Below are 122500 nucleotides of genomic sequence, written 5' to 3'. Positions count from 1 at the left end.
TCGTTATTGCTGCATTACATGTGCTACTTATCTGCGCCATTGGCTGAACAAGGAGAAAAAGCCCATGCCTTTCGCAGGCCCAAAGGTGTGGAGGGAACCCACCCATCCTGGTAGTCACTGCTGTTTTTGCACGGTTCCCCCAGTTGCAAAAGGGACCTCAAGAAAGGGGAAGTGGGCCGTGGAATCTCCAAACACCCCATCTGCACTGCGCCCTGTCCCCCATGGTGAGGACTTGCCAATTCCAGATCCACCGGAATCCTACTCTCTTGACTCTGATGATGATAAAGACGATGAACAGGATGCAGCTGATCCATGTTAGCTGCCCCAAACTTTAGCTCCTCCTGAACCACATCTAATTTCACAGAGTGAACTAAATGACCATTCTCATTACTATATCACATTTTGCAGAAAAGTTATGCAGCATAATCGCACATCCCCCTCACAATTTTGAATTATTTTGATGCAATTTTGACCTGAAGCTGTATCTTGGAAACTGGATCCTGTTAATACTCAGGACTTAATTTTCCGTTTATTAGTGACCCAATTCTGGTAAAATTTAGCTACCATTTCCGAGACTTTCTCCTTGTAGACCAGTGTTACTCTTGTTTGCATTTATATGCCACTTTTTGTAGTATGCAGCATGGAGATAGTAGAACTGACAGGACAGTTGAACAGAAGCTGACAAGAGTGGACCATTGCTTCTCTGTTGTTCCCGATCATTTTTCTCCTACCTTTTTGTTTGCGACAGATAAGTACACAACGCACTCATGGAATGCCAAATGCATACTCAGTGCCACTCAGCAGTAAAAGTAGCCATGCAAGAGTTAGATGGTGCATTATAACTTCCCAGGTTGTTTGTTCTTTATCTGCTGTGCTAAAGGACCCTTCCAGGGTGTTGAGACACCTGACATGTCCAGGTTTGTCAGGACTTGTACATAAATGTTACCTGCCTGTAAAGCTATCAAATTTTGAAGTCTTTTCCAGGACTCTTCTCCACCATATCAAATGTTCTAGTAACATGCTGTGAAATCCAACTATGACATCCTCTGGGTAGGACCACACAAGTTGCCGCTAGCAGAAATACAACCCAATCCTGTTAGTTGCGGATGATAAAAGTTGTGGTCTGTCCAAAGCTGTTTTAAGTCTTCTTTCCTCCCTGTAAACAGAAAGAAACAAGTTCTATGCCAAGGGAAATTTATGGCGCTCAACACTGATCAGTAGGGAGAGAATGCGGGGCTGGCAAATTGAGAAAATCCTGAGATTTCCAATATGTATGCCATTCATACACAAAAGGGAATTCCTGTGTATCTCGTGTGTGTGGGGAGAGGGGGAATTATCAACCAGATATTTTGAGACGAATACTTCAAAATATTCCTTTGTTTCAATCTCAGACTTCCCCCTCCCCCAGGAGTGTCTCCTTGCCATCTGAAGTAGGTGTGCATAACAAGACTGAAATAGCATCCACACTTACCTGACAGGAAACCCCACTGAATTCAGTGAGACAGACCTTTAAGACCTTTGCTACCTTGATATCCCATCTTTCCTTCACAGAGCTCGAGGGGCATCCATGCTGCTCTTTCTGCCTCTTTTATCCTCACTACAACCCTGCAAGGTGGGATAGGATGAGAATCAGTAACTGGCTCACAGTCACCCAGTGAGCTTCGCGGTCACGTGAGGACTATAACGCCGATCTGCTGATGGATCCAGCACTCGAGCCGCCCCGCCATGCTGGGACTGGAGGGGAATGGCGAAAACATACAAGACCACCCGAAACACGAATACACTCGCGTACTGAAGCAGAACAGTCTGCGCCTAGGAGAAAAAACATCGCTCTTTTAAGACTATTTTCCAAGAAGCCAAAACCAACCAAGCAGAGCGTGTCTCAAGATAACATGGGCGGAGCCCGCAGCCAAGCTCTGATTCTAATTGGTCGGCCCTTCCGCCTCTCTCCGCTTCGCACGAACCCTTAAAAGGGCTCCACCCAGGGCGCCCGGGGGCGCTTCCAAAGGCTGGCAGCGTCCTTCGGCGCTGGCAGCGTGCGTGTTAACCGGGCGCCCCGCTCGGCGGCGCGCTTCGCGCATGCGCGACCGGGAGGCGAGTGCTCCACGGCGGGCGGTGGGTGGCGGCTGCTTGTCCCCGCCGACCATGGGCGGGTGGCCGGGCCTGCGGCCGGACTGCGAGGCGCTGCTCCGCCGGTTCCAGGAGGCCGAGAGCGTCCGCTACGAGGATTTCGTCTCCGTGTGGAGAGAGAAGCGCTTCCACACCATTTTCTAGTGGGTGGCCCTCTCCGCTTAGGAGGTGGCGGGGGCGCGGGTCGCGGGGCCGGGCGGGGGCGGTTGCAGGGGCCGGGCCGGGCCGGGCGCGCCCTCCAGGGCAGAGCGTGGGTTCCCCTGTGCGGCGTCCGAGCCCGGCTGCGCCCACGAGCCGCGTTCGCTCGCGGCGAGCGGCGCCCGGTTCACGCGGCGAAAGCGAGCCGCGCGCTGCCGTCCCCTTTCCCTCGCCTGCGCTCGCCGCTTCTGCCATGACGGACGAAGATTCCGTTTCATGTGTTTTTGCGTGGAATCCGACACGCCTCGCAATGCATCTGTCTTTGCGCGGATCTTGTTTTGTCTAGCGGGAAGATCAGGACTCTGGAGCAGATCAAGTTCACCAGAGAAGCGTTGGCTCTGGTGTGGCCGTACTTCTTGCCCCCCTACACGTTCCAGATTCGCGTGGGCGCCCTTTACCTTCTGTACGGCCTGTACAACACTCAGCTGTGTCAGCCCAAGGAAAAGGTATGCTGCGTTTCAACGTGCTTGGCCCTTGCCGTGTGAAGCCTCCCTTCTGTTGCTGTAATGGATGCACCACATCCTTGGTGGTCTTTCCAAAAGAGCAATAATAGGTTCACGTGCGAGCCATGGACAGAAAGTCACGCATTTGCGTGCTGCCGTGGTCGTCTTGGTCTTCCCCCTTTCATATGGGTTGTTGCATATTAGTGTGAGTGGGATAGTGGTTGTCGCTGTTCTAAATTCTGCATGCTTTTAATTTCGCCTTGAGGATTTTTCTTCCAAGACGTTTAATAACAACATGGGAATTATAGTGGCCTAAATAAATTGTACATGAAATGTGCTGAATACTCAAAACAGTGCTATATGCAATATTCTTAAATGCTTATGTTTAAATTGTTAGTTGAAAAACTGGTGTGGTCATTAAGAGCACAGGACTGGGACTCGGGGGATCTGGGTTCTAGTTCCCGCTCAGCCATGGAGCCGATTGGGTGACTTTGGGCCACTCACAGACCCTCAGCCCCACCTACCTTGCAGGGGTGTTGTTGTGGGGATTAAAACTGAAAGCAGGAGGAAGAGAATGATGTAAGTCACTTTGAGTAGTTAAAAAAGAAAAAGGCAAGATATAAATCTAATTAATATGCTTTTAAAGGTTGTTGTTACTGATAGAGGTCCTTTCCTTTCAGGGATCCAAAAAAGAGGAGCACAGATGGAACTGACATGAAATAGTTCATCCAGCTTTGGTGGATGAGTGTCAGGAAATGATTTCACATTTGTTCTCTCTCTCTCTGTTGCCCCAAAGCCTCATATATTCTATTGCACACGAGAAGCATGTGAATGCTGCTCCATTCATTCCACTGTAGCTCCGTGTGAGCGGACTTTTGGCTCTTGCTCTTTTAAGAAGGTACCTGCTCCTCCCTCTTCTCTGCAGTGACTCCGTCTGTGAGGGTCCTGCCCAGAGTGGGTGCCCAGCAGCCCTCAGACCAAGGGGATTACAGGTTCCCCTTGCCCTCCACAAGGTGTAGGCAGCCAATTTTGACTGTTTACCTGTTTCCTCCTTGCAAGAAAGAGAGGCTGAGGTGCTGCAGGGATTCTTCTCTTGTTCTCCTCCCTGCCCTGCCAACGCCAAAGACAGTCTTCCTACTTTGCAGCCTAGTCAGTGCGGAAAGTACTGCATCAGCTATGAGTGAAACGTTTTTCAGAGGTTGGACCTGGGGCTCAGACCTATCCTGTGGTCCCCCAGGCAGTGTTGGAAGGCCACAGAATTGTGCCCTAATCCATAAATAGAGTTTCATCCTGATTTTCACCAGGGTTATACTGTACCGCAGTAGAAGAAGATTGTTACATGGTTAAATGCTTCTCTTTACTAAACGGTCTCCCCTCACAGAAAACTGAGTGTATCGTACTGCAGGATGGCAAGAACCTTTTTCCTAGTTTGGTATATTAGGGAGCTTTTACTGTGGAGGAACATTTGATCATGGGAGTCTCAGACCATCCCTGAATTCTGTGTTTCTCAGTTTTGCTACCTGTGTAAGAATAAAGTGTACATCAGTTGGAGCATTAAAGCAAAGAGCCGGTTTATTCTTACTATATCCAATTTTTGCTGCTGTTCATATGCTTGTGAATTGCTGTCAACTGCCCGGAGGGCCTTGGCTATTGGGCAGTATAGGAATAAAAAATTATTAATAATGATAATAGTTGTTGGCACTTAAATGCTATGGCTATACTTTGCATCTTTCCTTCAGTTAATGATGTGAGCTGGTCAGCTGCATTGTTGATAGCTGTTCAACATGAAATTGACACGCAAACTATCTGTTTCCACTTCAGATTCGGGTTGCCCTCAAAGATTGGTCTGAAGTCGCTAAATTCCAGCAGGAGCTGTTGGAGGCAGAGCATTACGATGCAGCGTATATCTTCAGAAAGCTTCGGATGGACAGAGCATTCTTCTTTACTGCCATGCCTAAATTTGTGAGTTGCTAAACAGGGATTAAGAAAAGCCATCCCTGCTTTACCTTTCAAATGGGGAAATGTTGCAGCCCTGGGGGCCAGATTTCCACCTGGGGCGCTCATGGGCTCCAGGTGATGTTGGAGGATCAGTCCCTTTCTCCTGTAGCCCCACACCTTCCCTCAAACTGCACCCACTGGCATCAGCTTTCCCATTCATTGCTATGGGAAAATAGCCCTTTCTGTAGCCTTGAGCTGGAGAAGCCCTGGCTGGAGCAGACCGGTGGGGTGGGGTGGGGTGGGGTGGGGTGGTTAACAGTGACTGGCAGGCTGTATGGAGGGCCTGCAGGGGCTGGTGCTTCCCCACCATTGCTTTGTATCTTAATAGAGCTTGTATAGCCCTTGGGAGAAATAGGGACACAGCTACACTCTCTCCTCTCCCCCAGTGCTTCCCCTGTAATGTTAATGCATGGGGTGTGGGGGTATTTGTGGGAAGGGCAGCAGGAGAGCACAAGGCACTTGTCCCTTCTGCCAATGCTTCTCCCCTCTATCCCCAGAGAAATCTCTCCCTCACTCCCCGGAAGTGAGTCTGTCTGGGAGAGGAGTTGCCCAAAGGCAGCATTTGCAAGAGAGCCCTGGTGGGCACGAGAGGGATACCTGCCTTTCCTTCCCCTGTAGAGCCTCAAACAGGTGTGGCGTTGGGGCCACATCTTTGCTGAGAGAAGTCAGAGCTGGGCTCTGTGTTGCTGGGAGGGACGCAGGTGAAGGCATCCTCCAGCGCATGGGCCTCTTCTGGCTTGTGGAGGTGCTCAGTCCGGCCCGGAGAGGGTGAGACTGTCTCTGTGGGTCTGCCACAGGCCGTGCCCCTTGCCCTGGGGTGTGGGGAGGAGGCAGGAGATTCCCCTGGAGCCCTGTAAGCCCTGGCGAGTCCCTTAGCCAATAAATGCTGAAAATAGACAAGATGGAGGCAGCCAGCCGGACTCTTTGGGCCACGTATTTCATTGGGAGGGAATTCAGGAGCTGCTCTGATGATAATCCATTTTCTCTGTCCAGCTTCAGATCTGCTCCGCTCCTTTTTGGAGAACTTGTAAGCGGCTGCAGCTGGCTGCTAACAGTCATTCCTGTTTTGGAGTAAGAACTGTTAGGTCTTGATTCTCCATTTAAGAAGATGAAAAAGTGGATGGATGCGGAGCTCTATCTTTTCACTTTCTGACTTCAGAAATGTTCAAAGCGAAATAGACCATATTAATGAAACTGAGTTTTCAAGCATTGCCTGATTATTGCATGTGTAACTGAAAACAAGCCTTGGATATTTTTAGCTTTTGCTAGGTGCCAGTAAAACTTATGGTGAATATTCTGGACAGATCACTTTCTGATGCTATTTTCTTTGCCATGGAAATGTGTCCTTTACTGGGACTAAAGGAGAAGCAAGCGCATACTGTAGGTACATGGTGTTTATGAAGCAAGAATGTTTGGAACTACAGTGACGTTTCATTTAAATTGGTAAATTTGAACACCAAGCTTTTCCTTTCATTTTGATTTACGTGGTTCTCTCTCTCTAGCTTTCCTTTAGGACAAAAAAGAAAATGCATGAGAGGACTGAGATGAAGACTGAATTCAGGGATCCAACTGACCGAGTTGCCATGCTGAACCCAGATGACTTCTTAGAGGTGACTGTTGCAGTTGCAGCAAACTTAGAATTTACTGTTAAGTTTTGCTTTCATTTTGCAGATGTCCTATGTGTCTTTTGAACCTTTCAGCCCACTTTCTTTATGAATCGTTTTTGTGGGATGAAGACAGACTTGGACCTTTTGTTTTACTTCTCTGAGCCTTTATTTAGATTATTTATTTATTTAGACATTTGTATGCTGCCCCCTACTCCAAGAGGACTCTCTTACACCCACATTAAAACAATAAAACTAATAAAAACAATCAATTCCATTTACAAAAAGAACTGTCATCAAAAAAGCAATAAATAAATAGGCCATTATATCTTCTCCCTGGGGGAACAACCATAAAATGATACATTATTACAAACATTAAAATCAGTTGTAAAAAAATTATTAAAATTTATTGTTAAAATGGCTAGAAAAGAGAAATGCTTTTGCCTGGTGCCTGAAAGAGAATTAGTGCCAGGTGAATTTTTCTGGGGTGCTGATTCCACAGGTGGGGGACAGTCACTGTGAAGGTCTTTCCTCTGTTTGCCATCCCTCTCTCTCACCTCTTTGAGGGATGGCTCCTTTAGAAGCGCCTCCTGCCCAGATCCCAGTGGCTGAGTGGTCCTTTGGGTATCCAGGTCCTAAACTAAGGTTAAGTTAGTTGAATATGACTGCAAGTGTTACAGGGTAGATGCATGATAAAAAGTGACCTTATGTGGCTGTGTTGGTCATACACTTTCATGGTTGCAGAATATCCCGATGTACCAATCACAAGACCAGTTGCGAACAAGCGTGAAGCTTTACACCAAACAGTTCTACTTGTTGAGCGTCAATGGGGTTGGAAGTTAAAGCGGGAAATCAAGCAAACTGAAGACTTTCTTATTAGGTGTACTATATTTTGTGCAAGAGCCTGGCCTTTTTTAGGTGTCCTTGCTGACTAATGTTTTTTAAATTTTGCATAAAGCACAGAAAAGGATGTCTTCAGTGACGAGTCTTAAAATGTGACTAGAATCCTGGTTCTTACTGATGCAGTTATTAAGTGAAGTTCAGTATCAAGAACTAGAAAAGTGGTCTAAGCTTTTCTTGCACAGCTACAAAAATTGTTATGTCACACATGTATTTTTCCACTTCAAGGAAGCGAAGAACGTTCATGACCATTATCAAAAAATGAAGTGTCTGATCTCTGTGGATCAAAGCCATCCAGATAAGGCTATTGATCTGATAAAAGATGACTTCATAGCCAATTTCAAGGATATAATTTCAGAATATCAGCGTTGGCAAAAGAATAAGATGGTAGGTCCTCTCAGTCTTTGCTCTGTGTGTTGACTGATGCTGCATAGGTGACTCGCAGGGCCTCTGCTACTTCGACATCTGGCCAGCTACATAGTTCGCCGTTTAAATAGGAGTTCTCTCTTTAAACTGCCATACCATGAAGCTGTATTTCTTGGGCAAAAAGTAAGTGCTACTTTCAGCTGTAGCTCCACCATGACAACTAAAAGCCCAATACGTTTTCAGATAGCAAATAGATGGGTTTGCTATTCTTTTGAAAGTTGGTAAGTTTTCAGATTAAGAGTTCCCCAGTAGGGGCCCTCAGTGAAAATGTTGCTTTGTGCACCCTTAATTTTCAGTCCTGGCGCACGCGTGACCAGCCAAAGACATGGATTCTCTTCTGGAGATCTGTTGCGATCCATAGCATATATAAACATTAAGTAGTAGGAGCTGAAGGACCAGTTCCTGAAGGATCAAATGAAACGAGCACAGGGGAAGTTGCAGGCAAGGGGGACTCTGTTCAGAATACACAACTGGGTTGGAATACTTTAAGATGCTGAGGTCATGTATGGCTTCCCTCGTAACTTTATGGGATCCAGGGATACTTGAACGAATCCAGTATCTGGCCCATCCCTGTGCTGCTTTAAGCAGTATAGTATTAACTAATTTCACACGGACACCATCTTCAGCCCCATTCCTCGTAGCCCTGCTTAAAGGTGACTCTGAATTGAGGTAACCGGAGGAGTTGACTCCCTTGGATGACTCCTCCAAAATATTGATGACGTCTGGACGTGAGAGAGGGAGCATAACTCAGCAGAATGGCCTGAATCGGAGGCAGAGGCATCTCTCCTCGGTCCACCTGCCTGACCCACAGAAAGGCAAACCCGAAGAGATGCACTTGGGCAGACAGAAATTACTGATCAATAATTGGGCGGGAGCCAGTTCCTCAAGCAGCCTGTACCAGCCCCATGTGCATTCTGTGCGACCTCATCCAGACCCCCCTGGGCAGCATCTCCTCATGTCGTGATCTGAGTGTTCCCCTGGCACACAGGCCTTGGTTCACAGTGAAATGTGTCCTCTTCCAGGAGCCCGCCTTGGCCACTCTGGATGAAGAAGCGACGAATGAAAGGAAAGCTTTCTCGCAGGAGTCAGAAGTAAGTGAATCCGGATTTTCCTGCAGGGCCTTGTTGGCTTCTCTTGCTGTTCCATCTCCTCAGTTTAACTCTGTAGGAAAAGTGAAAGTGTAGCAAGTGAGCTGGGGAGAAATGACTCCTTTTCCCAGGAACACCCCCAGGACAATTGCTGGGAACCAGTTTTGGGGCCTGCATCGCTGTCCTTGGGCTCACTGCTGCTTGTCTGGGCTGGAGCAACCGCCAGCTTTGGACTGCTCAGACAAGTGCCGGCCTGGGATTCCCTGTCCCCAGTAGAAGGACTGCCTGGGCAGGCTGCTAAGATGGAGCAGTTCCGTTTGTTATTTATTAGATTTATATCATGCCTTTTTCTTGCAAGAACTCAAAGCAGCTTACTTCATTCCACTGCTGTCCCCGCTTATCCCCGCAATGGCTTGGGTCCTGGATACCTGAAGGAGCGCCCTCTTGCCTATGTGCTGAGCCACCCCCTGAGATCGGAGGCAGAGGCCCTTCTCCAGGAGCCCTCTTTGAAGGAAATCAGGGGGGTAGCTACCTGGAGAAGGGCCTTTTCGGTGGTGGTGCCCTGACTTTGGAACATGCTCCCCGGGGAGATTCACCTGGCGCCATCACTTTTTTTGGTGTCAGGTGAAAACTTTTTTATTTTCCCAGCATTTTAACAATTGGTTTTCTCTTTGATTGTATCGTTAATGGTCGGTCCAGTGTGCTGTTTGTTGGCATGTATGATGTTGTTTTTTGTTTTTTATTTTGGAAGCTATCCAGAGACACTGGTATTGGATGGCATATAAAAACTTTAAATAATAAATAAATAAACAAGACCCCTGCAAAGTAGGTTGGGCTAAGAGTCTGTGGGTGGCCCAAAGTCACTTGGTTGGCTCCATGGCGGAGTGAGAACTAGAACCCGGGTTGCTTGATTTCCAGTCCCACGCTCTTAACCACTACCCCACCCTGGCTTTCAGTTTACAGAGAGGAACAGTTGACATCAAGCAGCTCTACTTGAAATGCAAAATGCACAGCTTTGTTTTATCACACGATATGATAGCTTTTTGTCAATGTTTGCGTCACACGTTTGAAACAGTCTTGAATTTAAAAGAAGAGCTGGGAATTAAAAGCACTGGTAATACCTTTCTCTTCCAGGGTTCCAAAAGAGCCAGAGCATTAACTGAGATCAAATCCCGGTCATACTCTGCAGTCGCTCCAGTAAGTGTGTCAAAACTGCTCCAGAACTATGTATTGGAGACTGAAAGGCGTGGCTGCCACTGCCCTTCTCCGCCCCTTTGTATGAAGACAAGTGGCCCCTTTTCCTATACTTGAGTATCTTGCTTGGTTTCCTTGTCTGTTAGTTAATTTATATTTTCTGTTATTTGCAATCCACACAAGACGGTCCATGTCACGGAATTAAATAAAGTCCCTATGTTCCTAGCTTACATTCGTAAGCATACATTTGTCCCTCCAAGAAAAAAATTACTGTAGCTAGTTTGGAGTCCAACAGATGTGCAGAAGTCTGTAATGTTTTGTCATATGATCGCATTGTAAAATAATATGAAATATATACAGAATATTTATTAAAAATCACCTAGGTTAGTGTAAGGTTATTGTCAGGGTAGCAAACTATGCTACTTGAAAATAAGTATTTAAAATGTAACAGGGAAAAGCTGGCTTCCTTCATTCAGTGAGGGAGGGCAAAGTAGACAAGATGTGAAGGACTTGTGTTCAGAACTTTGACATCGCTTTCAAAGCTTTAAAAGTCATGGGAATTAGCAGCTAATTAGGTAGGCACCGTATTAGGCAATAACGGCTCCCTTCCATGCCATTTTCATAGTTAAAATTACATCTGCCTTCCCTCTGGAAGCTGCATCAAAATTCTGTGCCCAAACAAAAGCAGAGTAGTGACTAATAGAATCTGCATTTATTTGATGCTTTAAAACTCTTTATCTGCCAGTGCTATATGATTTAATTCCTGCCTTAATTTGGCATTACAGGTGGCAAAACTAAATAGTGGCCAAGATCCAGTAGTTCATTTGATTACTGTCTATTTCGGAGGATTGTTAACACCTGTGCCTTCTACGCAGCTCTTGTTTTGCTCAATGCTTAATTTGCCTGTATGAAACCCCACTTTAGGTTTCCAGGTCCAGGCGTCATCGCCAAGTTAGGCTGGCGCCTTCTGAGACGGGGTCAGATCACAGGAAAACTGCATCGCCAAGAGCTAAGCGGGCCACAAACATGTTACAGCCAACCAAAAGGACAGAGACTCTACAAAACAAAGGTAGCTACTGTGACAAGGGGATTCCTTGCTAACTCTTGAAAGGTGCCCACTGAAATTCGGGTACCTTGTGTGCAGGCCTCCCTGTGCATTGCCTGGGGCAGGTGCGAAGTTCTCCTGCCAAGACCTGCATGGAATGAGCGGCATTCAAGTTGTGGGGTGGACCAAAGGTTTGTACAACCTCTTGCCATGGGGGGGGCGGGGATGCGAATCTGCTGTATTTGTGGTCACCGCTGCCCTCCTTTTACTCTACTCTGCTTCTGGCGGCCTGGGGACTCGGACTTGGCATTAACAGCTCTCTTGTGCACCGGCAGAGACGTATGGGAGTCATGGTGGAGCGAAGGGTCGGGCTCAGCGGGCCTCCTTGCGTCACAAGGCGAGTTGTGGGCCTTCCGGCACACCTCTGTTTCTGCCAGCTCTGATACTAAGTAAAATGCACTGGGGCAAATATCCTGATTTTTTTAACATTTAGTTTTGATTGTGCAACAGAAGAACCAAACCACACCATTGCAGGAAACAAAAGAATAGCATAAATTAGAACATTACAATTTTTGAATATGATTTTAAATGATCCATAATACCAGTTCCATATGTGTTAATATACCCCATGTATTATATAACATACTGCCATTATTAAAACAATTATGCATATAATTAATCAAGGTCACACCAAATATCCATATATTCCTCCATTTCTAAATTGGGCCTACTGGCAAAGATCGAAATTTTCATCAAATCCTTCAGCCAGTGTGTTCTTGCTGGTAGCTGTTCATCCTTCCAATATTAGTCTTTTATTTTAGTCTTACATTTGGGGAAAAGATTTGGAAAGCATAAAGCAGAAGGCATGAGCTAGAACATGAGGAGTTCTGAAAGTACAGAAAGCCTTCTGCTAAGCACTGTGAAATAGGCTGAAATGTTAGTCCGAGACACATTGGAAAGGAAAGGAGGTGCTCCTTTCCTATTTACTGAATACCAGAAGTATTAGAAACAGCGGCCAGCTGCAGGTTATGCAGACTGCTAGCAGTTTAGAATGGGAGGTTATCAGCAGCCTCTTCTGGCATGGACATCATCGAACTCAAGTGTGGAGCTGAAACGGAAAGTTTTCCCATCTTTGCAGGAACATTGCAAGCAATAAAGGACCCAGGTGTTAAGACGACCCTGAGCATGCCTGTGATTTCCGAGGGTGATGCTGAAGACGATGACGATTATGACAATGACCGTTCTAGTGATGAAGGTACTGTCTTGCACATGAGGCAGGTGTGGCGGGAGGGGTGCAGAGTCATTCTCTTCCCGTGTTTCTGATGTCTCTCCACCAGCAGACATCTGGGCTGTTCTGCATTTGTATCACGTGTGGAAATTCTCTCAAGAGAATGTTCTGCCACTGGACAATGGGTTTTCCTCTTCAGTTACACCCATCACCACTTTCGGATTGTAAAAATCTCAGTGGCTGCGGCTCAGGACAGCTTTTCGTTGCCTTCAGGGTCACAGGTGACGTGCCTGTGTGCCTGTTGGTGAAGGACATAGGAGGAGGGGTCCTGCTTGTAGACTTCCCAGATGCCCGTTTGGATTTTGAGGGACATGGCAGACTGGACTGCAGAGGCCTCAGCCTGATTCAGCACAGCTGCTCTTAAGTTCATGGATTCCTGGTTTGTGCATTTTAAAAAAAGCACAACAGCTTCCGAAGGAAGCCACCTTTGCTCTCTCTGTGTTTTCTGTTCCTTGCTTTGTGCTGATTTCTTGGAAGATGTTTACTTTTGAATCCTTCTTTTTCAGATTTCGTACTTCCTAAGTGGAAAGGGACTTGTTGAGAGTTCATTCAAATGGACAATGCCATGCATGCAGTGGCGCTGTGTAAAAGAAATGTGTCTCCAGCCAACGGAAGAGGTTGCCCAGGTGCCTCAGAGCCAAACTGGGAAACTGCACATGCCTGTACTCATGAGCTGTGAGGGCAAAGGACTGCTCCACAAAGTGACGATTGAGAAGAATATGTGCGAGGCGGCATAGTTGTATATGTTGCGGAAGGTATTTCGTTCTCCTTTGCCTTTACAAATGCTGAGAAGCTGTTGTTCGTTTATTGTCACATGAATAGCTCATCCACATTTAAAACAGGCTTTTGAAAAAAAGCATTCGTTTTAGCATGTTAATTAAATGGAAGAATGTGTTGTTTTTGTCCTGATGGTTTGTAAAATCACTATGTAAAATAGATTCATTAAATGATAGTTCTTTTTGCAACTTTGTATGTGCCCATGTCATTTTTGCTTAGTAGAGTGGCAGTTGTGCTTTTGAAAACTAGAGTTGGTGATAGCAGCCTTCTTTTTGAAACAAAGACTTTGATCTGCGTTTGAAGTTCTTGAACAAAATGCTGGGAATGAGCTATAACAAGCCAAACTTGTGCTAGACCAGAGTGCCTGCCAGAGGAGGTAAGAAGCCTTTGCTTCTAAGATGAAAGGAACTGCAACCTGCTGCTGGTGCCCACGCAGGCTGGTAGAACAGATGGGACGAGTCCCATCGCATGCCTTCCAAATCCAGCTTGCAATGCAAATCCAACCAAGAGAAAGCCAGTGTGGTCCAGTGGTTAAAAGTGCGGGACTGGCACTCGGGTGATCTGAGTTCTAGTCCCCAGTCAGCCTTGGAGCCAAAGGGGTGGCTTTGGGCCAGTCAGAGCCTCTCAGCCCAGCCTACCTCACAGGGGTACTGTTGTGAGAATAAGACTGAGAGCAACAGGCGGCAAAGGATGTAAGCCACTTTGAGTTCATTGGGGGAGGAAGTGGCATATAAATCAAATAAATAAATTCCCCCAATACTAGTATTGAAATCCCAGCCTGCAATGCAAACAAAAATCCCTGAGAAAAGCATGCTAAACCCCAGGATGCAATATCCACAGAAGTGTACCACCTCCCCATTTAAAAAAAAAAATCTAGTTTGCAAGGCAAGCTGCTCCCACACTTGAATTTTCAACACCCCTCCTGGCAATGAAAAAATTCTCTGCATGCACACACAGACTGCAAAATGTTAACAAGAAGTCTACAAAGGGCAAAAAAATACCAGCTTGCTATTGGAATCTCGGGTGACATACGGCAGTGCTGAAATAGCACTGGTAGGAAGCACATTAAGCATTGTCCCACCAAGACAGAATTAGCAAAGGTCTCTGTTCGGGTATTAAACCAATCCCTCAGGAAGGGTATCGGGAGCCAATGCTTTGCTGTTTAAATTGGTTTTGCAGTTTAATTGGTTTAGATTGCAAAGCATCAGCTCCTAATACCCTTCCTGAGAGAGTTGCTATACTGGCATCTAAAGGCTAGAAAGACTGAGGTTCATGTAGCACCAGCAGTAACCTTCAGCCTGGCAGCCAGAACAGACCTAGGGCAAGTAAGCAAGAATCTGCATCATGGGGAGAGGCTGTTCTGGCGGCCTGTGAGAAGTTATTTTCCCACCTACACCTGCCTTATAGATGGGCCAGACTATGGTTTATTGAAACAAGCCACAATTAATTTCATTGATGGGCCTTCTGCCAACTTGCACTCCTTCCACTGGTCCTACTCCAGTTTTCCTTGTAAGTTCTGTGTACAGGTCGAATAACTAGGGAGATAAAATAGGGATGCCTTTGATGGCTTTGCCTCCAGACCACTGTTTCTCCCTATTAGACTTGTCTATCTTGCTTCTTGTCCTTGATACAGCTACGCATCAGGACGATCCAGTGTGGAGGTGTCTCCATTTCTTTCCGGATCATCCATAACTTCTCATGATCCACACAAAGGCTTTGCTGTGTTCTATAAAGCCCAGAGTGATTAAAGAAACTGGCATTTATCATAGTCTTGTAAAGAACCAGTGCGGTGCAGTGTTTTGAGTGCTGGGCAGGGGCATCAGAGAAGGAGGTTGTACTCCCTACTTGGCCATAAAACACGCTGGGTGACTTTGGGACTCAATGATTATCAGCCTAACCTACCTCACAAGGTTGTTGTGAGGAAAAAGAGGTGGAAGAACATGTATGGTGCCTTGGACACCTTGCAGGAAAGGGGTGTGTGCGTGGGTGGGGGGGGTAAAGATGCAACAGATGTATGAACAAACTACTCTGGGTGCTTCCAGACTGAGGCCTTCTTTCACCGCTCTGGGCAACTCTTTCACCTTTTCCTCCTTAATGAATTTTCCAGGCAGAAGCAGCAGTTGGAAAGCACCAGGGGCAGGGGAGGCACGGGTGGAAAACATGAAGGGGCCCTTGAGGAGTGCTAACAGTGTAAGAATTTTCAGTGGTATGCAAAAAAGAGAGGAGGAGATGCTAAAAGATGGCAGGGTCACGACCCTCTGCAAAATTTCTGTAACTGATGCAGGCCCATGGGGAGACCAAAAAGCCCCTGAAAGCACCTCTTGTTGGGATTAGCTACTCTGAAAGGGTTAAAATTTCCTTGCAATAAAGAAAGGAACCCGTGCAGGGGTAGGTGAGAGAGGTTCCATTTGTAAAAGGGAAATGATAAAAATTAATTAAATTTCTATTCCGCCCGTTAGCCAAGATGACTCTAACTGCTAGCTGGAATTGGCCTTTTGCAATTATTTGCAAGAAGGGAAGGTACGGGTGGGGAAGCGGAAGGCAACCGATGTCATTAAAGGCCCAAGGGGGGCGAGGGGGGCAGGACCCCGGGCCTCCGATGCAGCAAGCGCAGATGCGCGGCGCGGTGGGGCGGGGCGGAGCAGGCGGCCTCGCCCGCATGCGGGACGCCTTTGCGGGGCAGCGAGGCACGCGTGGGCCCGGCAGGCCTCCGGGGGCGCGTCCGGCACGCGAGCGCCCCCGGGCGCGCGCCTGCGCCCCCGGCCGCCCGAGTGCAGCGTCCCGGCAAGCGCAGGAGCGCGCGCGGCGCGCGGAGGGGAAGCGACCGAGCCGCGCGCCTCTCCCTGCGCCGCCGCCTTCCCCGGAGCGGCTGGGCGCGCAGCGCAGCCGGCATGGGCTGCAAGAGGACGCGGCTGCGAGCCGGAGAGCCGGAGGCGGGCTGAGCAGGGCCGGCGCCTGCCGCCGCCGCCGCACCTGCAGGGAGGAGCCGGCCGGCCGGCCGCCCGTCGGGCAGGAGTGCGATGGCCGCGGACAGTAAGTGGGCTGGGGCGGCCTTGCGCTGCCGGGCGGGTGGGGGCGCCGCGTGGGGCGCCGGCCCGGCCCGTCCCCCCCCCGCCTCCTGGCCGCGGCGCGTCCCCGGCCCCTCTCGGCCGCGCGTCCTTGGGGCCCGCGCCTGCCGTCCGCGGAGCGCGGCCGCTGCTGCATTGGGCGCCTCCCGCCGGTGCCCGCTGCCCGGGCCGGGAGGGGCGGCCAGAGCGCTGGGCGGACGCACCCCGAAGCAAAGCCTTGCTCCCCGGTTGGGAACCCCGCCGGCCAGGGAAGCGGGAGGCCCCGCCGTGCGTGGCTTTTGCGTGCGCGGACGGCTGCCCCCCGAGGAAGGCTCTGGTCCGGTGCGGCCGGCGGCCCTCCTGGTGCCTGGATGGGGCACCTCGAGGCCCGGCAGCCCCTCCTCCCCGATGCTTCCTTGGCCGCGGCCTGGACTGGGACGCCCTTGAAACAGGGGATGCCTTCAAAACAGGGGATGGTCTTCCAGCCGCCCTTCCCTCAGAGGACTGCCCCCTGTAAAAGAGGACACCCGGCAACACTCTCTTGTTACTCTCTGGTAGGGTCTCCCAACGTGGTGCCTTGGACAATAACTCTCATGTTCCCCAGCCACTGGCTGTCGAGGCTGGAGTGGATGGGAGTTGTAGTCCAAGCATGGGGAGGGTGCCCATGGATGGAAGTGTGGTCTTTCACATAAGAGGTGCTGCAGAGGTCTTTGGGCAGCTGTGGGGCTCAGGCAGCATCATTTTATCCGATGCTTTGAACGTCATGTAATTAACAATCATATGCAAATACAGCATTTTGGAGTATTCCCACAGTTCCTGTAATTTTTCTGCAATTAGGCTCAGTAATCTGGAATACCTGCTTTTGTTGATCTAGATCAGTTCTCCCAAACCTCGTGCCCCATCATGTTGTGGAGGACAACTTGCAGCAGCAGTTCTAGTAAGCAAGGCTGGTGATCGGGGTTAATGGGATTTGTTGTCCAAAGCATCCGGGGCAGGCTGGAGCGGGCTGGGTCAGATAGAATCTGGGCCATTCTTTCCCCAGCGGACCCTGAAGTCAAGGGCGTGTGTGTGCTGATTTGTGCCTGAGGGAGGATTTCTTCCTTTGGGCCCCCTTTAACAATTCTGATGGTGTTGGTCAGCCTTCCCAATTTGGCACCTTCTAGTTCTGCTGGACTACAGCTCCCATCATTCCCAGCCAACATGGCTGCTGGCTATGAGTGTTTGGAATCCTGACCCAACACATCCAAAGGGCACTGAATTTGCATGCTGTGGAGTCACCTTGCAGTATGAGACCCAAGCAAACTTTGCTGCGTGTTATTCATTATATTTTCGGGTTTCTCCCATGGCAGAGCTCAGGAGGTCGTCTGTAGCATCCCCAGGCGCTCGCCCATCCAGGCGTTGACCTGGCCCTGCCTGATGATGCGCTTCAACAGGGGGACCACATCATACGGGGTTTGTTTATTTCTACCCTGCCTTTCTCCCTAGTATTCAGGATAGGTTTACTGCAATAGAAAATAGCAGCCCAGTATTATTATGTCACAGTTACAGCCTACCTTGTTTCCCTTCGTGAGGAACCGGAGGCAACTAACGCTCCATTTTTATCCTCACAACAACCCTGTGAGGTGGGCTAGGCCAAGAGTCATTACTTGTTTTTCGGCGCCAGGCAAAGACCTTTTTATTCCAAAGTCATTTTAACTGTTAATAGTATTTATTTATTTTATTCTTTGGCCAGGGCGACTTATTTTATACTGTTAATTTATATTATTTTAATTGAAGTTATTTATGTTGTGAGCCGCCCCGAGGCTTTGGCGAATGGGGCGGCATAGAAATTGTCTAAATAAATAAATAAATAAATAAAATAAGAGTCTGTCACTGGCCCAAAGTCACTCCATGAGCTTCAAGGCCGACTGGGGACTAGAACTTGGATCTCCCAGGTCCCCAGTCCTGCCCTCTCATGCTCACAGCACAGGGGCTCTTGATAATAATAAATATTTTCAAATTGCAACCAAACCTTGATAGGGAGAATGATCCTAGGAGGAAATCATGCTAGGGGAGGTCAAAGGAAGAAGAAGAAAAAGAAGAGCAAATATGAGATGGATGGCCTTGAGCTTGCAACAGTTGAGCAGGGCTGTCAGGGACAGATTTTGGAGGCCCAGGTTCCTCTAAGTTAGATGAGTTGATGGCACATAACAAATTCATTTAATTTAACTAAAGAACTTAGGAAATGGAAACATTTCCACAGATGAGTTTAAGCACAGCCCCATGTTGGGGTGCTGCTCTGCTCATCTAGATGGAGAGGAGAACTTAGCAAAACACTGCTCGGTATTTGTCTCCCGGGTTGGTTTTTTGGCATCCACTTCTGCACCCTTCTCTGGCCTTCACAATTTGCTCTCCTGTGAATTTACCTGCAAACGTCACTAATGCCTTTGTATAAAATTGAAACTATGCAGCTCTGCTTGCCTTATTTCAAAAATGGAAATTTCAGAGATAAGAAAGACACAAGGAAAAGTGACTGTTGCGACGGTGACCTGTGTAACTTTAGGCAGAAATAAGGCTGGCAGGTCCCAGTCTAAACTTTTTTTCTGCCTCATCCTGCTTGGGTGCGCACCCTAAAAGGATCAAAGGGCTCCTTGCTTGACAGATGAAGTTAGTCCCTTTGGGCCACATGGACCGATGTTGCCGTGTGGCTCGTACGCTTCACCTGTTGCTCACCCTGGTTTGCTTCTTCGCAACTACCCCTCTGGCTGTGCAACTTCTCTGTGGATGCCCTTCGAGATGCTGGAGGGCTGACAAGGGCCCACGGCTGCTGTAATAGAGTGGGGAATGTGAATATTCTCTTTGAAGATCATCGGTGTTGCTTGGTAGGCCCCAGCATAGAACTCTCCCCTGCAAAAAACATCTTACTTATTTTTTAGATTTCTGTCCTACTCCTTTAGCCAAAATGGCTCTCCTTTCCTTCCCCTATTCCCAGACAATATTTAGCAAGGGGGTTTGCCTTTTTAAAGTGTCTTTGTTAACCCTGCCTTATTAACGTTGTTACATTTGCCATCTTTGTTAAGTAGCTCTGTTGTGACTACTTCTCCAGTATTTTTAGTGAGTAAGCAGAAGCACAGATAAAAAGGGTAAATTGTAGTTTGCAGAAGTAGTATTAATGGAAGAGTTTTGCACCTGTTTCTTGCCCTTGGTTGCAGCTGAGTTGCAGAGAGGATCTTGGGCTGCATTTAGTGGTGGGTGGGGTAAAAGGCAAAGGGGCTGGTGCCCCTAATACCAGAAGTACAGCAACACCAGCATAGTATAGTTTAAAGGTCTTACTAGCAGTATCATAGCCTATTAAAATGGAAAATGAGCTGCACAAAAGCTGGGGAACCTCAAACAATTGCTAGTTAAAAGAAAGGGAGGCTGCTGGGTTCGGTCGCCAGGCATAGGTTTCATAACCCTGAGCTATGGGTGAGCTGGTGCTCTGCTCCCTGGGCTGGCTTGCTCTTCCTCCTGTCCACCCAGGGATGCTCATCGCTATGATGTTTAGCATGACGTCTGAACTCAGAACTCTGGCTTGTCCCTTCCCTGAGAAGTCAGAGTTAAACCGTGGGACCCTCGTCTGCCACCCTCCCTCCTGAAGTGCCGCCCCTTTGTGCCCTGCCAAAATCTGCTCTGGGGGAGTCTCTCTGAATTGTGGGATGGATGGAAGTTGAAGTCTGACATATCCAGGCTAAGGAATAATGAAGTGGGTATCTTCTAATTTCTTTTGCAGCTCTTTTCCCTCTTATGATTGTGGCCTGCTCGGCCCTGGAGTACCTCTGCTAGAGTGTGTGTGATGTTGTATTTGCTTTTCCAGGCTGCTTTGACTATTTGTGTAAACAGAGAAGCAGAATACAAATCTGCCAGAAACGCTGTGCACACATGCTTGGTAGCACCCCCCTCCCCCTCCGCGGGGTGTTATGGCATTGGCTCCTGAGGGAGCAGGCATAGGGTTGCCCCACACACAAACCACCCTACAGCTTCGTGGCGCGATAGCAAGGTGCATATAAGGGAAGCGTTGCCCTCATGCCTGAGACCTTGATGTGGGACAGCCTTTCCTAACCTGCTGCTCTCTCGGTTTGTCTTGGTTGCTTTTGCCTTCATTTTGTTTTCTGCAGAAAGGCAGGATGCAAATCAGTTAAAGCAACAATCCTACACGTCTGTAGGGCACCAGCTTTGGAAAGGCTACGCTGCCTGGTTATTTCTTTTCCTTCAGGCCAGCTAATGTCTCCTTTCAGAGATGGGAGAATTCGCTGCAGTTTACACAGCAAATACGACCACGTGGAGGCAGGCTCCCAGGCGTGTCTGCCTGGACATTTCACAATGAACATATTTCCTGCACGGTTGACAGGACGACCTGGAGCAGTGGAAGGAGGAGCGGCAGGCCATCTACCCAGCAGCAGGAATGGGTGCTTATTGAATGAGTAGGTCTACTTGCCAGGAGCAGTCCGAGCTTCCCAGCCCTCAGGGAATGGGCAGTACCCGATCCGTAGACATGAGTGCCCAAGCCGGTGGTCCTTGCCATGCCTGTTCAGACACGGTGTGGATTATTGTGGGGAAAGCACGTTCCTTTTTTTAGGAAGGGGTTTGCTTTCTTGGAATAACAAGTGGAAGTGTTGGGCTAGGGCTGGGGAGGCCTTGGTTCCAGCTTCCTCTTAGCCATGGAGCTCACGGGGTGACTTTGGATCATTCCCTGGCTCTTAGCCTAACTGACTTCACAGCATAGTTGTGAGGATAAATGAGAGGAAGGCTCCTTGGAGGAAAAAGGTAGGATGTAAAGAAATCAGCAAACGATTCCTGTGTTGTTTGTCCAGGAGAAAAAGTCAGTGGTGACCCACCCTTTATTATTCCAGAGTACTGGTCTCATTGCAACCTAACCAGTACTTATGGTGTCATAAGTACAGGTTAGGTGACAAGTGGTTGGAGAGCAGCACTTGTGAAAGGGACCTCGGGGTGCTGGTTGACTGCAGGCTAAACATGAGTCAGCCGTGTGATGTGGTGGCCAAGTGGGCGAACGCCACCCTTGGTTGCATAGCCAGAAGTGTGGCTTCTAGATCGAGGGAGGAATTACTATTACTCTGTATGACTCTGGTGTGCCCACAACTGGAGTATGGTGCTCAGTTTTGGGCCCCTCCTTACAGAAAGGATATAGCCAGGTTGGAGTCAGTGCAGCGTAGGGCCACAAGGTTGGTGGCTGGTTTGCAGGGGATGCCGTATGAGGCGAGACTGAGGGTACTGGGTCTCTTCAGCCTGGAGAAGAGGAGACTCAGAGGGGATCTGTTGGCGACATACAGGTATGTGAGGGGGTGTCACACAGAGGTGGGTAGAGACCTGTTCTCCCCTGCAGAGGAAGGCAGGACGTGCTCCAACAGAGCAAAGCTCAGGGAGCCAAGGTTCCATTTAGATGCCAGGAAGCACTTCCTGACAGTCGGGACCCCGAGGGTGTGGAATGGGCTTCCACGAGAGGTCGTTGAGGCCCCACCGGTGCGGGTGTTCAAGGATAGGCTGGACGTGCACATGGTGGGCATGTCATGAGCAGAGCCGGCTGGAGCCGGAGGTCAGACTAGATGGCCCAGGAGGCCCCTTCTGACTCGCTCTGTTTCTATGTTTCTGTGTTTCTGTCTTGTGAAGTAGATCACTACTACTCCACTTCAGGAATGGGAGTACTGAGGAGAGGAAAAACTGGTTTACCTCAGTGCCACTTGGTTCATTCTGTGGTTCACTAGAGGGCTGCAGTGAAATCTCCGGTGTGCAGAATCCTGTGTGCGGGTCTGTGGGACCGTGTGGGCTTCCGTGTGCCGCAAACAGTTTGGGGGCACTTGGATGCCATCCAGTGCGGGGTCCAAGCTGAAGGGGGGTGGAGAAAGACAGCTGAGGGCAAAATGCTCCCAATTGGCCCAACCCCAGTGTGGTTCAAGGCTAACGTGTGGGACTGTCCTATAGTTTGATGGGGCTTGTACTGCTTCTGGAATGAAATTGCGGAGGCTCGTTTGTTTTCTATTTTGACTCATGCTATGGTTGCTAAGTTACAGGGATGATTCTGCTTCTGGGGCCTTGGATGGATTCGTATGGAATGCACAAGAGACTTACTCTTTTGTTAATTTAGATTGTGGTAGAAGGTCAGCATTGCATGAATGAGAGGACTTCTGCTTCTTAGAATTAACAAGCCACGCTGTTTGTATTGTACGACTGTACATGTCATTACACACTGTAATTGTGCCACGTTTTCCCAATATGCTATTTTTGGTGAGGTGTGCGCAGCTGGAACCTGTGGGCCCTAAGCTTTGCTCATTCGTACAGGTAGGGGAGAGGACAGCCAGCAATGGGCAGCTAGTGGTTCTCCAACTAGTGGTTCTCCAAATCAGTTACAGCATAAGAAACCACTAGACCCCTAAAAAATTGGGTCAGAGGCCAAGGTATATGTGCTAATAACCGTCCCCCTGCAGAAAAAGCAGATTTCTGCTGGAATACATTCTAGATTTTGCTTTAACAAAGAGAAGTTGTGCTGCCATTCCAATTTCAAGGTCTGCAAAAGATGAAAATTCCATATACTCAGCTAAGAAGGGCCATTCCAGGTGGTCCTAGTGACAAGAGCCACTGTGAAGGTGAGAGAAAGAAGTGGCTGGATCCACACCTAGGCCAATCCCAGAGCCAAAATCTGGACTCAGCGGCAAGGAAGAGGCACAGAATACTCAATGATAAACTGACCTTCCTAAGTCTCTGCAGCTTCAGCCCTTATCAGAGGAGAGAGGTTGGTGATTTAGTGAATCCTATAAGACCTGCAGACTTTCTTGAAGAAGGTCAGTAGTACAAAAGGACCTGCAACCAACTCTCCAAGAGAAAGAGGCGCTAGGCAAGTCTTGCAAGTCCAAGGAGTTGATTCCAGAAAAACAGTTGCTCTAAGATGGTAAGAAAGCAAGAAACAGCAGTTCTGTATGTTCAGAAACAGCACTTTGAAACCAGCCTAGTCAGCCCTTCTGTTACTCAGATTCAAGAGATGCCTTCCCAGAGTTACCTGTCAAGAAGGTCGGAATTTGTATAGATAAGCCTGGAGGCAGATGTTTTGACACCAGATAGCTTAAAGGGAAGTATAGGTCAAGATAACGATGTACAAAGGCAACTGAATGTTTTCTGCTGTGATGTTTTAGGTTACTAATCTTTACAAATGGCAAAATGTGTGCATTCAGAGTGTACGATAAATTTACTTGCTGATGTTGATTGTCTCTCATGGTCAGACAGTGAACAAGAGGGACTGTTGCTTTGGCCCTCAGCACTTACAAGAACTGAGCAGGGTGGCCGTGGAGAGGATAATTTGGAGGACTGTCTTTCATAGGGTCACCATAAGTTGGGGATGACTTGATGGCACATAACGACAACATACATTTAAACAGTATTTTGTTGTTTTGTTGTTGGAGTCAGGCATGTACATGGCTACAGGGATGCATTTTATTCTTTGGAGATTTGACACATGTATGCATTTGTTTATATTTTAACATTTATTTGTTTACCTGATTTATGTTCTGCCTTTTTTCTTACAAAGAACTCAAAGCGGCTTACATAATTCTCCTCTTCCTGCCCTCAGTCTTATCCTCACTACATATACTATCCCTTTCTGAAACAAATCATAATTATCCTGAAGCAATTATGATTATCAGGGCATCAGAAACAAGCTCCAGTTTATTCCTGTAGTCATAAAGATCTGAGTGAGCTGGATGTGTGAAACTGGACTTGTGCCGGTAATTGTTTATTTATTTATTTTTTTAAATCTGTCTGTGTGGGTTAGCAAAGAGGTTGTGTACAGTTGTAAGAGAATGTTTACAGATGTAAAGCATGTAGTCTGTGGGTGAAGAAATAGAAGAAAAATGAAATAACACGCAAGGTTGTCTAAAGCAGAAGAACTTCTTTAAAGCATTGGACGAACAGTCTTGATCATTTGATGCAGACTTGGTGCATTATTGCTTGATGCGTTACTGGCAGCTGTTTCCTGTAGCATGGCCCTATTTCAGCACCATTATCCTGTGGACAAGGGCATTTTCCCTCCTTTCCCTATTTCAGTCTTTAGAAATGGGCATCTGAAAAAGCAGCCGGATTCCAAGCACTTACTCTTCGATAAACTGGTTCCTCCATCAGGACCAGGCACCCCCAGCATAGTTTTCTGGGTACGATCATAGCTCTTGCTGTTTGCTGCTGAATTCTCCAACTGTCCAGAATTGGACTAGAAGCAGCTTGGAACAGAAGGTTCTGGGAAAGATGCAATTAAATTTTAAAAAGTGGGTGCTGGGCAAGTTGACAGGTAGTTGGGTGGTGGAAGAGATGCTGGACCATTTCGGAAATGGCCCTATCTCCCTACTTTCTCTCCTCTCTTTGAGCTCTGCCAGTGGGTGGCGAGCAGCGTTGGCGAGCCACCAGGGCGAAGCGCATCACACTGGCTGGAACACCTATTCGTGTGACGTGAAAGCAGCCCTTGCTAATCCCACCCAAAGAACTGCCAGAAGCTGCGGTGGCTGGATTTGGAAGAGTCAGGCAAGCTCTCCCCAGTGATCTCGGCTGACATACCACATTCTGTAGCCTGCCCTGTCTGGTGGTTTCTTGGCTTGCGCCGGCCAGCACAACATTTCTGTGGCACCCGCTGTTCCTGCCGGTTCAGCAGCAGTACTGGATACTGCCCTGCCTGTGACGGTCTCCAAGGTTCAATTTGGACGCCAGGAAGTACCTCCTGACGGTTAGGACCCCAAGGGCATGGAATGGGCTTCCATAAGAGGGAGGTAGTTGAAGCCCCATCGGTGAGGGTGTTCAAGGACAGGCTGGACATGCCACATGGTGGGCATGTCATGAGCGGAGCTGGCTGGAGCCGGGGGTCAGACTAGATGACCCAGGAGGCCCCTTCTGACTCACTTTGTTTCTGTGTCTGTCTGCCCGTCTGTCTGTCTCTGATTAGCTTTTATGTGAGGTCAATCTGGAACTTGTTTGACTGGTTAGGGTTGTGTAAAGCCCTGACTTTGTGTTTTCTAGTCCTTGCCCCGTAAATCAACAGTTGAGAATTTCTCTAGGAAAGTTCCTCGGTATCAAAGATGTTAATGTTGATGGCTAGGAATTGGAAAAATACGTGTATTTCCTAGCTTAGATCAAGAAAGAGAAATTCCCAGTGCTTTTGATTGCATAAGATTTCCAATTTCTCATTCTGCCCTTTCTTTTGCTCTGCAGTACTTTGAAACCGTATCTTGTCATCTTTCCTTCAGACTGTCTAGAACGGATCCCTAAGGAAAGATAAGCTTGCATATGGCAAAATCCCAGCTGGCATTTGGGTTTCACAGAGCTTTTATCTGAGCTGTGGGTAAATTAGGTCAGGCTTAAATTATTGAACACCTTCACAACTTCTCTCTCTCTCTTAAAAATGAAGTGGGTTCTCAAGTGTAGCTGAAGAACTAAATCACACTTAAGGTTTTTACAGTCCAGTCCAAACCAGGTTTTCCTGAAGTAAATTCCATGGATTTTTAGCAGGATGGACTTTCCAAGTTTGCTTGCTTAAATGTGCAGCCCCACAGTCCAGTTTTAACGAATAGTACTGGGAAATAAACTTGTAGAAATGGCTGTCGCTCGGTAGGAACAGACCTCCTTTGCATGCCTGTTTTGAGTTGGTTCCTTTCCATCTTCAGGTAGAGATGCAAAAGGTTTCTGTCTGAAAAATTGGAAAGATTCTGCCAGTTGGTATAGACTAGGCCTAGGGAACCTATTGTTCTCCAGAAGTTTCGAGATGCAACCCCCAAATTCCTGATCATTGGCCATGTTGGGTGGGGCTTCGGGGAGTTGTACACCAAAACATCTGGGTAACATCAGATTGTCTACCCCTCGTGTCAAATGACTAGACAATTTATTCAGTATGTAGCAGCTTCCTGTTGTGTGAATAGGAGCCTGTTCTAGTTACTCTCCATAGTCCTGTCCACTGCTACAATTCCAGGATTCGTGGTTTGGACAGGAAATGTTTAATGCAGGGTACAGAAGCTCCTTCAGCACAGAGCCCAGATTTCATTTCAAAGAAGCTTTGGGGGGCTGCATTCCAGTGGTGGGTGAGGCTGAAGACAATGGGGGACAGTGCCAAAATACCAAAAACTCCAGCATAATTTACCTTAAAGCTCTTAATGCAAGTGACTAAGGCGAATGAGAAGCATTTCCATCCTTTTGACCGGGGAAAATGATGGGAGACACATGAAGGATCCATGGCTGGAGGAATGGATAGTGGAAGGGATTGGACCATTAGAGGACTGGATTTGGCCTTTGCGCCTGATGGTCTGTTCCCCTGATTTAAAGGAACCAGAAAGATTGCTGGATGTTAGCTTAATAGCAGGCTGAATTGATGTAAATCAAAGACATTTCAATCAATGATTTAAACCCAGTATCCTGTTGAAACTCTGCCATATTGTTCCTGAACAGTGTTATGGATCTGACCTCTGCACCACATGGATTTACAACTAAATAGAATGTAATTTGCATGTTTCCATTTGCAAACAAAGGTTGCATCTCTTTGGCTGGCAGAACATATTTTGCGTGTTATCCTTTTTACCTATAGCAAGAATATCTTCAAAATAATCCCATACTAAGTGGGTATAAAATAGGAGCCTTACTATGAGAAAGCAGGAGAAGGGACACAGGACAATTTTATCTTATCTTCTGATTCTGGGTGCTGTTCTCTTCTGCTAATCTGCTCCATCCTGCCTTGGTTCATCCCCTTGAAAAACTCCCAGAATGAAATGCCTGTGACTGATAGGTCAAAACAAAGATTGCTGGTTACTGATAGGACTGTGTGAGCATCATTTGTGTGGATGAGAATCCATCAGCTTTCCAGACTCCGGCTCCCTTTCTCATGAGTCTGATGAAAAGAAGTCCGATGCACAGAAGAGGGCCAAGATTCCAAAGAGAATCAATTCCAAAGAGAATTTATTTATGATGTTGGAAGCTGTCCCAAGGCTTATGCGAATGGGATGGCATACCAAAATTCCAAATAAATAAATAAATAAATAAATAATCTGAGTGTGAAAAAAATCTAATTTTAATTTTTAATAATCCAGTTTTGGGGACATAGTTTAAGCATAAATATTAATTTACTTTGCTATACAGTCTTTCTGTTTTGAGGAGCAATCCTGTGGCCTCCTAAACATAGTCTGATGGCAGAGGGGTCCTTAGGATTTTGAGTTCCAAGGTTGATGGCTGTATTTATGTATTGATTGATTGATGTTCTGTAGCGCTCTAGCCGAAGGTCTCTGGGTGGCTTACAGCAACACTAGAGCTCTGCTTCTCTCTCTGCCCCCTTGCAGCTAGCATGGAAAATCTTGGCGGTTCTTCCTGCATCCTCCACCTCACTTTGAAGCTGCTCCAAACAAGAATCTTTTAACTGCTGCCTTTATAATGTTAAAACTGGCCAGCTAGGCTGGCTTTGTGATAAAAAAAGGGAAGGGGCATTGCAAAAGTAATTAATAAGAGACCCCAGCCAAGTCTGAATGCTAGCTAGTAGAGAAATATGGCTTCATGCTAAGAAGTTGGTTCCAAGTTGAATCCTCCTCCCTTCTAGACCAAAAGGAGTTAGCTCCACCCTTAGGGAGGTTTCTGCTACTTGTGGGCCAGATGGCTGGAATGATGGACTCTATTCAATTGATCTTCCCTTTTGATCCAACCCCAGACTAGTCTGCTACTTCTGTCCCCGCCTGACTCTGCCTGTTCAATGGAAGGTCCCAGAGAACCAGGCATGGTCTGGTGTTCACCAGCCTCTTGGATTATCGCTGGGCCTGCTGGCTTTGGTATTGCAGCTAAGAATTCCAACCTTGCCTCTTCCTCCAGTTTTGATTCAGACTTGAAGCAACACCTTGGAAGGCTGTATTTTAGGAGAAGCTGGCCCTATGGAAAGAACCTCCCTGGCTGCTCTGCGAGGTCAGGAAGGTGACCTTGGGGAGGGCTAGGAGGGGGCATTTTGGGGTGAGGGGAGGAGCCTGGGCAGCCAGGATGCAAGCTTTGCTGAAGCTGCTCCGGCCTCTTTTTCTCCCCTTGCATCACTAGATGGCAGAATGTGTCAAATGAAAATGCCAAGCAGGAGGAGAAGTGAAGACTGCCGCCGCTGAACATGTGCCACCTGGACATGTGTTTTCAGGAGCAAACTTCAGCTCGCAATCCTTTCGCTCCCCTGGCTGTGGAGCCTCTCGGGGAAACCTCCTCCCACCTGCACACCCTCTGAACCTTCTCCAGAGGAGGGAGGGATTATTTGGAAAAATGTTTGTGGGGAGAGGCAGAGGGGCTTCAGTGGAGGCGGAGAAAACATCTTTCAGTGCTGGAGTCCACCTTGATTTCCTCAGAAGCTGTCGGGAACTGGATTTCCCTTTATCCATTTCAAGCAACCAAGCATCCCTTTGCAAAAGAGCTCTGTTTCCAGTTCACAGCTAACTAATGATAGCACAAGAAGGTGAGCCTCTGTGCATGAACAGAGTGATTTGTTGAACCCATAGTAAAAGCTACTTCTGAGAACCGTCCTTTTCAGTAGCCCTGGGCTCCATCCTTCTGCCTGTGCCCTCTGGAGAAGGACTGGCCTTCTGGATGTAAATAGGCCCTCTGATTGGACAGCTTTTCTCGCCCAGCACCACATCATGGGCTGCACTGGGTTGACCTTCCTTCTCTCCCTTGTCCACTCCCTTCATTTCCAACCCCTGCCGGTTCCAGAGTGTGCCTGTGCACCTGGAGACGGTGGCCTTGCGATAACCTCACCCTCCTAGACCACCTCGATTTCCACTCTCCCCATTTCCCGGCCATCACAGTTGGTGCAACCCTGACCCTGGGACACCCCCCCACCCCCGGCCGCTCGCTCCCAGCAGAAGCTTTCTTCATTTCCGGCTGTCTTCGTTGGTGACGCACCAGCTGCACACAGCAGATGCAAGAGAAATACATCCACCCAGTCCCTAAAGGTTCCTCACCCACAACAGCAGAGGAGCAGGCACATCTCGCAGAGCTGGACACTGGCGCTGGCTTTGCATCTGCTCTGGCCATGCTGTTACCGGTCCGGTTAAGGCCACCCACAGCAGCAGGGCTTCCTGCACAGGCTCAGCTCCCACTGTGATGCTGGCAACCTCGCAGTCATTCTGCAGTCTCTGCTATATCCTGTGCTAGCTGCGAAGTCATGTCCGACCCATCGCGACCCCATGGACAACACTCCTCCAGGCCTTCCTGTCCTCCACCATCCCCCGGAATCCACTCAAGCTCACACCGACTGCTTCAGTGACTCCATCTAGCCCCCTCGTCCTCTGCCGTCCCCTTCTTCTTTTGCCATCTATTGTTCCCAGCATTAGGCTCTTCTCCAGGGAGTCCTTCTCATTAGGTGGCCAAAGTATTTGAGTTTCATCTTCAGGATCTGGCCTTCTAAAGAGCAGTCAGGGTTGATCTCCTCTAGGACTGATCAGTTTGATCGCCTTGTGGTCCAAGGGACTCACAGGAGTCTCCTCCAGCACCACAATTCATAGGCCTCAATCCTTTGGCGCTCAGCCTTCCTTATGGTCCAGCTTTCACAGCCATGCATTGCAACTGGGAAAACCATAGCCTTGACTATATGCACTTTTGTTGGCAGGGTATGTCTCTGCTTTTTAGTATGCTGTCTAGATTTGCCATAGCTTTCCTCCCCAGGAGCAAGCGTCTTTTAATTTCTTGGCTGCAGTCACTGCCAGCTGTGAACTTGGAGCCCAGGAAAATAAAATCTCTCACTGCTTCCATTTCTTCCCCATCTATTTGGTGGGGACACAACTCTGAACGGGGAATAACAATCCTTCAAACTGGCTGGGGACCATTCCGACCTCCCAGGACATGCTATCCGTGCTGCCTTAAAGCAGCCACTCTTGAGCAAAGAAATGTCAAAGATGGAGACTGATGCAAAATGGTTAACAGCAAATAATTCATCAAGCGCTTCAACTCTGTGGCATGAGCAAGGAAAAGAATTTTAACCAGACAGATGTGGGGAGAAATCCCTCGATGTTCTTGCTGCAAAGTCTGAAGACGTCTTGCTGGGCGTAGGACAGGGGGTCCATGGAACTGGCAAAGTTCTCTTCGCTCTTGCTCATGTCAAGGAAATTGAACCTAAGCTGGGAACTTTTCCCCGAGATCCTTCCCTTTTCAGTACCTCTGTGGGTTCCACCCTCAGGATGGCTCCTGTGGGTAAAGGGCATCACGCGGGACCTACGCAAGCCCTCTAACTGGGCAGCTCGTTTCTCCCAACTCCTTTTTATGGGGTCAGGGACCGAGCAAGGCAATGGCTCTCCCTCCTTCCCATCTTGGACCACTCCTGGACCTTGTAAAACATTCCCAATCTCCTGGTTGGCTGGGAACCTGTGGGCAGCGATCCTGAGGGACCTTCAAAGACCTGTGCTTCTCCCTGGGCTCCACAAACTCCTTTCTCCACTTTCTGAGCAGGCTTCACTCACTCCAGTGGCATGGATAGTCTTGATGCCACTAAAACCACAGCCGTCGGACATTTGAGTCACTTGGTCCCATTGAGTCCTCACCGCTGCCGCCCTCCCAAATGGGAGCAAAAATATGTATACTCTTTACGGACGAGCTGGTTCGGTTCTCGGTATTTTAAGTCAGCATGTGCGGCTCAGAGACGAAAATAGGTTTGTTAGCAGGAACAGATTGTTGTAGGACTTCAAAATCTGTTATTTTCCTTGCGAGCAGGAGAATTGCATTGGACTCCAAAACAGCTTATATGGGGAGTACTAAATACTTTTCTGTAAATACTTCAGAGTACTTCATGCACATTGGCTCAATAACCTTGGATTTCTAAATGGCAAATAAGTTTGCTGTTTCTATAGCATTTCACCAAGCAAAGCAAAGTCTTTCCCTTTTATTTTTTTCTTCATAAAGTGCCTTATACTTTTGGCACAAAAATATCCATCTCCTTGTCTTTCCTCATTCTAACCATTGTTGGCATTTTTCCTGCAGTTTTTGTGCCCTGTGAACGTAAGGACTGAAGGAAGGCTCCCCGATCCCTTAGCTTGCACACCCCGAATACCCTGCTTGCTGGGAAGAGGTGTGCAGCCTATGTGGAACTAAAATGCTGCGGAGCTGACACACAGAACTTCTGCTTGCACTTCTGGCTTACCAGGAAAGCTCTTCCATTGACTTGCTCCAAATTTCTTAACTCTTCTCTAAATCTTGGAGTTGAGCAAGTCCCAAAGTTAATAAGAGTCTGGAGAATGGTGGTTGACTGGGTTGCTTAACCGGAGACACACTTCTGGGCAGAATTCAGAGTGCTGGTTATGATCTATAAAACTCCATAGAGCTGGAAACTGGGCTACCGCCATCTCCCCTATTTTATTTTTTTATTTGATTGAATTTATATCCTGCCGCTTTCTTTTAAATACGTAACTCAAAGCACTTACATCATTTTCCTGCTCTCATTCTTATCCCCACAACAACAACCCTGTGAGGTAGGTTGGACTGAAAGTCTGCGACTGGTCCAGCCACCCAGTTGGCTCCATGGCTGAGCGGGGACTCGAACCCGGATCGCCCGAGTCCCAGTCCTGGGCTCACAGCCACTGCACCACCCTGCTCTCGTGTGAGCCTGCCCTGCTCACGAAATCTCGGGGTGGCCCTTCTCTTGAGGCCGCCACTTTCAGATGCTTTCACCTGTCGTGGCGACCCAAGAGAGGGCCTTTTTGGTGGTGGCACCCAGGCTATTTAGAATGACAGATTTCATGATAAGTCATGAAACTTTGTTATCAATCTTGTAATTGGGGAAATTGCACCTGTAGGACCCACATTCAAGCTTTGCATGGCCATAATATCAAACAGCAAGCACAAGTCCTCAGCCACTATGCGAAAAGTTGGGTGTAATTCCAGTGTCTGCGGAGTATGTTCTTTCCTGGTGCCATTTCTGGCACAGTAGACGCTCAGCTATGTGGCTCGCGACTATCCGGCCTAGTTAAAAAATAACTATCGATGAACAGTAAAATAAGTTTAAATAATTTTTGTAAGAATTAAGCCTACGTTTTGCGTTAATGTTTTGTTTATTTTAAAAGTGTATGTATTCATACTGTGCAGTGTACATGATTTTATGTTTCCTGCAATTAAGTTAGACATTATAAAATTTATCTTAAAATGTGTACATTATTTTATCCTTGGACTTCCTTTTTCTGTAATAAATTTTTAAAATGTACAGTACAGTACATAACAAACATTTATGAAGTACTGGCCTGTACTAAGAGGTCAGAAAATATGAATAAGAGCGGGTTTTGGTATAAAAAGGGTGTTTTTAATGGGATGGGTGGGGTAGGAAGTGAGCATTTATAGAACTCCAGCCTATCCAGCTTTTTTGTTATCCGGCCTGCCCTTCCGCCGCATTAGGCCGGATAGTTGGGAGTCTACTGTATACAAGAACTGAGTTTGTTCTATTTTATTTCAATCCCTGAAAGGCTTCCCTAATGTCTACTGATTAAGGATGGCTAAAAATACTGGGTCAGTTCATTCCTTTCCCAGTACATGACTTGCACTGGGTGTTATGAGCTAGGCGTCCCCTCCCCAAATGAGACGGGCACTGCGGCAATTCTTGGAAGGGTCTTTCTTCCATACAGAAGTCAACGTATTCACAAGCCTTGAAACAGACACACCAGGTGGAGTGTTGACCCCATGCTCTGCCCCCTTCACCAAAGCTTTGCTTAGGAACCGTTCGGGGCCAGTCTCTGGAGGGAGGCACTCTCTGGAAGTGAGCATGCCAATGCTCTTCCCATTGAGCCCCTAATTGGTCCAGCCGGCGGATGGATCAATGGGTGGTGTGGTGGTTAAGAGCTGGGACTGGGACTCAGACGACCTGGGTTCGAGTCCCTGCTCGGCCGTGGAGCCAACTGGGTGACTTTGGGCCAGTCACAGCCTCTCAGCCCAGTCTACCTCACAGGGTTGTTGTTGTGGGGATAAGATGGAGGAGGAGAATGATGTAAGCTGCCTTGAGCCCTTTGCAGGAAAAAGGCAGGACATAAATAAAAAAATCAATCAATCAATCAATCAATCAATCCATGTCTCCTGGGGTGTCAAGTTCTCCTCTTAAGAACCCCTCCCCAGCCTGTTCCCCTCCGGCTTCCTTCCCACAATCAGGAGAGGGGTGGGCTCGGTGGAAGTCCTTGGAGTGCTTTGATCCAGAGCTGGCTCACCGGGAGAGTTTGGGCAGCCGGGGCCTCGCTCGTCTCAGCAGCTCTGATACTGATCAGAGTGAGACCTCTGAGCCACGGCTGGTTCAGTGATCCACTCCCCCCACCCCTCCAAGTCTGAGCCGTCCTTCCCACCAAAGCCACCCATTTCTCGTGCGCGCCTGGGAGTCTCATCTGAGTGCATGTGCTTGACACCGGGGTGTGGAACCTCTTTCAGTCTGAGGGCCAAATTCTTGTTTGGAAACACTCTCAGAGGCCACTTTCCGGGGCGGTCAGTGCTAAAGCAAATGGAGCAGGAGCAAAAAAATGCAGCTTATTTTTGCTTTAAAGGGCCCAGAGAAAGGGGAGGGGCAGGAGGAGGGGTCGTGGCCACCTGGAGGACCCCAGAACCCCAGTGCAGGGTTGCAGAGGAGGCTGGGGACTCCAAGGAAAGGAAGCGGAGGGAAGGAGTTGAGGTGCAGGTACACCAATGCTAGGAGCATGGGTAATAAGCAGGAAGAGCTTGAAGCTCTCCTGGGAATAGGAGGGTATGACCTGGTGGGAATCACAGAAGCTTGGTGGGATGAAGGGCAAGTCTGGAACGTGAACATAGAAGGGTATCACCTTTTTAGAAAGGACAGGAAGGGAAAGAGGGGTGGGGGCATGGATTTATACGTCAGGGAAGGGATCGGATGCAGTGAGAGAGAATGCAGCACAGATGGGGATTCGGCAGAGGCAGTCTGGGTGAAACTTAGGGGTTTTGACAGGGAAAGAGACCTGACAGTGGGGGTATGTTATCGCCCTCCAGGTCAACTTGAGACCCTGGATGATGTCCTGACAGGCCAGATTCTAAGGATATCTCAGGGGAGAGACACAGTAATTATGGGAGATTTCAATCTCCCAGATATTACTTGGGAAACTCACTCTGCAGTGACAGCCAGGTCACGTCGCTTCCTAGAAGCTATAGAGGGAGGGTTTCTCACACAGAGGGTCCGAGGGACGACGAGGGGGGGAAAACATCCTTGACTTGGTCTTGACCAATAGGGAGGAGCTGATAGATGAAGTACAGATTAGGGGAGCTCTGGATGCGAGTGATCACTCCATCCTTTGCTTTCAGATCAGGGGACTGGGGACGTACAGCAAGTCAAGCACTAGAAGCTGGGACTTCAAGAGGGCCAACTTTGGCCAACTGAAGGCCAGACTGGGGAAAGTCTCCTGGGATAGGTTACTGGAAGGTGAGCGAGTTGAGGAGGGGTGGATGGCACTCAAAAGAGGTTTTGGAGGCACAAGTCTTGATGATACCTCTAGTCAGTAAGGTGGGGAGGCAGAGAAGAGTGCCGCCATGGATGCGAAAGGAGGTGGTTAGAGGGATTAGACGAAAGAGGAACCTCCATAGGAAATGGGTACTGGGGCAAATAGACAAAAGGGTATACCGGGAGGAGGAGGCCCGTTGCAGAAGGATTCTTCGCAAGACTAAGGCTGATTATGAGCTGAGACTTGCCAAGAATATCAAGAGCAACAAAAAGGGCTTCTTTCAGCATGTAAATAGGAAGAGGAAGGGGAGACAAGTGGTGGGACCACTAAATAAGGAGGAAGGAGATCCAGTGACTGATATGAGGGAACAGGCACAGATGCTAAATGACTATTTTGCCTCTGTGTTCTCCCCAAAGCAGGATGGGGGATATCCGCATAGGAGATTAGATGAGGCTGGGGACTTAGGGGCACAGATTAGAGTCACCCCCCTTGAAGTCGAGGGGCTCCTCAGGGCATTGGACATTATAAAGGCGCCAGGCCCTGACGGGTTACACCCGAGAGTACTTGGAGAGTTGGCAGGGGTTCTCTCACGCCCGCTGGCCTCCATTTTTGAGACCTTGTGGAGAACAGGTGAAGTTCCAGAGGACTGGAGGGTGGCATCAGTGGTCCCAATTTTCAAAAAGGGTAGTAGAAAGCACATGGGGAATTATAGACCAGTTAGCCTTACGTCCATTGTAGGACAAACAATGGAAAGGCTCATAATAGAGAGAGATCTAGTGATGCTAGATAGGGAAGGGAGGCTGACAGCCACACAACACGGCTTCCGCAAAAACAGGTCCTACCAGATGAACCTTGTGGAATTCTATGACAAGGTTTCGCGATGGCTAGATGGAGGGGATGCAGTGGATGTGGTATACCTGGATTTCAGCAAGGCCTTTGACAAAGTGCCCCATGATATCCTGGTGGAGAAACTGAGGCGTTTTGGGATACACCAAAGCACTGTCCGGTGGATTAGGGCAAGGTTGACTGACCGAAAGCAGAAGGTAACCATTAGCGGGGAATCATCGGGATGGCGGCCAGTAACAAGCGGGGTCCCCCAGGGCTCTGTCCTGGGGCTGATTCTGTTTAAACTTTTCATTAATGACATGGAAGAAGGGGTGAACGGTCTACTGATCAAATTTGCAGATGACACTAAAACTGGCCACAACTGATGAGCAGGTACTCCAGATCCAAAAGGATCTGGACAGACTATGGAAGTGGGCAGGAGACAACAGGATGGTGTTCAATGTGGATAAGTGCAAGGTCTTGCACTTGGGGTATAGGAATAGCTGTCATAAGTACAGGTTAGGGGACAAGTGGCTGGAGAGCAGCACTTGTGAAAGGGACCTTGGGGTGCTGGTTGACTGCAGGCTGAACATGAGTCAGCAGTGTGATGTGGTGGTCAAGAGGGCGAACGCAACCCTTGGTTGCATAGCCAGAAGTGTGGCTTCTAGATCAAGAGAGGTATTACTACCACTCTACACGACTCTGGTGCGCCCACAGTTGGAGTATTGTGTTCAGTTTTGGGCCCCTCATTACAGAAAGGATATAGCCAGGTTGGAGTCAGTGCAGCGAAGGGCCACAAGGTTGGTGGCCGGTTTGCAGGGGATGCCGTATGAGGCGAGACTGAGGGAAGTGGGTCTCTTCAGCCTGGAGAAGAGGAGACTCAGAGGGGATCTGTTGGCAACATACAGGTATGTGAGGGGATGTCACATGGAGAGGAAGGCAGGATGTGCTCCAATGGAGCAAAGCTCAGGGAGCCAAGGTTCCATTTGGATGCCAGGAAGCACTTCCTGACAGTCAGGACCTCGAGGGTGTGGAATGGGCTTCCCCGGGAGGTGGCTGAGGTCCCACCGGTGCGGGTGTTCAAGGATAGGCTGGACGTGCACATGGTGGGCATGTTGTGAGCGGAGCCGGCTGGTGGCGGGGGTCAGACTAGATGGCCCGGGAGGCCCCTTCTGACTCGCTCTGTTTCTATGTTTCTATGATTTGGCCTGTGGTTCCTCACTCCTGGTTGAACTAATATCCCATAAGAGAAGTAACAGAATAATGCTGGGTGCAGTTGGGGAGTGATGTGTAGATTGCACACTGCTTCTAAACCCCCGTCTGTACCACCCATGATAAGGCAGTGTGTGTGTACATATGTGAGTGTACATGTAAGTGTGTACACCTTTCCTTGGCTCTGCGAATGCTTCCCACTCAATTTCCCTCCTTGTTCATTCCAACAGGAGGGAAAATGCTTTCACCAGCACTACCCTTGCACAATAAGGGCTCCAATCCTGGGGCCTCCAGGATGGACAGAAGGATCTAGTTTCCAAACGTTTCAGGGCCTCCTCCTGGCCTGCTGCTGACAGCTTCGCAGCTTCACCAATCACTAGAGAAGATTTAAAGCCTGGCTGGTCAAAGCCAGGCAGAGTTCACCATTGGGGGTTTCTTTTTGTACTTTCTGCGACTGCTTTGCAGATCGGCAAAACAAGATAGTTCTTCAAGTGTTGACGATGGCGTTTGCCACCATCCAAGACCTCTGTCCCTTGTTGTCAGAGGATGCTTGGAAGAGGAAGCTCCTGAGGAGGTTGCACCGGCTGTGAAGGTATGAGCGCCCCATCCGTCCTCATGCTGTTGCTCTCTGCTCAGACAGACCAGGCCTTTGAAAAGAAAAGGCCTGACGGTGAGCCTAAAAGGAATGAGCCTGCAATTAAGGCTCAGCCATGATCGGCTGCATGTTGGAGCAACACCCGGGCCACCTTGTCAGGCTTCCGGCATCACCAGGAGCTCTCCGTGCTGCTGTCGCACGCTTGTTCCTGCCTCCCTGAAAAGCAGGACGTGCCCAAGACCCTGGTCCATTCTCAGTCTGCACAGGGCATGCTGTGGGCCTCTGATCACCTGCTTTACAGTTAGCCTCTAGAGGGCAGTAGAGCTCTCTTCCAGTTTATCGGAACTTGTGCATCCTTAAGGTCGTGGCAAATCAGCTGCCTGCCCTGTCTGAATAGCAATTGCGGAAGCTAGAAGAGCCAGGCTGTAGTTCCACCAGGCCCACAGTTGTCAGAGCCTGACAGTTTTTCTCTTCAACTTTTGCAGCCTTTAACTTTGGAATAGGAGGAGTTTGGCAGTGCTGAGGGTGTGCCCAGCTTTTGGTGCAGCTTCGTCTTCTCCCAGTTGCTCTTGTGCCCCTCTCTGGCCCGCGGGCAACTGCTTCTTTTTGCTGACAGGGACTCTTTCCCAAATCGATGCTGATGCTTAGGAGTTTTGAAAAACATTTGTCAAGGCGTTGCTGCGGAGCGAGGAGGGGAGCAGGTCTATGTCGAGGTGACTTCCGATGCTTCCAGAGGGGTTTCTGACTCCCAGTTTAACATCTGCAAGAGTAAAATTACTTTTACTATCTAAATTAGGCTGCTGACATGAGGAGAGCTTTGGAGCAGATTTTGGGGGGCAATGGCAGTAATGCAGTTCATTTCTGGAAAACAAATACCTAGGCTTACACAGTGCTGCGAAGACGCCCCGGTCTTTAATTCCCTGCACGTTCATCTTGCTTCTGGCTCTGCTTGGTGGTCTGGCAGTGCTCCTCAGACTGCCTGAGTAGGCCCACTGAGTGCAGCGCAGGGTATGGTCCGAAGGCGCATCAGGCATCTACCATATTGGAGCTAAGCAGGCCTGGGACTGGCCTGAGCTTGGAGGGGAGACCACCTGGGAACCACCTGCGGCCACCCAGAGTTCCACAACAGGTGAAAGGTGGGATGCAAAGACACTGGTACCTCGGGTCACAAACTTAATCCGCTCCATGAACTGGCTGCAAGCCAAGTCAAATTCCCCCATAAGGTTCAATGTAAATAAGGTTAATCTGTTCTGCAATGTTTTTTAATCACAAAACTGTGAAAGTAACTAGAGAACACTAACCTAGGTGAGGGGAGGTTATTGCTTGGAGGGAGAGTCCAGACCATAATCATGGGATAGCGATCATGCTGGGGGTGGGGGGAAGATGGCCACGATCATGGGCGCGATCGTGATCGTCACCCAATGCGGAGCTCGCGACCTGAGGCAAAAATTTTTCTGAAATTTCTGTTCGCAACCCGATTTGGTCATGAACTGAGGCATTCGTGAGCTGAGGAGATTATTTATTTAATAAGTGAAATAAATGCTGTTTCCATTTTGGTGGCGTTTCGGAGGTTATCTGCTCGTTGCAGGGGAACTGAGGCTGCAGAGTGTTTCTCGTTCAAGCACAAGCCCCTCCGTCTCCGTGCAGCTTCCCTGACTGCCCATGCTTCCCGATCGGAAAAAAGTTCAGTGGGAGAGGTGTTATTTCATTATTGCTTCCCTTCCCCTGGGCTTTCATGGGGGAAATCTAGGGAGGCTGTCAGGGAGCCGATTGTGCAGCGAAAAGCACAGGTCTCTCCCCCGCCCACTGCAATCCTTGATACCTCATTAGTACAGTAAGCACGAGAATCAGAAACTCACCCGTGACATTTCTCTGAAGCATCATTCTCTTTGAATGTCTTCTAAAAGCATTATCATGCCTATCGGATTGCAGAAGACTTGTAAAAAAAAATGTTCAGTGTACCCTAATTTTAAATCTACCTTTGTACCAATGAGGACTAGAAACTTGCTCTTTTTTAAAACCTCCCCCACCACCAAGGTTTTCAGGAAGCTGAATGGCATGCCTGATGCCACAGTTGGTGCTCACACAGCTGTGTTGGTGGTGTGGGGGGTGTTTTATATATGACACAATGACTTCCTGGAGTTGGGCACTGCTGAGAACAGGATGCATTGCTGCGTCTCGCGTCACGGAGCCCGGACATACCCTGGCACTGGGGCTGGCCTGCACCCGTTGCATGTTCAGATATTCGCATATTACAGGGACATGTTCAAAGGGACAGCCTTACATTTCAGCATTTATTTATATCTCACCTTTCTCCCTTTGTGGAACCCAAGTGGCCACATGCGGTTCTTGGTTGGTCTCCCCTCCAAGCTGTGGGCAGTCGCAGACGTGCTTAGCTTCAACCTGGTGGATGCCTCATGGGCCCTGAGACCATCCGCTGGACCCCCTTCCCTTCCACATTCGGATCTCATCTCATTTTACCTTACAACCAGTGCTGCCTTTGGGACTTTCGTTATGGATATTATGAACATTTCACCAAGCAAAGCAAAGTCTTGCCCTTTTATTTTTTTCGTTCATATGGTGCCCTATACTTTTGGCACAAAAATATCCATCTCCTTCTCAACCCTAATTCTAACCATTGTTGGCATTTTTCCTTTAGCTTTTGTGCCCTGTGAATGTAAGGACTGAAGGAAGGCTTCCCGATCCCTTAGCTTGCACACCCCGAATACCCTGCTCGCTTGGACAGTGGAAGCGGTGAATCTGTGGCTGGGGAGAGATGTGCAGCCCCTGTGGAACTAAAATAGAAACATAGAAACAGCGCGAGTCAGAAGGGGTCTCCTGGGCCATCTAGTCTGACCCCCGGCACCAGCCAGCTCCGCTCACGACATACCCACCATGTGGATGTCCAGCCTATCCTTGAACACCCTCACCAATGGAGCCTCAATCACCTCTTGTGGAAGCCCATTCCACACCCTCGGGGTCCTGACTGTCAGGAAGCGCTTCTTGGCATCCAAATGGAGCCTTGGCTCCCTGAGCTTTGCTCCGTTGGAGCGCGTTCTGCCTTCCTCTGCAGGGGAGAACAGGTCTCTCCCCACCTCCGTGTGACACCCCCTCACATACCTGTATGTCGCCAACATATCCCCTCTGAGTCTCCTCTTCTCCAGGCTGAAGAGACCCAGTTCCCTCAGTCTCGCCTCATACCCCATCCCCTGCAAACCAGCCACCAACCAGCCATCCCCTGCAAACCAGCCACCAACTACGCTGCACTGACTCTAACCTGGCTATATCCTTTCTGTAATGAGGGGCCCAAAACTGAGCACAATACTCCAGTTGCGGGTGCACCAGAGTCGTGTAGAGTGGCAGTAACACCCCTCTCGATCTAGAAGCCACGCTTCTGGCTATGCAACCAAGGGTGGCATTCGCCCTCTTGACCACCACATCACACGGCTGACTCATGTTTAACCTGCAGTCAACCAGCACCCCGAGGTCCCTTTCACAAGTGCTGCTCTCCAGCCACTTGTCCCCTAACCTGTACTTACGACACCCATTCCTGTGCCCCAAGTGCAAGACCTTGCGCTTACCCACATTGAACTGCGGAGCTAACACACAGAACTTCTGCTTGCACTTCTGGCTTACCAGGAAAGCACAAAAGAAAGTTATTTTGAAAATGTATTGTAGAAATGGTTGCAGTAACTGAAGACAAGGGAAACCATGGGGGTTACACCACTCCAAACTTCCAGGCCATGGGAGCTTCTGTTTCTGTTTAGTTCCCCGCCAGCGGTTCTGGCTTGGGGCTCTTCAGCTGAATGCTGACCTCTGGGGCACCTACGTGCTCCAACTTTAGGCATTTTTAAAGCTCCAGGAAGTTACACCATCTTGCCACTAGAGGGCGATGTGTCCTCCCCCCCCCCCCCGCCTGCTGCAATTGGAATGTGGGTGAATCAGTACTGAGGTTAGAGCTGCCTTAGCCTTTGTAATGATATGTGAAGCAATCAGCAGGAAGTCGGGCACTTTACTCTGGCTCCTCGGGGGATCTCAGACCTCCCCACTTGCTATCTTTGGTGGTTACACTGTAGTAGCCTGTCTGGTCAAGGTTGGCTGGTCTTTCCTGTAAATTGCTGGGATGCAGCATGAAAAATGCACCCCCCCCCCCCCGGATGTCAGTAATTGTGGGCAAGCTCCCCACTGAGCGCAGCCCTCTTTCAGTAGCAGAGAAAGCTTTTATGTGTTCGGCATAAGCATCTTTGCATTGATTGCAAGCGGCAGAATGACCGCCTTGTATTGTTTAAAACAAAAATCAATGAAATATGGCGCGGGAGGGCGCTCAAAGCAACATTAAAGTGACTCGAGGAGATAAAGGGATATCACTGAGGGATAAAGAAAGCCCGAGCTGTATTTGCTCAAGAGCTGCAGGAAGTGTAGATGCTGTTGTCGCTGAGGTTTGAAACAAAGCCATAAATATTATTTTTCATTTTCCTGCGTTTGGAGAAGTGGGTAGTCCAATGGCAGCTTGATAGGGCTTTTTTCCCCCTTGGAAAAAGGCTCTGCTCTTGTACACAATCTGATGTGGAAAATTACTGCTTCGGCTGATAGGAAGCAGAAAGGCAAGGCAGCGCCTTCGGAGCTGGCCAACCAGCTCCAGAAACTTACAAAAGAGTTTTCTTGCTTTCGCTATGCTTAGGCTGCCCTGCCTTTTCTCCGCACACATTCATTCCTCGGGGAAGAACAAGTCCCAGACCCCATCCTGGTCCCTTTGGTGCCTTGGATCAGCTGATACTGGAATGAGACATTGCAAGCCCGTCCTGATTTGGTTGGCCACTGTCTTCCTGCCTTAGCTTCTCGCCTGCCATTTCCTTCCCTTTTTGTCTGTTGTGAAATCGACACCCTTAGGGGCAATGCTGTCAGTTTCACAGTGGTTGCCTTCCTTCATGTCTGCTTTCTCTGAACTCATTTGAAATTGTCAAAGGTGGAGGAATACCTTGTTCATTTCTGGGCAGCGCTACATTCCCTGCATTCCTTAGTTCCGGAGCCCCTTCCTTACCTGCCAAATAAACAGTGTCGGTCCTTAATCGGTGTCTGGCTGGGTATTGGGCTGGCTGAGAGCCAATACATTGAGGCTTCATCCGGACAAGATGAAGGTCCTGTTGGTAGGTGGTTCAGCCTTCCAGGTGAGTGATTTTGGCCCTGTTCTGGACACTCTCCCTAAGGGACGGGGCACGCAGCTTGGGAGTGCTCCTTGACCCTGTGTTGTCCCTAGAGCGGCAGGTACTGGCAGGGGCAAGGAGCGCTTTCCTTCAGCTTCGGCTGATACATCAGCTGCGTGCCTGTCTGGATGAGCAGTGCCTGGCAACGGTGAACCATGCTCTGGGAACCTCCCGTCTCGACTGCTGCAATGCACTCTATCTGGGGCTGCCCTTGAAGACAGTCTGGATACTTCAGTTGGTCCAGAACAGAGCTGCCAGATTATCAACAGGGGCCAGCAGATACTCCTATATCACGCTGGTCCTCTGCTGTTTACACTGGCTGCCAGTGGAGGTCCAGACCCAATTTAAGGTGCTGGTAATGAACTATAAGGCCCTAAACGGCTTGGGTCCTGGATACCTGAAGGGGCGCCTTCTTCCCTATGTGTCTGCCCACCCACTGAGATCTGAGGCAGAGGTCCTTCTCTGGGAGCCCTCTTTGAAGGAAGTTAGGAGGGTAGCTACTCGGAGAAGGGCCTTTTCAGCAGTGGCACCCCGACTGTGGAACACACTCCCCAGGGAGGTTTGCCTGGCGCCGTCGCTCTGTTCTTTTCGGCATCAGGCAAAGACCTTTTTATTTCCCCAATATTTTAACAGTTAATTGGTTTTATCCTTATCCTTGTTTTTATCATTATCTATTGGATGCAGCGTGTTGTATGCTGTTGTTATGGTTTGCTTTGTTTTTTTGCTTTTTATTTTTTGTAAGCCATCCAGAGACTTTTAGTATTGGGATGGCATATAAAAACTTTAAACACACAAACAAACAGCACTTTTGATACTGACACAGTTTCCCTTCTTCCCTGTGACTAGAGAAAGAGGTGGAAATGCAAGTATCTGAAGAGCATTTCCTTTTATAAGAAAACGTGTGATTTTGCGGCTTTTCCTGCTTTCTTGAATCAGTGATGACAGAGGCGGTGTTGTGGAGCTCTGAGCAATGCTTGGCAATTGCAATCTGTATTCTGCCTTATGATGTCCCGCTCCTCTCTTCTTCCAAGATAAAAGGGTTTTTGAAAAGCCCTGTTAAAATGATCTTGAAGCCGGGAACTCTGCTGTTCATGGATGCCACTTGTGGTCTCCTAGGAGCAGCTCTTCTGCACGCAGGGCGCTGCATGTCATGAGCCGAGGTTCCTCCTTCAAACCGACACCAGCTGCAGCCCGTTCACAAAACGTTCCTTATTGCTTGCAGTACGAAGCACCTGGAATGAGTCTCTGAGCATGCAGAATGGTTTGCTGAACCCAACCTGATGATTACCTCCAAGGACTCTTCTGAGGGGCATGCCCTGCAGGTGAGCACACCTCTGTGTGCTGCTCGTTAATTGGGCCTCTCGCCTCTGTTGGCCCCTTGCCACAGGGTTCAGCTCAGAGGGGGTGGGCTGGTCCGCGTCCGCTGGTCCTGATCCCCACCGACCCCTCCCAAGTGCCTGGGATGCAGCTGGTGTCCCATGGGAACACTTCTCCAAGCCTGCCACCCCATCTTGCTACAAGTACTGCTTCCTGTAAGAAGCAAACTATGCGACGAGGGTGTCTGCCAACAAGGAAGAAATTGAAATTGTGGAAGTCTTCATACCTCAGCTCAGTCATCCATTCAAAGGCGGATTGCAGCCAAAAAAAATTCAGAGAAGACCGAGACTTGGAAGGGTAGTCATGAAGGAACTAGATCAGATCTTGAAATATAAGGAAGTTTTGCCTTCTCGCGACGTACTCAAGAGTTAGATTTCAGCATTTTTGTTTCCGTGGAAAGGTCTGGATTGATTAGATCTAGGGCCCACTTGTTGGTCTTTGTGTTGGTCCATGGTATTTATGAAGCTCTCCTGCAGCACCATGTTTTCATAGAATCATAGAGTTGTAGAGTTGGAAGGAGCCAAGAAGGCCATCGAATCCAACCCCCTGCTGTTGCAGGACACTCGTTTACAACTTCCCATTCAGATTACTGTCCAGTTCTTTTTGAGCGCATCAGTTTTCTATCAGTTTTCTTCACTGTCCAGCTTTCACACCCATACACTGTAATCAGGAGTACAATACTGGGGATGATCTTGGCCTTGGTCTCCAGTGAAACATCCTTACACTTGATTATCTTTTCTAGTTCCTCCATTGCTGCCCTTCCAAGCCTCAGTCTTGGCTGCAGTCTCCCTTTGAAAGGATGACTGAGCCAGGGTGTGCCGGATCTTTCCCAACTTCCTCGCCTTCATTGTTGGCATTAAAATGTGTAATTCTGCAGTCACGGTGTTTGTTTTCTTAATGTTCAGCTGCGGTCCTGCTTTTGCACGTCCTCCCTTCACTTTCATCAGGGGCCATTTCAAGTCATCGCTGCTTTCTGCCAATAATGTGGTATCATCCACGTATCTTAAATTATCTTCAATCTTCTGCCAAGTTTTGCTTCTTCCTCTGATCGTAATGCAGCTTTCCTTAGGATGCATTCTGTGTACAGATCAAACAGATGGGGGATAAAATGCATCCTCGTCCAGCACCTTTGCCTCTAGGAAACCATTCTGTTTCTCCATACGCTATCCTAACACTAGCACCTTCTCCGTGATGCACAGGCATCCCACCTCTGATGCTGGGGGTTGCATAGAGCCATTGTGGCTAGTATAAGCACTGATTCCTCCTCTTCCATTTATTTAAAATATTTATATGCTGTCCTAATTCGCAAAAAGCCTCAGGATGGCTTACAACATAAAATAAGATATAACATAAACAAAATCCCCGACCCACACTGGGTGCAGTTAAAAACATAGAAAAGTCAATATGAAAACTGATTAAAATATCGCTGGAATAAAAAGGTCTTAACCTGGCGCCAAAAAACAAATAACAACGGTACCAGGTGGACCTCTCTGGGGAGCGCATTCCATAGATGAGTTTCTCTAGACCCCTTTCCAACCCTCTCAAATTGGTGGCTATCACTACCCACGTTTCCAGGAGTGGATTCTGTTGTTGAACAAGGTGTGGTGTGGAGAACTTCCTTTACTCTGCGCTGAATTTTCCACCAATCAACTCTTCCCGATCCCTTTTTTGGCATCATGTGCTACACCTCTGCCATGTCGGCCACCTTGTTTTCCTGTGCTAAGAAGCCAAAGACACCGTTACTTTCCTTACAAGGAAATTGCTCCAGCCTGATCTTTCTGGCTCCCTTTTCCTTCACCCACTTCCCACCCAAGCCATCTCCCTTCTACTTGTCTTGGGCAACCTTCTGCAAGAGAAGCCTAGCAGCCATCTTCTGAGTTTTGCATAAGCCTCTGTAGGATTCTTGGAAGCCCTTGTGTAGTAAGTTGAGGATGGCAAACTTTTGCTGAGCTCCGTATTTAGACTTTTGGTTTTCAGTTTCGCTCAGACTTAATTAACATCCAGTGCTTTTTTGTCAGAAGGGCTCCCAAGCTCAAGTCTATTTGTTAATCATTAACTGAAGTGGAAAAATCTTTTGCTTTTCTTTATTCTGTTAAATGTCAAGCTCTTTCCTCTCCATTAAAACCTGTAAATTAATCTTCTTGAAAACTTTGCATTCTTTTACAAATATATTATTTTTAAAAGCAAGCATCTTTCATTAGAGAATTACTGAGGAGATGGTTACCCTGGCAATATGATTTTGCTTCCAGTTCAACAGAACAGTTAAGCATTCATGGGTTCACTGCATATATCAGCCAATCAGAGCCCTGGAAAAATTATGATTTCTCCTTCAAAGCACTATAAAAAGGGTCTGTTGCCAAGGTGTCGCTGTGAGATTAAATGCATGTCTTGTGGATTGATTTCCTATTTGTTCTTCCGAAGGTATTGAAGGCTCAGCTTGGCCTTCCTCCAAAAAAGACAGATGTGCTATATAAACGGCTGCATTTATCTTTCCTTGCTTGTTAGAATTTGCAAGCCAAGCCAGATCTCTCAGTGAACATGCGAGTTCTTTAAAAAAGAAAACCGGGAAGGTACAAGCAGGTCAAACAAGTTCCACTTCCACAGCCTGTTTGATGTACTTGGTGTATTTGCTGCGCATGCACGCAACTTCTTTCTCCAAGACGGTTCTTAGGTGGTTTTGCATCTGGCTGATTTAGGTGGCTTTGGCTCAGGAGGGCCAACTTGGTCACATGCCTTGGGAGAGCTCCCAGGATGGGTAGAGGAAATGCTGTTTTCCCAGTTCCTTTCCTTTCTAGTCACACCACTTTGGCTTTTGCAAAATGAATGTTTGGTGACCCACCAGCCTACCTAGGTAGCCCTTTTATGAATGGTCCAGCTCCTTCCTTGTGGCAGCCATTTTGTGAGAGCACCCATGACCCTCAAAATTCCAAATGTGCCCGCTTGCCCCAAAGTCCTGGCTGAACAGTGAGTTGACTTGGATAGGCAAGCCATGGAGATGCTAAATATGTTCCCAAGAAATCCCATAACAGTGTGGAGTGACCAGGGAGGTTGTTGGTTCACTGGAGTTTTTGGGGCTAAGATGATCCATCTTCTGCACAACTTAAAGCCATTTCAAAAGAACTGTATAGGAAGCAAGAGAAAGGATAATTTTTAAAGATTGATTTTATATATTATTCTTGATGCTGTATCTTATTTATGTTATTGCTGCCCTGAGACACTGTGAAGGGTGGGACACAAAAGCTCTATATATGGGAATGTAAAAATAAATAAATAAATAAATAAATAAATAAATAAATAAATAAGGGAATGTAAAAAGATATATAAGGAAGGCTGAGTGTTGAAGAACTGAGGCCTTTGAATTGTGGTGCTGGACTGCAAGTCCCTTGGACCACAAGGCGATCAAACCAGTCAGTCCGAGAGATCAACCCTGACTGCTCTTTAGAAGGCCAGATCCTGAAGATGAAACTCAAATACTTTGGCCACCTAATGAGGAGGAAGGACTCCCTGGAGCCTAATGCTGGGAACAATAGATGGCAAAAGAAGAAGGGGGTGGCAGTGGATGAGGTGGCTGGATGGAGTCACTGAAGCAGTTGGTGTGAGCTTGGGTGGACTCCTGGGGATGGTGGAGGACAGGAAGGCCTGGAGGAGTGTTGTCCGTGGGTCGTGATGGGTCGGACATGACTTTGCGACCAAACAAACAAGCAAAGATACAAATATCTATAGAAAAAGAATTATGTCAGCTTCCTTTCGAGTCTGCTGCTTCAGTGATGTAGTTGGTGGGCGCCTGCGAGAAGGCCTTCCAGATGGCCATTCCTGACATGTGGCGCTCCCTTGCAAGGAGACTGGATTTGATTTCCTGGTGTTCCTTCACTGGCAAGCGAAGGCACTTTTTTTGAGCTGGCTTTTGGCATATAAGTTGGTCTGTTGCTGACGGGGGTTTTAATTTCGGGTGCTGTTTGTTTCTTGTATGGTGGGGCTCTTAATGGTATGTTTACTTATCTTTGATATATTTAAATATGAATTTGTTTTAACCTGCATTTCATTGTTAGCTGCAATGGGCTGGGCTCCTTGGACGAGCAGGAGACAAAGGTTGTTGGAGAAATCTGCAATGGGTTTCTGGGTTTCTTAGAGCCTGCCCCATGGATTCTGCAGCAGAGCAGGCTTCCCAGGGCTGGCAGAGTCCACTGTTTTTCATTTTGCATATTTTTGTGCTTAATTAGATGTAGAAAGACGTGCAAAATAAAAAGCAGCAATTTAAAATATGGAACTGTCCCTCTAAAGACGTTAGGAGACAGAGCACCTGGAGGAGGGCCTTCTCTGCGGTGGCGCCCCATCTATGGAATGCGCTCCCCAGAGAGGTCCGCCTGGCACCGTCATTATATGTTTTTTGGCACCAGGTCAAGACCTTTTTATTTAATCAATATTTTAATATGTATTAATAGTAATTGGATTTTACTGTTTGTATTTTATTAATTACAGCCAGCGTGGAATAGTCAATTTATGTATTCTGATTTATGTTGTAAGCCATCCAGAGACACAAGTAATGGCCGGCATACAAATTTTATAAATAAATAAATAGAGCGTGAAAATACATGGGGGAATTTGTACATTTTGGGTCTTGCTCGGGAGTGCAGATCTGCGTTTAGTGTGAGTTCGTGCAAATGCACCCTCCCTATTTGTGCAGATTCCAAATCCGCAAGTCAGCAGGTGGGGGAGCCGGCAGATTCCAAATCCTCAAGTCAGCAGGTGGGGGAGCCGAAGTCCCCCGTAAATCTGCAAATTGCAGGTGGGGTGGGGCGGCTGTCGCTCTGTCCATTTCGGGAGGACCGTGTGACCATGCAGAGGATTTCCATGCAGGGCAGAAGGGGGAATAAAAATGCCTAGAAGCTGTTGGGGTGCCTGCATATGGCTTTCGGGATTCTGAGCTCCCACGAGTATTTATGGGACCGCACGCCACAACTGCTTCATTTGGCCGTTCAGAAGGAACGAGCATAGCTCCTGAATGGCCGGACTGATTCAAATGCTTGTTATGCTCATGCAACATCTGAGCAAAGGTAAATGATGTTGCTTGAAACATAATCTCTCTCCCCCTGTGCCCCCCCCACCCCCCGCTCTGCCAATGTTCTCTGGAAACGAACGTACCAGACCTTTCGTGTGTTTACGAAGAGGCTGCTGTGAGGAAAAGGAGAAAAAAAACACACACAGGCCTTGAAAAAATGTACTTGCCCTTCTGTCCTGTTTTGATTCACAGCAACCGTCTTATCAATGGATTAATCTCACGCAGGAGACCTGGAGAAGCATTGCTGTGCCCACAATCAGCACTGTTGCGATGTTTATTTTGGTTTTTTTTAGAACATTTTGTCCCTCGAACAAACTACCACTGAGAAGCCCATGCAGCTCATGTGCCTCAGAGCCTTCGCAGGCAGAAATCAAGCAAGGAACCTTATCCAGCCTGGTGCCCGTGCTGGATCACGACTGCTCTGGGAAGGATGTGGTCCAACGGGCTGAAGGATGGAGAAGATTATGTTGGTCCTTTGAGCAGAGGAGTGGGTGGCTCAGTGCTGACCAAATTATGCATTTATGGGCCACTTTCCCAATACTGGATTCCAGGAAGATATAAGGGTTTGTTTCTCCTTCTGAGAGCTCAGTTTTACTTCTGCCCTTGTAAGTCTTTTGCACCCTGGGTAGTTGCAAAGTGATGACACACTTATGGTTCAAAGGTATTTACAGTGGGTATCTGGTGTCTGTTTATGGCAGAAAATAATACCCTTTGCAGTGCAAGTCTTTAGCAAATAACAGACTGTAGCTCTCCCCATTGAACAGATGTTGGTAGCAAAGTAATTCTTCAAGAGCTAACCATCTGACCTCCCAGCATGATATCCCAGATTCTTCTGAGCCACTCTGGAGCTGACAATAAGAAGCTGTTCCAGTGAGTCTACTTCTGGTGGAGAAACAAGTTGGGCTGGTTTGCTGGCTGTTTCTTCTGCAAACATTCTTTCGATGATTCTTAATGTTTACAGACCCATAAGCTTCCTCCTTTCTGTGGAACAGTGCAAAGGAGAGAAAGTATCACAGTTAGTTCTAGGTCTCTGGATATAAACGCGTCCTTCTTGCATCCAGCTCTTGTAAATTGCTCATAGCCCCAGAGGGATAATAATCCAGGAATTTGGAAGTGTGAGTTGCTGCATTTGCAAAATGAACCACTTGCAAATCCCAGACCACCTGGGGTTTGTGTGGGTGTGCGTCTGGGTGTGCAGTTTTGCTTCTTGACTACTTTCACTACTCAGCGTAAGAAAAACTGGGTAAGTCATCCTACCTTAAGTATTCCTTCCCTAATTATAATGTGGACTGAAGAAAGCTTGTGTTCTCCTAGTTTTGCCATGTCTGGCACAAACCAATGCTGCGTTGCAAAGCTGTTTTGCATTGTTGTCATGTTGGGAAAAGTGTGTTCGTGCTTGCTGTGCAATCGGGTATCAACAGTTGTGCAAAGGAAGGAACAAGTTGTTGCATTCCACACTTTGCCTCTTCATAAAAACGTTGATGCACCTCATTAAAACAGAAGCAAGTATTTTTGTGGGAGATCTGAATTATGTTGTACCTCTTCGTAACAAACCACCTCCTTCAGTAATAGATCTTTTCCTTATAAGTGGGGGGTGGGCAGTATTATACCCATAAATCAATGTTTTAGGCCATGATGCAGAATCTCACGCCCAGGGCCAAATTTGGCTGACCTGGTTTCATGCCCATTCCCTCAATCATTTGCTGGTTTTCTGGCTTTGGGGACATTTCCCCAGTGCTCTGAAAGGTTGGAATGTCTGTTTATCCAGGTAGGGATGCTGATGAGGGACCAGCTTCAGCTGGTGGAAGGCGCTCTTTGCCACAGAATCCACCTGGAATTTCAGGGAAAACTCCGGATTGAGGGGCACTCTCAAGCTATGTACCCTGCCCCTTGGGGACGTGCAACCCCATCCAGAACAGGGCAGGTTTCACTCACCTGAATTGACAACCCACCCACCAGGAACACCTCCGTCTTACCTGGATTAAGCCTCAGTTTATTGGCCCTTATCCAGCCCATCACACTATCCAGACACTGGTTCAGAACCATCACAACCTCACCTGGGTTAGATGTAAATGAGAGGAAGAGCTGAATGTCATTTGCATACTGATAACACCTCAGCCCAAACCTCTGGATGACCAGCCTCACCTGCTGGAATTGGCCAGCCAGGTAGGAATGGAACCATTGTAACGCATTGCCTCTGACCCCCAACCTGGCCAAACTATCCAGAAGGATACCCAGGGTTGATGGCATTGAAAACTTCGGCTTGAAAAATTAGGTTGATACGAATTCCCAGAGGGACTAACCAGATCTACAGCTTCTCAATCAATGCATAGATCTGAACTATCAGCTCTTGAACTTCCCAAAGCATGGTTCTTGGCTTAAAGAATGTGTCAGAATGCATCTAGCAATATGCATTTGTAAGATAATACATTTAGGGTGTAATGCTATGCTTGTTTAGATACCAAACTACAACTCCCAGCATTCCTGAGTGAGGCATGGCTACAATTCTCGGCTCTTTGGGAAAAAGCCCTCCTAGTCCCAGTATTCTCCAGCCATGCTGGCTGAGGATTTTTGGGAATTGTCAAACTTCTTCCAGTCTAAAAATGCATAAGATCATCCCCTTAGATCATGGGTCCTCAAGCTACGGCCTGTGGGCCGGCTTCGGCCTGCCTTGCCCGTTTATCCAGCCCGCCTCAGAGGTTTTGGAGTCAGCGGGCCTGCGCATGTGTGCACACAGGGGAGCGGCCTACTCATTTTGGACTCGCTCGGAGAAAATGATCTCCACGCGCATCTGCCGCTGCCTCGCCTCGCGTGCGCCCACCCTCACCGCGCACGTGTCCCCCGTCCCCACCTTGCCGCCTCACCGGCCCACGCCCACCGCTGGCACCTTTCAACTGGCCCCCTGTTGAAAAAGGTTGAGGACCCCTGCCTCAGACAATATGTACTGAAATCTGAAATGTGCAGATTTTAAAATAATAAATATGTAGATGAACATGGAGACACATGCAAAAATAGCACAGGGCAGATTTCTCCACTTTTGCGATTAGTTCAATCTGTCTGTTCTGACTTCCTCTTAGAACCTTTAAAATTGTGCTTTCCAACCACCATAAGCAGCCTTGTAGGAATGTTTTTGGGATAGATAAATATAGACTGTGTGTGTGATCCAGGATAGTGTGAAAAAGTACATATATTTGTATATCAGTACCATGCCCAGGAACATGTGGTCTTATAAATATAGTATCTTTCCTTCTAGGGATTTTTTTACATTTAAACATGTATATCCTGCCAGTCTCATCATGGGTATTGTCTATTAGAACCAAGCCAATAAAATAAGTTAATGATCATGTAATAAAATCAAGTTTTGTTTTGTTTTTATGACATTAGCTTTATTACGAGAACTTGCAGGCAGCAAATGTGGAAAGGACACTCTGGGCTATGCTTAGTGAAGGCCAGTGGCTAGGCGTGAAGGCAGCTGGAACATCGGAAGGGGCCATGATGGAAGGAGATTTCCATGGAAGAAGCCAGTGACGCTGCAGCAAGCCTGGCCCTTTCCGTTGGCCAGTTGCCACATCAGAAGAATGCTTTTGGCTGGACCAGAAACTTTCAGCAATAGCTTCAGGCCGGTGCTAACACAACTCATCTCCTCGCCATGCTTTGGATCAGGATGGCTCTGAAACCAGCCACTGGTTGCTGGGTCTGTTCTTCTGGCTGTATCCAGGCTCTCAGCTTTCCTTTCCCCTGAGCCACAGCCTCCCTTTGGTGGCCGAATTCGGTGTGGATCAGTGGAAAGAGAATTTCGGAGACACCCCCTAAATGCCTCACAGGGATGATCTACTCCACGGAGCCGCAAGTGAGAATGGGAGGAACTGTTGGAGGGTAAAAACGAGGCAGGCATGTTCTAAAATAGTAGGGGGCCTCTCTCACCCAAAGGGCCAAATTCAGTTCAAGAGAAGCTCCTGGGGCCGTGTTCAGGTGGAGGGTGGACCACGGGGCTGGACCAAAATGCCGGAATCCCGGCACTGCTCAGTGGCTGCGCCCCATTTATGGAATGGCCTCCTCACCGTGGTTCACCTGGCGCCATCTTTACACTCTTTTCAGCACCAGGTGAAAACATCCTCTGCTCTAGACATTTTAGTGGTTGATTTTATACCTGGATATTATTTATACTTTAATATATGTTAACTTACAGATATCTGACCTTGGCTGCATATTTCTCTGTTTTGTTTTAGGTTTTTATTATTGTTATTTTATGAAATATTTTATGTCATGCTGTAATCTGCTTAGAGAGCCTTTGGACTAGTATAGCAGAATCCAAGTTGAATGAACTTCCCTAGGTAGTACAGATGTTGGAGAAATTTGCAACAGGATCAAATGATTTTGTGTTCTGGTTCTGATCTGTGGATTCTGCAGCATACTGGCTTTTTCTAAGTTACGCAGCTTTTGTGGACTTGGGAACAGTTTTTCACTTTGGAGGATGACTTGTGCAGATTTAAATTGGAGCAGGTGTGTACTTGCGTGGATGAAATCCGGGGATAAGCAACCCTATTCTGTCAAAGATGCTTGACAGTCCTCAAAACAGAATGCATGGATTTAACATTATCTGTATATATTGTTTGTAGGTCTGCTGTCTGAGCACAGTTCTGAGCATGCATAGAAGACAAGTCTATTTCTCTGCCCTCGTGTCCCAGAATAGCTGCTCGAGCCAATTAGTCCTCCCCGCCAGCAAACAAGGAATCAGGAGCACCTGAAATGCAAGCATTAAGTACATCTCAGCCTGCATCTTTTTCTATAACCGTTGTTTAAAGCAAGTCTGCTGAAGGGAGACAGATACATAATTGTAGGTCAAGAGGCAGCCAGGTCTGAAAGATGGCCCTGTTTTGTCTGGGCACCTGGCCTTCAGACGGGAAGCCCGAAAACTATTAAAACGACAGCGCTGATTAAACGGAAAGCTCTTGTTGGCAGCACTTCTTGGCTCCCTGGAGTAATGGAGGTCAGGCGGGTTGCCAAGGAGACGCACTCAACCTTGAGAGGAAAGGTTTGGAGCGGCTTCACCTGGTGTCAGTTTGATGGAGTGGCGTTGCAGCCAGGTCTTGGAAGAAGGGAGGCAGGTCAGCTTCTAAATCGTCTCTCACAAGTTTTAGGACAGTAGGACCCTCCACAGCAGGGCTGGCAGGGGAAGGAGAAGGCTCTCAGAAGGAAGCTTTGTTTGTATGGAGCTGGGAGTTGGAGGTCATCTTTCCTAGGGGAGCCAATACCTTACTTTTTGTAAGAATGAAAGCCAGGTTGCAAAGAAGCAGAGTTACTAGGCAGCTCCATCCAACCCACCTGCCCTTCAGCTGAGTAATATCCGAGTTTTAAGGTACATCCCTACACACCTTTAGAGAGGAAAGAGACCTGTCACTCCCGTGTGCCAGCCAGGGAGGCCTTCTTCTGTCTAATTTGGCATAGAATGTCCCCGTTAGCTGATTAGATTAATTATCAGTTGGCTCTACATGTTGGAAAAGGTGAGGCTTCTTGAGGAGAACAAATGCTTTTCCTTTTGCACTGGCAGCACTCTCGGTTCTGCGTGCTTCCATCTCTTCAAGTACGTGCATTAAAACTGTTTCTTTGAAAACTTAAGAATCTGCTGGCAGATGAATCAAGGGCACCGAGGAGGCCTTGCGAATGTTCTTTATCAAGCAAGCCAATTAATCAGCAGAACACTTGAAGGACTACAAAAGTCTTCTGAAGCGAGTACCCTTTGATCTGCCTGCATCCTGTGCTTCTGTTTGGCCTTGAACTGCCAGCTCTAGCTTTATGGTGCTGGTGGAGCCTTCGGAAAGATGCAGGCAGCGCGTTGACGCTTCCTGCTCACTTGCTCTCTCCCTTTGTACCCAGCCTGGCGAAACAAGGGAGGTACAAGTTGCTCTCCATCACCTCATGCTCGGAGAGGGCAGGGAAGAACCAGTGACAGAATGCCAGGAGGCTGCTGTGGTTGGCAGTGGGACCCTGTGAGTGGCAGACCTTGGCTGGTACCCAGCAATACCTCTCTCAGGTGCTGGCCTGCCCATATCCTGCTCTTGTCGAGAGAGCTGTTGGCCTGATAAAAGGGCAGGTCTTTTCAGTGGTGGCACCCTAACTTTGCATCTTTGGCTCCTTTTCAGAGAACAGCTCAAGGGCTGCATTCCCCGGGGGGTGGGGGCGGTTACGACCTTTGGCTTGTTAGGAAGAGCTCCTGAGATAATCCCCTTGGAGCTGTCTTCACTGGTGGTTCTGTAGATAAGGGCTGCTTTTGCTTTGAGAACAAAACTGTTTGCCTTACTGAAGCAGCCCTGTCCCACTGCCTGCCCGGAAACAGGGCTGGAGCCTTGGAAACGGTGTGAGAGGGGAACTCCATTCAAGCCATGGCAAGAGGCCTTGACTTTTGTTCTTGGCTTAAGGAGAGGAATTATTGATGCATTATTTACCCAGGGAACTTGGAGGCCCAGAGAAGCCCCTGTCCTAGTCAGGGGACTAATATGGCCACGAATAAGGGGAGTGTGAACTTTCTTTTAGCTTCTTTATATTCTGCATCACATTTCATCATTGCATTCAATCAACTCTATCTGCTTTGACACAGGTGGTCTTGTTTCTTCCGAAGCTAACATGAGGTGCCTTGGTTGGGTCAGGTGGTCCCACTGGCTACCAAACCAAGGACCTAACAGGCGGCGGGGCTGGGACTTCTGGAAAGCTGGTCTCTCCTCGTAGGTCCCAGGGTAACGTTGGCACTGCAACTGCTCCAAGGTGCTAGATGGAATCCCACCCTGCTTTCTTACTTCCAGATATAGGTTAGCCACCTCACCCACCTGTGATGTGGGGATGTGGAGAGGAGAGAGCGAGGTGGTGAGGTTGGCGCCTTCAGTATGGAGCTACCTCAGCAGGGAGCCCAGTGGCGTGGCTGCCTGTTTTTCTTACGAGGAGACACTCTCCTTGCACTGGCTAAATTTGAGGCCAACAACTGATCCTGTGTTTCATGCACTGACCTGCTGTCTTATGCTGAGCCTCGCCCATGTGACTGGAAACTGAACATAGAGGAAAACTTGCGCAGTTCCAAAAGTACGTTGTGTTGGGACTGAAGGGGGCAGTTGCAACCTCTTTCCCCTTTGAGCAAATGCTCATGGCTGTGAGTCTGGGGACAGGAAGCGCAAGCATCTTGCTCTTCCTGTTTCTTGGTATGCCCACCAGAATGATTAAATCTCCCTTCCGCAAAATGCTCAAATTTCCCTTCCACAAAACAGTCCTCTCCTGATGTGGGATCACTTGCGCATCTCACCATGTGGCTGTGGGTTTCATATCACAGCCCCACACGGCAAAGATCTGTGCAAGCAAGCAAGTGGGAAGCACTTAGATCTCCAGTTTCATTTTCATCTTTGATAGGCCAAATCTGATGCAAGAAAGTTGGAAATTCCTTCCAGCCAGAAGCTGTGACACTTTAAAGGTCAGATCAAGCCCTGGTACATCTGGTTTTAGCAACTTCAGAAAGAAATAGCAATGCCTCAAGGATGGACTTCCCAGGTTCCTTTGAAAACACTTGTTTATTCACTCATCTCATTGCTGCTCTTACTAAAGTGCACTAGCTGTTGAAAGTCCATTTTTCTTCTGCTTTGATCTTCCTTACAGTCATTAAAATCTTACCGCTACCTCTCCTAGGAACGGGGACTGTGTGGAGGAAGTAGGAAAGAAAAAAAAATACATGGACACTCTTAGAATTGCTCAGCACTCCTCCGGCATTCACAAAAGGGGCAACAGCATCGTGCGAGAAGACAAGCCTGCTGCATTTCCTCTGTTGACCACGTGGAGGGTGGTTGTCTGAAGAGGAGGCCTTCCGGAATCGGTGGGGCTCTCCACACAAGCCAGAATGTAAATTTGTGGGGGTTCGGGCTTGTGTGGAGAGTCCCCACCGATTCAGGAAGGCCTCCTCTTCAGACACTCACCCACCATGAGCACCGAGCAATGAACATGATGGAGAAGAGGGGCAGTCCTGCCCTTTGGACATTGGCACCACACCATCAGGAGTGCAGTTTCTTGGATCAAGACTGCCTTGGAGCGGCAAGTCCGAGGCAGGTGTGCTTGTATTTCCTCTGGCATCTTGGAGAATCCCAAGGTGCTATGAATAAGCGAGCTAGGAATGCTAGGTTAGAGAGTTTCTCTCTGGAATCTTATTTCTTAGAAAGAAAGCAGAATGCCGCTTGCAGGTTGTCAGTTTTTGGCCTTCCAGAGGTTTGCCTACAGCTCCCATCCTCCCTCACTGTTGCCTCTGCTGGCTAAGCTGATGGGATTTGTAGGTGAATCCGCTGCCCGCTCCTGCGATATCGAATCTTCTAGTTCCTGACCTAAGCCTTCTCTAGACTCTGCGGGCCCTTCAGGCAAGGGCTAAGAGCCACTCTTCCCTTTAGATCCAGTGTCAGCAGGAAGGACACGTGCCATTTTCATTAACTCAAAACATTTCATCTGTGGGTTGCCATAGGAACAGAGGTTGCCGTCACATACCTTTTAGGGGAAAAAGTCAGCTTCCAACGAGAGCGTTCTCGAGGCTGCAGAAGCTGCAGGCCGGGGTATATCTTGTAGTCCTAACGGGAGGAAGGCACATGGGCTCGGGGGTGGGATGGGGAACAGAGTAGGATGCTTGCGGTAGTCCTCTTGCAGCAAAAACAACGGAGTATCTTGTGATGCACTAAAGACTAACAGGTTTATTGTGGTATAAGCTTTCCTGGATGGGAGCTGACTTATTAGATACTTAAAGTGTTATTGTCAGTTGTTGGGGTGCGATATGTGTCATATCTCACTCTTGCCCTCACACTGTGTGTGTGTGAGAGAGAGAGAGAGAGAAGGTAAATAATGAGGCCAAAGAACCGTGAAATATAAAACACAGCCATAGGTCTGTGAAACACAAATGTATACAAGATGAAACAATAAGCATTTATAACCACAGAAAGCAGCACTGATTCTGTTTTACGAGATGGGCAGAAACCACAGCCCATTTTAAGACCACCTGAGTAGAATGTGAGAGAATGTGAAACGGGGGGTCATGCTTTTATTTTGCCTTTAAAGCATTTTAGCCCTTTAGTTTTGCAAAAGAGACAACTGCACATCACGGGAAGTCATGGTGATTGCGTACTGTGGTTGGTCTGTCGTGTCACTTGGGACCCAGTTGTGGTGTTTCTTCATGGTACCTTTAGCTGTCTGAAAGAGCGAATTGGTGGTCTGCTCTAAGATCTCTACATTTCACTGTGGCTTCTGGGTTTCTCTGGGCCCATTTTACCATGGTCAGGATGAAAAACACCATAGAGTGGCATGGAAAGAGTGTGGGAGAAGTGGCCACTCAGCCATCTGTTCTACCTTCAGCTCCCTAGCAACACAAACACTATCACCCCCTTTATTCCTATTGGCCAAGGGATGTGTCTGTCTCCCTGTTTTGCCCCAAAACCTCAGTGGGCCAGTCAGGACGAGGCTGTTGAGGCCCATAGAGGGCAAGACCACGAGGGAGGGCCTTTCACTTGTGGGGCTGCCAAGATGCATGGGGAGGCTGGGGGCATGGAGCATGGAAACCATGTTGCCATGGGAACCATGCAATAATTTGACCAAGTTTGGGCAAAAAACCATGTGCTGTGGGAACCACTCAGACCGTTTTTGCCATGAGGGGTGAACCCAGTCAATGCATTAAGGCCAACAAAGCCAGTTGGGTCATTCTGGGAGTTGTTGTTTTTTGTGTGTGTCTAAAGTTGCATAGGATTGTACTTTTCATGCATTTTTAGATCATTGCACTGCTTCTGGCACGCATCTTGGTTACTACTTGGTTTCTATTCCCATGACTCTTATATTAGGCTTTATGATGTTATTAAATGCTGTGGTTTTAAGTTTTGCTTGGAAACTGCACAGAGATTTGGCTAATGAACAGCATAGAAATGTAATAAAGGAAGAAACCAAACTTGCCCAGGGTCTGGCACATTTTGGGAGGGAGGCAGTCCTCGTGATTACAGTCCAAAAAACAGGAGCTGTGCTGATCCAGATCAAAAAAGCAGCTTTAACAGTTTTCGTCTATGCCAGGAACGGTGGGTCTTACCTGTCCATTCAGGACCAAGCTATCCCAAACTACTGTGCAACCCAACAAGGAGTGACATCTTGACACTGGGGGAAAAGGATTTCTCCCCTGTTAGTGCTGGGATTGCTTGGAGGAAGCAGGCCAGTTTGGGGTGGCAGGTGATGGCCATGACCCCACTAATAAAAAGGCACTGGTGTTGCATCCCTGTTAGCCCTGATGCCGCTATGCCAAAAGGATTTGGAAAAGGCGAATTCTGAGGAAAAGTTGTGTGGAAGAACAGACATCAAGCTGTAAATGGCTGAAGTGGCAAGTAGATGCGTGAATTGCGTTAGTTCCTCTGGAGACTTCCTTTGAAACGAACATGACAGCTTCGAAGAGGCGACTTTTGCTGGGACCTCAGTGGGAGAGAAAGAGTAAAATTCCCCTTCCACATGGTCCCAAAGTTTTCTTCAGCTTCTGTGTAGGGAATCAGACAATGCATGGTAATAGCTTTCACGGCATGGTCTAGGTTGGTCCTAAGAGGGTTAGCAAGGCTGAAATACAGCTTTTTCCCTAGCAGCCCCAAACAATGCTAATTGAAGGTAACTTGATAACAAGGACCAGAGTCTGCATAAGTGGAGGTTACTGCAGAACCAGATAACAGATCCCATTCCAGGAAGGAACATATTGTCCTTGTAAAACTTCCTCTCAGTTACAGGAAAGCAGGTACGCTTAAGCTCATCCATCCCCTGGAGTATCAGTTGCAAGGCAAATGAAATCAAAGCAGCAGGTACTCTGCTGTTGCAGACAACGCCTCTCTGCCTCTGAGGAGGAAGCAGAGATGCCAGCAGCATTCTGGCAGTGCAACACACAAGAATCCGTTTATCCTGTCCTGTGTCTCCTAAACTCGGTTCTTCAAGGATTCGGTCATCTGTCAGGCTCAGTTCTAGTATGCTGGTTGGGGATGTTTGCTGAATATGTGCCAGTGTTTGGGGTGGGTGGATAAATTGAGTCTGGTCTTGTTTTGATGAAGAGCCTGAGGGCAGACAGGGAGGCGGATCCAGCTTCTTGGTCATTTTACTCACCCCTTTCTCTCTTTTTGCCAAACCTACAATATCCCTTTTTTGGTGTAGTGGCCTTGCCAGCTAAAAAGTAGCTCACCTAAAATCTCTTCAGATACCTCTGCACTCCAGTTTACAATCTAAAAGACTTGACACAAAAGGGAAAAAGGGATGAGCAGGAAAGAGCCCATTGCCGGGACTTGGACCCTCTTCTCCCAAAATACCTCATTCCAAACTGGATACCTCAGACTCTGAATGGGAACTGGAAGAGGGAGGGTTGGAATGCTTGGCTGGAATGCCAAGGCCACTGAGCTTTAAGATAAGCTGAGTGGCTGGCAAGAATCTGACCACCTTTGGTTTGGGGTGAATCTCTGTAGAGCAGGGAGGGCCAGAGGGGGAGGACGTAGCCTGATGACTGCAGTTGTCCATCACCAGGTCAAGAGAGGTAGCCAGTTAAGTAACGTCCTGGGTTCCTGCCATCTGGCCCATAAACAATGTGGACCTCCCTGAGGGTGGAGCTAATCCTGTTTGGTGGAGAAGAGAGCTTGGAATCAACTTCTAGTATTAGCAGAACTCAAGCCACAATTAATGGGGTATTGATGTGATGAGTGTTTATTCCTAGCAATCTTTGCATCACCTGCGTTGTATCACGAAGTCAGGGCTGGCCGGCCTGCTGGAACATGACAAAATACTGTAGTTACAGAGGCCTTTCCTCCTGATCAGCTGGGAATGGGAAAGGAGAAGAGTTGCCGGGGAGAAAGACCAGCTTGTGACACACCTGTAAAGACTTGCAGTCATGTGGTCCAAAGGCACAGACCTCTTTTCACATGCTTGGCAAAAGACCCTGGCAAATGCAGTTCAGCACAAGCAAGGGTAAGAGCATTCACAAAGGGGCAGAACTTCCCAACTTCAGGCAGAAGCTGATGGGATCTGAGCTAGAGGTGGCTGCCCAAGAAAGGGATCTCGACGCTGTAGTGGACAGCTAGAAGGCAAATTCCATGTTAGGCTTAATTAAGAATTGAATTGGAAATAAAACCGCCGGCCTCGTGCTGCCCTTATGCCCATCTGTGGTGAAGCACATGTGTGGCCATGTGGTGTGCAGTTCTGGATGCTGCTCCCGAGAATGGGCTTTGTAGAGCTGGAAAAAGTGCAGAGAAGGTGCAGCACCTCTATCCAAGAAGGATAACATCCCTTGGTTAGTTTCACTGAGGAGTAAGGCAAGTAAGGAAGGACATGATTAGTGGTGTTCATTCGATGCTGTATTCTTAAGTATATGGGAAGGGGCTTGGCCTATGGCATTTTTCCAGTTCAGAATGCAAAATGTTTGAGATCGACTTGTTCCTGTGTTTGCAAAGGGCTGGGAAGGAAGTAGATTTCTAGACCACAGGTGGCATACAATTACACGCTCCGTGCTCCGTTTAGCAGAGCTTGCTTCCTTGAGTAAGAATGACAGCCGGCTCCCATCCAAGGCTGTCAACTCATTCTCCTCTGTCCCGTTTTTGGTGATTGATTCTAAGGGTCACCTTTTGGAAGATGAAAGAGTTACACAATCATTCTATTCCTGCAGCACACCAAGCGATGGCAATAATTCAGTCTCTGGCTTGTTTGAAATAGATTATCAGCCGAGAGCTGCTGCCCTGTGAAAACACACACGTTTTATTTCTGGAGTGTTTGCACATAGTGTGCGGCTCACACATGAATAAAAGCACCACCTGTTTGAGGCTGATAACAGAGGCTTGCACTGAGCGTATCAGCTATTTGCTGGAACCGCGAGCTGCTTTGTCGAGAAGTGGATCCAGCACCGCTGGCGTGACCCACATTTTGTCTAAAACAGCGGTGTCCCACTCAGCTTGCTTTCATAAACCTCTGTTTGAGGTTTTCTGCACCCGCGTCTTCTGCCCATAACCTTGCAGAGATAGCTTGGAAAGGTGTCATTGGCACCTGGTGAAAAGCCCTGTGTTGGAGGGAGGGGCCTTGGGAAATGCAGAAAGAAGGGGGTGGCTGAATGCAGTTGTGGGGCTTTATGGATTCAGTGATCCACGCTGGGAATGGATCTCTTGGTGGACTGGCAAAGGTTTCAGGCTCCCGGGTGTACAGCTTTCGCAGTTATGTTCGTAGTTCAATCCCAGCCATCTTCAGTTAGGGCTGGAAAAAGTTTTTTTCTGAAACCCTGGAGAATCCTACTGCTAGTGAGTGCCTTTTCCTCCCTCCCTCTCTCTCTCACACACACCAAGAAATACTTCTATGATGGTGACAACTGCAACAGATATATGAATCATCTGTACTTCTTGCTTTAGAATGGCTGCTTTTACTCACATGGAAAAGAATGCAAACAGGGCCAATGTAATAGACAAAAAACGCATACAGTTGATCAGGTAAGATTAGTGGCTGGCAGCTTTACATTTCTGTTTCGTACGAAAAGTGGCAGCGGTTGTCCTCTGCATGCTACCTGTCTGGTATGCTCCAGCTCCGTTATGCTGCCCGCAGAGACAGTGTTCATTAACTGCTCTGGGACACCTGTGTGGAAGGGTATCTTCTAATGCACCATGCAGAACAGCATGTGGGAGGGAATCTTTTAATGCACCATGTAGAGCCAACAGTAATATCACACAAGTCTGCCACACACAGCTTTTCCTCTGAGCTTCCGCCCACGCAACAGCTCTCTTGGTGTGCAGTCCTTCCTCTCGGTGTATGTTTGCGTGTGCACACTGTATAATTAGCCATTGGTTACAAAGGGTGCCATAGGAACCGGTAGCGAAATAATGCGTTGTTCCAAATATATAATGAAACTCAATTAGCACAAATGGTATAAAACAGACAGTTTATAAGCTATTGATTGGGCTGTGGTGGGGTTGTAATTGGAAAAGTACTAGTGACTGCTTCCTTATTATCTCTGCCCCACCTCCCACCCCAAAGTTGAGAATAAATCGGAATTAATGAAGTCATTGATGAGAACAGTGCTGCCTCCCAGAATTAACTATTTAAGGTTCTACCCTGCACTGCATCACTCTTCTCTTTTTCTTGAGTGATTCAGGTGTGATTTCAGAGTGCGGTCCTTTAGGAAAACTGAATTGGGTGCAATATTTATGGAATATGATTTATTATGATTCTTCCCAGCATCCTTAATGATTGCTGAGTATACTTAAGCCGTTGTGGGACTTGGTTGCCTGCAGCGAGCCTCTCATCACTGGGAAATACTGATTTTGACAACCTGGGCAGGTTCTGTAATCCGTGGCCAGAAAATACTCTGCATAAGTAATGATTCTACTAATTAAGCGCAGTGACGACATTTCTTGCTTTGTGTAATCTGTGTCACTCCTGCCTGTCATGGGCAAGGAACAAAGAGGCCCCGTCGGTGAGCGTGTTCAAAGATGAGCTAGACATGATAGGTGGGCATGTCATGAGTGGAGCCGGCTGGAGCCGGGGGTCAGACTAGATGGCCTGGGAGACCCCTTCTGACTCACTCAGTTTCTATGTTTCTATGTAAGCATTCCCAGCCCTTGACCTTTGGCTTCTGTTGATTTGTTTTAACCAAGCCTGACTTTAAGCATAACTTCATTGTCATAAGACCTAGCAACTTGGGAGTTTATTTCATTTTTAAATAAAAGTTGCCATTCCCAGAACTGGTTGTGACAACTTGGGTTCAGTGTTCAACAGTCCTCCCTCGCTCCCTTTTCCAGACTTTTAGCAGGGACTGTGGCTCAGGGGTACAGCACATGATTTGCAGGCAGGAGGTCCCTAGTTCAATTTCTGCCAGGTGATGAGAAAAACCTTTCCCTCCTTGAGACCTGGGAAAACTGCTGCCCGTGAGAACAGAGCAGCCTGCCCCACCCGGTCCCTTCTGCGTGTTTCTGACTTCAACTCCCATGGCCCCAACTTGGTGGTAGCAGCTACATTTGCATGTGGACACTTGTGTTCCAGCTGGAGACTTCTGGTCTGGCCACACTCCTATTGGAACGACTGCAGTGTGTTGTTGCTTGGGGTTTCTTAGGGTTGTGACTGTCCTCCCTAGAATCCGGCCCTCTTCCGCTTGTCAGACCTCTTGTCCCCGGCTCCAGCTTAAGGTGGTGCGCCAAACTGAGTGAATGCTGCGGAACTCCAGTCGCACAACTGGCAGCGTGGGCACCACAAAGGCCGAAAGTCATGGGCACGGAAGTGGGATGCCGCCTCGGCAGCGTTCACATGGTCTCGCTTCTTGGTGGGTGCGCGTGTGAATGCTCAGCACACTCTCCAGGAGGTTAGAGCCGCAGTGGCATAAAGCAGCCCATATGGGGAGAAAGGCTGGGGAGCAGGCCCCAGAGAATCCGATGGAGTCTCATGCCCAGAACACTTTCCTCACGCTGCCTTTGAAAGCTATTCAGAAACAGCAGGTCTGGAATGTCTGCCCAGGCTCTCAACCGGGTTGGTCACAGGGTGTGCCTAGCTCCCATCTTACAACGGTTTCAGCAGCTTTGTTGTTGTTAGTTGCGAAGTCGTGTCCGACCCATCGCGACCCCATGGGCAACACTCCTCCAGACCCCCCTGTCCTCCACCATTCCCTGGAGTCCACCTAAGCTCACACCGACTGCTTCAGTGACTCCATCCAGCCACCTCATCCTCTGCCGTTCCCTTCTTCTTTTGACGTCAATTGTTCCCAGCATCAGGCTCTTCTCCAGGGAGTCCTTCCTTCTCATTAGGTGGCCAAAGTATTTGAGCTTCATCTTCAGGATCTGGCCTTCCAAAGAGCAGTCAGGGTTGATCTCCTCTAGGACTGACCGGTTTGATCACCTTGCAGTCCAAGGGACTCACAGGAGTCTCCTCCAGCACCACAATTCAAAGGCCTCAATCCTTTGGCGCTCAGCCTTCCTTATGGTCCAGCTTTCGCAGCCATACATTGCAACTGGGAAAACCATAGCCTTGACTATATGCACTTTTGTCGGCAGGGTGATGTCTCTGCTTTTTGGTATGCTGTCTAGATTTGCCAGAGCTCTCCTCCCCGGGAGCAACTACACCCCAAAATACCCACCCGTGCTTCACCCACATCTACCTACCCAGAGCCTAAAGTGCTCTTCAGGGGCCCTTCTCCAGGAGTCCCTTGGGCAGTGGCTAGCAGAAGGAGGGCCTTTTCGGTGGTGGCACCCCAGTCTGGGAATGGGCTCTCCAAAGAGGTTCATGTGGTGCCTATTTTGTATTATTTTTCATGCCAGGTGAAGAGCTTTTTATTTTCCCATCATTTATAACAACCTAATTTTTAAAGTTCGTTTTTATAGATCCCATATAATGATGTACGGCTGCAATTGCAATTACAGTTTTGTTCTTTTAATTTAATTTGAGTGTGTGTGACTTTTTAACTTTTTATGATAGCTTTTATTAACTGCCTGGAGAGCCTCCATTATTGGGCAGTATACAAATGAAACAAATAAATAATTTCTAAATAACTACTCTGTTTCCAGGCCGCGTTCAAAGGGCTGGTCAGCACTTTTAAAGCTCTCTGTATATGGCTTCAGACTAGACTATCTGAAAGTCTGCCTTCTAAGATTGGAGGCCTATCTTTGGGCACTGCCAGCTTTGAAGGGGTATTTGGTGACAGCCCAAGAGACGGGCTTCTTTGTGGCCGCCCCAAGCTGTCCAGCCGCCTCCTAAGGGAGGCCTGGTTTGCCTCATCTCTGTTACCTTTGCTGGCAAGCAAAGGAACTTTCGTTGGCGTGTGAGCTGCTCCATTGCTGGAGAGGGTTTTAATTGTTGGTGCTGCCCCTGGGCTATCGAATTCTCCCACGGGAAGTCGGGTTTGCTCCTTCTGCTCAGTCCTTCAGGACCACTTTACCTAAGAACAGCTTTGGCACGTAAGGAGGTCTGTTGACTGGACACTGTCTTTTATCGTGCATTTCTGCCTTTATTTATTTATTTATTTATTATTTATTTATTAAAACATTTCTATGCCGCCCCATTCGCTGAAGCCTCGGGGCGGCTCACAACATAAAGTTAAAATACAAAAAATAACAATATAGAATAAGTAACAATATAAAATAAGTCGCCCTGGCCAGATAAAATAAGCAAATACTATTAACAATTAAAATGACGCTTAAATAAAAAGGTCTTCGCCTGGCGCCGAAAAATAAATAACGACGGCGCCAGGCGGATCTCTCTGGGGAGCGCATTCCATAGATTGGGCGCCACTGCAGAGAAAGCCCTCCTCCGAGTACCCACCCTCCTGATTTCCTTCACGGAGGGTTCCCGGAGAAGGGCCTCTCCCGCTGATCTCAAGGGGCGGGCGACTGGGCATATATGGATGCAAGCGCTCCTTCAGGTAACCAGGACCCAAGCCGTTTAGGGCTTTATAGGTCATCACCAACACCTTGAATTGGGCCCAGACTTCAATGGGAAGCCAGTGAAGCTGACGGAGGACTGGAGTCATGTGAACATCTCAATGGCAGGCTAACGCGTTTCTCCCTTCTCTGTGCTTTTGTCGCCAGTTACTCCTGAAGCGATCGGGTTCCTCTCAGCCGTTGGGGTCTGCATTGTGCTCCTTGCTGTGCTTTTCCTCTTCATCAACAAGAAACTCTGCTTTGAAAAGATTGGGGGCCTCCCGTGCTTGGAAGAACGAAGGAAGCGCAGGCACTACAAAAAGAAAGCTGGGGTTCACCAGGGCCTTGGTAAGCACGTGATTCTCACTTCTCTGAATCCCCTGCATATGTTGCTCCTTGCAAGCCGAAATGTTCACTTGACCAGATTGGCTCCCCTTCCTTCTCGTTGCTTGGACAATGATCTTATCTTTGCGAAAAGTGGCCTAAGGTAATCACACAGTTTGAAGCTCATCATCCTCCTGTTGTGAACAGAAGGCTGAGGAGATCTCTCTGGGGAATCGTTGGCCCTTTCTTACCAGTGCTTTCTGCCTGGTGATGGATCCTCTTCTCCTGGCTTTTGGCCTCGGGCTGTACAGGAAGGGCCCTGAAAGGTCTCGCCTCATTGTCCTGGCCCCCACCCTTTTTGGCGGTTTCTGGGCTTTGCACGCTTTTTCCTGGTTCTCAAAGGTTGACCTGGCGCTGCTCATCTACTGGTGTTAGGAACCTTAACCTAACACATTCTCGTTTGCGGGTGGCGTTGGCCCTTCCGCTTTTGGTGCTGTTTTCTGTGCCAGCAGCCACCGTCATCCCTGGATTGTGGTCCCCCCAGAACTTCTCTGCAAGGGAATTTGGCCGGTGGGCTACTGAGGTTCTGCACCCTGATACAGCATCGTTAAGCCTTAGGAAAAACATTTAACCTTCCTATAATTTGGATGATTTGGGGACAGGAAAGGAGGAAAGCCGGGAAGCCAGCAAGCATTTGGCAGCCAGGGGAAGGTGTGGAACTCGGAGGGGGATGTGGTGGGGCTGGCCAGATGTGACGCTCTGGCGGGCTGAATCCGGCCCCCAGACCTGAGAGGCCACATCCTGTATGTAGAGATGCAAGGAGGCATCTCTGTGCTGCAGAAGTGCCCTCCGCATGTTCTTCTTGTTTGTGTTTATTATCCAGCCCAGTTCTGCCGGTTTGCAGCCAGTTTGGGCTGGCTCACCCCAGAAATCGCTGCACACTTCTGCATCCTTTTAGAAGTTGTGTCCTTCCTGATTCCCACCTCTGCCCCAAGTAAAGCACAAGGAAGCTGTTGGCGGTTTGATGCTGCAAGTGGGAAATAAAAGGAAAGGGCAGGTCCTGGCCTGCGTGAAGTTTCTGGGGCACAGCAAGGCAGATGCCCCTACAAGAGCTCAGTTGGTTCACCCGTGTCTGTCCAAAGCCCCAAGAAGGGTATGGACAGGGCGCGAGCACGAGAATGCGGTTTGCTCGCGAGAAGAAGGAAACTGAATACAGAACCCGGCACGTTCTCCACGGAGGGCCTGTCTGTACAGAGCCAGAGTTACTGGTGTGTGAGCCTGGTGGAAACGCTCTTGTGCCAGGGTTTGTTGGTTGAAGGATGACGCGAGTTGGTTAAAAGCCAGGCGTGAAGGGCAGGCCCCTCCAGTAAATCCTGCAGAGGAATGCCTTCCTTGCATTTTTATTCCATCCCCCTTCCCTCAGGTGCCCGTGCCCTCATGTGCGATGCTCACAACAACCCTGCGAGGTAGGTTCAGCTGAGGAATGTTGACCGCCCAAAGGGGGACTCACTGAGTCACCCTGATCCTTGTCCATCATTCTAACAAAGGCTTTCCCAGTCTGGCATCCTTCAGATGTCTTGGACTGCTACACCCATCATCCCCAGTGTGGCACAGCAGTGAGAGTGCTGGACTAGGACTTGGCAGATCCAGGTTCTAGTCCCTCCTCAGCCGTGGAGCTCACTGCATGATTTTGAGTGAGTCACAGCCCCTCACCTCACCTACCTCACAGGGTTGTTGTCAGGTAAAATGGTGATCATTGTGCTTTGGGCTCCTTGCAAAAGGAAGTGAGGCAGGGCAGGGCATGAATGCCGCATGGACACGTGACGGACGCATCCAGAGGGTGCCAGGTTGGCAATGGCAGTGCCAGCGGAGGCATCACAAGCAAGCCAGAGTTTTGGCTATTTTGGTTCCCCTTTGCGTGTGCTGAACGCTGCGTTACGATTGTCTGAAGTGGGTCACATTTTCTGAAGCACTGGATGGCTGCACTGGAAACAACAGCAGACTAGGTAGATCTCGTACCTTTCTTGTTCCGTGCCTGAGACATAATGTACTTTCCATCTAATATGAGCAAACCTGATAAAATCAGGTGCATTTGCAGTAAGGTTTGTGTGAGCCAAACTTGGACATGCATGCCAGTTGCGTGTCATGAGTCCAAGGATTTACACTGAATTATACCTGCTTTCTGAGATCTGAGAGCAGATTTGCACTCTATTCTTCCTTCGGTTGTTTTCTGCCATGCTCTCCGTGTTACATAAACACAGATATTCTTCTGTTAAATAACTCCTTTTGTGTGAGTGGTTCAAATCTTTCTTCCTCCTGTCAAGTAGCACAACACAAGGGCCTTTTGAAATGACAACACCTCTCCTTCACTCTGCGTGGGGTGTCGACGCTTTCTGCAACTGCCACAGACGATCATGCAAACATATATTTTACTTGCAGCTTTTTAAAAAAAGGGAATTATTAATAAACAGGGTCGGTTTTAAAAACCGAGTAACACAAAGGGGGCAGGGATGGGAGATGTTGTTTCAATGCTGCAGCAAGCTGCAGTTGAAAGTAATTTTTATATGCATGACAGGTACATTCTTGAAAATGTGGTGCTTAGAATGGAAAGGGTTGTGACACGTACGTTACTGCGGATATATAATACAAGGAACACGCACGGAGAAACAAGCACCTATAGAAGGTTGCTATGGATTAATTGTGCTGCGAAACCTGCCTAGGACATTATTTTCCTTTCACTAAAGCAGTCAACAACACGTGAAGGATGCTTAGAACTTTTCTGCCTGCAGCTGTTTGGGCGGTGAAGCCGGCGTCCAGGTGGGGTGACGGACAAATGCAGGGGAGAGAAATAAGGCAAAGGCAAAGTTGTCTGAAGTGATACGGAGGGGGGGGGTGTGATTGTGGTTCCTTTATCATGAAGGCGTTTGCTACTACTTCTGAGGCACCACATTGAAGCTAGGTTGGTTGGGGCACCCCTGTTTCCTGTGCTCCTCAGATGCTTCCAGCCACATACAAAGCAGGAGGTGGGTGACCGTTTACATCGGAAGAGGTGTGCAGTTTCGGGGAACAAATGCTTCCCTGACTTGCGGGGCTGCGCTCCATTCCCACCCACCCCCCAGTCCCAGTCTAGCCTACCTCTGGTCTCGGATGCGGGCGAGGGGAGAAACGCCCCCTTGCAGGAGGGTGAGGGCAGTCCGTATGGTGGAAGGTACGTGTCCCCCTTCACCTCTGCTTTACCTGCCTACAGGACAGGTAGAAACAACTGCTGCTGCTGCTCTGGCACGTGGCGCTTGGTCAAGGCTGGCATCAAGACCAGACACCAATCCAAGGCGGGCGCCTTCAGCAGGGTTTGGAAAGCTCTGCTCTCCATTCCCACTTCCAGAAAAGCCTTTTTAGGAATAGGGAAGCTGTCTGTCTGTCCGTCCATCTGTCTGTCTTTCTCCTGCTGGGTGCTCACTTTGCACTTTCCCTCCTCTGCTTTCACACCTCTGAAGCCCACTTTGGACTAGCCACTAGGTGACCTTGGGCCAGTCACAAGCTCTCAGCCCAGCCTACCTCACAGCGTCATTGTGGTGGGGATAAGATTGAGAGCAGCAGGAGGAGAATCATGCAAGCTGCTTGGAGTTCTTTAAAGAAAAGCAAAAGTTGGACTATAAATCTTATGAATAAATGGCCACAGCCACTGTGAGAGCCATCTTGTGCTAGCGCCCCCAGCCGTGTCTCACATTCTCAGATATGTGCCTGGGTCCAGAAGGCGTGAAAGCAAGCGCTCCACGTTTCCCAAACAGGTCTCTCTTCTGAGGCTCTGGGTGGATCTTTCATTCTCGTTGGAGCTGCCCAGCCTTCTTCAGAGGTCTTGGGTCCAATCCAGAAACAGTTGCTTGTTGGAGTTTACGCTCTTGCTCCATCAGGTCTCTCTCAGTCCCAGTTTAAGTTTTTATGGTTAAGGGCCTCCTTCGGGTCACAGCTAAATGCTTCACAGTTAGATCTTTGTTTTGTGAGTTTGGTGCTTTGAAATTGCTTTGACCTTTGCTCCGTTGCTGGAATGCTTAGATGCTTGCTCTCTCTCTACCCCTCTGTAAATTTGTGCTGCAATTTAGTTTTGGTGGGAGGGATTTCTATGAAGGAGAGACTGTTGAATTTGGCAGGATTTTATGTAGGGGAATTTTTAAGCTGCATGAAGCTTGGCTGCATCTTTTTGCTGGTTTGAATGGTGGTAAAGTTGATTCCCTAAGATATTTTTTTTGGGGGGGCACTTTGGGATTTCATTTCTGTGTCCAAGGTGGGAGTAAGTGCAACAGAATTCAGTGGTATCTACTCCTGAGCAGTCTTTCCTGAAAATGAAGGAGCGCTTACGTCCATATATGCCCGCCCGCCCCTAGAGGTCAGTGGGAGAGGCCCTTCTCCGGGAACCCTCCATGAAGGAAATTAGGAGGGTAGGTACTCGGAGGAGGGCTTTCTCTGCGGTGGCGCCCGATCTATGGAATGCGCTCCCCAGAGAGGTCCACCTGGCGCCGTTGTTATTTGTTTTTTGGAGCCAGGCAAAGACCTTTTTATTCAAACATTATTTTAATTGTTAATATTATTTATTTATTTTATTCTTCGGTCAGGGCGACTTAATTTATACTGTTAAATTATATTGTTTTATGTTATTTATTTATGATTGTAAGCCGCCCCGAGGCTTCGGCGACTGGGGCGGCATAGAAGTTCCCTAAATAAATAAATGAATAGACAGACAGACAGATAATGATCCAATTTCTGGACACACCCACCATTGAAATATGTTCCTAAGAAGTTTCTTAAATTGGAATTTGGGTTTTGGACTGGAAAAGGTCCCCCACGTTTGCTCTAACCATCAAATTAATACACAGGGGCAGGGGGATTGATAAGGACCATATTGCAGTCAATTCAGAACTGGGTGTTTTGTTTTGTATATATTTCAGAAGTGAGTCAGAATTTTTCAGGGTGAAGAACTTTGGGGTGTTCCCCTCTGTTTTGTCCCGATACCTCTTGTGAGGTGCTCTTGCATTTTGGGAATTCAAAATGGCAGCCTCCCTACTGGGGTCCAGTATGGACAACAGTTGACTATTTACAAAAAACACACACTTTTACTGAGTTGGCTGGCTATCCCTGCAACAATTCATTTTATTCAAGAGGTGTCATGTTAAATACCTCTTCAAACAAGAGGCAGTAATTGAAGCAAGCTTGATTAAAAATGCATGCAATTGTATTTTTAAAACCCAAATTACTAGGATTTTGCTGTTGCTCCTGTCTTTGGATATCTTTTCTTTTTTCAGTAAGAATGGCTTGATAAACTCTGAGTACGTTTTATTCAAAAGCAGAGCCATGGGTTTAAAAGGGGGGAGATTGGGAGGGTAGCAATACATGTCTACTCAGAAGTAAACCCTTAAGGGGTCAAGTAAACGAATAACCACCTAAATGATTTGGAAAAACAATACTTAGGGTAGGGTTCATTTCACGAAACCATTTCTCCTTAAATTATTGGGTCATTTCCACATTTTTTAGTTGAATCCTTGTTTCCTTCTAGCCATAGGAAAAGGTCACCTCCTCGTGAGAAGGGCACAGCTTGCCGAACAAAGGTAACCTGCTGCACCAGTGCACACCTTTTGGCTGGCCTACGAGTACTAAGCCAAGCAAGTACTTAAGCATGATTCTGAAGGACGCATCTGATTTCCAAAGCTCTGACTAGTTGGGCAAGCAGAATTGTTTGTGCGATTTTGAAAGGGACAGTGTGACAAAAGAAAGCTTTTGTAGGAAATGGAGAATTAATGAGATGACCTCCTGGAGGACTGTAGTTTAATATGTCTTAATTCTTGGGACAGGGTGGATGTTGTTGGCTATGGAGATTTGGCCATGGTCCTTGACTGAATGGTGAACCAGTGTCTTTCCACTCAGCCTATGCATAATGGCAGTGTTGTGATCAGGTTACCTGGAAGAACGTTGCCTCCCATTTTTACCTGCCCAGATCTAAAGAGCATTATCCGAGCCCGCCTCCAAGTGTCATTTCCAGGTGAAGCAAGGTGGCTGGCTATGAGAGATGGACCCTTTTCAGTGGTGGCACCGTGTTTGCGGAATGCTTCCTCTGGAAATGCTTGTCTGGCACCTCTGTTACAGTCTTCCCAGCACGATGAGGGCCTTTCCATTCTTCCAAACACGTTAAGAGCGGCTTTAGTGCTTTCAGTCTCTTATTCTGCTGCTGGTTTTCATTTGGTTTTGGAATGGTTTTATTTCACACTACTGGTATGATCTTGTTTCCATTCTGTGTTGTTTTGGTTTTCGCTTTTGCCTGTCTTACTCTGTATTTTCTGCAGTGGCTGATGAGGGAGAAGACCCCACCAGTCCCAGCTGGAGATGCCAGGAATTTGCACCCACTACTGTGAAGCATTGTCCCTTCCCATTTCAAAATTACAAGCTCTCTTGAAAGTAGTTCTTTGCTTTCACTTCGGTGTCTGTTGCAATCTTGGGTGGAAGCGTCCTCTGCTTTCTTCCTCTGATGTGTGGCATGCTCCTTTGCTTTGCTGTGCTCTCTCCCAGCTTTGCAAATTTTGTCAAAGGCCAGTGTTAAAGTGGACAGGTGATTGATAGTAATCTCTTGTGCTGCTTATTCTGTAGCTACAGACTCCTCAGTCTGGCATGCTGGCAGAGATGAAAAGCCGGAGTCTTTGACCATCAGATTGCTTGTTCGTGGTGTGTGTAAAAACATGGCTTCGCAGGATGTCTTGAGTTTCTTCCAGCCTCTTTCCTCCTGGATGTCTCGGGTCTTTGAGGCTGTCCAGCAAGCTGGGGACTCCTTATCCTCTTCCTTGACCAGTCTGGGAAGCAAAGTAGATCAGCATGTGGTAAAACAGGAGGATGAAGGCTTAGAAGATAGCGATGGGCCTTACGAACGTTACTCTGAAGCTTCAGATGACGACAGCAGCGCCAGCCAGGCGAGTGGGGAATCCAATCACTTTTCATCATCCCATCATGACCTGGCTTTGCCAGAACCTTCCTGCACTTCAGACCTGGGTCCGGGTTGTCTTGAGGGAAAAAGGGGCAGCCCCCTTCTCTTGAAGGAGTATCTTGATGATGACCCTTCAACAGCACCTGGGGTCTGCCAAAGCTACAAGGGCCATCAGCCCATGGAAACCCTCCCCACCATCCTAGAGGAGGAGGAGGAGCACCATTCCAAGCAGATGAAGAACCTTCCACACAACGGCGAGGGTAAGTTGACATTGTCCTCTTTGATGGCAGCTCTGTTTGTTTTGTACCAGCCTGCGGGGAACATGGGGCAACTGCCACCAAGTTAAGTTTCATTCCATTCATTGATGTTACTGTTACGTGGCGCATTTCTCTCCTCCTGTCCCATGCTGCTGATTGGCAGGGGCAGGGTAATCCTGTATAATGACACCAGGATGATGGGGCATATGATACTGGATGCTCTGGAGCAGGTGATGGCCATTTTTCAGAGGCGGCTTGGTGCTTATGTCTCCTTTCTTTTCATGATCATTGTGCAAGTTCAACCAATTAAAAAAATCTTGCTGTTCAATCTTGATTCTTCTTGGCATTATGTGCCTGGTACAGCTTATTCAACTCTGTGCTTGCAAATATATTTTCACATAGGATGAAAGAAAGCAGCATTTTTGGACTGCTGATTTGGGCTCCGAGGATTTCAGTTTTGACCTGTTCACATCTTGTGTCTTGATTGCGTTGGTTTGCATCCATTGGATTTGGTAGAAGAGGGATGGTGTTTGTGCTTTGTGTCATTAAGTCAGAGTATTAGTTGATTCAGAAAGCTGGGTGTAAAGGAAAGGAGAATTGGTACATATTAAGAAATGCAGTTCTTTCCCCCATATTTACAGAAATACAGCTTTGCAAATCTTACATGCTAAATTCAAAGCATTCCCAATCTGAAATATTATCCACTTGTCCGCTTCTTAATTTCCCCTTCCTCCATGTGTTGAAATCAAATTACTCCAGATGTCCCTTTCAACTGCTCCTTCAGTTGGTGAGCCAGCTTTGTTTCTCTTCTCCTCTCTAGTCCTAAATATTACTCATAACATGTTTCGACAATTCAACACAATGATTCATGTTTCAATGTCTTGGACTCACAAGTGCAGACGACAACATTCTATCTGTTGTGGAAGTACCCCGAACCATGTTGATGCCCATGCAAATGAGCTGATGAATAATTTCAGTTTCTTGAGCCTTCAACCGGGGAAGCATCGCCAAGTTCATGGTGATCTTTCCATGACGGTGAAGTTAGAGTTGATTTTGTTTCATGGGACCAGACATCTCAGGGTACCATTTCACTGTGAGATGATGTATCTGGAATGACTAATCTCCTTGGATGCACCGCAAAATGCGCAATGATAATTACATCGCCTATCAAGATGGACTTGCTTTCTGGCTGAAGAAGGAAACAAAATCTTCCTGATCTCCAGTAGAAGATACAAAGTGGACAAGGCAAAACTTGGTGTTTGACATGTTGGTGGTGAAATGTCTGTTGGTGAAAGAAAGGGCCTGATTTTGTGTTCCATGGGACAGTGTGTAGACGTGACTGGGAACCAGCTTCCAGCTTGAATCTATACCCATTTATAAACAACGCAAATATTTGTCTTCCTTCGTTATTTCCTCAGAAGTACTGTGAGCAAAACCTGCCATGCCTCTCTTGAGAGCTCCCCTCCAATAGCACACCAGCTTGTCTGCTGGTGTCAACCTCGTTTGTGGTTAACACACTTCTGCAATGATGCCCTGACTCTCAGTGAGAACCCTGGTGGAGCATCACCCAGCCTAGAAAGTAGTAAAACATCTAATACGTCCCGGAGCAGTCCAATAAAGCATCATCTGGAAAAGCAATGTTTCAGGGCCTTCTTGGAAGCCTTCTGTGTGGGGCCTGAAAGTCCCTGATTGGCCATTCTTTCCAGAGTTGGGGGCCACTGCAGTGAAGGCCTCTCCTGTCCTTGTCCACTTAGCTGCTCTCAAAGGTGGGCATGGGAGAAAGGCCTCCATCGGTATCTTGGAGTGCAGGCAGGGCGCTCGAGGTCAAGGTGCACCTTCAGATAAAGTTGCTCTCCTCATGTTTCCATGTGCTGCACACATATGAACCTGCATACACATAGAAACAGGTTTAAACACCATTGCCAAACCGCCCCAGGGATGTGAGATGGGCTCTCCTCTCATCGAACCGAGACATTCAGAATTGCTGTGGAGTGTATTTTATTAAATTGTCAGAGCTTGCCCTGGCAGAGGGAAAGATAGGTTTGGGCGAAACATGGCAAAGACACTTCCACACTTCCCCACCGCTGCACAAATGTTGAATTTGTCTCCCCTCCATCATGCCGTGACTCACTCTTCATCAACGACCAAGGATTTGTGTTTTGTCCCTGAGAATCCGTCTCTTCAGACAGTAGTGTTCCTGTTATTTCCCCCCTGAAATAAATAAATTAGAAGGAAACACGCGCGCACACAGCAACGTCTGTGCTAGAATAAGTACATAAAGGTTCTTTGCTTCTTAATCATCTGCAGTTACTAAATGAAAAGTGTCTATTTTCTTCCGGTACTTTACTGTTAGCAAAAGGGTCCTTCTCTGATCTGCCAGAAACGCTTCTATGGCAACAGAAAGCACTCAGGTATTGCTCTTGTTTTGTGCCAATTTATCGTTAAAAGCTTCTATTATGTTTTGGGGAGCAGGGTGGAGGATGATGCATTAAGACTAAATAAACTTGTGAAAGCAATGTTCCCACTCCCTTTCTGTCTCCCTCCCCCCCTCCAAAAAAAAAAGAACAAAAAAGAAGAGCACCATTTTTCAGTGCAGGGGAGAAATTTTCTGTGCTACTCAACTTCTCTCCCTCTCCCTCTCCCTGTGTATCAGCCAGCCTGCCCATTTGCTGACAACCCCACAACAACAAAACCACAAACGCTCCCCACTGTCACCTCTGGAATAATTTCCACTCTGCTGTGGAATTGGCAAGGACCTACCAATTCTCCTGCGCTTTTAACAGGAGTGGAAAGGCAGCAGGCAGTGCGAGGAGCCAAGAGGAGGCCGTGGTGGTGGGGCAGAAGGTGTGAGCCCATGTGAAGGCAGCGTGGCCTGGCAGCACCGACAGCAGAACCCGGCATCTCAAGGCCAAACGATCCAGGGGTTGGATTAGGCCCGAGGACAGAAGTTCAGATCCTCACTGGTCCCTCTCAGCTGAGACCTTCCTCACCGGACTTCCTTGAGCTCTTGCAGGATGTATGCACCTTCATACGCAAGGCGAGGTTGTTAGTCCAGCCGGCAGTGGTCTTGCGGGTAGACAAGCCAGTTTCTGCCCTTCCCATTTTGGCAGCTTTCAGAGCAGTGTTGTTTTCAGGCTGCTCTTGCCGGCCCCTCTGTTTCACAGTGGATAGCAGTAGAAACCCGCCACAGTTCAAGTATCAGGGCAAGCCACGGTTTAAAACAACAAACCATGGGTTCTGTTTCTGGTTTGCTGATGGTTGTTCCAACCATGGTTTGAGATGGGGCACAACGGCAAGGCAAAGTGCAGCAGTTCACACCATGGCTAGTGTTTTGTGCAAAGGAGGCCCGTGGATCACATTTAAAAATGGACTGGCATCTCTCTTATTCAAGACACTCTTTCACTGCCATGTCCAACACATGATTGCAGTGGCCTGCGAGACTGAAATAGTTTTGCGTCCTTCGCAGTTGCTGCTGTTGCTACTTGAAAAGCTGTTGCAAAGAGGAAGGCCGGGATCGCTTCATCCCAGAGTGCAGGACGTGGAATAAGGGCTCAAGTTCCAGGAAGCCAGATTCCAGCCAGATATCAGGAAAAATCTCCTGATCGTTAGAGCAGTACAGCAATGGAACCGATGCCCTAGGGAGGTTGTGGGCTCTTCCACATTGGAGGCATTCAGGTTGCAGCTGGACAGCCCAGTGAGTGGGATGGTTTATCTGGAGTTCTGCACCAGCGGGGGGTCGGACTTGATGGCCCTCTTGGCCCCTTCCAATTCTATGATTCTATGGTTCTATGTGCCATCAAGTCATCTCCGACTTATGGCAACCCCACAAGTAAATGCTTGGTCTGGGACTGAATCTGCCAATACTGAGGTGGGCATTCCAGTTCTAGAAAGTAGCTGGAGCCTCAGAGCAGCCCGGGTCCTGGCAGTATGTGAACAACCTCATTGCGTATGTATGCTCCACCTTGGCCACCTGGAATTCTCTGACTGTTCATTTCAAATTCATGCAAAATTTGGGCTGCCACTCTATAGTTCGGGTGTATTTATGCCATTTGCACAAATGTATGCAAGTTGCTCAAGTGTATATGCATTGCATGAATTTATGCAAGGTCTGGATTTTGTACCAAAAGCAAAACAATTGGTTGCCCGCTTTAAAAATGGAAATTTGCATGTTGGCTTGAGTCATGTCATGTCAAGTTGGCACCAGCAAAGGGTTGACAGAAAGGGATCCACAGGCCTCAGTTAAGCAAATCTGTTAAATTTTCATCCCCCCTGTCAGCGATTCTCACACATTCCTAGTCACGAGGTCTTGGAAGCCAGATTAGATTGCAAGGTAGAAAGTTTCTAGGTAGAAGATTGAAATAAGGGACTACCCAGGTGGTTTCTTTGAAATGCCCCCTGTTTCTTGCACAGAGCAAGAAGGGGAGAGCTAGACAGATTTTCAATGGGTGCATGAGATGGTGGTTCTGGTTTGCTAGATAAGCTGGGCCATACATTTTGAGATAAGCTGGGCCTACAACAGGGATGAGCTGCCCTGAACCAAAGTGCAACCAGACGGTGGGTGCGCTAAACAGAAAAACGATGGCTGAGCAACGTTCGAATGGAACCATGGGGCAAAGCTGACAGGAACTGGGAGAAGCGTTTGGTTCAGGTTGACTCATCACTGGGAATGGCCATGAAGATGTTTCCAATTTCCCAAATGTAGAAAGGAGGAAACAGGCCGGGAGCATACGGTGAGAGATCATCATTCGCAGAGGTCTAAATCCAAATGGCCTCCAATGGCAGAAGCTTTAAGATAATGGAGGGCTTCAGTTGATCAGACAAATGTTTGTTCCAGTCATGAGATGGAGGTTAAATTTCTCAGGGCCCCAAATGGCTGTGCCCTAGAACAGCTGGTCAGGGAAGTGGTTTAATTCGGCTTTAATCCTAAATGGCGTTGCTGAGGCCCTAGGACCAGATGTAAAAGTTGTGGAACTGGTTGGAAACATGGTGCTTCTGGAATTAACATGTAACAGTGGAAAATTGCCAAGGAATAGAACACAGTCACATTTAATTTCAGAAGAGGATAGTTTTTGAAAAGGAGAGAACTTGTAAAAAGGAAGTTGAAAGGGAGAATCAGGAGGGTTAAATCTTTTCAAAAGTCTGGAGGTTGTGCCAAACCACAATAGCAGAAGCTTAGCGAGCATATTAGATTAGCTCTACTTTAATTCTTGGATATGTGAATGGAAAAACCTCACAGCCTGTTGCTGTGCTCTTGCCGTTGAAATAGAAGTGAGCCCGAGAGCAAAGATGGCGTGGCTGGAAAGGCAAAGCCTGCTCTTCAGGCTACCGCTGAGATAAGAATTGTGCTAGCTGGAGGCGGAAGTCGATTGCAATTTGGATTTTAGCGTTGCAGTTAAATATTGCACTGGGTTTGGGATTAGTTCAAATAGTTTCCCCATTGGCCTGATTGCATGAACTTTTTCTGCCAAGGTAGCTTAAAGAAGCCACCGTGCGTTGTGGCATGTTGCCCCCCCCCCCATTCCATAACCGGACCCCACTTGCACGTTGCCGTGTTGTAGCAAGGGTGGGTTGTTGGGGTGGTTAAAAAATGACCCACAACCCTGAAAGAGCCCATGTCCTCTAAGCAGTTGGTGACCCGCACGAACAATCGATCTTGGACAGGGTCAGGTGACACCAAGGACCTGCGGGTGGGGGCCAAGTTACAAAACGGTACCTGATGATGGTGCAAACCACACAATGTGTTTAGGCCACCGTGTCTGAAAGTGGTTGTGTGAATCTGTCCTGTGAGCCTGACTGAAAAGAGATGGTAAGAATGGCTCAAACCGCTTGGCCGGACGGTCTTGCTTAGCAGGGAAGGGACCGGGCTAATTTTGATCCTGAGATCTTGGCCAGCTGTTTGCAGCTGGAGTAGACGACACGAAGCTGGACAAAGCAGCAGTCTCACTCAGGAAAAGACAGTCCTCTCTGCTTACCTTTTGTGTTTGTGCGGTTTCACTGGAAGTCCACATTCCCTGTGATTCAAAAGAGGGATCCCGTGAATTCTCACAAAACGTATCTCTTGCCTCTTGTACATCTGGCACCCCTCAGTGCTCTGTTTGGTAGCCGACTTGTGTTAGTTTTCATGACACAACAGGCATGCTGAACAGAAAAGGGTACTGTAAGCAAAATGACTAATTCCGCAGTGTAGCTCCGGCCTGAATCATAGCTTTAATTAAGCCACATCTTGGAATGCTGTGATCGCGGCTCTGCCATTAGGTCAGAATCTTCAGCAGAGCAATTTTCACCAGGAAAGATTTGGTGGGCCACTTCTCCACCTTGCTCGAGTGATTTGTGCGGAATGAAACGAAACATTGGATGAACATATTGGAGAACGGTGGGACTCACGCCAGTTAGTTCAGAGATGTGGACGGAGCTCTGCTCGTTGGAAGCGGCAGCTGTTGCTGTGGCTGCAACGTGACTTCTCCAGATGGAAGCCAAAGGAAGCTTGATGACTGTTTCCAAAAATGTGGGAATGAACTGAATGACCGACTTTCTTTCTGTTTTGTTTCTCGGCATGCTGTGTATGAAGAATCTTGCAATCTGTGTGTTACCCTTCCAACAACCCCGCCAAGGTAGATTGGTATGGCTAACCCCACATTTGCAGGGTGGAGGGTGAGACTCCTGCAGGATTCTGGGGATTCTAATTTAGTGAGGACGGGGCTGTTGATGATGATGTTGGGGAGAATGCTCTCTCTTGGAGACCCCTTGCTTTGGCTAAAGAATTACAGTTGCCGAGTGTCACTGTGGGTTGGACTGGGATCTCAAGAGGACTGGGCTTAGCCCCCAGCCTGCGGTGCCGCACTCCTGTGACAGGGCAAGTGTGTGTTTCTTGGCACATTCGTTCATGCCCTGCATTCTGCTTGGAGCTTTATGTGCTCAGTTATATGGCTCTGCCTCTCTATGGGGCTAGAACTAAGTTTCAGGAGAAACCAGGCCTCTTCTTCCTTAGAAGTTATGTGCCTTCGTCATGTGCGTTGCAGATCATTTACAGGTGGAAATGCTTTGTGCAACCCTGTTCTGCTCATTAGCTGTTTGGTGCGCACTCTTGCCAGTTTCTGGCCACAGAAACATAGAAACAGAGCGAGCCAGAAGGGCTCTCCTGGGCCATCTAGTCTGATCGCCGGCTCCCACCGAGTTCTAGCATTGCCCAAATGGGGGAATGTTCTGTCAGTAGAACTGCTGAGTGGAAAGAAGGAAGCGGGTCCAGCAAAAAAGTACTTAAGTATCGCACAAAGCATTTCACTTAGCTTTTCTGTGCGGAGCTATAGATGCCATTTTTCTGAATTACTTCAGAAATGGCCATGAAGGGAAAGACTTGGAAAAGTCCAATATATAGAAATATTTGGTGATCCCTTAGCTTAAGCACTATCTTGTCATTGTGTCTGACCCTGTCCCTGCAAACAAGCCACAGTTTGTCAATCAGCCTTAAATCACAAATAGGGCTCATTATTGGTTGTCAGCTCACAAAGACTGACTGGGTGAAATCATGGCTAGTTGGGAAGTCTGAATCCAGAATCATGGCTTATCCCTGGGTTGTTTGTATTGTTGACTGAAAGAAGAGGTGCCTAGCAAGGGCAGCCAGAAATGGAAACCACTCTGTAGTCTGGCAAAATGGGCTGTAAAGAGGCGAACCAGAGATAGGGGGAACAAGCCACAGTTGTCTTCAAGGTAATTCATGGCAAAAGGAACAAACCATGGTTAATACAGTGGTACCTTGGCTCACGAACTTAATCCGTTCCAGGACTCTGGTTGTGACTCAAATTGGTCGTGAGCCAAGTTAAAGTTCCTCATAAGGTTCAATGTAAATAAGGTTAATCCGTTCTGTAACCATTTTTTAATCAGAAAAATGTGAAGCAAAGTGACAAAGAACAACAAAGATCGTGGCCATCTCCCCCCGCCCCCCAAGCACAAGCACGGCCCTCTCCCACCCCCTCAGCGTGACCGAGATCGCACCTGTCATCCTGGCCCGCTGAGGGGGGGAGAGATGGGTGCGATCATGGGCGCACTGGGGCGGGGGGAGAGACGGGCGCAAACGGGCCGTGCTGGGGGAGGAAGAGACAGGCATGATCGCGGCCATCTCCCCACTCGGGGATGGGGTGGGGAGACGGCCGCGATCGTGCCCGTCTTTCCTGCAGGAGCGTGCCCGTGATCACACACGTCTTCCCTGCACAGACGCGACTGCGATCGCGGCCGTCTCCCCACTTGGGCGGGTGGGGAGATGGCTGCAGTCTTGGTCGCCACCCAATGCACAGTTTGCAACCCATGTCAAAATTTTCATGAAAGTTTTGGTCGCGACCCGTGAGCCGAGGTATCACTGTATACACAGGATTTGCACTGACTATAAACATAAACAAACATGGTTAACAGAAGTGCAGGAGTGAGAAACCTCCGGGGCAGGGGCCAGACTTAGCCTTCCTGGGGCCCTTTCCTCCCAACTGTTGGTCATTCGGTGGTTTCCCGGGTTCTGTGCTGACCGCTCCCCCTTGCACTTCTAAAAGGTTTCCTACGATTTGGCTACTGGCAGCCAGGGGTTTGCATTACAATATCCCGGGATTTTTAGCCATGCCCCATTCGTCTTCAGCCTTGTCCTTCTCTGGAAGGCAGCCTTGGAGAGCCTCTCTGAAACTGAATTCAGCCCTTGCCCCCCTCCATTGCCTGAGTTTCCCCCGCCAACGCAGACCCTTCTCTCTCAGTCTTGGTTCCGCTCTTGCTGCAACCCTCTTGCTGCAGCCCCCGTTTCTCATCTAAGGCTCGGTGCTGGGGGGTTGTTAGGCAGATGTGAGCTGAGGATTGATTCCTTACCTATTGTCGATAAGGAAAAATAAATGTAAGAAGGTGGAACCTTATCTTTAAAAAATACTAGGCTCTGGTGCTGACACTGGTTCCCACAAGTTACCTTGCTCTGGGTCTGGCGATTCTTTTTTTTTTTTAATAAATTTTTATTAAGATTTTTAAACTAACGCTAAAGACATCAATCATCAAATACATCAGACGTACTGGGTCAGCCTCCTACTCATATTTTTTTAACATTCTATAGTCATATTCAAATCCATTTATAATAACTCAAAAACATATTTAAATCTAAGCCAAGTCCCGTTTCTCTAGCCAATAAGGGTCTGGTGATTCTTGACTTCCCCTTGCCCTTCTTAAATAGAACCCCACACTTTGGAAAGTGCCTCCTGGGTGGCCCCTGCCTTGAATACAGCCCCGACGGGGGGTCAGCCCACCCCACAACCCTGCTTAGGAAGGAGCAGACGTTCCAGTGCCTCCATCTCGGCTTTTTCTGCAGTCTTCTTTACTGGGGGAAACAACCGGAGGAAATTTTCCTGCGGAGACTCGTGGGCTTGGGGGAGAGATGGGTGTGAGGCATTGTCGGTGTGTGTGCAAGAAAGAGGGTGAGCGAGAAGACACGAGGCTGTGGACCCTGCCCAGTGTGTCACTCTTTGTATGGCTTCCCTGGGGGGATACAGGCACGCAGCTGATGCCCATTGCGTTTCGCGTGCAAGGGGAGACAAGCAGCAGTCCCACTTCGAGGTTTGCCTTTTCTGTGCTGGTGTGAGGGGTGTAACAATATTGTTATTCTGCTTATTCTGTGGAGCATGCAAAATCCCGTGAGACCGCTCTCCTCCCGATGGTCTGTTAGGACTAGGAGAGCTACAAAGGGTGCCTTTTCAAGAAAATGCTTAGGGCCTGATTACCTGAAGGAACGTCTCCTGCCTGCCTCTTAAGATCTGGGGCAGACGCCCTTCTCCAGGTGCCCTCCCTGAAGGAGATTAGGAGGGAGGCTACCCAGAGAAGGGCTTTCTGTGTGGTGGCACCCTAATTGTGGAATTTGCTCCCCAGAGAGGTTCGCCTGGCGCCATCACTTTCACCAGGCTAAACCCTTTTTACTTTCCCAATGTTTTAAGATCTGATTATTTTAATTGGGGTTTTATTGTCAGTTGGAGTTTTTAGGATGCTGTGTTTTATTTTATACTGTTGTATTGTTAAACCGTCCTGAGAGTTCGGTAAGGGATGCTCTAGAAAAGTTTTCAATCAATCAGTCTGTGTTTGCGGCAGTTTTGGTGGGTCTTGGCACCAATCCCTGGCTGCCGGCCCCTCGTGGCAGAGTCGCAGCCAGGCCAGGAAGGAGCAGATAGTCCATGGCAAGTGGCCTAATGTAAGGGCCAGTGCAGGCATGACCCTGAGTGTGTGTCCAGTGGCAACAACTTCTCTCCCTCCATTTTCGGACTGGATATGAGGGAGACCTTAGCGTGGTGGGGAGTGGATCAGGCCGCCTGTCCCTACTCTAGAATAACAAATGGAAGAAGTCAAACAATGCTACAGCTGTAAGACACAGAAATGTGGTCAGGTCTGCCTTGACCTAAATCAAGCAAACAACCAGGCTAGGCAATGGTCATGGGGATTATTTCCACCCAGCCAAGTACTGATTATTTTCTGCTTGTGTCTGAGTTTACCTTTCCAGTTCAGAAGGAAGATGATAGGCATTAACGTGTGTGGTGAGAGAGCCAGCGTGGCCTGATACAGTGCGGGACTGGGGACCTCGGAGATTTGGGCTCCAGTCCTTGTTCCACCCTGAAGCTCACTGGGTGTCTTTGGGCCAGTCACTCACTCTCAGCCCACAGTGGTTGTTATGAAGCTAGAAATTGAGATATGTAAGCGGGATATAAATCCAGTGTAAAGGTGGTAGTAGTCGTAGTGCAATATTTTTATGGTTACCAGGAATTCTAGAGGTTTTAGAAGGTCACTTGGACAATGATGTAAAATAAAACAAGAAAAAGATCTTGGAGTAATTGTGGACAACAGGCTAAACATGAGCCAACAATGTGATGCAGCCGCCGAAAATGCAAATGCTATTTTGGGATGCATTAATAGGAGTATTACTTCCAAATCATGAGAAGTAGTAGTTTCTTTATATTCCTCACTAGTCAGACTTCATTGGAATATGGTGTCCAGTTCTGGGCACCTAGATTTAAGAAAGATGTAGGAAAATTAGAAAGGGTCCAGAGGAGGGCAACAAAAACAATCCAGGCTTTGGAAATACTGTCCTATGAGGAGAGTCTGAGAAAACTGGACATGTTCAGCCTTGAGAAGAGAAGACTGAGGGGGGACATGAGATCCCTCTAAAAGTGCCTCAAAGGCTGTCACAAAGAGGAAGGTCAGGATCTCTTCTGGCTGATGCCGGAGTGTAGGACACGGAATAATCAAGTCAAGTTGCGACAACCCAGATTCAGGCTGGCCATCAGGAAAAGCTTCCTCAGTGTCAGGGCAATACAAGAGTGGAACCAGCTGCCTGGAGAGGTGGTGGGCTCTCCCACACTTGAGACATTCTGTCCCACATTAGATATTTATTAATCTATTTAAAAGCTTTAAATAAATAAATTAATCCAAAAGAAACTGGATAGCCACCTGAGTGGGAGGGTGTACCTTGGTGTCCTGCAACAGGAAGGAGTTGGACCCTTCATGGCCCCTTCCAACTCTGCTCTTCTGTGATTCTATGAAACTTAAAAACGGACCTCAAGACCCTCGTGGTCCCTCTTTGTGGACAGAAAAGAGCAGGTTCGGGGGACCCTTCAGGTGAGGCTTCCTCACCCAGACTTCCTGTCCGCCTGCATGGTCTCCTGCTCCTCAGCCACTTTTCTGTCTTCGTTGCACCTGCTTGTGGGCTGAAGCGCCAGAGCTGGTGGCAAGTCAGCCGTGGCAGCTCTCGCTGCTCCCTGTCACCCACCATCGTTGGGTGGGCCACACTGAGAGGCAGATGAAGAAGCAAGGGACCAAGGTGAAGAGGAGGAGTGCGTCCAGGGCGGGTTCTCATGAGGTGCCCAACCATATTTATCCTTAGCCCTGAAAGAGAACAATGGATTGAAGGGGGAAAGGAATGTGAGAAAGGAATAATGGTTGCTGATTTCATGCAAAGATCTCCAAGAGGATGGAAACTCAAGGGGAAAAGACGAGTCACTGGAGACCTAGTGGTTGATGCTTTCGGCCTTGCTCCTGGGTTGTTGTTTTCTTTTGAGAGCTGGTTCAGAAAGTCTTCTAGGGAGCAGGGTTGATTCATAGCAACATCCAGTTCTGGGTGCCACCATGTAACAAAGGTGCAGATGAAATGGAAAAAGCTCAGAGAAGGGCAACAGGCATGGACGGGGACTGGAAACAAAGCCCTAAGAGGAGAGACCGAAGGAACCAGGCATGCTTAGCTTTGAGACAAAAAGATTGAGGGGAGATATGGTAGCACTTGTCAAAGACTTGAAAGGCTCTCACACCAAAGAGGGCCAGGCTCTCTTCTCAGTCACCCCAGAGTACAGGACATGGAATGACAGGCCCAAGGTGCAGGAAGCAGATCCTAGCAAGACATCAGGAAAAATCTCCTGGCAGTAAGAGCAGTGGGACAGCGGAACCAAAGATCTCGGGTGGCTGCAGGCTCTCCCACTCAGGAGACAGTTGGACAGCATCGGTCCCCATGCTTTAACTTGTGGTCCTGCACTGAGCAGGGAGCTGGACTCAGTGGCCTTATAAGCGCCTTCCCACTCTTACTTCTATGATTTTGAGATCCTATATAAGGCAGGAGGATGCAACCTGATGGCCTCCAGTTGGCTTGGACTCTTGCAAACTCTAATCATGGATCCTACTATCTGAGGGTTGCAGGAACTCTTGTCCAGAACGTTTGGGCTTGATGTAGGAGCAACATTTCCCCCTCCCCTGATAGAAGGGTGTGTTTCTGCCTGTCTTCTGTCCTGAGAGCTGTCGAAAGGCTGTTTGTATGTGTGTGCTTTTCTCCCAGTGAACAGCTATGGGGAGGACGAAGATCTGACCACGTCCTCAGACAGTGACGATGAGCTGATTAAGCAGTTCGAGATCTCTGTTTCGCGCTCGCAGAGCTTTCGGTCTGGAGTGTCCGAAAAAGGAACCCAGGCAGGTTTGGAGCTCCGGCCAAAATTCAACCGCTTGTTGTCAAATCACGAAGAGTACAGCACGGAGGCCTCTGAATGTGAAGGTATTTTCCAGCTCTGTCAAATCAAAAGAGATGCTTTGCTATGAGAATGCTGTGAAGCAGATCATGGTAGATTCTGTTTCTTTGGCTTCAGAGAAAACTGCAAGGTCAGACAAAAATGCACCGGTTTTGCCCCAGTTGAGGGATTCACGATATTCTGCGCCGGGTAACTGGAACCTAATCCTGGGTCCAGGGGTACACACAGGTCTCCCGTGACTTGCAATGATCTTGCATGCAAAACCTCAGTAGACATGCACAATCCTTTTGTTTGATTTTTCTGGTCAACAACTGGACTTGCAGCGATGGATGCAAATACAAGGCCATCGTCAATGATTAATAATGGCAAAATCTTATTTGCTCCACAGAAGCTTGCTGGGATCCAGGGACGTCCTCTGGGGAACAGCGTAGATCCATATAGGGCAAGGTGTTACATAACCAGGTGCTTGGTGCTAAGATTCCCACAGTTCCTACTTGTTGGGCATGCTAGATGGGGTTTACTGGACTTGTAATGTTTGGATTCCTCATTGAGAAGCCCTGTAATAAGCTCCCGAGGGATTTTTCTGTTGTAACCCAGCCCAAAGCAACCCTGTACCTGCCTTCTCAAGGATTAATCCAAAGGCTCATTTCAGTGGGGCTTATTCCCAGCTCAGAGGGTCTAGGTTGGCGGCCTTAGCCACTCAGTGGAATCCCTGGAACTGCATTTCTTAATAACCTGTTACATTTTAAAGGCTTAAAATACTGATCTGGCTGCAGACCAAATTTGCAAGGCGGAGGGAATGTTGTGGGGAAGCTTTGTGTGGGATGTGTGTAATATAACTTCTCTCCAGAGAACCACTTAGATTCTGAAAGCCTGTGGCTATTTATTTATATTTTAAAATTTAAAACCTGCCTGCCAGCCCACTGGAGTGTTCCAAATGTGTATCAAACACGTATTTGCTCATTCAGAGCTACAATCTGCTGGGTGCACCCGTCCCCCACTCGTTTCCGTGGGGCTCAGGCGCTGCAGAACTGAGGGACGTGAAAAAGCCATGCTGGATCAGAGCCAAGGTTCGTCTGTACACGCGATGGCAAAGCAGCTGCCTGTGGGGTCCCTCCAGCAGGATGGGCGCAAGGCCTCCCTTTCCAAAGCCATCCAGACCATCACCACTTCCCGTGGCAGCACATTCCTCCGTTTAGCTACAGCCTGTGTGAAGCGGCCCTTCCTTGTGTCTGTCCCCAACCTCCCACCAGTCAGCTTCATGGGACGATCCCAGGTTGGAGGGTTCTGGGAGACCGAGAAGTATGCCTTCCCCTCCGCTTTCTCCACACCAGGCATTGCCTTAAAAACCTCCAGCCCGTCTCCGCTTCCTCTCCCCTTTTCCAAGCTAAACAGTCCCACTTCTTGCAATCACTCCCCACAGGGGACCTGATCCAGCCCCTGATCATTTTTGTTGCCCTGTGGCAGGAGCAACCTCTCCTCCTGTCTTCCCAATTGTGACTGAACTATGTGGGTTTTCTGCCTCTGTTGTCTTTTTTCAGTACTTTGAGACTTGGATCTCAAAAGTCCATCTTAGATATAAAAGTCCTTAATCATTAAAACTGCTGGCACCAAAATAAACCCTTTGTTTCTTCTCTATCTTGGTACTCTGGAAACTAAGTCATGGAACTGACACCGAAAACAGGAGAGAAGATATTCTCAAGTACTTGAAAATGCTTTAATAAACCCAATGCATTTTGGGAAATATTTCCTTCCTCTAGACCTCGTCTTTCTCCACATATATTTTGTGATCATCTTATTGATATTTTCTCTGTAATTCAAAATAAAGAAGGTATCGGTATTATTACTATTAGAAGTTGTATTACTAAATGGCGTTTATACCCCTACTCTTGTGAGAAATCTAAAGTGACTTACATAACTTCACTTTATTTTCAGAACAACAGCCCTGTAAGGTAGGCTAGGCTGAGAGTGAGTGAGTGGCTAAGTGGGGGCTCAACCTGGATCTCCAGGCCTCCAGCTCCTCTTACCCCAAACCATACTGGCTTTCTAAGATTTTTCAACATATTCATGGATAAGGAAATATCTATCCTAAATGCATTAGAATTATTAAACATTTCCAAACACCTGAGAATCATTTTTCTCCTGTTTTGTATGTAATGCATGCCTTCCCCTCTTCCCCTATGAGATCATATTTATGAGATCAATACCTCCACTCTCTAGAGACCAGTTGAACCAACTGAGAGGTTTATTATTGGATTTATATACCAAAGGTGACAGAGCACTGTTCCCATTATAGGAATGGGAATGCTTAAATGGACTTAAATTCCCTATCCTTCTTACCGTAGCTAATAAGAGAGTCTTCCCTGCTACTAAGTCCTCAGTGACTTTCCTACCAGATCCATTTCTCCTAAATGCGAACCAATCAACCCCAAACCTAACCTTAACTCATAACTGCTAATGGAAACATTGCAGCTGTCTCTCTCTTCCTTCATCCTGTCCCATTGCCTCGGGCTTTGGGGTCGATGCTGCTACATCAGGAAGCGTTTGCTGAAGCGGCTTCTGGTCAGCCTCTGGCTTCCTCTCTCTGCTGAACCATCTCAACCTGGCCGCCTGCTCCTGGTATCTACAGCACCACTCTGCTAATGGCTCTGCATCAGTGTCTCCCTCATCTTTTAAGCAGCTGCTAGCCAATCATTCTTCATGGAACTTCCGGCCACCAATCATCGTTCTTGATCCACCCAGCCAATCAAAGCAAAGGAAACTTTGCTCCCCGGGCATTTTAAACATCTCCAAGCCTCCCTTTTTGAAGGGTGAGTCAACCGCCCGTGTTAAGGCGGATTGTTAAAAAATCAGTCCGCGAGCACCTAGAAGAAATTGCGGTGATTAATAAAAGCCAACTTGGATTTATCAAAAATAAATCCTGTCAGACTAATTTAATCGTATTTTTTGAGTGGGTACCCTCCCAAATGGACAGAGGGAACACTGTGGACATAATCTACCTAGACTTTAGCAAAGCTTTCAACATAGTGTTCCATGGCATTCTGATAATTTTGCAAATTAGCAAAAAGTGGATTAGATGGAAAAGCGATTAGGTGGATCCAAAATTGACTGCTAAATTGAACACAAAGAGTGCTCATCAATGGCATCTTCTCAAATTGGATGGAGGTAACTAGTGGGGTGCCACAGCGTTCAGTCCTGCGCCCAGAGCAATTCAACATCTTTCTTAATGATTTAGATGAGGAAGTACAAAGAAAGATAATCAGATTTGAAGATGATACTAAACTGGATGGGACAGCAAACTCCCTAGAAGGTGGAATGAAGATCCAGGACAATCCTGATAAACTTGAACGCTGGGTTGAAAGCAACAGAATGAGATTCAATAGGGACAAATGCCAAGTTCTCTACCTAGGAAAAAGAAACAAAATGCATTGATGGGGAATACTCGGCTTGACAATGCTGCAAAGGAAAAATATCTCAGAGTAATTGTGGGCAACAGGCTAAATATGAGTCAACAATGCAATGCAGCTGCAGAAAAGGCAAATGCTATTTTGGGATGCATTAATGGAAGTATTACTTCCAAATCATGAGAAGTAGCACTTCCCCTGTACTCTTCAGTAGTCAGATCTCATCTGGAATACTTTGTCCAGTTCTGAGCACCAAGATTTAAGAAGGATGCAGAAAAATTAGAAAGGGTCCAGAAGAGGACAAGATAGGTAATCCCAGGTTCGGAAACGCTGCCCTGTGAGGAGACACGGAGAGAACTGGGCATGTTCAGCTTTGAGAAGAGAAGACTGAGGGGGGACATGATACCTCTCTATAGGCACCGCAAAGGCAGAAGGTCAAGATCTCTTCTTGCTGACACCAGAGTGCAGGACACAGAATAATCAGCTTATGCTGTGACAACCCAGGTTCAGGCTAGATATCAGGAAAAGTTTCCTGTCTGTCAGAGCAATATGACAATGGAACCAGCTGCCTGGAGAGGTGGTGGGCTGTCCCACACTGGAGACATTCAAGAAGAAACTGGACGGCCATCTGAGTGGGATGGTGTGACTTGGTGTCCTGCATCAGCAGGGGGTTGATGACCTGATGGCCTTCTTGGCCCTTCCAACTTTACAATTCTATGATTCTATGAAGGCTGCATACAGAGCAACACAGCAAGGCCTCTGGGCTGCTGAGCTACGTTATCCACTCACAGAAGTCACACAAAGTATGTCGTAACAAAACACAGATGAAGAGGTGACAATATAATGCTTCTTCACGAAACCCGTAGAACTCCGACTGGGGAGAACATGCATAACACTGGGCTGTGCGGCTGCAAATGGAACTCAGTGGGATTTATGCAGGATCCAGCCATAAGCCACACTGACTTCAGTGGAGTTTCTAGTCTTCAGTGAGAGACCTTGCAGCGCAGTGAGGAGACTGTTGGACTGGGGACTGGGGAGATTTGGGTTCCAGTCCCCACTTGGCCATGAAGCTCACTGGTGGACTTTGAGCCAATCATTCACTCTCATCCTAACCTCCCTCACAGGGTTGTTGTGAAGGTAAAGTGGAGCTATGTAATGTATTTGTTAGCGTTATATCCCACTTTTTCCTTTTTTGAAGAACTCAAAGGACTGGATACCATTCTCCTCCTGCAGCTCTCAATCTCACCTCAACCTGTGATGTAGATTCTGCTGAGAGTCTGTGACTGGCCCAGAGTCACCCAGTTGGCCCTGTGGCCAAGCGGGGACTAGAACCCAGATCCTCCGAGTCCTAGTCCCATGCTCTTAACCACTGCACCACACTGGCTTCAGTTGAAATGCCTTACGAAAGATCATGTGAAGGATCCCGCCCTCAACATCATGCAGAGTTTTATATTAGAACGATTTCAATTACTCCTCCATGGTTTCTTCTAGTCCTTCCTTTTCTCTACCAGATTAAAGACTGCTTGTGTGTGTTGTTGGTCTGGGAGAGAAATAATTTGGGTAGGGACGGGCCGACCTGCAGCCTGCCAACTGGAGCCGGGTGGGAAATAGTAGCTGAGACAAGCAGCGCGGACATGGAATAGGGGCCCCTGCATGTGTGCTTATCTCAGGAATGGCCCAAAAACGCACGCTCGCCTTGTCCGCGAAGTGCTCTTTTCCAGCACTCTGAGCAGAAAAAGGGGGTTTCTGAGTCATTAAAAGCTGGCAGGCAAAACCCGCCTCAAATCCAGCGGAGATCTACCAGCAGATCTCAATCTACCTTTTGCCTGCTCCAGTTCAGAGAAGCGGAGTGTTGTGCATGGGTGCAGGCGCGCATGCATTTATTTGGGGAAACAGAAGGGTACATGCAGCAAACACATTTGCCACGCCAAGGAGCGGGCTGCTCACAGGCAGCCCCAGGGTATGGATTGAGGCACCTCTGTGATGTCGCTGTTAGGATTATTCGACCCTTTTCTTGTGGTGTAGTTGGAATGGGGCGTTTTGCCATCAATGCCTGGCAGTTCACAAGTCTGTCGCACATGACGATCCCTTCCAGACCACAGACTCCAGTAGGTTAACCCTTGCATGCACACGCATGCCTAGACAGAAGGATACAGAAATTGGTAATATTAATCCTTTCCCCCCTGCTTAACCTGTATTAGATTTGGATGGGTTCAGCCAATTGAGTTACCAAGACAACCTCTCTTACCACGAGGATGACCATCTCTCCTTCGATTCGAGAACTGCCTCGGAGAGCAGGGGCTCTGGCCAGCTCAAAGACCCCGAGGTGGAGGTTAGAGGGGCCCCCAGCCTCAGCCGACAAGAGACAGAAGGGAGCTTCGAGATGGAGACGGCTTTCAGCAACCAAGGATTTGAGGGGAACAGTGCCACGGACAGCTCGTCTGCTTGGAGCCCAGAGGTAAGACGCAGCGCTGGTTCTCTTTACACAGAGGGTTGCTTTACGTAGGGGCGTGTTTGAGTCTCCAAGGTCTTCTCTTAGGTGGCAGCTTTTGTGTTCAGTGTGGTAAAGGTATGATAGCTTGGCACGGCTAGGGCTGGACCTTGGACCAAAGCCCAGGGCCGCCCTGCCCTGCCCAGCTAAGCTCAGCTCAGCTCAGCTCAGCTCAGCCCAGCCCAGCCCAGCCCAGCCCAGCCCAGCCCAGCCCAGCCCAGCCCAGCCCAGCTCAGCTCAGCTCAGCTCAGCCCCCTCACAAATGACCAGCCAGGGAGGGGCTGTTGATGAGGCCCCCAGTAGCTATAGTCATATTGTTTCTGTGGTGCTGAGATTTAAGCAAGTCTAAAATGCAAAGCAGCACATGCTCAGAGTCACTCTGTTTTTAAGCAGGGTCCGTGAACCGTTTCATCATTGTTCTAACATATCGGGAAGGCAGGCATGGCTGTACAGTGTGGCGTTTTGGCAGCCAGAAGAGACATTTGAGATGGGTGTTTCAGAACCAGAGGGACACCTGTGACCGTCCAGTGGTGCCGCCAAGAAGAACATCCAGTCCAGGTTCTAAAATGGATTCGATTGTAGTGAAAATGATAACATTTATTTTAAAAAATAAAATAAAATGGCCTGGCCACACCATTGCTAGGGTGCCTGTTAGTTAAGGAAGTGAGTGAGTGAAGGCAAGACGATCACGATACCTGGATGGCTGTGCTCGTGAATGATTTCTCGGGCTATTTGCACGACTGTTTGTGGGTGAACCTGTTCTAGAGTTTTCTCCTGCCCACCACAGAAGGATCGCATTTGAATGCTTCTGCAGCCTCCTCCTCCTTGTGGTTGTGGTGGTGGTGGTGCCTTCAGTGTGCCTGGCGCTTTCCTGAATGCAAGAGGACCGTCTCTGCCCCAAGGAGCTTGCGGGGCAGGGCAGGGCAGGGCCAGGGAAGAGGTGCTCCTAATTTCTGCAGCTTCTCTGGATAGGGGGCCCGGAACCCTATGCCCAGGCACCCACGTCCTAAGAGGGATTTAAGAGATACTTTTGAATGGGCGTTCTGGCCATCCATGAGCAACTCCTTGAATTACAGACGAGTGAAATAGTTCGAAGCTTCCCACGAAGGCAGGCAGGTGACGTGTGTCTGGTGATGGCCAGGGAGTGGCAGCTTCCCTTAGCTGAAGGCTCTTACTGTCGGCAATTAATTGCCATGCAAGACATTTTGTGGGTTCAGGTCTGTGCAAAAGCGATGGAGAGGGATGATCCGGGGTAAAGGAGTGAGGCTGAGGGAGATGAGAGCCAGTGTGGTGTGGTGGTGAAGAGCCTGGGACTGGGACTCGGGATCTGGGTTCGAGTCCCCGCTCAGCCATGGAGCCAACTGGGTGGCTTTGGGCCAGTCACAGCCTCTCAGCCCAGCCTACCTCACAGGGTTGTTGTTGTGGGGATAAGATGGAGGAGGAGATGTAAGCTGCCTTGAGCCCTTTGTAGGAAAAAGGCAGGATATACATCAGAAAATAAATAAATAAAATGTGCTCCTAGGAGCTGCGAGACGGCTGTGCTTGAACCCACCAGGTGATTGATGGGAGAGCCTCATGCCTGGCCAGGCTGCCTCTGCATGTCCTCTTCTCTGCCTCCTGAGCTGGGGCTCCCTGAGCACTGGGACCCCTGGGCAGGGCCCTGCATGGGCCACAGTTGGCGCTGCCTGCGGAAGGGCGCCTGCTTCCTTGTGGGTGGACCAGCCAAGCTCTTGCATTAAGAGCAGCAGGTCTGTTCTAGGTGCTTCCTGCCTCTACAAAGCCGTCTCGTCCCTGTCCTGTTTCACTCCCAGGGATCTCTTCTTCTTCTTGAGGTACAGCACCTTTATTCCTCTCCACTTGCCTCCCTGGCATACTTGCAGAACGGGGCTTGCGAGGTTCTCTACAACCCCACCCTGTCAAATGCATGCCCTTGTAATATTCCTCCATTCATTCATGTATAACTTTTCTGTACCATCCACTATCAGATAGTCTTGGGACAGTCTTACAATAAAACTAAGTAAAACTTCCTATTAGTATGAACTGTAGGATGTTGGATTTTTAAAATGCAACAGTCAAGTGCTCTGAATGTTTGAAAATGGTCTTCTGTGCAAACCAAGGCATACTAGTTCAGTGCTGGCGCATTCCGTGTGTGTGTGTTTTAAAAGAAGGGACACATAAGCTTCCTCTCTGCCAGAGCAATACGACAGGGGAACCAGCTGCCCAGAGAGGTGGTGACTCTCCCACACTGGAGACAGTCGAAAAGAAACTGGGCAGCCATCGGAGTGGGGTGGTGTCACCTGGTGTCCTGCAGCAGCAGGGGGCTGGACTCAACGGCCTTCATGGCCCCTTCCAGCTCTACCATTCTATGGTTCTCTATGTTTAAGCACCACTTAAAATCCTGGTTACAAAGCGGGACCAAACTGTGGCTTGTAATCCTGCCTTTAAAGCAGCAGTTAACCCAGTTGCCTGGATCATCGTTCTGGTTGTTCCAACCCCCCAGGAAATGCTCCTTCAAGGTGAAATGCACAAGAGGGAACAGGGAGGAAGGAACATGTAATCTTGTCTTTTGTTCCTGCACCAACAAATGGTGTTATTATTGCAAAAGCAGGCTGTACAAAAGAAGCAAAGTTGCTAGACAAAGCTGCATTCTCCGGGATCTCGCTCTGCTCTCTCTGAGTAGCTTCAGCCCAGCAGCTTTGCGTGGCTGAAATAATAGGTGGAATCTGCTCTTCCGACCTTCTAAAAATACCTGGTATCTTTGAATGCCATTCAAACACCCTCCTATTCAGAAATAAAAACTTCGCCGTGGCAGCACAGCTGCAAATAACCTTCCAGGGCCATTGTAACTCCAATGTAAAATGTTTGCTTTAACATATAAAGCCCTAAGCAGCTTGGAACCGGGTTACTTGAAGGCCTACCTTTCCCCGTAGAATCCTAATTCTTTCCTATGAAAGAACCATCCCTAAAGGAAGTGAAAGAGATGGTGCTTAGGGCCTTCTTGGTGGCTGCCCCCAACTTTTGGAATGGGCTTCCTAGAGAGGTCCGCCTGGCACTGTCACGACTTTTATTTCAGCACCAGGCAAAAAGGCCCTCTTAAGTATTTTGAGATCTGACTTTTCCAGCTGATTTCTACTTTACTAGCTGCAGGTTGTTTCCCCTTCCCCTTCCTCCTGCCCCTGGTAGCTTGGAATTGTAATTTTGGCCTGCATTTTACTGCTGTTTGATTCTTAGAGAACCCCGTCAGGTTACTCAGTGGCCTATAATTTAAAAATAAATTAATACATTCCTGTGGTTGCCTGCTTTGCCAGGTTGATGCTGCTCCCACCCCTCACTTGCCCTGCTTTCTTCTCTGCACACTCAGCTTTTTCTTTCCTCTTCAGCACACAGATGGATGTTCACTCCTGATGCTGCGAGTGCATCATAGTGAAGGCCACATTCAGCTAAATCGAACTTCCTGCCACATCTTCCCATTACTTTGGGATGGGAGACCCTCAGCCTGCCCAGCTGTGATAACAACATATTCAACCATTCATTCATTCATTCATTCATTCATTCATAAAATTTGTATGCCGTCCAGTTACTTGCATCTCTGGACAGTTTACAACATAGATAAATTGACAATCCACTCTGGCTGCAAATTAATAAAATACAACAATAAAATTCAGTATTAAAACATATTAAAATATTGATTAAAGAAAAAGGTCTTGACCTGGTGCTGAAAAACTTATAATGATGGTGCCAGGCGGACCTCTCTGGGGAGCGCATTCCATAGTCGGGGTGCCACCACAGAGAAGGCCCTGCTCCAGGTGCTCTGTCTCCTAACATCTTTCACAGAGGGTTCCCAGAGGAGGAGGGGTGCAGGGCCCTAAAACATCCAGTGGGGGTGTGATGAGGGGCTGTGAATCTCAGGCTGGGAAGCAGGTCCTCTGTTCCCTGCCCTACTGGTGCTTTAGGCTGGAGGAGGGGACCCTCACAGCCCAAATCCAAAATACTTATTTCAACGAGTTGCAAAGTGAAACCCCAGTGGTGCCCCCTGTGTCCCCCCCCCCATATAGGGTGCAACGTCCAAGGGATTTAGGAATCTTCTGCATTAATGAAGACAGCCTTTTTCCAAAGATTTTTGCTGCAAATCTGGGGCATTAAAATGGGAACTGGAAGCGATGTCTTTGTGCAGTGCAGGGTTGGCCATTTGCCTTCTGGGTCGCTCTGAGAAAGGACCCTGTAGAATGAGGCACTGGGTGCGAAATCAGGGACAGAGGTGCCTGGGAGAGGCAGGGAATGATTGTTTTAGGAATGGCCGCCGTTCATAACCTGGCTGCCTCGCCTGTGCCTCTGTCATTCCATCCGTCTCCGATCTTGCCCTTTACAATTCTCACTCAACCTCGCCACGCGTGCAAACTCAGAATAGTGCCACAGACATCTTGTGAAATAGACCCCAGTCCGCAAAACCATAGTTTTCCCCATCATGGTGCCTTCTAGGACTGTTGAACTTCAAGCCCCATCAACACCAGCCAACCCATCCAGTGTATGGGTTGATGGGAGTTGTAGTTGTACACCTCTGGGGGGCTCCAGGCTGGGGAAGAAGGGTAACATAAATAGGTTGGTTAAATAAAGGTGCCACGAGGCATTGTTTCTAGAGGGCTCGGCTCCTCCGTTATCCATCCCTTGGCCAATGGTGTTTCCGCTCAGAATAGCTTTTGACAATTGTCCGATTGGGACATCACCATTAATGGAGGGCTGCATTAAGCTGGCAATCCAATGAAAGAACCATGAACCCAGTCAAGTCTGGGGAACTCAAATAGTTGTAGGATTGCTTGTTCTGTCTCAGTTGGACCCTTTGGTTGTTCAGGCCAGACCAGGCTTGCGTTTATCGGACAGGTGGGGGTTGAAGAAGCTTTTAGGGCTGGTGTAATTAATGAGGGAGTCTGTGAAGCCAATTCCTGCTGGGGCAATTTACAGTTTACAGCTGTTCTAAGCAGGCGTGTAAATAAAAGAAGTCAATATGCAGAGGGCTGCCCATGTGAATCCGCAGACCGAGGCAAGTGCAACAGCTTAAAAGAGGCATAATAAAGAAAGAAGTTGCTCTCAAAGGAGGTCCTGAATGCGTAGCAGTAATTCCCCAGTGCTATTTCAAGGCATGGGGCAGGGCAGGGTATGGGGGTTCTGGGCTTCCTTGCTAATAACTTTGCCAATGTAGCATGTAAACAGTGGACAGGTGATTGCTCTTTTCTTCTTCTTTCCTTTCGGCACCAGACGAAAACCTTTTAGTTTTCCCACTATTTTAATGACTAATTTGTTTTAATCTGTGGTTTGACATCTAATATTGGATGCTGTGCTACCCTTACTTTTTATTTTATTGTCGTTTTTGTGAGCCATCCCGAGACGTCTGTCATGGGACAGTATACAAAAGTTTTAAATATATAAAATATATAAAATAATAAATGAATGTGTGCCCTGCAAAGGAGAGAAAAAATAATAAGACCAACGGTTTCTCGCACTGGCAGAGCTTCCTGGCAGGGCGATGGCAGGGAGCAGTGGCGCTTTCCAGGCGGTTCCGTAGCCCTCTCCGGATCGTCCCACCACGTTCCCGTGACATTACACGCCCTGCTGAGAGGGTGCAGTCCAACAAGCCTCGGGTTTTCGGCGTGGCTTGTCGGTGGTTAACCAACCCTGCAGACACCCTGGTGCAGGGGCGACACGACACGGCTCAGCAAACGTGGCTCACAACCCACCCTGGCTCACCCTCTTGTGCAAACTCGGCTTCCTGCGCTGCAAACACAGCAGTCCAGATTATTCAGAATGATGCATCGCACAATTAAAACCCCCCAGCAGTGCCAGTAAAATCCTTAAGTGGTGCTGCCCCATGCTCTGAATGTCCTGTTCTTTCTTTGCATGTTCAAATAGAATGGCGTGATCTCTATAGCAACCCTTCCTCGTCTGAGATTAAAAAGCACCTTTGAACAGAGCAGCCCCCCCCCGCCCGCTCAAGCTGAGCACCTGTCTGTCCCTGTGTGCCTCTCTCTCCCCACCGCTGTTTTGTCTCCTCGAAACAAACGTTGTGCCCAAAGGCAGAAAGAGCTGCCTGCACGACCCACCAGCCAGCAGAAAGGAAAGCGTTTTCTTTGATTGGATTCTGTGTGTCAGCACCTCGGAGGCCAGGTGGGAAGTGGCTGTTTCTGCCTTCGCTGAGGATGCTTGCTGAAATGAGCACCGCCGGCTAGGAAGTCGCCCCCGCTTCCCATGCTACGGGATGTTATCTTGTAGGAACTGTCCCCCGAGGGTCGAAAAGTCCAGAATAGGGATGTCAGTATTCCGGGCTCTTTTTAAGCAGTAGTAACACTCTTCATTAATGTGTAATATGAGAGAAGCCCGACTATTAACGCTCAGGGCTCAGCCTCTAACCCTGCTGCTAATGCTAATATCCATGTATCATGAATATTATGGAATTCTTTATCATCATCATCATCATCATCTTGCATATCTATCCTGCCTTTTATCCTCTTATAAGGAACCCAAGGCAGCTTACCTTGCTCTATTTGATCCTCGTAACCACAACCCTGTGAGGTAGGCGAGGCTGCCAGTCAGTGACTGGCCTGAAGTCACCCAGTGAGTTTCATGGCCAACTGGGGACTAGAACCCAGATCACCTGAGTCCCAGTCCAGTGCTTTCCCCACCATGCCACACTGGCTTGTGTGTTTATTTATTTTTATTTATATATTTATTTAAATTTTTTATATGCCATCCTCTACCGAGGTCTCAGGATGGTCTTGCAATAAATCAGAATGGGGCACAGCATCCAAATTGATTTTCTGTAGAATAAAACCCCACATTAAAATCAGACTCAAACCTTAAAATATGTAATGGGAAAATAAAAACGGTTTTAGCCTGATGCCGAAAGGAATAGAGTGTCGGTGCCAGGCGAACCTCTCTGGGGAGAGTATTCCATAACTGAGGTGCCACCGCAGAGAAGGCCCTTCTCTGGGTAGTTGCCCTCCATATCTCCTTCAAGGAGGGCTCCTGAAGAAGGGTCTCTGCCCCAGATCTTAAAGGGGTGGGTAAGAGACGCTCCCTCAGATATCCAGGTCCTGAGCCATTTAGGGCTTTATAGGTCTGTCGGTTTGTATATGCTGCGCCAACAAAGAACGCCGTCCTTCCGCCTGCACAGGCTTTCCTGCTGCAGCAGAACCCAGCCACCTAGTTTCTGACGTGGGTTTTCCCCCGACCCCTTCTGCCTTGGCCCTCCCGTTCCTTAGCTCTCATACAAGGTACCCCTGCTTCCTTCTAGTCCCTGCCTCCTCCAGCGACTTCTCCATATACCGCTCAACTACCACCATACCTCTGAGCCTTCTCAGCTCTCCTCAGCTTTCTCCTCCTCGCCTCATTCCAAAAGAAGGAATTTCCCTGCTCTTTTATAGACTTTCTTCCATACCTCCCAAATCTTTCCTGCTTCCAGTTCTAGTCTGCAGTATGACAACATTCTAGAATCGCTGAGTGACAGCAATTCCCTTCTTGTTATTTATTTTTCATCTTTTTTCCTCTCTCTCCCATTCTAAAAGAAATGAAGAAAAGAAATCAAGTTGAAATCTGGTTATTCACTGAGGCCAGCATCTTTAATTACTGCCTTCACAGAGAAAAAAATATAGGTGGAATCTATGGGCTGCTTGGAGGTTTTCTTTATGGTTCCCTGGAATAACAAATTATATTTACCAGGCAAGCTTATTGGATTGCTGCCTGTGAGATGGAAGCCTTGCAGGAGCGAGAAAGGTGATTTTCCTCCTGCTCCTGCTCCTGCTTTTCCTCCTCCTCCCCCCTTTTAACCCCCCTCCCAAAAGAAGGTGCTCTGAACTTGTCTAGGGAGGTAGCACTGCTAGAGCCGGCACTTATCCTGGCCCATCTTCTCTAGGCCTTTTCGGTTCGGGAGAACACCCCTCTGTTTCTTCTGCAGGGGCATCCAAGGTGGCCTTTCTGATCTTGGGAAGCAGACTTTGAGGTTCACACAGACGGTGGAGGAAAGCTTGGACTGCGGAATCTTCCATATCGGAATGTCTGCAGCTTTGGGAAAGGGACCCTACCATATGCTGTGGTGCCTGGGATGCTTTCCCAGGGACCGGGGGTTGCTTTCCATGTCTCCTTTCCATACCCTTTTGAAAATATTGCTGCATATTTGCATACGAAAGCTATTTTATCGGAATACTTTGATTTTTCCATTTGCTCATTTCGGTGGATACAGTCGTCTTTCTGCCATGACTGTTTGCTTCAGCTCCTTTTCCCAAGAGAGATTCCCGTGTTAGAAGGTCTACAGCTTCCCAGCTGCCCTGCAGGCTGCCACCAGCGTCAGCAGAATGGATTCGTTAGCGGTCATGTTTGCGTTTGGCTCCTCTCTGCCTTGTTCTCCTTAGCCTATGTGCTGTATTTCTTCTTCCGCAAGGACCACGAGGGAGCGAGCGCCCTTCCGGCTCAGCCCCGTGCCTCCGACCCCATCTCCAAATGCGGGGACCTCGACGTCCTCCTCGAGTACAAGCCCGCGGGCCAGAAGCTGCTGGTGACCGTCCTGGAGGCCCAGGGCATCCCCGACAAGGACCGCAGTGGGGCGAGCAGCTGGCAGGTGCACACGGTCCTGATGCCCAGCAAGAAGCAGCGGGGGAAGACGAGCGTCCAGAGAGGCCCCAGCCCCGCGTTCAAGGACAAGATGACGTTCACCAAGCTGGCCCCGGAGGAGCTCAGCGGCCACGCCCTCCGGTTCCGCCTCTACTCCGTGCGCAAGAGGATCAAGGAGCGGATGATGGGGGAGCAGCTCTTCTATCTCCGCAGCCTCAACCAGGAGGGGGAAATGAAGGTCACGCTGGTCTTAGAGCCGAGGAGCAACTTGTGTGTAAGTCCACCGGGGCGGGGGCCCTCCTCCGAGGCCCCGCTGGGCTTCGGGGAGCCCCATGCGGGGCAACGCAGCTGTGTGTCTGTGCGGGGTGAATCAAGCCAGTGGCCCTGGGTCGTGGGTCAAGCGGGCCGTGCTTTTCTAGCCTTAGGGCATGTCCACTCCTCGCTCACACACCTGGGAGGAGCATGCCGTCCTTTCCCCCACCGGCTCCTTCCCTGCCACGCCAGCGGCTCCCCATCCCACGATCCTTGCGGAGTTTTCAGTGCAGACCCGCAAGGGCTGACCTGCACGGTGACACGGGCCTTGGGGAGAGTGACTGAGGCGTGACTGGGAGCCAAGGGCAGGTGGGCACAGGGAGGGTTAAGCCCCCGTTTGCCTCCCCGCTTGAAGCTCGTCTGCTGCAGATCACCTTCCCCAGAAAGCAGATTTTCCCTCGGAAAAATGGCCGGCGGCCTTTCTCCCGGGCTGCGTCCACACTCCTCAGTTGCATTTCTGCTGCCCATCATTAACGGCTGCTTCAGAGAGCCATGCAGAGAGGTGATGCTGTTAACGGCGGCATCAGTGGTAGTTCAAACGCAGTCTTTAATTAAGCTTGAATGTGGACAGTCACCACCTAATAACCCGAGGTGTGTGTTGCCACCCGTCCGACTGCAGTGCCAGATCAGCTCTTTCTCGTCCACCCAGCCAGAGCTCACGAAGCCGCATTGGGCTGGTTTGCACCCACGCAACCTCATCCGTGATGGCCCAGGGTCCTTTGTGCTCGACGGCCCAGAGTTCGTCCTGGAGAAGAGAGTCCCTCCGGCATGCAGTGAAGTCAGCTCTGGCCTGTAAAAGCTTTGCCTTTCTAAAGTCTTCCCAGTGCTCTGGGACTTTATTCATCAGCTGCAGGGAATATCCTAGTAGCCCTTGCCAGACGTTGCATTGCCTTCTTTTCCTTAGAGGCTGCGCTGTGTATAGAATGGGAGAAATTAGCTCCACACATTCACACAGCTCGCGGCCTGTTCTCCATCTCTCGCCTCCAACGTACTAACTTGCTTTCTGCCCTTGCAGAGCACAGGTTCTCCGATCAGCCTCTCGGCCGTATCCCAGAGTGACAGCGCTTCTTCGACCCAGTCCCTGTCCCACGGAGGGTCACCAGAGCTGCTGGTGGGACTGTCCTACAACGCAACGACAGGGCGGCTGTCGGTAGAGCTGATCAAAGGCAGCCATTTCCGAAATCTTGCCATAAACAGACCTCCGGGTATGTAGATGTGTTGCCCCGTGATTCAGGCAGAACCCCCAAACCTGGCAGGTGTGGGATTTGAATGTGGAATGTTGGGCCATTTGTGGTATTTACATGGAAATTTGTGGCATGCATTTAACCTTTTTTTTTCTTTTTTGAAGACCATGGAAGGCAACTTGAAAGAAAGGCCAGTGCTTGTGGTAAACACACGTTCTACTTGATGTACAGCCCAAACAGGTTATGCAGGTTTTCCTGAAAAACCTGCGGCACCTGTTTGTCCTGTGGTTGCCACAAGTCCAAATGGGAAGCCAAGCTTTAAAAAAAAAAACACCACACAGTCTGCTCTCCTGAAGGATTTCCTAGTTCAGCCATCCCCAGCCTGATGCCTTCCAGAGGTGTTAGACTACAACTTCCAGTATTCCTCAGCCCACTATTGTGTGCTCAGCTCACAGAGCCTTTTCAGGCCCAAAGGCAAGTAAGATATATAGCGTGACCTGATTGGCCATGCCAAATAGAGATACTAGAAAGCTGCTCAGAAATCCTTCCAGTAGTGCGGAACGTTTTCCCTGCCGCCCTCCATTCTCTACCACTCACTCAGCCATAATGAAGCCAGAGCCAGAGAATTTGCGCTCCAGGCCTGGTTTTCAACCAGGCCTCCTGCACGGCTGCTAATTCGGTAGGCTTAGTCGAGGTGGTTTGTAGCAGCTCTGCCTTCACCGAGTGCCAAATGGTTTGGACTGCCCAGTTCTGCTAATTAGAGATATGCGTATCCCTAGCTCAGGTTCTCCAAACCGCATTTCCAAGTCAAGTCCGTATCAGACTTTGCGCTTTGCCTTTTTGCTTGGACTCCCTTGCATATTTCCGTGTATCTTTTCCAAACATACGCACCACTGTGCACACCTTTGAAATGCATGCGTTTGTCTCCCACTCAAAGTATTTTCAAAAGTCCATATTATTTTCCTGTGTACCTTTTAGAGGTATGCATACTATCCCGCCCCCCACCCTTTTGTGCTATGTAAATGACCCTGTCTTCTTGGGAACGTACAGACGTCTAGTGCAGGGTTCCTATACATCCTGAGTGGTTATATGGGATGGGATGGCACCTGGTTGGCTCTGATCCCACTGGGCGAATGGTTATGCTTGCGACTGCTCAGCACAGTCCAGCTGGGACTCGACCAGTAGTGACGATACCTTCAGAGACGGGTAGATTTTTCTATTCTACTGAGAGAGTTACTCTTCCTTGTGCATTTGAGCTCATTCCCGTTCCTCTCTGCTTTTGGCACACAAAAATCCTGGACGATAGGAACTAGTCCAGTAGCCTCCAACCATGTCGTGAGCGGAGCTGGCTGGAGCCAGGGGTCAGACTAGATGGCCCAGGAGGTCCCTTCTGACTCGCTTTGTTCCTCTATTCTCTGTTTTCCAACTTGGGCCCCGTGTTTATTCCCAATCTATTACATGGCACCCAGTTTGAACGTTTGTTCCCGCCAAGGGAGGGAGGGAGGGAGGGAGAAAGCGAGCAAGCACCATTCCGCGATATGATGAATTGCCTTTTTACTTCTTTCTTTCTTGCTCTTTTTCCTTCTCTCTCTCTCATTCTCTCTCTCCAGTCAGCTTTGTCTTTCTGCTTCCACTTTTCTTAGGGGATGCATTGGATGGGCTTTACCAGAAGAATAGCAGTCAAATATTAAAGCTCAATATGCAAAGGAGTTCTCTCACCTGTGTGTAAAACAGTGCAGTTCCTTGGGGCCATGCCAGGGCCTTTCGGCTTTTAGCTGGTTAGGTCGAGCCCCAGAGATAATTGCCATAGAGCTGCCTTCCCCAGTCGTTTCGTTCTGTAGATAAGGGCTGCTTTTGCTGTGACCATGACACTGTTTGCCTTACTGAAGCAGCTCGGTCACTCCCCTGTCTCTCAGAAGAACATTTCTAAACAGGAGCTGATTTCTTTGATTCTTAACTTAAAGGAAGCACCCTTTGGCCTATTCAGGGAACCAGCATGGACATACACATGGGGGCCGAAAGCTTGCTTTTTGCTTGCTGATATCCCGCATCCACAAACTGGATGTTGTCCTGGACATAGCTGGGTTTATTTCATCCTGAATATCGTGGCATCTGATGAGGCAATTTAGGATTAATACAGAGGGGGAAAGGGCTTGAGAAAGAAAAGGATAGTTGTGATCCCGGTGTAATCCATCTTTGCCCGTCCCACAACCTGGTGTCGTACCCCAATCCGAGGCATAATAGTCATTCTAATAATAATTAATGATAATAATTATGTATTGTCATATTATTTTGTGATGTTGTGGTTCTGCTCTTCCTCGAAGGAACCTAAGGTGATGTATGTGGTCCTCTCTTACGATAACTCTGTGGGATAAGCCTAGGCTGAAAAAGAGAGACTAGGCCAATTGCAGACAAACAGTGCCTAAATATGCAGGGGACACAAGACTAGAGACCCCACCTCCCTTTCTAGTATCGCTCTGTTGTTAAAAAAGACTCTTTTCCATCGGGGTGGAAGGGGCAGCTCATTCTGTTGAATACAGTTCCTCCTTCTGGGAATTCTCACGGCCAGAGGGACTCTTCTGTGTGCTTTCTTCTGTGTGCTTTCCTTCATTGTGCATCCCTTCATTGTGCATTGGTAGGGTGGCTGTGTAACCTCCTTTAGAGAGGACAGTCCTCTCTCTGAAGGATCCTCTGTGTAAAGGGCTGTCCAGCCCAGCTGTGGCTTAAATTTAAAGAATTGTTAGAGCAGGCCCTTAAAGGCAGAGTCCTGGACCCTTGAAGATGCCCAGAAACAGTTCTCTGCCGGGCACGCAGACCAGTCTTGCCCATGATGGTGAGGTATAGTGGATTTCTTTTTAGAACACAGTGATGATTTCTAAATTTGCATCAATACATAGCCTTATCGTGTGCACTCTTGGCATACTTCTCTGCCATCTTTTGTCCTCTTTTTCAGTGATCCTTTTTCTCTTCTCAAAAACGGACAAGCAGCCACCCTATTCATTGGTTCAGCTGTTGTCTAGACTAGTGACACCGTGTTTATGGCAGCTTGTGGAAGCGATGTTAGGAATGCTCTAGCTTTTTAATAGACTTTATTTTGAAGTAAAGTTCAAACTATGGGCAGCAAAAAAGAAGAAGAGGAAGAGGAGGAAGAAGAAGAAGAAAAAGAGGAAGAGAAAGAAGAAGAGGAAGATGAAGAGGAAGAAGAAGAGGAAGATGAAGAGGAGGAGGAAGAAGAATTTGCGAAACAAGATAAAAAGATCACTCAGTAAGGGACAAAAGGAAACTTTTGCCCAGAGGGCTAGGAGGGATTCCGAAGCGCAAGATTCTAGTACTTTAGGAAGAGTAGGAAGCTCAAGATTCTAGTACTTTAGGAAGAGTAGGAAGCTCAAGATTCTAGTACTTTAGGAGGAGTAGGATAAACCTTGCCCAGTAATTGCAGTGTTGCATGATCCTTACGCAGCACACGAGTCCTGCTAAACAGGCAGAGCAGCAGTCCGAGTCTGTCTGGAGCAGTGGTTGCGTTGTTCGGCCGGCACTCAGGAGAATCCAGGCTCTTGTCCCTGCTTGCTGTGAAGCTTGCTGAGTGGCTTTGGGCCACTCGGCCTCACCTACCTCACAGGGTTGTTGTGAGGATAAAATGGAGAGGAAGAGGACCTTATAAACCCCTTGGGGGTTTTTGCAAAGAAAAAGTGGGTGGGGTCTACGCGTGATGATCCTAAAAGCAAAATCAAAGGAATATTTGAGGGAGCAGAGAATGCTGAGAGGAGCAGTGCAGATCTGGGTTAAAAGAAGGCCAACCCTTTAAAGTGCTTGTGCTTAACCTTTGGTGTGAATTACCCGAAACACGTACCCTGACAAAGTCATCACAAGGGCCAGAAGCACAGTGGATCACAGCCCTACTAAATTCCTGTTTGCAGCAACTGAAGTGTTACCAATTAGGACAAATGCGTTTTTCAACCTCTGGCAAAGGCATTTTTAAATCTCAATGTTTGACTGTGAACAATGTAAACTAAATAGGTTGGACAGAACTGCATCAGACTGTGGAAAGGGCCCTTTGGCCCACTCCTCACCCCTTCAGTGAAGGCCCGGGGGGCATTTTTCCTGGGGAAAATTTAGGCCAAGAACTCCCCACTGTCAGAAAACCCCCCTCCTGGAATAAATATAAGTGAATAATAGCAAAGTACTGCGATCACACAGCCCAGATACCTGTCCCTCTGTCCGTCTGGGTCTGTCTCACCCACGGGCTCATGCAGACACGCACGCACTCTAGACAGCATGTGAAAAAATTGGCTTATTCTCTTGGGAATGAGTGGATGTGCCCCGAGCAATGAGACCAGAAGGAACCATTCGAAGAGACGCATGCTCTCCTTGCTTCGGAGCATTCCGGCCTTTGCACAGCAGCAGTGAAATTTCACACTGTGAAGCAGTGAAAGCGTGTGGAATGGCAGCTCGCAGGGATGGGACCGAAGCGCTGCGCCGAGAAAACCGAAGAGCTGCAGCTGATGTCATTAAGAGGAGAAGAGGGCCTTGCTTGGTTGCATCCCTGCTCATGCAGTAGCCAAGCAGCTGCCCACGGGAGCCCCACCCTCTGCGAGGCGGGAGTGCAACAGCCCCCCGCCTCCCATGTTCCCCAGCTCCTGGTGTGTGGAGGCCCCTGGTACTGGAGGGGGCCTGGAGCCATCTGGAATGGTGGCCTTCTCCAGGGATTGGCCCATCCCATCCCACCCAAATGGGTGACCCTTGTTGCATCTCAGGCAACCTCCTGGCAGCATATCTAAAGCATGAAAGCTAAATCTGTGTTTTCCATATTTGCATCATGCTGTTCCTCCAGTCGCTGGAGAAGCCCCTGATGCTGGGAACGATTGACGGCAAGAGGAGGAGGGGGCGGCAGAATGAGGTGGCTGGATGCAGTCACTGAGGCAGTGGGTGTGAGCTTGAGTGGACTCCCGGGGATGGTGGAGGACAGGAAGGCCTGGAGGAGTGTTGTCCGTGGGGTCGCGATGGGTTGGGCATGACTTTGCGACTAACAGCAAATTCTTCCAGTCAGCCAAAGTCAAAACATGCACCCACTTTGTTTTGCCCTGTCGGGTAGAGTAGCAGAGGAAATAAGCAGTATGCCTTTGGCTCACCTTTCGCTTATTTGCATGCTTCTCCAGAAGAGCGTCACAATTCCTTTTTCTTGCCTTTTCCCTTTGGCCACAGACACCTACGGAAAGCTCTGTCTCCTCAATTCGGTGGGCCAGGAGATGTCCCGCTGCAAGACGTCCATCCGCCGGGGACAGCCCAACCCTGTCTACAAAGAGGCTTTCGTCTTTCAGGTTGCCTTGTTCCAGCTCTCCGATGTCACACTGATGATCTCCATCTACAACCGCCGCAGCATCAAGCGCAAGGAGATGATTGGCTGGCTCTCCATGGGCCAGAACAGTAGTGGAGAGGAAGAGCTGAGCCACTGGCAGGAGATGAAAGAGTGTAAACCACAGCAGGTGTGCCGTTGGCACACCCTCCTGGAATCCTAAGGGAAGCTCCCCTGGAGCTTTCCAGCACCAGGCGAGCAGATTCTCTCTCCCCCCGGCCCAGAAGGTGGAACTTGTCCCCAGCACTTGACGTGGAAAGGTCCCGACGTTTATATTGTCCCTGGGCCACCAATGCTCCTTACTAGCACAAATGGTCTTCAGCTTTACCCTTCTTCCCCCCACCACCGGTCGCCCCTGGAAAGCTCTTGCAATAGCACCCAGGCAATTGGCAGAGGGAGAGCAGCAAGTTTTAATCTGATCAATATTGAGGCCCGGTGCCAAATCTCCTTTTCCATGCCCTCCCTAAGAAACAGGGCTTAATTTGCCCTTGGTGGCGCCGTCACGCAGGCCCATCTCATTGGCAGTGCGATGGCATCACATGTTGCTAGAAGGATCACAGACAGCAAAGCTGTCATGAAAAGGGTACATTTTGGGGGCGAGTGTCGCCGTTTGGGATGCATTTCAATGCCTTCCTGTCCATTTTTCATGCCAAAAGTACACTCTGGGGCCCTGCTTGCTTGCTTACTTGATTGTGGTAACCTCATTGAGTATTGAAATACGGTATTTGGTGAAGAAAGGAAAGAAAAGGTACTTAAAAATGGGATATTTGATCCAAGACCATAGAGGGAGGTGAATCACCCAGGACAGGCAGTATCTGCACAGCCGCCTTCAGGAAGCAGGGCTTCCTTCGGAAGTTTGACAACAACTCCAAAGGGCCCCAACCTGCACGGCCAAGGGATGGGTGCGGTGGCCCAAAACATCTGGCAGGCTCCAGTGGGCTATCCCTGAGCCTGCAGCAGAGGTGGACAAGTTCTTGTCCTCCAGATGTTTTTCGAGGGCAGCTCCCATAATGCTTTGCCATTGGTGATGCTGTTGGCTGGCTAGGGTAGATAAAAAGCCAACACTTGTCCACCCTGGCCTACAAGATAAGGCAGTAGGATATTCTAGGTGTAAAAGCTCCTGCTAGGACCCTGCCCAAATCTTTGGATTTTCAACCCTCAGAAGGCATCACCCTGTCTCCTAAATTGTACCCATTAGAAACTTAACGTTTCTTTTAAAGCTGAGACTCTGAGAAAGCACTCCGTTTGGGGCCCGTTGCCAAACGTTGTCATGCCTGCAACATGAGCATGTCCGGTGTGTGGATAATGTCATAATATGCTTTAGTCACTAGGTGGCACTGGACTTAGTTTCCTGCATCTCTGCTCCTTTTTGGAGTGAGACAGCTTGGTTCTTGACTCACATCTGGACTGGTACATCTTCCACGTCTCCCATGGCAGATGGGGGCTTGTTATAGACCCTAGTTCCATCAGGAAGAACCAGTGGCATCTCTGATAAGTAGTTTCATGCTTGTCGAATGTGTGGTCCAAACACATCTGGTTGGTAGTGAGCCCTGCGTCCAAACACCCACGACATTCTGTTCGTTCCCATGGTGACATCTTTGGTGATTCCTGTTGCCAGAGTGCTAGAAGGATGCAGGAGGAATTCGACTGATGGGGTGGGAAGCTGGTACCAACTATAGGCGCGGAAGAGGAGAACCTGCGGAGGGCATGAAGGCGCATAACCTAGAACCTTGGTCAAGTTGCCTGCTTAAAACACTCAGGCTGTCTGAACTGGTCAGCCAACCTCCTTTAGATCCCCTTTTGACTCAAAGGTCTCCTAAGAACTGCTGGGGCCAAAACACCCTCCAAAACAAGGCACACACGTCCCAGAGATAATGGGGTGATGCTTCTAGGATGACATGCACTATTTGAATCCCACCTTCATGATCTGTAAACTACGTCTGTTTCTTGCTTCAGCATGATTTTTTTCCACGTGCAGATTTTATCGATCGGTTCAAACTGATCTGAGGAACTGACTAAAATTTCTGACAGCCCGAATATGCAAGCATCCCCGGAGAGCAGAAACCGTCTCCACAAGGACAGTGGGTTTGTTTACTGAAAGGGGTGTCTGGCGCTCATGATGTTCGAGAGTTCTGCTTTTTGCTTCCCACTTTCGTGGGTCGTATGATTGCTGCGGGGCAAGTTTTCTTCATTATGCAGATGAGGTCATTAGTCTAACACTGCATGTTGCTCATCTATTTTCTCTCTCTCAAGCAGCTCTCTGTTTCTTGAGATCAGGCTCCATTTGCTGTCACTCTAGACGGGGTCAGGGAGGACAGGCGGACAGCGGGCCAAGAAGACTCCTTTCCCAGATGGTGTGGAGAAGACCTCTAGCTCCCCTCCCCTTCTGCCACTGACTGACAAAAACCCACGGGCTGCAGGGAATCCGATAAGCTCCAAAAAATCATAATGCTCCCAGGTGCATCCAAGAATCTCCTCCCTCAACAGGACTTGTTTGGGAGGTACAGCACTCGCGACAATATTCCGTTTTCCGGTGTTGCCAAAAATCTTGCGTCGCAGAGTGGCTGCCCAGCACGATGTCCGCAGAGCCAGCGCACGGGGCGCGTGCGTAGACCTCCCTGCTTGCTCTGCTTGCCAGATCCATTAACGAGGATACTGGAGCCGTTGCTGGATATCAGAATAATAGCGAGAAAGGAGCGTATGTTCTTCACTCTTGGTGATTTCTGCTGCAAAAGATGCACCAAGGCAAACAGGCAAGCAGGCCGGCCTACTCAGAGGTCCACACGGTCGGGTTCTCCTCCCTGAACGACAATCCTTCCCAGCACGGCTGGTGAGGCGCAGTAATCGCAGGCTGTATGTTAGGAGTTACCTCCCGTCCAGGGAATCCGTGGCTGCAGGATCGGACATCCTTTGGAAATCCTTTGGCTAGACTGCAGGGGGTTGGACTAGATGGCCTTCATGGCCCCTTCCGACTCCACTGTTCTATGATTCTATTCTGGGTAAAGTTGGGAGACTGAAGAAGCAGAGCTGGGCTATGATCCCTATCATCCCCAGCCAGCATGGTCATTGGAGATTGCGAAGGTGGTCATTCAGCATAGCTGGCTGGCATCAGGTTGGGTAAAGCTGCCTGATGGGTAAAGCTGCCAGGTTGGGTAAAGCTGCCAGGTTGGGTAAAGCTGCCGCAGGTAGTGTCCCCTGCGTCTGCGTAGTTCTTCAGTTTATCTAGCATGACCCACTCGTGTGGGATTTGCAAAGGTGGGAGACAGTTCCCTGCCCCAGGGAGCTTGCAGGCTGAATTTTGGCTCGGTGGGTGGGGACACCAAAGAGTCAGCGTGAGCAGAACTGTTGAGCACGTGCCGTTTCGCCTTCCTGTCGGCCGGCACTGCGTGCTTGGGGTCCGAGCTTGGGAATCTGTGGCCTTCCACAGATGTTAGTTGGCATGTCTTCTTCCTGACTGTTGGCCATGCGGGCTGGGGCTGATGGGAACTGGGGGCACAGCTTCCCTGACTCCTGGGTGAAGCCAGAGGATTTGCAGGGGGGCTTTGGGGGGTGGGGGAGACCTGGCTGCATAGGAGCCCATGGGCAGCCGAGGAGGAGTGCAGAGCACGCTTTCTTTGGGGTCATGCCCCACTGTTGGAGCCTGCCCCCCCGTGAGCCCACTCGCCACAACACCACGCGGGCCTGTCTGAGTCCCTTCTTGTTCTGTGGTGTGGAAGCTGCTGCTTTGCTCTTGTTTTGTTCCCAAGCAACTATTCCTCATTAACCGGCTCTCTTTTCATGGGTGCAACTTCCAGCCTTGACCATCCCAAAATTGATTCCGAAACAAAGGCATCTGATCACCTCTCGGGCTAAAGTCCCCTGCACTTCATTCGCACTCTTTCCTGGGAATAAACCCCACTGAATTCCATAGATCTTCCTTCTGGGTAGAGAGAGATTGGATTGCACTGCCAAACAAGAAGCTAAGGACTGGGATTTGTGTTAATCACAACTGACTGCAGCCCCATTCAGTGTCCAGCAGTGTTGGAATGAGCCATATGTTTGAAATACGTTTACCTGAGCCAAAGGTATTCTTCGGAGTCGCACCCAAAAATGAGAACCCATTGGACAGTTTGCACGCTTGCTCTTCTTGTTTAAATGGATTTGAAACATAGAAACAGAGAGAATCGGAAGGGGTCTCCCGGCCCATCTAGTCTGACCCCCGGCTCCAGCCGGCTCCGTTCATGACATGTCTATGTCTACCATGTGGACGTCCAGCCTGTCCTTGAACACCCTCACCGATGGGGCCTCAACCACCTCCCATGGAAGCCCATTCCACACCCTTGGGGTCCTAACTGTCAGGAAGTGCTTCCTGGCATCCAAATGGAACCTTGGCTCCCTGAGCTTTCCTCCATTGGAGCACATCCTGCCTTCCTCTGCAGGGGAGAACAGGTCTCTACCCATCTCCATGTGACATCCCCTCACATACCTGCATGTCGCCAACATATCCCCTCTGAGTCTCCTCTTCTCCAGGCTGAAAAAACCCAGTTCCCTCTGTCTCGCCTCGTACGGCTTTCCCTGCAATCCAACCACCAACCTCGTGGCCCTGCGCTGCACTGACTCTAACCTGGCTATATGCTTACTTTAATGAGGGGCCCAAAACTGAACACAATACTCCAATTGCGGGCACACCAGAGTCGTGTAGAGTGGTAGTAATACCTCTCTCGATCTAGAAGCCACACTTCTGGCTATGCAACCAAGGGTGGCATTTGCCCTCTTGGCCACCGCATCACACAGCTGACTCATGTTTAGCCTGCAGTCAACCAGCACCCCGAGGTCCCTTTCACAAGTGCTGCTCTCCAGGTGCTTGTCCCCTAACCTGTACTTACGACACCCATTCCTCTGTCCCAGGTGCAAGACTTTGCACTTACCCACATTGAACGCCATCCTGCTGTCCCCGGCCCACCTCCATAGTCTGTCCAGGTCCTTCTGGATCCGGAGCACCTGCACAGTAAGAGTCGTCACAGTAAGACATTTTCCATGCGTTGGCAGACGTTTCCTGGGGTTCGTTGGGCATGCTGCCAGAAACAGACCTCTGCATGCAGTCCCACTCTAGCAGGTTACAGCAGAACTGACCAGAGAGGGGAGGGGAGGGGAGGGGAGGGGAGGAGCTGTCCTATTAAGCAGCTGTCTTACACCTGCTCCCAGCTGGCCCAAGAGCAGAGGGGACACTGGGCGCCCTTTCCCCCAGATCAGTGGGTTACCACCTCTGAAAGGGTCTCTTGCTTCTCAAGCAGGGCAGTGGGGTGGGGTACGTGCGCCAGACCCCTCGCCATCCAAAGGAAAGCCTTCTAAGTTCTACTAAATGCTGAAGCACAGTACAGCTTAATGGCTGGTTTGCAAGAACGGAAGCCTGAGTTATGAAGGAACTCTTAATTCAGGGTTTTTTAAAAAAAGGGAAAAGCACAGTTTATAGTGACTATCTACAATTTTTAAAAATCAGTTTTGTTCTTGCGTCAGAATGCTCTTGATTAAACGTGTGCATCACTTTATGGGTGGTCACAAAATGTACCTCTTGATGGTTTTCAGTTTTTGGTTTGTGGGAGATGCGCCTGAATGTACAGTATTAAACTTAAGTTTCTCTTAACTGTCTTGTGCTGGTGGAGAGTACTGCCTTCTTTATCTCAAGTGGAACTCGTCAAAATGCCTGCGTCCAAAAGTGAGCAAATAGTTGATTGTAGGACCGTAGGAAGAGGCAGGCTGGACCACCTTTCGCACAGCGGCCCACCAGCTGTGCACAGAAGACCCATGAGCAGGGCAGGAGTGCAACACACACACACACACACACACACACACACACACACACACACACACACACACACACACACACACACACACACACACACGTTCTCGAGCAGCTGGTGTACAGAGGCAGGCCTCCTTTGGCCTGAGAAGCAGCATGGGATCATCAGGACCTGTAGTGGCTGTTCGCTTTCCCTTCCATGCACCTGTCTGCCCTTCCTTTTCAAAGCCACCCAAGCTAGCGGCTGTCACTACATTGTGCGGAAGTCAGTTCCCTCTTTTTAAATCTGTGCTCAGTGAAGGAGTGCTTCCTTTTCTTCCTGGAATCTCCCTGCTTCACAGAATGATCACGCTGGTGATCGGAAACCAGTTGGAGGTACCAGAGAATTGATACCAAACACAGTTTTGTGCTCCGCTTGCACGGAAATTTCAAAGCAACACTTCCAGCAGGGGTGGGGGAATCAGTGACCTTCCAGATCTTCTGGACTCCAACTCCCATCAGCCTCAGAACACATAGTCATTAGGGATAATGGGACTGACAGCCCATGGCAGGCGATCAGTTCTCCACAGAGGTGTGAGAGAGCAAAGCTTTCGACATGATCCTTCATGAATACGCAAGTTGCGCCGGTTATCAAGAGGAGACAGAAGCAGCTACCTGGGTGGACGAGCCTCATTCCAAGGCAGCAGCGACAGTAGCTTTAAAGTCCCATCCCTCTTTTTTGTGGGCCAGATCTTAAATTTAGCCCCACTTCTGCACCCATAGCAAGCCTACACGGAGTGCCACTTCCCCTTTTGCACGGCTTCGAACAGTATGGAGCTGGAGGGAACGTGTTCCCGTGTGCCATCACAGATTCTTGAGGGTCACCCACTCACTCTGCACACGGCAGTAAAGATGTTCTTGCTCCGAAGAGCTTCCGATCGAACACTGATGGGCGGGGAGAGCAATGTGAGGGGCAGGGGGCATTTGCTCCTGTAGCCAAAGCTGCTTTGTCAGTGCAAACGTGTTCCCAAAGGCCTGATGGAGACAAAGGCCTGCTGTGCAGCTACAAACGTGTGGCTGGCTGGGGTTCCAGGCACATCGGCACATTGCTGTGCCCCCTTTCAGCCCCAGGTGCTGGGGGGCAAGGGCCCATCCCTCTTGCTGGTGCATTCCCACAGCCTTCTGGCCAGGCCCCGTGGAAATAAAATGCCAGTCTACCAAGTACTCTGGTTTGCAGAGGCAGCCTTCATATTCCGAACTCATTCGTGTCAGTCTGATTGGGTTGAAAAAGAGGCTCAAGGTGGGTTGGAGAAAGTGGCCATTTAGTCATGGATTCGAGTGTTCTCTTTCTTCAAAGGAAGAGGTGCAATTCTGGCAAGGAAACCCATGGAGGAAACCCATCAATGGGATGCGTTGAGTGACTGTCCCTGGCAAGGTTTACTTTTCAAGGAATGACAAAGACTGCAAACAAGCTGAATGGCTCAGTGGTGATCGAAAACACACACGAACCAAATTCCATTTATTTTATTATTTAAAGTTTTTATATGTCGTCCCAATACTAAAAGTCTCTGGACGGCTTACAAAAACAAAAAACAAAACAAAACAATCGTAACAACAACAGCACACAAAATACTGCATCTGATAAATGATAAAAACAAGGATAAAACCAATTAACTGTTAAAATATTGGGAAAATAAAAAGGTCTTCACCTGACACTGAAAAGAATAAAGCAACGGCGCCTGGTGATCCTCCTTGGGGAGCTTGTTCCACGGTCAGGGTGCCACCGCTGAAAAGGCCCTTCTCCGAGTAGCTGCCCTCCTGATTTCCTTCAAAGGGGACTCCCAGAGAAGGACCTCTGCCCCCGATCTCAGTGGGTGAGCAGACATGGAAGAAGGCACCCCTTCGGGTATCCAGGACCCAAGCCACTTAGGGCCTTATAGGTCATTGCCAGCACCTTAAATTGGGCCCGGACCCAAATTGAAAGAGGGAGGGGGAGAAAGATGCAAGAATGGGGGTGCTTTGCGGCTTTTTAAGTGCAATAGAAGCCTAGCAGCCGAACGCCAATTCACGATTCGCATGCTCTCCTGCCCTTTTGTGTGGCTTGCACTGCTGCTCAATTTGCCATGGTGGTGGCAGCAAAATTCAGATATTTTTGCCTGCTGCTGCCACCGCTCCACTGAATTTCGGTGGAAAATTCGGTGGCGATGATGCAGGGATGCAATCATCTTGCAGGAGGTTGCTTGCACTGCTTCTCCTCACACCAGACATTCTGGGTTTTAAGCAACATGGTGGCTCAGCTACTCTTTCCATGAGTCTCTTGGAGCACTTTCAGTGCTTCCCAGTGAATAGCAACTCACACTAAAGCTAACATTTTTTAAAAAAATGCTGATTTATTTTTTCAAGCTAATATGAAATAGGACAGGGTGGGAAGTGTACTCCTGGTGCCGCTTCCGTTCCCGCTATTTATGCTTCTTTTCATCTATGGCACCATTATCAGTATGTTTCTCTCCCCCCACCCCTCAATGTTTAACTTCACCCTATTGACTATTGAGAAGAGCTTTTGGGGGAGCGTGCGTGATTATTCGGCAGCTGCATCCTACCACCTGCTCCTCGCAGAAATTGTGCTTCTCTCTGGAAGCCAGCAACTGCTGCTACTTGTAAATCCTGCCCTGCAATCACTCTTCTGTCGGATGTGAAGGAAACTGCAGATTGGCACAATTTTTGTCGCTGTTACCCTCCCTGCTCTGGGGGTGGGCTGCTTGGAGACCCCGAGTGAGCAGTGCTGGGCTTTCAGATACTTTCCCTGCTTCATCTCCAGCCGTTCTGCTTTGCATTCCAGTTGCATCTCCAGGACAGCATTGATCTGTTGTTCAGGGATAGATTTCTGGCTGGGAAGGGCTGTGAATGACTCTGTGCTATTAAGAGGAGGAGAGAAAGGAATTATTGATCCCACTGGAAGCCAGGATGGGAGAAGAGGCTTGGAAAGAGCTGTAGTCGGCCATCGAGGGAGGGTCAATGCCAGGGTCAGGGTTCTGACCTGAGCTGCTAGGGCAGGGGTGGGGGATTCATGCCCTTCGGAATGCTGGATTCCAACTCCTCGCATGGGAATCGGTGGTCCTGCAACATCAGAGGGGGGCACAGTTTCCTCGATGCTGGTCCAGGCGAAGGAGCAAATTCTTGAGATGAGGGCAGAGGGCAAGTCGGCTTGAGGCGTTTGGCCGCTCCTGTGCCATCAGGCTGTTCCAGAGCAGCTCCAGACCAGCCGGTCCCTTGGCTAGGAGCTTCCTGACTCCAGCAGGGTCCATCCAGTAGCTTCATCCACGTGGCACCAGGTGACATCTCTTGACCTGCCAGGTGCATCGCCTCAGTCCTTCCATGTGTCCTGCTCCTGCATCTTCTCATCTCCTCATTTCTTAAGAAATCTGGGAACCCAGATGGGGTATCTTCCTGGGACCCCACACTTTTTGAGAGATCAGTGGGAGCTCCGAAGTACAATTCTTTGCAATCTGCATCAAGGCACTGCTGGAGGCCACTCTCTGCAGGATGGCAGGGTCAGTCTTTAAAAAGGTAATAACTATAACAATCGCAAGGCATGAAATCCCAGTCAGAAGGAGCAGGAGTCCTGGTGGATGCCCAGAGAGCTGCCCATGAGCACTTGGATTCTCACAGGCACCAGCTGGAGATGCCAGTGTTGCTGCTGGGTTCACAACTGGGCATCACTGAGTCCAGTGGGCCTGACCCCGCAGCCAGTGTGATGCGATTGAAGCCTCAAGCATCCTTCCAGGTTACCGCTCTCTACCCTGCTTTCCTCTTAGCCTAGAAACTGTAATCACATCGCCATTTCTGCTGCCCTTCAGGCAGTATCTGTGAAAACCCCAAGGTGACCCGTTTCTTTGCATCTCAGCCAAGACGAAATAGCCTGAGCTTTCATCCCAGTGACATGGCTCTTGCGATGGGCCAAATAGCCTTTCTTCTTATTATTCAGACTAAATGTTCCCTTGTGAAATATTGCTTCCTGGAGGAGTGAAATAATCTTGGATAGAAAGCAGGAGCAGGGAGGTGGCCTGCCTGTCTATAGCCCATCGCTGGAGCACACGGTTGGAATATCTTAACCAGGGAAAGTGGGAATGGTGCCAAACCTTGGAAGGGATGGGGGAGCACAGCCTTTTGTCTCCCATGCCATGATTTTTGGGGAAAACGGGTGCTTTTATCACATCAGATTCTCTGATCCATGTTTGACTTCCAGACGGATTCACACGAATATTCTTTCTCAACAGATGTCATGCAGAACTTTGGGTCTGCTGTTGGGGATGGTGCCAAACCCTTGTCTGAAGCAGAGCGCTTGTATCTGCTGCGGAAGACCGTTTTCCTCCTGCACTGACCCATGTTTTGCAGGAATGCCTTGGGTCTGGCAGCTTAAGAGGTCTCCACTCAACATGCAAGCTGGTGTCCTCCCAGCAAGCAAGACGCATGAAGTAGGTAGCCAAGCTCCGCAGGCTTCTTCTGAGAGCAGACCGCAGGAGGGTGGAGCAGGGACGGAGAGCGTGAGACAAGGAGACGACCTCAGGAAGGAAACGAGCACAACAGCCCCAGCACAGGCGTTTTGCCCCTGCTCCTGGAGGTGGCCCAGAATCATCAGGATGGGTAGCCATGGCCATTTTTGGAATTTGCCCGATTCTCTCTTAAAACTTTCCTAATTGGTGGCCACTATTTGTGTGTGTTCTTCCTCCAAGGAAGCATGTTTTCCTCTCCACTTCCGGTGCATTATGCATAATTTTGGGCACTCCAGGCTGTCTCCCACCTCTTGCCATAGAAGAGCTAATCAGCCTGAGTGGGTCTGGCTTGTCCGCAGAAGTGATGTGCTTCAGCCCCGGGAGTGTTTTGCTCGCCCCTTTCTGCACGTTCTCCAGTTCCGCTGTATCGTTTGGGGTGCATTAGGGCAGAGCTGCACAGATTTGGTGGACTGCAGCTCCCAGCGTCTTCATCACTGGCTTTGCTGCCAGTGCTGGTAGGAACTGCAAGCCAACAGCATCCTGGGGGCCACACGCTTCTCCCTCCTTTCATGCGTTCCCAGAGAGCAGCCCTCGGAAGTGCCCAGCTCGCCCCGCCATTGCTCTTCAGCACCTGGCGGAGGTATACTGCTCCTTCACGTGGAGGTTCAACACAAGGCAACTCATTTTCATGTCCAGAGCTGCGGCAAGATCAGCAAACTCAAGCTGAAGCTGTTGTGGGGTGAGGAAAAGGCAGTGGCCCGGAAGTGCACGGAAGACCTAGCCTGGCCCATGAAAGGAGTGGGCATTTCGCTGCTTTCCCCCATTTTTTCCTTTGAGAAATGATTAAAAAGCAGTTTACTATTTTGTCTGTGAAAATCTTGAATACTGGAGGAACTGCCCCCAAGCCTTTTCGGCAATCCCCTTGCCAAGCATCCAGACTGACTACGGGGCTGGATCTGGGACCACTGTGGCAAGAGGCTTGGGGGGGGGAGGGCTTAGAGGGGGGAGGGCTCAGAAGGTGTCCTTGGGGCAAATGTCTTACCATGGTGCTCTACAGCTGAGCTTTTCCTGAGGCTCCTATTGCCATGGTTACGGAGCACCTCCCCGGTAAGTGCAAAATAAAAATAAAATCCCGAACGTGGTGGGTGCCAAGCCACAGATGGCCGTGTTCGTGTTGCATCGCAGCCTCGTTCCGAAAGCGTTGCCTCCAGTGGGGAAAGGCAAGCCCGCGCCAACGGCTCGGCAAGACTGCGCTAGGCTGGCTCTCATGGCCTCTGATTCTATTTTGGGGTGCGGGAGACCTCCCGTCATGCAGCGGCGTGCGGGGTCATGAGTTCGAGTCCTGGGGCAGCCGCACATCAGCCCCTCGTCCCTGTGTGCTGGTGCTGCAGCCTGGACCAGTATTGGCAACACTGACTGGCAGCAACTGCTTTCTAGACCTTTAGGCAGGATGCTTCCCCTCCTGATCTGAAGGTGCCGGGCACTGAAGCTGGACCTTCTTGCATGCCAAGCGGAGTATTATCTTGGAGTAGAAAGAGGAGGAATGGAGGTGGAAGTATTGTGCATGGCCTTGCAGAAGCTATTTGAATAACACTGGATCCCCCAGATATGCCGGCAACAGAGGGCAGAAATTCTCACCAAGCAAGAAATGATAGATTTTCATATATTGTGGGCAGTGCTCCATGGTTCATCCTCACTTGCCTGACACAAGAAATCGCTTCATCTTTGTGTCCATCAGGCAATCAACCAATCAACTCTACAGGCCAGCCTTTTCCAGCCAGATGCCCTCCTGACATGCTTGACTACAACTCCCATCATCCATGCCAGCATGCTAGGGATGATGGATGTTGTAGCCTGGAGAGCCCTAGGCTGGGGGAAGCTTCCCCAGACAATGAATGTAAAAATATAGGTGAATAAACACCTGTGAATAAGGTACTTGTATACTCTTGGCTGCTGTAAAAGCTTTCCAAACAACTTAATTGAAGAAAGCCACGTGCATTGAACAACAGAACTCAATACAAAAACATAGAAACCTAGAAGTCAGAAGGGGTCTCTCAGGCCATCCAGTCCTACCTCCAGGCCCAGCAAAGGCCCTCACACTCGTTCTTTTAGAAATCCTCCTTTGCACGGGCCACTGTTGGCAGAGCGGCAGGTGGCGGATGGATGTTTCGTAAATATGAGAGCAAACCCTCAGAACAGCGCCTGGAGTGCTGTGAAGCTCAGAGCAGCAGCTGAGGTTTCAGGTGAAGGGGGCAGCTCACAGGGCGCCCTCCGCGGTTCCCATAATCCCTGCAGTGAGGGAGCAGCCTCAGAATGGCTCTGATCCTTGGTGTGGCTAGCTCCGCATTCTCCACCCCAGGGGCGGGCAAGATTGATCTTCCAGGCATTTGCCGGAACCCAGAATCTCTCTTGCGAAGGTCCTTCAGCAGAAGCAGGCTCGGCTGCAGCCTGATCCGGAGGTGCCACAGACTGAGCCCGGGGCCTTCTGCTTATACCACCAAACGGGGCCCCTCCTTGCGTCTTTGGAGGAGCAGCGCTGCGCGAGTCCCAGTTCCTTATTCGTGCGGTTTCCTCCTCTCCACAGGGCTGCCATCCCTTGCTGGAGGAGGAACGGGGGAAGTGTGCCAGGGCCTTGTCCGTCTAGGCCAGCATCGCCAGCACGGACTGGCAGCAGTGGCTCCTCCAGCATTTTCCAGTCCTAGCGAATGTAAGGCAACAGTGTTCTATCGCTTCTAGGCCAGTGTCAGAGCCGTGGAAGGGCACAAGAAGAGACCTGCTCAGTCAGGCCGGGAGCCCACCTAACCCAGCATTCTGCTTGTGGCCACATGGGGCCTGCAGGACACTACAAACGCAGCCCAAGCGCAGCAGCGTCTCCCACCCATCTTCCCCGGCATCTGGTGCGTGCAGGCAGGCTGCCCCTGCTAATGGAGGGCACATTTTAGAGGGCTTTCACTGTAGGGTCACCGTAAGCCAGAAGTGACTTGCCAACACATAGCCACCACCACCACAACATGTAGTCAGCAGGCCTAGTAGTCATTCACCGCTTCCTGCTCCAGGAACTGGACCAGTCGCCTTTTAAGGACTTCCAAATTGGTGGCCATCGTGCCCTTCTGAGGAAGCAAAGCCACTGGCAGCAGCTCCCTGGGTTTCCGGCAGGATTCCTTTGGAACACCCGCTGGAGACGCTGTGGGTTGAACCAGGGACCTTCTGTGCGCTAAGCAAGGGCTCTACCATGTAACCACAGCCATCGAGAAGAGGTGGGATTTGTTCTTGGCTGGCTACAATGAGCAGTGAGATGGATCAGCCAACCTAGGAGTTGCCCTCCGGCTTCCACGGTCCTGCAGATCAGAACTCCTTCTGACCCATGTGTGGCTGAGGAGAAGGGTGCACCTCCTGGACTTGCGGTGCACACCTCCACAACGTCCTCCATGGTGGAGGAGGGGGTCCTGAGGTGCATTGACACCTTCCCAGGCAATTGTCTGGATCACTGGTGCAGTCAGTTTGGCTGTGGCTTTTCATACTGTGTTTCCACTTGTCAGACAAAATTAAATGTTTGTTTGTTGTATGTTTATCCCACATGTCAGACAAAATAGAGAGACAAAGAGTCCCAGAGTAGTTTACATTCAGTCCAGTAAAACAAAACAGCCACTGTCCAAAGCCTAATAACTGAAAAAGGCATGTCATGTGAGGAAAGGGAGAGGGGGAGGGCAGAGGAAAAAAGAGATTTTCAGCAAAGCTGGTGGAATGGTCCTGCTTCCCATCTCATCTTCTCCATGTGGAGGGCAGTCTGGCTGGAGGTGGCCCTGAAGTCCGCTCTGCCTGCCCCAGTGTCTCTTGCTCTTGCTTTCCAATGGGAGAGACGTGGCAAACTCAAGGAGAGACTATTGTGGACTTATAGACAATGTTTTCATGCAATCGTGCATATAAGCACATACAAACGCTATTACATGCATATTGTAATGACACACACACATGATGTCCTATTCTATGATAAAACACACACAGTTCCAATCAGCTGCCGTAATGCCCTCTTTTGCCTCTTTTTCATTCCAGCGTTATTTTTCTTTCCCCTGCTTCAATTATCCCCGCCATTAACGCATCCGCTCCCCTCCCTTGCTGGCTTGAGTGCCCACACCTTCCCCCCC

The 122500-nt window shown here is 48.8% G+C and overlaps 2 protein-coding genes and 1 long non-coding RNA gene across 3 annotated transcripts; 2 read left to right on the top strand and 1 right to left on the bottom strand.

Moving 5' to 3' along the window:
• Positions 1-2104: 2104 nt before the first annotated feature.
• On the top strand, positions 2105-13279 carry SNAPC1 (small nuclear RNA activating complex polypeptide 1). Its single transcript, XM_044436866.1, has 10 exons — positions 2105-2273; positions 2615-2774; positions 4593-4733; positions 6272-6379; positions 7502-7660; positions 8722-8790; positions 9922-9984; positions 10906-11050; positions 12165-12281; positions 12821-13279. The coding sequence occupies exons 1-10, from the start codon at positions 2146-2148 to the stop codon at positions 12853-12855; spliced, it is 1125 nt and encodes a 374-aa protein (XP_044292801.1). The 5' UTR covers positions 2105-2145; the 3' UTR covers positions 12856-13279.
• Positions 13280-64766: 51487 nt separating this feature from the next.
• Positions 64767-78966, bottom strand: LOC123026679. Its single transcript, XR_006415357.1, has 3 exons — positions 78955-78966; positions 66346-66351; positions 64767-64911 (listed from the first exon to the last, which is right to left on the bottom strand). It is a non-coding gene; the product is annotated as an uncharacterized LOC123026679 (long non-coding RNA).
• Positions 73257-108267, top strand: SYT16 (synaptotagmin 16). Its single transcript, XM_044436574.1, has 5 exons — positions 73257-73758; positions 92368-92624; positions 101086-101529; positions 102583-102772; positions 107954-108267. The coding sequence occupies exons 1-5, from the start codon at positions 73257-73259 to the stop codon at positions 108265-108267; spliced, it is 1707 nt and encodes a 568-aa protein (XP_044292509.1).
• Positions 108268-122500: the final 14233 nt, after the last annotated feature.

Source organism: Varanus komodoensis, unplaced genomic scaffold (genome assembly GCF_004798865.1).
Source record: "Varanus komodoensis strain SLA01 unplaced genomic scaffold, ASM479886v1 scaffold3, whole genome shotgun sequence".
Taxonomy (NCBI): domain Eukaryota; kingdom Metazoa; phylum Chordata; class Lepidosauria; order Squamata; family Varanidae; genus Varanus; species Varanus komodoensis.
Note: the sequence above shows the minus strand (reverse complement) of the source record. Positions and strands in the feature narration are given on the sequence as shown.

What these genes read in the sequence shown, in the direction of transcription:
- SYT16 (XM_044436574.1), top strand. Translation starts at nt 73,257, where the DNA reads ATGGCTTCGCAGGATGTCTTGAGTTTCTTCCAGCCTCTTTCCTCCTGG. An exon ending in CCTTCCACACAACGGCGAGG is followed by an intron (nt 73,759 to 92,367) that starts GTAAGTTGACAT and finishes AACCTGTATTAG; the next exon opens with ATTTGGATGGGTTCAGCCAA. An exon ending in AGCCGAGGAGCAACTTGTGT is followed by an intron (nt 101,530 to 102,582) that starts GTAAGTCCACCG and finishes CTGCCCTTGCAG; the next exon opens with AGCACAGGTTCTCCGATCAG.
- SNAPC1 (XM_044436866.1), top strand. Translation starts at nt 2,146, where the DNA reads ATGGGCGGGTGGCCGGGCCTGCGGCCGGACTGCGAGGCGCTGCTCCGC. An exon ending in CTTTCTCGCAGGAGTCAGAA is followed by an intron (nt 8,791 to 9,921) that starts GTAAGTGAATCC and finishes TTTCTCTTCCAG; the next exon opens with GGTTCCAAAAGAGCCAGAGC. An exon ending in CATACTCTGCAGTCGCTCCA is followed by an intron (nt 9,985 to 10,905) that starts GTAAGTGTGTCA and finishes ACCCCACTTTAG; the next exon opens with GTTTCCAGGTCCAGGCGTCA.